The sequence below is a fragment of the Ceratotherium simum genome, chromosome 6, assembly GCF_057802395.1.
Source record: "Ceratotherium simum simum isolate JZ-2026a chromosome 6, ASM5780239v1, whole genome shotgun sequence".
Taxonomy (NCBI): domain Eukaryota; kingdom Metazoa; phylum Chordata; class Mammalia; order Perissodactyla; family Rhinocerotidae; genus Ceratotherium; species Ceratotherium simum.
In genome coordinates, this window is record NC_141905.1 from 72154456 (window position 1) to 72298634 (window position 144179).

General features: G+C 44.9%; 1 long non-coding RNA gene across 1 annotated transcript; it reads right to left on the reverse strand.

The window, feature by feature from the left end:
* Positions 1–90748: 90748 nt before the first annotated feature.
* On the reverse strand, positions 90749–93654 carry LOC147916899 (uncharacterized). The gene is made up of 3 exons (XR_015552583.1): positions 93418–93654; positions 91756–91812; positions 90749–91088 (listed from the first exon to the last, which is right to left on the reverse strand). It is a non-coding gene; the product is annotated as an uncharacterized LOC147916899 (long non-coding RNA).
* Between the last annotated feature and the right edge of the window lie 50525 nt (positions 93655–144179).

Sequence of the window (144179 nt, forward strand, 5' to 3'; positions counted from 1 at the left end):
GCTGAGCCTCACTCCCCACCGCTGGTTTCATATATAATCTGTGTATATGAAACTTCTGTAGATTTCGGATCATTACTTGGTGGTCAACAATATCTAGTTTAGAAACTCATGTAAACTCTTATCCAAAGCCACCAACAACTTTCAAAACAACTGTTAACCTTCTCTCTTGCAAAAATCCAGACTTATGATAAAACTTTTCTTTGACTTCAAAAAACAAAATTTCTGTTTCAGCCTCGCTACTTTTCCACTCTCTGCCCCCTACCCACCCCTGACACACCCCACCAAAGTCTCTATATGTAGATAATTTCAGCTAATTTCATAGGATTAAAATTTAACAGGAAAAAATGACAGATCTAGTTCCCCCTAGCCAAAGAATGTTTCCAGAATGTTTGAAAGCCCATCAGTCTCATCTTCCAAATCATGGATCATCCTCCAAATTATTTAACTGCAATAAATTTTTGAGTTTTGAAATGTCGCCTGATTTTCCTGACTTCCTAAAAAGAAACAAGAAACAAAAAGTGCATGGAACACACACATATTCCAGGAGAGCTGGCACTTCTTACTGTGAGCCACTTATCGTGATCCAAAAGATTTACTCAGAGGCATAATTAATTGGAACTTATTTCAGTGGAACTTATTTCCCTTCATCTCATTACAGAAACAAAAGAAGATTATAGGCCAGGGGATCCATGAGGTTTCAAGAGAGTCTATTGATGAATGAAGTTGGAAGGAGTTGACACACGGTCAGAGATGGTTAACATCCAGAAATTCTTACAAAGAAACAGCGATTCTTTTCATTAATCCCACCTTGCCTCTTTGATCTTGAATGGTACCATGGCTGCAAGTTAAGTGCAAAGCTACCCTGGCATTAAAGGCCCCCGACGGATCTTGCCCTGGAGAAGGGTCCTTTAAGAACTCGGAAGAGCAAAAATAGCAACAATAATAATAAAAACAAAAACAAATCAACAAAACACAAGCCCAGAAAAATGCAAACAAGCAGGAATCCTTTAGAAAGCTGTTATATTGTAAATCTGCCATCTGTACTTGTTATGACAAGTGCATCCTCATTAATTTATCACTCCAGTCAATAGGGAAATAGATCAAGTTGGGCCTGGAAACTTTGGGTCACAGTTACCTCTTTTTGTAAGATGAAGTAATTAAGTGAAGGAGAGAGCTAGGAGAAGATACAACTTGGGAGGCACTTGAAGGATTTTTTAGTAGATGACCTACTGATTATTCTTTTGTCCTCTTTTTGTTTTTCCTATGGTTCTAAGGGCTTCTCTGAGGCTCCCAGAACTCCAGTAAGGAAGCATATGGAAGTTTAAAAACTCCAACATTTGTGGCAACTATTTGAGATCCCAAAAACTAGAAGGGGCTCAGGAGACCTGTACTCTCTGTTTGTATCCTCCTCTGACCCAACAGACTGAGCCCTCAATCTTTTAACATTCTTTTAACTCTGGAAGTGGCCTGAGGCCATTAAACATTCCTTTAGTTCTGGAAATGGGGGGAGAGGGGTGAATGTGGCTGTAGAGTGAGGATGTTATCACCCAGCACGCTGGTGGTCAGGCTTCATGCTCAAAATTGTCCAACTAAAGAAATAAAAAATGTAAGCTCTGTCGGGAAAAAATGCAAATAAGGTGGCTTAGGGTTAAGATTTTGAGTGGTTTGGTGGTTAAAATTATGCTCTTGTTTATGGGGGAAATGGATTTAAAAAAAAAATCTATATACAGTTGGGTGAATTAGGCAACCATCTATTATGTAATTGAGTAACAACATAATCCATCATAATGGTGGTGAGGCAGCCAAAGCCATTGCAAATTTTGGGGACTTGTGTTTTTTCATTCTTCCTACTCTAGCTCCCAGAAAAGCAAGAGTTTTGGGGAGTTGAGTCTTTCTCTCTCTCTCCCTCTTTTTTGATTCAGAGGGTGATGTCTAACAGTGCTTTCTGGCAAATCTGAATTCTTGGGGAATGGGGTGGGCCTCCGAGGGCTCTGGCAGGACTAGGGAGCGTGTGTGCGTGCGCGTGTGTGCTCGTGTGTACACCCCAGCATGGCTTGCACCCAGCCACATTCCAAAGCCTATTTATAGTAGATTCTATGGTGCACCCCCAGATCCCTCTTTAGAACTGGGGTGCATATTCACTCAGCTGCTGGCAGTGTTGGCTGCTGGAGGCCCACAGCTAGGAATTGCTCTCAGCCCAACGGAGCTGCCATGTTTGACTGTACGCCTCGTCCCTGCAACATCGTGCATGCAATGACTGGTCCATGTGGGGGTACAAACCCTCAGCCCCCTGCCTGGATTCAGGACAACACTGGGGGACTCTCAGCTCCAGAGCTCCCTGTGGGATCAGCAGAGGCCTCTGTCGTGACTGCATCGCAGCTCAACTTCTCCCTCTGTCGCATCCTTCTTCCCTCACCCCCCTTCCAGGTGGGGATGGTGGAGCACTCCTCAGTGAAGCTCCTGCTAGCAAATCTCCCAGTGGCAATCTGTTGTCCACAGAAACTGCCCACTGACCAAACGCCTTGTCCTCTTCATTTCAAGTGGGCGGTAAATGATAATTGGCCAACACATTGCAGATATGCTGTGGTGTGATCACAAAGGTGCCTTGATTCCACAGAGTCACTGGATGTTTCTGGAAACAGGGCTGGTCTCCTCAGGACCCCTGACTGGTAGAGCATCTTCAGGGAGTTTGGGATGTTGGAACGTTTCCTCCCGTGTGGCCTGTCATCCTGCCTCAAATTCCACCTTTTGCTACTCATTTCTTTTCACCGGAGGGCTTTTTGGTTTTCCAGAGGCTCCTGTCACAAATCTCTTCAAGACACAGAGTGGTTCTGCGGAGAGGGCTCACAGTCAAGGCCCAGCTCTGCCACTTAACCAGCTATGTGATCTTAGAGTCGACAAAGCACCTGAAGTCTGGGCTTCAGGGATGTGATCTGCTCACCTTCCAGGGCTGTTGTGAGGTCTGAGGAGATGCTGTGTGGGACATCAGAATGGGCAGCGAGAGAAGCCCAGCCTGGGCATGGAGGATAAGCCTCAACAGTGACTTAGCTTCTTAGCTGGACCTAAACGACCAGGCACAGCCAGGTCCTGCCAGGGAGGGGCTCGGAAGAGCACTCAGGAGGGGTCCTATGCAGAACCTCCAATTTGGGGACCAGGCAGAATTCAAATCTCACCTCTATCATCCATCTGGGCAAATTACTTAGCCTCTCTCCGCTTCAGCTTCCATATCCATATATTAGTATAACCGTATCATATGGTTGTTTGTGAAGAGGAAATGAAGGAATTTAGCCAAAGCCTGTGGAGCATAGTTTATGAACTCAATAAATGCCAGCTTTTATTAGTGGCCGAGTAGAGTGGACTCCCAGCTCTATTACTGACCAGCCGAGTGGCTTCAGGTGAAATATTTAATAACTTAATATTTAATAATGATATCTCTAATAACTCTCTCTAAGCCTTAGCTTGCTTATCTGGAAAATGCACCTATTTGTATGGTGGTTTTGGAGGCTAAAGAGAATGTACTAACCAGGGCTCAGCTCTTATTTTTGTTGCTGGTGTTAGTTTGAGTAAGTGTGTATTTTATTGAGGGTCCCAGATAAACAGCAACGCAACAATGGGCCATGGAGAAGAGGAGTGGATTATTACGTATAGAGAGCCCCAGACGGACCGCGTCGCAGCTTTCTCACTGATGGGGGGAAGTTCCCCTGCGACTTTGCCTGCCAAGTTATTTGTTTCCTAGCAGGGAAATAATACATGGAACTTGGCCACTGTTGGCTGGAGTCTCGCCGTTTTCTGGGAATCACCTGAGGTCAGGATTTGCAACCTGAGCGCCTGGTCCAGGACAGGGAGCTCGGCCAGGCCACAGACAAAGGCTCCATTGGTCCCTGTGCTGGTGTGAGCCACTGCCCTGGCCGGGTGTCTGCTGATGGGCTTTCAGGTGTCATGTGACCATCCCTCCTCAGATCTGCAGGAGGAGATTTGGGCCATTTCTGGGCATTGTGTCCTGTCCACAACTTTGTGAAGATATAAGAAAAGTTACATTTCACTGCAAAATACCTGAACAGATCTAGTTAATAGTAAAGAAATCTGTCTTACCCAAGGGAAGCAGGCATTGTGGTGGCACGGAAAGAGCCCTGGGCTAGGACTCCACCAGCTAGCCTTGGCCCTCTCTGGTGACTTGGGCCCAGGGATTGCTGGTTGCCAGGAAAAGAAACTCCTTCAATTTAGCTCAAATAAAAAACAGCAGCCTCATTATAAGTATTCGGGGGCAGCTTCTAAGACCCAGTGGCAGGAAGCTTGGCCTCATGGCAAGTGGGAAGTCCTCACCTCTCTCTGGCACTGGGGGCAGCCTGTTTCCATGGCTCCCCAGACACTTGCTCAACTCTCCTTCCCGCAGTTGACTTTTCTTGTCAGGACTACTTTCTGCTCCTCCTTACTTTGCCTGCCTGTGGCTTTGGCTGACCTTGGTAATGATTCCAGACTCGACACTCTTGACTCCTCATAGCTCACTCACATAGTTGAGACCAAGGATCACTTTATTGAAATACTGAGGAGAGAGAATTTGATTGGCTTAACTTGGATCAGGTGTTAGCTTCTGGACCAATCAGCTATGACTGGGGGAAAGGTCCCAAGATGCCACGGGCTGTTTCTCCTGGAGCTGTGGACAGAGCAGGCTCTCCAGTAAGGGAGTGTAGCTGGCAGAGAAATAGCCAAACGGACATTTGGAAAAACTGGTTCAGCTTTCTGGATCTTATTTTCCTTAACTGTAAAATAATAATTATTATTATTATATTGGCCATTAGGTGTCAGATTAAGTCATTTTACGTATGGAACGCAGTTGACTTCTCTTCCCTCCCCTACTCCTGTACCTGTTCAGTCATCTGTGGCCACATAACAATAATCCAACCCCCCATCTCATAGGATAAAGTAAGTTCTCTTCTCTAGGGTATTTCTGGGAAACGCTGAGGAATGGGTATATATTCCACAAGTCTACCCAGGTGGAGGCTTGTCCTCCCTACCAGCCTCTTTGCTCTGCATTATTACTTCCTTTGAGCTCAGCTGGGCATCTCTAGCATCCGGTTTTCGAGGCTGTTGATACTCACTCTTGTATATCTTCATTCCTAATGGATGTGAGCTCCTTCCTTCAGTCCCCAAAGAACAGCTAAAAGAGGATGGAAACGGTGTAACTGTTTTCCCCCCAGCTTTGTTGAGTTATGATTGACAAATAGAAATTGTATATATTTAAGTTGTACAATGTGATTTTTTTTTTTTTAAATGGGAATGGTATAACTTTACTGAATATTTGGGGACAATAGAATTTAACAAAAAGACTAAGCTTAGCCTTGCATAGCTACTGGGCCTTCATAAAGCTAGGGGACCCAAAAGGTACCCTCAGAACATTTCTGCTGAGGAGTTCAGGCCACTCTCAGAGAGAGGAAGAGCTCCATCCCTCCCAGCCTAGAGTACACCTCATCCCCTTCACCAGGAGTCAGCCCAGTTCCCAGGAAGCCTGAGGGGGGGAACTTCCATTCTCTCTGGAGGAAACGCCCACTCTCACCTGTCAGGTTGCTCTCTGACCCAGTCACAATCATCACAGACCTCTCTGGCTTCATCAAGTCAGGCTTCCTTGGCTTAAATAGCCCCGGAGGAGCAACTCAACAGCCTGGGCCAGTTTTGGGGGCCAAGCCTACATCTCCCTCCTTGTGGGGGTAGGTCTTGGCACTGGATCACTTGTGAGCTCATTTTTGGTCCGAAAAGCAAACTAATCTTCCAAGAATATACAGTGATTTTTCAGGCATCGGAGACTGCAGTTCCAAGTTTTACAGAAAAAGAATTTCTGACTTCAGGATTCATCTGGAGAGTCTCCAATTGACATTTGTAAATGGTATACATTAGGATGAGAACTGGTCTTACCAGTAGGACCAAAACCGCTCAGTGACGTGGCCCCTCCTTAAACAAAGGGAGTATCTGTTCCAAAGACAAATTCATTTTTTTCCCCTCATAAACTACAGAGACCATCTGAAATTCCCGAAATGGCTGCTTTCCAGCCTCAAATATTTGAAGCCCCAGTCTCTTCCAGGTGCCTTGTTCTAATAAATTTTCTCCTTTGATCCTCACAACAACTTTATGGGGTAAGGTATAGCTTCCTTCGTTTCACAAATGAGGAAACTGAGGTTCAGAGACTGTGATAATTAGCGTAAGCCTGGTAAATTGCAGGGTGGGATGCAAATCCGGCTTGGCCGTTTGTCCTGCATCTCCCTTTTCCCAAGACCTTTTCCAGTTCGATAGTCTACGATTCTGAGGTCCTTATGGTACTGAAAGGCTCTGACCCTGGCCAGTGGGAAGGCAGCCATGGCTCACAAGAGTTAACACCAAAGGAGAGCACGGGCTACCTAATTGCGGGGCCCTGGGCAAAATGGAAACGTGGGGCCTTGTTCAAAAGTTATTAAGAATTCAAGACCGTGACAGCCGAACATTAAATCGAGCACAGGTCCTTGTGAGCGCTGGGCCTTGTGCAGGTCGCAGGCCTGTGGATCCGGCAGCCTGGACAAGTCACCTTGCTCCTGGGAGGGGCATGGACCGTGGAGTGAGCTGGTGCTGGAAGAAATCTGCCTGTTTTCTAGCGAGCCTTCTCCACCTGATCCCCTGCAATGTGGCGTGATTGTCAAAGAAAGCAAGAGACCGAGGGGTTGAGTGTACCAGATAATTTTTGCAGTTTAGCTGCTTTTCTTCTTCTTCTGTTGTTGTTTTGAATAATCTATGTTGCTTTTGAAGAAATTGCTGGAACTGGTTTGAGCCTTAATAAGATATGAAAAAATCGGAGGCAAAGGGGGCTGGCGATAAGAGTGGAGCTTTCATTTGGCGCTGCAGGCGCCAGGAGTGGAGGAGCGGGTGCCGTGCGCTCATCCGAGGCAGGTGGGCGGTGTGGGACAGAGGCAGGGTGCAGGAGGGCGGCCAGAGAGCTGCGAGCGACAGTGCACGGCTCTGAACAGCAGAATGACAATTGGGAACATAAAAGCCAAGGCAGAAAGTGCGAAGGAAATAGAGCAAAACAAACCCCAACTCAACTACAGCCACCTGAATGAAGCGGAGTTGAGAGAAGAAACAGCTAGTCAGGATTGTAAGTGGAAGATGGGATCCCCCAATTGTTTTCCCCAAGGATAGAGGCATTTGGGCACTTGGCTGGGTCGCCCCAGGAGGCAGGATTTGCTAGAGAGGGTCTAATTCTAGCGGAAGCCTACCAAATTCTCAGGTAACTGGTATTTGACTGGTATACTCCTTTGAAAGCCAATTTCCAGCTTTGTGATTCTTTCCAAGGTCGCTGAGCATCCTGTGTGCAGCCTGGGGCTAACCTTGGGGATACAATGGCTAACAGTCAGGTGTGGTGCCTGCCCTCCTGGAATTCTCAGTCTGGAGGGAGAGCCAGAAAAACGAGCAAACAGGTGGACAGGCAGGGGAAGTGTTGAAGGGAGCAAGAGGAGGGGCACCTCACCTAGAGAAGGCCCCTCCCTGGGAAAGCAACATTCATGAATAGAAGGATGAGTAGACTTTATCCAGGTGTTGGGGATGGTGGGGGTGAGGAGGGGATTCCAGGCTAAGGGGAAAGCATGTGCAAAGGCCAGGAAGTAACAAAGAGGATACTGCATTTGAGTGGTGGACATTGACTGCTAGGAGAGACCTTTCTATCAATAAATGTTAATTGAGTGGCTACTCCATGCTTCAATACTAGTGAGACATCCCGTACACTAGACTGTGCCACTCTCCATCACTTGCTTTTCCAACTGTAGACCCTTACCTGCTTCTCTGTTCTCTCACTTCTTTCCCTCTCATACATTGACTGACTTTCTCCCTTTGAATTGTTCCGTGTATTAGCAGAATACAAATTCTGCTGGTGTTTCAAAGATCAGAATAACATTGGCTTAAGCAAGAAAGATGGAAGTTAATTTCACTTTGATGAGATTGCCCAAGAATAATCAGCTGATGAGGTGGCTCCACAGAGGTGAGGACCCAGAGTCTTGATCTTGTGGACGCAAATAATCCATAACCAATCTATAAATCAAAATTGGGGAGAGTTTATTGTGAGCCAACCCTGAGGACCATATAGCCTGGGAGAGTCCTTTCACAAAAGAAGGGAGCACTCCAAAGAAGTGGGGGTGTACAGCGTGGTTTATATACTGTCAAAGAGCATACATCACATGTGATTGGAATATCCCTTTTACAATAGTCATGAGATTGCTTTGCCAGCACAGCAACTCAGTGAACACAGCAGGTCGGTGGTCGCAAGGGGGGTGGTCGCAAGGTGAGCACAAGTCACCAATTAATCATTAGTTTAGGGAGAGATGCTTATCCTTAAGGAAATGCTGATGTGGGGGAAGTTCCCTCCTTATCTTTAAGGACATTGTTCTTGTCTTTGGGACATAGTAAATACTTAAAGCAGATATACAGTGCATGCTCAACAGGCCACGTCAGGCCTTTTTGGAAAAACAAGGTCAGGCCAGATTAGTTTTAACCTAAATGGCTTTCTCATATATCCCGATATATCCTATTGCTTGTCATTTATTTATCGATCTCTTGTTCTGCTGCCATCCCTGAGGAGTTGTTCTTGAATGCATGATCCAAAATGGCTCTCCACCATGCCAACTTTCCATGAGGCAAGATAGAAGGAGACAGAGGAGCGCACACTCCTTTCTTTTAAGGTTATGGCATGGGAGTTGCATGCATCATTTCTGTTCACATCTTATTTGCCAGAGCTTAGTCATGTGACCACACCTAGATGCAGGGAAGTCTGGGAAATGTAGTCAAGCTGGCTCCCATGTTTAACAAAAGCTCAGAGGTAAATGGATGTTCAGACAACTAGCAGTCTCTGTTCTGTTTCTGGTTTGTAGTCTCAAAGATCTGTCTTTGCAAACTAATATCGCAGTAATGACTCTCCTGTTTAGTTCAGCCCTAGGATCTTCATCTTTCATGTGGACACTAGAAAGGCAGAGAATATCAGTGCTGGAAAGTTAAATATCATCATGTGCCCCAGCTAAAACTTACAAAAGTCAAGTCAAGTCAAGTCAAGAGGTAAAACATTTATGGGATGTTTTAGGTCAATAAAAATTCCACTTCTCAGGGCAGGGCAAGGGAGGTCTACTCACTTTATTTAAAAGAGCTTTGTGGATTGAATTAAATGCTGAAGGAGTCCTCATTTGGGCCTTAAAAGCTCTCCATTGAGAAGAGACAGTGAAGGCTACAGACTTGCCCTTAAGCCCTTAATCAAGGCCCAGCCTGAATTCCTCAGGCTTTGTTCCTTCGAAGGGCAGGGAAGGAAAAAAGTGATGAATTGACAAGGAAAGCTGGCAGGTGGTGAATGTGTTTCCCCAAAAGAAGCCTTTGGGAGTGTGAGAGGTGGGCCATCCCTGAGTGAATGGGTTCGACCAGACAGATGATCCAGATAATCCAATAAAACACTTGTTTTTGTGACTAATCCAACTGTCATACCCCATTTCTAGGAGCTCAAACTGTCGAAAAGTGATTCTGAGTCTTGATGCTCACTTTCTGGTTTGCTTAGAATTAAACTTTCAACTCAGCCCTATCTCCAAGCTGCCTTGTCATGTTTCAGACAATAACATACTATGTAAGAAGAAATTAAGAAGGGAGCAAGATCATTTCGTATACTTCCGGGCTCAATGCTTGTAATTTGGGTTTATCTGCTATTTGAGATTATGTGTGTCCCATGATTTCCTGCCCTCCTAGTCACACTAGATAACATGAAGGTTATTTGTGTATGTGTCTATTTCTTACACCAGGTTAAAAAGTTTTGAGGAACAAGTCTCCATCCCAGTTCCTTGGGTGGTCTTTGTAGTGTCTGGCACGTGGTAAGTATTGAATCAATGTTTGTTGAATTGCTGACTTCATTCAGATAACCAAGACTGATTGTGGCTCTTTTTAGTTAATCCACTTTGAAATTGTCAGCAGTATAAGTTATCAGAATGCCATATTTCTATCACATTTGCATGCTTTCTAACTGTGACTCCATCCTCCCCCTCCTCCCACCTTCCCTCTAAGAGTCCATTGCACTCTTTAAAAATGGAAGGAGTGCTTATCAGACGCTGGAGAGAGTCTACGCATCATAAAAATTAATGATATGGGAAAATTGTTTGGCAATTTCTTATTAACTAAACACACACTTTCCTTAAGACCCAGCTGTTGTACTCTTCAATATTTATCCCAGAGAAATAAAAACATGTTCAGACAAAAACCTCTCTACGTGAATGTTCATAGCAGCTTTATTTATAATAGCCTAAAACTAGAAACAATCTTCATGTCCTCCTATGGGTGAATGGTTAAACACTCTCATGTATCTGTACAGTGGAACACACCTCAGCAATAAAAAGGAACAGACTTTTGCAACATGCAATGTGTTAGTTTGCTAGGGTTGCTGTAACAAAGTACCACAAAACTCAGTGGCTTAAACAACAGAAATTTATTGTCTTACAGTTCTGGAGGCTACAAGTCCAAGATCAAGGTGTCGGTAGGGCCATGCTCCCTCTGTAGGTGGTAGAGAAGGAACTATTTCTGGCCTCTCTCCTAGCTTCTGGTAGTTCCTTGGATTGTGGGCAGAATAACTCCAATCTTTAGATGGCAGTCTCTCTGTGTGCATGGCTGTGTTTAAATTCCTCCTTTTTATAAGGACACCAGTGTGGGGGAAGAGGGAGAATCCCCCTCTGCCCTTTCCCTTAAGGTTCTTCTGGCTGGCCAAATAATCAACAAGACAGGTTAGCAGGAGAAAATAATACCAAGTTTAATAACATGTATACATGGGAGAAACCAGGGATACTGCGTTTCTCGACACAATAGCAGAAATTCTCGTCTTAAATACCATCTTCAGCTAGACAAAGGAGGATGTTGGGGGTGGGGGGAGTCAGTTACAGAAGATTACCACTAAAGCACTGTAAACAAGGGTAAGGTTATTATGCAGATTTAAGGCCTCACCTTCCACATTGATAAGTTTCTAGAAATGAGGTCATCCCCCCTCTTCCCAATACAGAGAGGGAGATACCTTTACAAATGGAGATTTCCCTTATTAATGTAAATGTTTGTTTGGCAACTCCTGGCAGGGCCATCCAGAGGATGGGCCAGAGAGACAGAACTTCCAATAAGATGGGCTTGTTGGTGCCTTTTCTATTGTAACAGCTATTTTACATTACATTACAGCCATCAGATAGAAAATCTGTTCCAGGAAGGAGTTACTATGTCAAATTCTTTAGGCAGTTAGTGGGGGAGGTCAAATGTCCATCAGAGAAAACAATCAAGGTAAAGAGATAGATTTCAGGGTGGCCAAATCTTGATCTCCCACACCAGTCATATTGGATTAGGGGCCCACCCTACTCCAGTATGACCTCATCTTAACTAATTACATCTGTGGTGACCCTGTTTCCAAATAAGGCCACATTCTGAGGTCTGGGAGTTAGGACTTCAACATATGAATTCGAGGGGGACACAATTCAACTCATATCATGTAACAACATGGATAAGGGCATTATGCTTAGTGAAAAAAAACCAATCTCAGAAATTATGTAACACACACGAAATGACAAACTATAGAGGTAGAGAACAGATTGGTGGTTCCCAGGAGACAGGGATGGGGTGGGGGGAGGGGGGCGTGAGTCTATAAAGGGTAGCACAAGGGAGTATCTTTGTGGTGATGAAATAGTCTGGATCCTACGGTGATTATACAAGTCTACGTGAGGATCAAATTGCACTGAACTGCATCCCTTTCCCCCGACACACAGGAGCGCATATAAAAACTGGTGGAAACTGAACAAGGTCTGTAGTCTAGTTAACAGAATTATGCCAATGTCAATCTTCTGGGTTTGATAGTGCACTAGTTCCATAAGATGTCACCATTGGGGGAAGCTGGGTAAAGGTTTTATGGGACTATTCCGTGTGCTATTATTACAACTTCCTGTGAGTTCGTAATCATTTCAAAATAGAAAGTTAAAAAAATTTAATGATGCGGCTATGTTGGGAGATGGGAGGGAGGAAATGAACGACTAGAGGTGTGGATTGGGTTACAAAATTTCTTCTGATATGGTCATAATCCTAAAAACGCTCTTTGCCTCCCAAATTCCGTGACATTTGCACTCACACCTCCTTCCTTCTCTACTAGCAAAATGAGGGGCTTTGTTTGGGTGAGATGGGCAGCAGAGGGCAGAGAGGTCAGAGCACACATATTTATTCATTTCCTTCTAGACATCTACCCAGGACTTGATTTTGAGATTTTCAGATTCCAGTTAGGTGAAATCTGGGCTGGCAGCCCCGCTACCGGGACCTCGGCTTCTCAGATCAGCAATCGGCCAACTCTCCTATCCACCCCTTTCCTTGAAGTTCTCGTACCTGGGGAGCACCTCACCCGCCCTGTCCAGCCTGCCCTCTGCCCCACCTCCACCTTCACCTGTGCACAGAGCAGGGCCACACTCCCAAGCCAGATTTGTTCCATGCTGTCACCTGCATCAAAGCAACTCCCAGAAAGTCGGCTTTGCAGTTTCCAAGCCTTGATTCAGAGGGTCCGGGTTCCAGGCTGGCTCTGCTGTGCGTACTTAGGCGAGTTGCTTCTCTTCTCTTTGCCTCATTTTCCTTAACTGTCCAGTGATGGTAAATTCTTCCTATCTAATCTTGAAGCCTAGAATATCCTAAAGCTTAAACATTACAACTGATGGAAGTTTTCATGCAAATGCAAGGTTCTGTTATAATGACCTCATAAAAATAATATAATCATGATTAATTATTAAACATCTCCCACATCCTAAGTGCAAATATTACCTCTTAATTCTCCTAAGTGTCATGGACCTCCTGGGGCTATACCAAACACAGTCCATGCCTGCCCAGGAAACGGCCCCCCCGACCCTGTTCACCCTGACGGTACCTCTAAAAACTAAAGGAATCTTTGTCTCCGAGTCTTGACCGACGAGACCTGGAGCTTTGTTTGCTTTCAAGTGTCCACATAGTCTTTTACCCAAGATCCCCACGCCAGAGCCAGCTGGGCAGGCTCAGCAGAGCTGACTGTGCACACTTCTTCCCGGGTCTGGGCTCCCTGACATCACGTGGGGGCTTGAAATCCACCATGGTGAGAGTATTTACATGGTGGACGTTGGCAAATGCCACAGATCAGGGCTATGTGTTTGTTCCCAGGAAGCCAGTCTTCCAGCCTAGGCAGATCCATTGCAAATGGGATTTCTGGTGGTATGTTAAGATATCTCCCAGTTCCTAAGGTGGAAGGGAGGATCCGGCCACCAACATAAAATAGTAATTATGAATGTACTTGAGAGACCTGCTCTAGAGCTTACCAGTGTTACCACGAGCAATTAACTTACGTCTCCAGATCTTTGCTTCCTCCTCTGTAAAAATGAGGATATTGACAGAGTCTACCTCCTACGCTTAAAGCACTTCTTGTGTTATCTTTTCTTACTGTACTTTTCATCGTTACCAATTTTATTATGAGGATCCTGGTCTCTATAAAAAGGTAGCTTTTGGGGGGCTGGCCCTGTGGCCTAGTGGTTAAGTTTGGTGTGCTCTGTTTCCGTGGCCTGGGTTTGGTTCCTGGGCATGGACCTATACCACTTGTCAGCGGCCATGCAGTGGTGGCGACCCACATATAAAATAGAGGAAGATTGGCACAGATATGAGCTCGGGGCAAATCTTCCTCAGTGAAAAAAAAAAACCAAAAAACTGCTTTTAAGCAGTTGACCATGCCACTCTTCTGAGAGATAATCCAGTATAATGTCTATAGGACAGACTCTGGAAGCTTTCACCTGGGTTCAAATCCTCACTCTAGTACTTATTAGCTGTATGACCTTGGGCAAGTTATTTAACCTCTCTGTGGCCCAATTTTCTCATCTGTCAGGTGGAGATTATAATAATACCTATTTCTTAGAGTCATCCCGAGGATTAAATGAGTCACTGCGTGTAATGCATAGAAAGCAGTGTCTGACTCGTAGTAAATCCTATTAGGAGTTTGCTATAATTATTCCGAAAGTGATTGTACTGGGCTGAATAAATAGTATCTCCACAGAATTCATAACCTTCCTGGAACCTCCGAATGTGACCTTATGTGGAAATAGGGTTGTTGTAGATATAATTAGGTAAAATGCCACACTGGAGGAGGGTGGGTTCCTAATCCAACATGAGTGGTAAGAAGAGGCAAGACACAGAGTCAGACACACACAGAGGGGAGTGATGGGAAGACACACAGGGAGCATGCCATGTGATGACAGAGGCAGAGATTGGAATGCCAAGGAATGCCAGCATTGTTGGCAACAGCCAGGAGTTAGGAAGAGGCAAGGAAGGATCCTCCTCTAGAGCCTTCAGAGAGCAAATGACCTTCTCAACACCGTGATTTTGGACTTCTAACCTCCAAAACTGTGAGACAATAAATTTTGTTGTTTGAAGACAAACAACAAAATGTGATAGTTTGTGACAGCAGCTACAGGAAAGGAACACAGTGATCCTGTTGGAGAGGTTTGAATGAGGTTGAACTATCCTTATCCGCTGCCTCCCTTTTGAACCCCAATGCTTGTGTTTCTTAATATCCTTTCTGCTTTTGCTCTGTTGGCTCTTTCCCTAGAGTCAGGGCTCCAACGACAGCCGAACTCCTTACTGCTACACGATGGGGCTTGAGGGCGACTCAGCTGGGATGTGCGTGAGGTCTGCTGAGGTCTGTGGGCTGCCCCCAGAGGCCCCCTAGGACCAAACTCCAAATATCTGCTCTGGAAAGATGACAAACAAATTCACCAGCTTGAAAGATGAGTCCAAGTTTGTAAATAGCCTTAAAAGTGTTCAGTCATCTTGTACATACCTCTTGCGCTCTGAGATGCCGCCTCTCTCTGCCAAAAATTATGTTTTGCTGAATCTTTTCTTTATAATGGTTGAAAGGAAAGGTTTCCTAAGTCCTGTTGGAATGTTCAGTACATACACATGTCTATCTGCCACATACTGATGTCACACCTCATAGCGTAGTGGCATGTGTGCTCACCAACACTCACTGAACATGCCAGTTTGGCATGTTCCAGGTACTGGTCTGAAGTTTCATTTACATTGTCTAACTTCCCAGTAACCCTGAGAGGTTGTCGTTATTATCTCCATTTCGCAGAAAAGGAAACGGAGGCACAGGAAGTTTATGTGACTTACCTCAGATCACACAGCCAGAGTCAGGGTCGGGATTTATTTGAGCCCCTGAGGTCTGACTCAAGGCCACTCCTTTGTCACCATACCAGTGTTTGCAAAAGCGTGGTCTGTGGAACATAGATCCTATAGATGCCCATGAAAAGGGGTTACAAGGGAAAATATGTTTGAGAAACAGTGGCTGCAGATTATAGCTCCTTTGTTAGGGTTGCCAAATAAAACACAAATGCCCAGTTCCGTTTGAATTTCAGATAAACAACAAATAACTTTTTAGTATAAGTATATATCATGCAATTCAAATTAAACAAGGTTCCTTTTTTCCCCCCAAATCTGGCAACCTTATTTCTGGATATTCACTGATGTACATTTGTAAATTAAAGTCTCCAAGAATTCCTGTTTGATTTTGTTTAACACAGTATTTTTCAAGTCCATTTGGAACACGTGTTGGGAAATGTTGCATTGTAAACACAGGGGCCACGCCATCAATCTAGCCATTTGGCTTTTAAAGTGGAATAAACCCAGGATGGGCAAATTTGTTTGTCTTCTTAAGCAGTTCCCACTGCCCCCTTTGCTGCCAATTTATGAATGTAGGACAACCACCTAATCATTTCCAATCCTGTCCTCTTTAGTTTGGCATGTGCTGCCAAAGAATTCTCCCCAAAATATCCCATGGGTTGTGCCAGCTTTCTGCTCTGACAAGATCCCCCATTCCCATACAGGATGAAGCTCGGACCTCTTCACCTGCTCTTCGAGAGTCTAGATAATCTCACTCTGGCCGATTCTCCCACCCTACTGTCCATCCAGACTTCCTTTCTGTTCCTACCACGCTGCTCACCCCCCTTCCCAATTCTGTGACATTTTTACCTTAGGAAGTTTACTTGTGATGTCCCCTGGCCTGGAAAGCCCTGACCTTCACTTTTCACAGCCTGGACAAAGGTCTGGCTCCTGTGTGCCCTTGCTACCAGTTGAAATCTCTTCCCTTCTCACCCTGTCCAGCTATTGCCTGACCCACTCATTTTGCTCTTATATTAATTACTTTAACGCCTTGTCTTGTTATGTATGTCTTGTATTGTTAGCTGCATATATTTTTTATTATGATCAGAAGCATTCTGGTATCTATTTAACATTTTAGAGTTTCTTATGAGCTTTTTTTTAAAAAAATAATTTATTCAGGTGAAATTCACATAACATACCATTAATCATTTTCAAGCGAACAATTCCTTTGGCATTTAGTCCATTCACAATGCTGTGCAACCACTACTTCTGTCTAGTTCCAAAACATCTTCACCACTCCAAAGTAAAATCTCTTATCCAGTCAGCAGTTTTTCCACATTCCTCCCTCCCCTCTGCCCCTGGCAACCACCAATCAGCTTTCTGTCTCTATGGGTTTATCTATTCTGAATTTTCATATAAATGGAATATACAATATGTGTATGTATTTGGCTTCTTCATTTAGCATAATGTTTTCAAGGTTCACCCACCATTGTAGCATGTATGAGTACTTCATTCTTTTTTTGTGGCTGAATAATATTCCTTTATATGTACATACCACAATTTGTTTATCCATTCATCCGTTGATGGACATTTGGACTGTTTCTACCTTTTGGATATTGTGAATTGCCAGTGGGCTTTCTTGGGCAACACTATGCTTGATTTATTTTCCACAAGAATTTCTCACTAGCGATGTTACCAATGGGAAAAAACTGAGTCTCAGAGTAAATGCCCTTTGGATCAGTTAGGGAGCAGGGAGGAGATAGATGGTCCATTCAAAGGGGGTACTGAGGAAAGCTTAAAAAATGAAGGTGTTATTGACGGAAGGGTGAAGGAAACAAACAAGGGATGTGGAAGCACCCAGAGCTTGCAACAGCAAGAAGCCATGACTATGCTAGGCTTGCAAGTGTAGAGGGAGGAGCTGTTGCAGTGATCTGGAGAGGTTCTAGGACAGGGCTGCCTGGCAGGATCCAAGGCCTTCAGAAAAGAGACCTGTCAGCTCACAATCCACAGCCTAAGGGTAAAGGAGCTGGGGGCATAAATACCAGGATCTCCCTCTGCTTACCCCCTCCAACCTCCTACCTCCATTGGCCAAACCCAAGTGGAAGCCAGGGGCAAGAGAGCCAGACCTCCAGGCACAGAACAGGGTGGAGAAGGATGGAGAGTGCATCTGCAGGGCAAACCGAGCCTATCCAATATAGCCTTCATCACACAGCCCGAGTCAGGACTTGAACCAGGCCTTCTGACCCCAGACCCCAGGCTCTTTCCAGGCCCAGAGGCAAGTGCCAACGGTCCATCTCAGATGCTACTGATGTCTCTCCATTTCCCCTCATCTGCCTTTCAATTTCCCCATCCCTCCTGGGATCCGTGGGGGGCTGGGTCTACAAAAGTGTCTGGTCTTGTTGTTGGGGCATCTCCTCATCCTCCCTCTGCCTCTGCCCACAGAGGGCTGCTCTCCCACCAGCTGTGTTCCCAGTCTGCACACCAAGTGAGGCCTGCCAGTGGGCCCCTGGGGGCTGGGTGTTTTCTTCTTTCTCCCTTGTTCGTGTTCATTCCGAAGCCATAAGAGAGCCATGGAGAGAAAGAGCTGAGAAATTCAGGGGCCGGGAGACAGTTGTGAAAGGAGTCCATCGAGACAATGCACTGAGTGCTTAGTGAGGTCCTGAATGCAGGGCTTACAGGGCTGTGCGGAGCCCTCACAGAGGCCTTTGTGCGCCTTTCTATTGACTGTCACTAAGCCCTTCAATGGGCTCCCATTGTGCTTAGAATAAAACCCAAACCCCCGACCCAGGCCCACAGGGCTCTAGCCTCATCTGTACCACACGCCTCCCTCTCCTCCCCACTTGCCTTCCTTCAGCTCCAGACAACCAAGCCATTTCCCACTTCCAGACTCTTCCATCTGCTGGATATGCTGCCAGGGATGTATCTTCATTCTCCCCAGGGATGGCACCTGTTCCTGCTTCAGATCTCACCTCCCTAGACAGGCCTTTCTTGGCCTAAACTAGATCCTCTCTTTCCCCATCATCAATTTTCTCTCTTGGCACCTTTGTGGCATATCTGTCTCTCCCACTAGCCTAGAAGCACCCGAGGACATGGAGCTCGTCGGCCTTATTTACTTCTCCACCTGCAGTGCCTACCAGAACCCAGCATAGAGCAGGCACTGGAAACATGTCTGTTGAATCAGAAAGTGTGTGAAATTTTTTAACACCTCAGCTGTTCGGATATGACAGCTCTATTTGGATTTCTGCTCTCAGATAACATGCAAAACCATCTCTGGACATTTGACTCTGGAGTTGCGTGTTATCTTTTGTCAGCAGAGGTTCTGGCTTTTACTCTCTGGTCTCCTCTACTGTTGTTAGGACATAAGAATATCCATTGCTCATGGACTGTAATAGTGAAACTGATTCATCACAGCTCTCAGTGGGGTTGAATTCTGGCTACTAAAAAGGCTTGAGGACTTGTCAATGGGTTTTCTTTTCCTCCATTCTGCTTCCCTTCTCCTCTCCTCATCTATTTCTCTCCCCATGACGCATGGCAGGTGCTCAAAAATATTTTATTATTTTGATTAAGTGATCTGATGTTGACCTTCATCTACTAATAAAGCATATCTTGCCAAAACCAGCTGGTAACTGATAGTTATTGAACACGAGAGGGTAAGTTGATTCTGATTCTAATCTCTTAATTCAGTTCATCTTATTGTTAGGATCTAAAGTCCCTTCTATATTGAACTTTTGTTGTTTCAACAGTGACCTAAGGTTTTTGTAATGGGAGAGGATGGCTGTGGGTACATTCTTGGATGACCATGGTGGAATGCTCTGGAACGAGTGGCAGCCTGGGAAAGGGTAGGTCAGTGCTTTGTACCAGCTGTGCCACTTCCAAGCTGAGAGGCTTAGGCCATCTCTTCCCCTCTTAGTCTTCAGTTGCCTTGGTTTTCTGATCTGTAAATGAAGATGTCTTAAGTTGGAAGATATCTAAAGAGCTCTTCCAAGACCAAGGTTCTATCAACCTGTTACCCTCTTACCTTTGTGGGGCAACTCTGCCTTCTTCATCTAATCAAGAAACGTCCAAATAGAGAGAGCCATTGTCAAGATGCCCAAGGAGAAAGCAAACCAGTTGGCCAGACCAAAGCCCACTAAGCAACTCATCCCCACCCATGAATACAGCACTTCTTCTATTTCTTCTCTTCTTTTCTACTTTGCGTCTCTCTCTCTTTACGTTCTTCTTCTTTTTAAATTCAAAACGATGTGGAGAGCAACCTTCCAGCTCCTCAAGACTCAACACTTCCATTAGGGCTTGTATGGTCTGTTACTTAGCCCTGGGCATTTCAGCATCAACTTGTGTGCTCTGGCAAAAGCCTCAAAAGGCCAGGTTATGGCCCATCTTGCAGCTTAGCTGTGCATAAAGGAGAAATACTCTTGTCCTCAAGGAAGTGCAGCTACCGTGATCCTCTAGAAAGGAAACAACTGTTGCTCTTCACGTGGGCCCAGTAGTTTATACGCAATTCATTCAGTGCTGTGTTTAGTGTGCAAGACTCCTTTAAACCTCCTAGCTCAGGACCCATTTAGTTTCACAAGTTAAGCCAAACTCCTTTTTTCTGTAAGTGCCTTTTCTTATTCTTGGATAAAATCAATAAACCATGAAATGTCTCTATTGAAAAATGATATGACCAAGCCCTCCCTGAGAATTCAGGGGTTACAATGTGGTTTGAATCTTAAAGGCCCATTAAGGTACTATTGGATTATGGTGAAATCCTTCTGCACGTGAATTTTACTGTATTTTGACTTAGAAATGTAATCCAGCTCCAGGTCCTCAACACACAGATGCCAAATACTGCTTTTAGGAAACATTAGTGCTGATGAAGGCAGCAGCTTGGCATGGCAGCTTGAAAATACGATTCCTTCAGTCTCTACTTTCAATGACCTGGAAAGAGAGCCATTTCCCCACTTGGCACTGGGAGAAAATAGTAACCTAATTATCAGCTAGGGAGTGTTATTAAATTAACATATGACGTAGGTAAATTACACATGAATTTTCTTAGGACTCCACCATCTTGATTTTGAAATATACACCATAAGATTTTGTTGAGTATTCACATTTCACAGATGAGGAAACCAGGGCCCCATGAGAGAACTGACTTGTCCAAGGCCACCCATTGGTAATGCCTTGCTCAAACTGGGGAAACAGGGGTTCAGTGAGTATGGTGTTTAGTACTTTTCCTACTTTTAAGAAGGAAAGTTTTAGCCCAGAGGATCTTTGTTTTTTTGTTTTTTTTTTCCAGCAGTGAAGGACTGTGTTAGAGTGAGATGGTTGTAGATTCTGGAGTTGCACAGACCTGGGTTTGAGGCTCAGCTCTGTCACTCACAGCCCTTGGTCATTAGGCAGACCTCTAAACTTTCTAAACTTTAATTTCCTCACTTGTAAATGGGAATGATGGGGATGACAATAGAGTCTGCCTCATGGGTAGTGGTGAGGTTCGGTGAAACAGTGTAGTAAAGCTTAGCTCCATCGATGGCAGGGCATTTGAGGAAGTCATGGAATCATTGTAAGGGGGCTTCTCAGCCACATCTTTCCTAATTCAGATTTCATAAATAGAGTCAATAGTCTTAGAGAGAAATTAATATTCTAGATTGTCCTGTACTGCTATTAGTCTCTGTGTTGAATTTTTAGAGGTTAAAATATGACATGTGAGCTTTCCCTGTAAAGGGAGTTCATAGTGAAATCCTCCAAAAAGCATCTCTCAACTGAGCCAAGATTGATGTTCATAATGGCCAGATGGGCATGTCATAGAAATTAAAGAATTTTTGAATATAAATGCCTGGCACACAGAAAGCAACCAACAAATGTCTGTTGAATTAAATTACATTGAACAAGGAGGTAGCGAGGTCTTCCCACCAGATTTCACAGAACCCAGGAAACAGACGCTCTATTTAAAGCTTTTAATCCCATAGAGCAGGATGGCAAATACTATTTTTGTATTCCATGCCCAGGGCAGACATCACTAATCTATCCCAGCACTCTCATCCTCCAAACTTATATTTGTTTATATGCGTGACTCTCCCACTAGGTGACAGGCCGTTGCGGGGTGCTGACTGAGTTCAGTTTCTTCTTTACTTCCCACAAATCTCATAGGATAGATGTTTAATGTTTGCAGAATTAATGAGCTCAGAAGGGTTTAAGAGGTAGCCCAAGGCCACACAGGAAGTTTGACCTAATTGAGTTTGACACCAATTGAGAAACAGACACAGGAGTCAAGCAGATAGAGATGAAAACACCATCTTTATTACCTTCATAGGGAGGTTGGAGGATGTGACTTGGGTCCATGGGAAGCCAGCAACAGTGAGCGTCAGACGGTGACACTCAGATGGAGCCAGACTTACTCTCTCAGACACAGGCACTCCTGAGGGTCAAAGCACACCTCCACTTAGTGGCCCCCCAAGAAGCAGAGCCTGGTGATTAAACTTAGGGAGTGGAGGACAGAGCTGAAGGGGGGCTCTCTGCCAGCAGGTGGATCCCAAAGAGAGGCAGAGGAAGGGGCGGAGCCACACATGCTCCATCCTTCTCCTCCTCCCATCAATTAGGTAGCTTTTTCTCCAGGGAGGTAGAGAGGCTGAAAGTGGTATGTGATGCCGAGGGGTTTCCCCCCAAAACACGAGGAAGAAATTAGTGTTCCCTTAATAGGCCCTGGGCATTAAATCAAATACTCACCTGAGAGGAGTTTAGCACAGTGCTTGGTGCACCACAGGTATGCCACAAATCTTAGCGCTCTGCCCACATGTTACTGCTCTGCAAGTCTTACAAAAGGATTCAAAATGCAACTAGTTGGAAGTAAATTAAGAGCTTCCCATATTGCTGGGTCCACTCGGTCTCATCTTTTCTCCCCCCACTTCATCATCTACAAGAAAAGGAAAAGCACGTTTTTGAGGAGCTGGACTCCCGGCGTGCATGAGGACATTTTGCAGCAAGTCAAGCAGATATTGACTTTTGAGCCCGTGCTAGCGCAGTGCGATCAATGGACACCGTTCCCGGCCCCTCTCCTCACCTCGCGGACCTGGCTCAGCTCTCAGCCCCGGGCTTCAGGGGGTACGGGGTTGGATTGTTCTCCACTCCACAGCAGTTTCACAGCGTCGTCTACAGCATAGAGAGCTGTACTAACAGAGCAGAAAGAGGCCCCACAGGGGTCAAGGAGGGCCACAGCTTCTTCTCCAGCTGGGCCTTTGCAAACAGCCTCTTCTGGGCTTTTCTTCAGCAGATCCTGCTCTTCACTGGCATCCCGCATGCCACCCCTGCCTGTTTTCAAGTCTGGAGAGATAGCAGGGGAGGTGATGTCCTGAGCGCTCTGCTTCTGAGGAGCCTGTTGTATGCGAGGGGTGTGTGTGTGTGTGTGTGTGTGTGTGTTTGTATGTGTATGTGAGTGTATGGACCTGCACGTATGCTCGCGGGTTGCTGGCTGCCTGACTCTCCATCTAATCTGTCAAGGCCAACAGCACGGTAGGTGGGGACAACACCAGCTCAGGAGTAAGACTGTCAAAGGCAAACTTGACTGCTTACTCCCACCTACCCTTGGACAAGTGGCTCTTTATACCTCAATTTCCTCATGTGTAAAATGAGAATGATAACACCTGTCTCTACAGTGTTTATGATGCATATAAAGCATTTAGTACTTGGCACATAAAAATAATCAAAGTTTAGATTTTCCTGTTATAGTATTAATACTGTGATTTCAGAATGAATTTGAGATGTTCTACAGGAAGTACACACAACAAAACATGTAATTAAACAAAAATCGCCAGTAAAAGAAAAATGAAAATAAAAATAAGACATGAGGATTAAGGTAAATATAAATTAGAACTGGAAGGGTAGGCTGTGGAGGGGGTGGTGGAAGAGGAACTAAAGAAATAGAATTTTAAAAAATCAGAGTATAAGATCATATATAGTTGTTATAATAAGTTGTCAACTTAGTTCTCAGCTTCCTGGCAGCCAAATCAAAAAGGGAAACAACTCTGACCATGTGGTGTGACCTTAACTGAAAATTTAGAATTTAGAAGGATCTAGCTCACCTACATTTTTTTCTGAAAGATCAAATCACAAAGTTAACAACATTGGATTCTGGATTAATCATTATTTCCTTTTGGGACAGGTGTGTGTGTGCAATAAGTAGATATCTGCACAAAGTTCAGAAATCATCAGAGTTTAATCTATTATTCTGAAAGTCAATGATCATTTCATTTTGGTCAAGTTATACATGTCACAATTCAAGGTTACTAGTTCCTGGGTCTTGTGGCCTACTTTGCTTCTAATCTTGAAGCAATTTGTAAAGGAAGGTTGTTTTCCTTGACTCTGTAACTGAAACTTCCCAGATAAGCCCACTTACCCTCTTCCCACTGAAGACACGTAGACACCTCCTGAGGCTGTTCATGGTATTGTACGGGTTCCTCCTGCTTGGCCCCGAGTTGTTCCCATAATGATTATGCCCCTCCTTGCCTTCTGTCCGTGGGTCTGCTTCCTGTGGGCAGCTCTGTTCTCAGGTCCTCTTAAGTCAACAGTGGCGTTTGGCCTCCCTGTATCTGCTCGTGGGCCCTCCTTCAGGTCTTGGATAGAGCCATCTTGGTGCCTTCTCTGGTCAGTCTCAGGATGGGAACTCTGATAAAGAGCCATTTGGGACCCAACCCTGGAATGGGGTGCCACCCTTCTGGTTCACCAAGGGCAAAGGGATTCAGACAGAGGGAGCATAAGAAGATGTTAGAAATCTCTATTGATCCTGGGAACAATGCTTCTAATAACAATTCTTTCCTACCTTCTCTTCTCCAGTTGGGGTCAGATTTCCATTGTGGTCTGATAGCTCTCCCAATCTCTCCCGGCTTCCTCCCCGTTTTCTCTCACAAACAGTTCCCCTAATAGATTTCATGCAATTTAACTTATCTTGATGTCTGCTCCTCAGAGGACCCAGGCTAACACCCCCTCTGAAGGCTCCACTGGGTTAGATTTGCAGCTGGCTCCCTCAAAAGTTCTGGCAGTTGAATCTGGCTGTTGTCTGAGACCTCGGCTGGGGCTCTTGATGGGCGTACCCATACTGACGTCTCCGTGTGACTTGAGCTTCCTCATGGTGGCCTCCAGGTAGTCAGACTTCTTCCTTGATGGCTCAGGGCTCCAAAAGTGGTGCCCCATGAATAAAGAGGAAGCTTCATCGCCCTTTCTGACCTAGCCTCGGAGGTCGCACAGCGTCACTCTGCTGCATTCTGTTGGTTACAAATGAGTCACAACCCTGCCCAGGTTCAAGGGCATGGGGGACATGGACCTCACCTCTTGAGGGGAGGAGTGTCTGTGTCAGATCACAGAAGAGCTCTGGGTTGGAAGATATTGTTGGAACAATTTGACATACTAGGTAAAGGGTTATTAGTCAGGGCAAGAGGAGTATGCTGGTTATCTATTGCCGTGCAACAAATCAGCCCAACACAGTGGCTGAAAACAACAATTCTTTTATTCTGATTGTCCCTAACCTTTCTGAGGGCTGATGGGCTCAGCTAAGAGGTTCTCACTTGGGGTCTTCCTGCCTTTCCAGTGGGCGGGGCTGGGATCATCCAGAAAGGAAGGCTTCCTCCCTTACATGTGTGGTGGGGCATTCTGACGGCCAGCTGGAACCTCGGGGTAATCAGCTGGAACACCTGCACGTGACCCCTCCTCATGGCCTGGGCTTCATCACAGCACGCCAGCGAGGCTCCAAAAACAAACACCTTGAGAGAGAACCTGCAGAAACTGTATTCTCTCTTGTGATCTCTCCTTAGAAGTCACACGGCATCACTTTCACCACCTTCTATTCATTGGAAGCAAGTCACTGAAGCCAGCCCGTATTCAGAGGGAGGGGAGCCAGACTCCACCTCCTTTTTTTTTTTTGGTGAGGAAGATTAGCCCTGAGCTAACATCTGTTGCCAGTCTTCCTCTATTTTGCATGTGGGTCGCCACCTCAGCATGGCTGACGTGTGGCGTAGGTCTACACTGGGATCTGAACCTGGGAACCCAGGCTGCCAAGGCAGAGTACACCGAACTTAACCACTACGCGGTGGGGCCTGCCCCTTTGATGGGGATACCTCAAAGAATGTGTGGACACATTTTAACCCACCACAAGGAGTGTTGCATTTACCATTTGCAAGGAGTCTTGGTTCAAACCTGTGGCGGATGGGCTTCCTGAGGTTCTGTGTTGGCATGCCGACATACTTTCGGAAGAGCTATGGAGGCGTGGTGAACTCAGAGGAGCTTCACGGCAATCAAAGGTCATCTTGTTCCCGCCTGCTTGTCCCTTGCAAGGTCTTGTACCCCAAACACGGCCACGTGCTGAGTTGGGGGAAGGTGCAAAGCTTAAGGTCTTGTCTCCTCACTGCCACCCTGGGTCTCTTCCCTCCTGCTGGGGTTAACTGAGCTCAATGCTCCCTCCCTTGTTTCGTCTTTCCAGTCTTCGCCAGAGACTGAAGAGAAAAACACTGGGCCGGATCCTGATTACCTTTCGACATCACGACTGCTAATATCAAGTGTGCTGAATTCTCCTCCTCCCTGTGAAAACTGAAAGGTTCTTCCCACGAGCCGTGAATGTATATATTTTAAGAACTCACAGCAGTTCCTTTGTCTCCGTCTGTATTCATTTTGCCTTTTCGGACCCCCAGTCATGCATGAAGATGTTTTTCAGAAGAGCAAGTTAAGAAAGTAAAATGAAATCCCTGACATCCGCCACTCAGTCTCACTCAGCACCCTCGTCCCTGGATTCTTCTGGGTAGAACTTAGGACTCTTCGTTATTACTAGTTTTTACTTTCTCTCCTCGTGGGCTAGCGGGGGTGGGGAGGGAGGCAGTCATGAGAGAGAATGTAGACAACTCAGCAATTCCATCCAGAGTTTCACTTCCCATGAGTGGGGATAACTATTTTTATTCTTCTTGATGAAATAAAAACAAGGCAATTCCTAGGGTAAAGAATATGGGTGGCATCAAGACTGTGTTACTTTACTAGAGTCAAGAAAGCTCTGAGGACAGAATTATTTATTTATTAGTAGACTAAAATTGAATTAATAGTTGTGTTTTTACACCTTCGTCTCCTAAAAGACAACATCCCGACAAACCACGTCTGAAATAACCTTTCATTTCACAACTGGGGGCCCTTGAATCCCACGTTTGCAGCAGTGCTATTGTTAGACATTCAAAGGCTGACTCTTGTGACATTGGCAGATGTCATTCCAGAGTAAAAGAAGGGAAAATTGTTACTGTTTTTAGTTGTGACGGTAATTCACATCATGTTAAATGCTAAATAGGCGATAACTGCTACAAAAGGGCTAATAGAAAATCTCCAGAAAATCTGGCAGTTATTATTTTGAAGGCTTCTAATGTTTTCAGTGTTTTTTGGCTGAGATACTTATTCTCTGTAATACATATTTTTTTGTCACCATTAGAATTTCCATGTGCGTATGTGGTTGTATCGGACAAAGAAGGTCGCTAAACACTCTTCTATTGGGTTCTCTAGGTTGTTATATGATACCCCACTAGGGTTCTTGCCAATCCAAGCCCACTTCTCCAAACGTGCCAGCATTCCAGTGCGTCCACGCTCTTCCTCTGGGCTGCCATCCCCAGGTGTTCAGAGTTGCTCTTTAAAAATACAAAGCAGAGGGATGGCCCAATGTCGTAGTGGTTAAGTTTGTGGGCTCTGCCACCTGGGGTTTGCCAGCCTGCTCATCAAGCCATGCTGTGGCAGCGTCCCACATGCAAAATAGAGGAAGATTGGCACAAATGTTAGTTTAGGGACAATCTTCCTCAGCAAAAAGAGGAAGATTGGCAACGGGTGTTAGCTCAGGGCCAATCTTCCTCACGCATACAAAAAATATATAAAGCAGAACCTGGGGCGAGGGGTGGAGGTGAGTACGTCTATCTTCTCCAAGGTCTGCAGGGAGTTCTGGGCTGCTCTCTTGGCTAAGAACCCTGAGGGGACATCACTGGAAAGATGATCAAAGAAGTAGATTTTGCAAATCTCAGCATTTCCAGAAGTCACAGCCCCCTCCCCTCATTTCCCCCCCCGAAAGGTTGAGTGAGTTTCCTCAGGAGACACAGCAAGGAAGTAGCAGAGCTGAGACTAGAACCCCAGTTTGCAGGACCCAGGACCCGACCTCGCCCCTGTGCTCAGTTCTGTGTTTGTGGCTAGAATCCCATCGGGCCAGTTCTGTTGTGCTGAGAGCTGGACAGGCAAGCAAGGCCGGGGCATTCTTCTCCAGGCTTGTAGGCGTGAAGTGGAAGGAATAGCACAAAGAAATGAAAGAAAGAAAGAAACGAGAGAATCCCACTGCCGCCCGCAGCTCCTGATCCCCAGGATGAATCAGATACAGCGTGTTACTGACACTCAAGTCAGAACTGAGAAGTTGTGGAGATGGCTTAGAGATAGCATCTTAGGGTTATTATTCTGTCAGACGATGAGCGGCCTGCCTGTGCCTGCTGGTCTGAACTCTGGGCTTGTGGAAATGCCTGAGGAAGAGAGAAGCTTGTAGAGTAAAGCACAGTCTTTGGAAAACATAAAAATGAGCAACAGGCCACTTGGGGGTCTCGGTCTGCTTGCCTTCGCGTGAAAGGTTGTCCTTTCTTGCTGCCTGCAACGGCAGATCGTCCTTTCCAGCCAGCTCTGCACGCTTTGTTTTAAAGGTTTAAAAATAGAATTCTGAGGCCTTGGATATCTGGGAAGAGGCCTGGCTGTAGTGTGTACATACGCGCTGCGTAAAGGAAAGGCAGCCTGCGTTGAGTTTTATCTGGCCGTGCAATGTAACTGCTTAAAATGAGCCTTAAATGCCCTCTGGGTGAAGTTCACACTCTGATGTGTGAACTGCAAGGCTCCTCCTGATCTTGCAGAGCACCCTGCAGACCCTCCGCCTCACCTTTCCTCGAGTTCTCGGTTCCAGTGTGCCCAGCTTGAGCCGCATTGCCCTCTGGGCCGACTGGCTCAGACCTTCTCCCTGGCGGTCACCCTGTAGGATGCCTGCCCTCCTGCCAGCTTCAGCTGCTGAACTCCTACCTCTTCAGGACTTGGTTAGGGCCACCTCCCACAGAAGGTGTCTCTAACAAGGCCCTGTCTCCCTCCAGGGGTGTAAGGGACAAGGGAGAATCCAGAAATTCTCAGACTTACAGAGTGAAAGGTTGTATCTCCAGCCAGCAAAATATTTTCAAATTAAGACACAGCCCCAAGACGAACACTAAAATGAGAGCTTGGCCGTCATGCGGTTGTTATGACCTCTGATTGCTTTAAGTTTTCCCCCTTCAAGTCCTTGCATTTGCACAAATATTTCAGGTTAAAGCATCCTAAGGTGGTCCTATAAGGGCCTGACAAGTTCAAAGCACCTATAATTAAGTCTATAGAAAGAGGCAATTCTGGAAAAAAAGTTGTGGGTGCTGCTACAGGCCCATGGAGCTTCTTGGAATCAAACTGAATTTTTTTTAAAACCTGAGAGTTTCTGAGAGGGCCGTATTGCCAAAAGTGCCACCAGCTGAAGTAAAAGAGATGGTGATTATTCAAGATGTAAAACAGCCTTTGGGTCTCCACTTTTTTTTTTTTTTTTTTTGGTGAGGTAGATTGGCCCTCAGCTAACATCTGTTGGCAGTCCTCCTCTTTTTGCTTGAGGAAGATTGGCCCTGAGCTAACATCTGTGCCAATCTTCCTCTATTTTGTATGTGGGTCGCCACCACAGCATGGCTTGATGAGTGGTGTAGGTCTGCACCCAGGATCTGAACCTGTGAACCCCAGGCTGCCAGATTGTGTGAACTTAACCACTATGCTACCAGGACATCCCCATGGGTCTCCACTTTTTATGGGCTGGAAGCATGCCGAGAAAGCCAGTAAGAGGGGCATATTCTCCTATGTAGGATAATGGAAAAGGAAGGGCTTCTTGAGAGTGTGGTCAGGAGCCATGGAGAACAACGGACTGGGGAGCTGCTCCTAGGAAACATAACCAAGGTCTAATTAAGGAGCATTCCTGACACTCGCTGTAGGGCCTCTCAGTGTTTGCTGAGGGAGATTTCAGAAGTGCCATGAACCACTGTATTAGTCAGGCTTCTCCAGAATTGGTTCATGCAAATGTGTAGCCAGTCCAATATCTGCAGGGTAGGCCAGTAGGCTGGAGACCAAGGGAAGAGTTGCAGTTCAAGCTCAAAGGTAGTCTGCTGGTGGAATTTCTTCTTGCTTGGGAGAGGTCAGTCTTCATTCTGTTAAAGCCTTCGACTGATTGGATGAGACCCACCCACAATATGAAGGGTAATCTGCTCTACTCAAAGTCCGCTGATTTAATATTAATCTCACCCCAAAACACCTCACAGAAACATCAGAATAATATGTTTGACTAAATATCTGGGCACCGTGGCCCAGTCAATTGACCCATCAAATTATCACAACCACCGTGGGCTGTGTGTTTCCCATTCTTTCCTTTCCAACTGGGGGTGTTTGTTGTAGCTATTTTATCCCTGTATTGTGTGTGTGTATGGGGGAGGGAGTATCAATAACTTGTTTTTTAGTTCATAGTGCTCCAAAGCAAGAGGAGCCACATCTGAATCTGATATAGATCATGAGGTCCTTGGCTTTAAACCTGATGCCATGATTGAATGAGGCTTTTGGGTGTTTTAGGGAGGGGAGGTGAATATATTTTTCTGGTTGGAGGAAAGTAAATATTTGTGACCAAGAAGGTAGATTGTGGTAGATTGGATGAAGGTACTCGACTACATTCACTCTCTCCCACTCTCTATTTCATACTTTTCTGCCTCATTGTTCTTGGTCTTGGCAACTTGGCTTGCTTTGATCAATGAATATAAGCAGAAGTGACAGTGTACCAGTTCTGAGCAGGGACTTTAAAAGGCATCACATGTTTCCACTTGTCCTCTTGAGCATTTGTTCTCCACCATGAGGATGTGAGGCTCCTTCAGCCTGGGTCCCTGAATGAGAAGACACAAGTTGCTGAGGCAAGCTAATTGCAGCAAAGCCCAGCAAACCTCAGCAGAGCCACAGCTCGTCCACAGCCCTTACCATCCCTGAGCAAGAAATAAATGTCGTTTAAGTCAAGAAATGTTGGGGATGTTTGTTATAGCAGCAAAAGCTGAAACATACAATCAATGTAGCTTGCTAATTTGGATAATCCGGATCAGGTGAGCAAATCCTTCCTTTCCAAATGGGAAGGTTTTAAATTAGCATTACGCAGATATTATCCCAATTCCTTGCCTTGTTTTGTCCTTATTAAAAGGGCAAAGATATTTTAAAGGCATATTAGAGGCTTAAAATATATTCTTGTTACAGAATTTCGGATACCATTGTGAACACTGGGACTTCAATATGGATGGCTCAAAGATTTCGGTATTGAAGGAGTGAAGACGTTCCATGGCTATAAAGCCCCTGAAGACTTCCCAAACAGCATCTCAAATTGAATCACCCTGATGTTAAAGCATCAGGTGACCCAGGATGACCTTCACAGGGAAGTCTCTACTTCCTCTTGTACTTCCTTACTCCTCTTTCAGTTGGTGTTTAGCCTTGATAAAAATGAAAGGAATTTGGGGTTTCTCTTCTTAACTGTGTCAACAAATTCCAAAAGGCATCTTCAATTAAAAATAAAACTTGAGAAAGCAGAATCCTAGCCTAAATCACTTGGGTAAATTTTGTTTTCTGGAAAAGATAGAAAGTCTCGAATCCCATTCATTTTTTCCGATTCTTTCTCCCAGCTATTTGCTTAGTTTGGGCTGGGAAACTAAGCTAGTCATTTTCAGTTCTGATTCCGAGGCCCAATTCCTCCATAATTGAGTTTAAGTTTCCAGCTCTGTGGGAGGATATAAAATTATTTTTGCTATTATAACTTGGGTTGAGTTTTTTTAAAAAATAAGAACATTCATTCTGAGCAATAAAAGACTCAAATTCACAAGTGCAAGGAGTGACCTCACAAACAATAGTGATGCTGGATCTTATACAACCCATCTGGATATTCTAAGAGCAGGGCAGACCAATGAGTGTTCATGTAAAAGGTTAGAGAAGTAGGTTAAAGAATAAAAGTATCCTTCTCATCGCTGTGACTCATCCACCCGCCGGGCCTGGCAAAATGACTCAGACTTTCAAGTAGGTGACAATGCTTACAGAAAAATATGACCTAGCGGTTTTCAACAGGACTTCTCAGTTGGCTGGTTGTCACCCTTTTGATTCTCCTGTGTCCCTGAGGAATTTTGGGTATTTTGTAGGGTATTTTGGGCCTTTTCACAGGATGGTCCAAAGGCCCCTGCTGACAGTTCACAAGTAACCCTCTGAATGTCTCGATTCCAGCCTTCACTCTCACAAAGGCTGCAGTAGAAAGAGGTAAAGAAAATTTCTGATTAAATGACTGAGAGAAATCAGGCCCCATGGTCATGTTCACAAGCCCACAGGGCCTGTTTGGAGCAGACCCTACCCAGATCCAGAATCACTATCAGTCTGAAGCTGAGGTCGGCTCCCACCGCACAGCCAGATTCCCAGGCCCTGCGGCCATGCCCTTTGCCTCTGTCTCGTCTATCTGGAAATGGGAGTCCTTGGTTTGCAGGAAGGGGCCACCAGGAGGCCAGGATTTCATATCAGCTTTGCCCAGGCCAGCTAGGTCACTTCAGGCTGATTTCTTTTCAGTTCATGGTCTTCAGCAGCTGAATGGGGACGATCCTATCAGCCTCCTTTGTTGGGTTATAGTCAGAAACAGTAAGATAATGTGCTTGGAGACTTTGGAATGTTATGAAACACAGAGGCACTCAGAATTTCAGCTATTATGTGCTTGATGAGAGGCCCTACTGTTAGGCATGCTGATGGCTTTCAGGCAATTTCTGTGCTACATAAGTTTGCTCTGAGGGCTTACACGTAGAAGAAAACAAAACTGGGTTGAGATTTGGTGGACACACACATGCCCACAGCATGCTCCCTAAAAAGGACAATTTGGCTGTGCTCAAGGGGGCGTGCTCCACGCCCTACTTCGGGCCTTGGCACTTCCTCAGTTCCCATCACAGCTTCCTTTCCCTCTTCGTCTTGAATAAGGCAGACCCAGTCCTTGGGTCCTCACTCTTTCTCTCTCTCCCTTTTCAGCCACAGTTTTGACACCTATCCAAGGACAAATCCCAGCTCCCTCTCTCCCTGGCCAGGTGTAATGAGTGTCTCCCAAATGAAACAGGGCCTTGTTTTGCTACACCTCATGCTGGTTAGGCACATTCAAAAGGAGCACAGTTTTGAATCTAAAGATCTCAAAGAGTAAATATCCGCAGAAGGGTTTTCGTAAAGGGGATAAGTTAAGGCACACCACCCACATTCAATCTTTATAAAATCGCTCTTTGCCCCTGTATCACACTCCATCCTTGCTCCACTGGCCTCTCCCTAACCCAAGCCAGCTCTCTCTCTCACCACTGTTCACCCCCTCAACTCTATTATGTGGAACGATTTCATTCCCCTGGGGCTTTTCCTATCTGTATATCTACCTATTACCTAAAGAAATGGCATCAACAGAGATCTTCCTGGTGGTTGGTTGGGGGGACGTTGAGGTTTGGGAATGTTGGGAGAAGGTCTTTTGATTTGACTGGTTGGGAACAACTCTCGGTCACCTGCACTCCCCCACTCCCTCTCCCAGTGGTGAAGGGACGTGGTGGCAATGTGAGCTCATTGTCTGCTCTGTGGATCAGAACACAGACGTGATGAGCCCTAGGCCGAGAGTTTGACATGGGTGGGGTATGACATGTGGTCCCAGGACCATAGCTCGCACCCTCCCGTCTGCCCATCCCCTGTTGCCGACTCTGCCATTCTGTAAACCAGCTACAGCAAGGGTCCCGGGGAGCGGGGGACAGCTGCCCCTCGCACTCATAATAAGATGCAGGTGCTGCTCTTCCTTGTCAATCAGTGCCAAACCCCACACTCGTCACACTTGGCATTGGGTGATACTTTCCAACTGGATGCAGTTTAGAATTCTCAAAGCATATTTTTTTTTTGTGAGGAGATCAGCCCTGTGCTAACATCTGCCAATCCTCCTCTTTTTGCTGAGGAAGACTGGCCCTGGGCTAACATCCATGCCCATTTTCCCCCACCCTACATGGGACGCCGCCACAGCATGGCCCGCCAAGCAGTACGTCAGTGCATGCCCGGGATCCGAACCGGCGAACCCCGGGCCGCTGCAGCGGAGCGCGCGCACTTAACCGCTTGCGCCACCGGGCCGGCCCCTCAAAGCATTTTTATGGACATAATTTCTTTGAAATTATAGACTACTTGGGGAGTTAGTCATATCTTTCAATCATTCCACAAATACTTGCTGAAAGCTCTGTTTAGGGTGACTGAGAGGGTTCCCAGGACATGGGGCTTTTACTTTTTAAAACCAGGACAGTCTCAGGCAAACTAGGACGAGCTGATTCCCCTTTTGCCATTCTAGGCCTTGATCCTGGCCCCGGCCTCCCCACTAAGATGAACAGGATAGAAGCAGTCCCAGCACACGTGGCACCTACGCACTGGTTATTTTTGTGTGTTTGATTTTCTGCTGGTTATGGAACTGAGCTGTTGCAATCTGAAGTTCAGAAAATGTTAAGTTCTTATCTCCATTCTTTGGATTTCTGATTCACTCACTAGGGACAGAGCCAGTCCCTGCATCAGAAAAGATAGAATGGTGAATTAAGTATTGCCTTGGCTTTTAAAGAGCTTATGGTCTAGTGCTGGTGTGGGTGGAGGGACATTAGGAAAACGATGACCTGTTGGGGGGGCCTTAGGTCAAGTCGTTGAGATATCCCACCCTACTCCTTTTCCTGCTTTCTCTTGGGATTCCTCTGCTGCCTCCTGCGCATTCCCCCATGCATCCTCCGCCTACTTGTCTGCCATTTCTTCTTCCCGTGATGACCTAATCCTCTTCCATGTCTTCAATTACTACCTCTATATGGATGCCATCTATTAAAATTGGGATTAAAATAACTAAATTGATTGAATGATTACATACATTCAGTGAGAAACACTCTGATCTCTAATAGACCTCCCAGGAAATTCCTCCTGGGGAAGATAATATACTGACCAAGAGATAAGAGTTTCTGTCCAGTTGTCAAGAATGTCATTTAATTGCTTTTCTGGGCCAGATGAGCTTAGGGCAAGTTTGGACAGCAGGAGCCAGATTCCCTTGTGTCGCAGGCTCAGTCTAAAAGTCAACCACTTTTCCTATACATTTCAGAACAACCAGGAACCTTGCTAATTGAATAGTGTCCCATTATGTGACCAGATCATGCATTTCCAGGAAGGACAAAGTAATCCAATTTGTGTTGAAATGTCAGCCCAAACTGCAGATATTCTTTTTGGTATGAGCTGTCGCATTTTCTTTGGCTGTTGTCAACAGTGTGATTGCTTAACTCTAAAAGCTATCTAAGGCATTTGGCATGGATTTCCATCTGCTTGAAGAAGTATGACTCTCAACTCATTGTTTTTCTGAGGAGTCATGCTTTCTGGTTTTCTCTGGCATAGTTGGCTGAGTGTTTTGAGGGGGTGGATTGATCTCTCCCTAAACTAGATGAAAAGCCTCATAGAAAGAATGATCTTTGTCACCCATTACTTAGGGTGTATGATGGTTGTCATCCCATAAAAAACTATGTCCAGTTGTTTTGGCTCTTCATTCACTCATTCTCCCATAAACATCCATGGAGTGCTTACTATGTGCCAGGAATCCTTCTGGGTGCTGGGAAGACAGCAGAGAACAAGCCATTCTGAGGAGGTGACATCCAAGTGAGATCCAAGTGATGTGAATGAGCCAGACATGCAAAGATCTGGGTGCAGAACGTTCCAGGCAGAGGGAACAGCAAGCACGGGACCCTAATGAGAGAAAGAGCTTGGTTTGTTTGAGGATCAAAGAAAAGGACGGTGTGGCTGCAACAGGCTAAGCATGGGGCGACATGGTTTGTGATGATGAGGTCCAGAGAGGTAGACAGGAGCTGGATGACCTTGGGCCTGGGGATTTTGTGCTAAGGGCAATGCTGAGGCACTGGAGGACTTTTAAGCAGGAGAATGGAGGGCCTGATCTGATTTTTAAAGGATCATTCTGGTTGCTTTATGGGAGAACGGCTTATAGCACAGCAAGAGTGGATCAATCAAGAAAAATACTGCAAAATTCTACATGAGAAATGATGGTGGTTTGGACCAGGGTGGTGGCAGTGGAGTGGGAGAAAAGTTGACAGATTCAAGGTATATTTGGGAGGTAGCACTTGCTGATGGGTTGGATTTGGGGTGTGTGGATGAGAGAAGGGGCAAGAGAAAAATCAAGGATGAGTCTTAGGCTTTCGGCTTGAGCAAAAGCCTAAAGCCTCAGTGATGGTGCCACCAACACTGAGATTCAGGGGATCATACAGAATCTTGAGTGTGGATCGTGTCTCCAGGCGCTGCTGCCACCTCCTGCATGCTGCTCTTCTTGGGCCAACGGTACATGATCCTTTTGGTTTCATGTTCTATTAGCATGGGAATAAATTACCAGTAAACTACAAGAAGCAGTGAATTGAGACCCAGAAATGATTTCCTTCCTAGGACAAAAGGAAGACTAAGAAAAAAAACATATGGAGCATCTACTGCACATACAATAAAAAGGAAATTGCCTAAGATGTCTCTTTTGAAACACTGTTTCATTTTCATCATTACTGACAATAAAAACAGCAATGATAGCCAGTCTTCAGTGAGCGGGTGCTAGGTGTCAGGCATGGTTCCAAGTGCTTTACATATATTATTTCATTTAGTCTTCTCATGACCCAGGAGGTAAAATGGAGATTTTCCTCCACTTTTAAATGAAGAAACTGAAACTTAGAGAGGGAAAGTGACTGCTCAAGGTTGCATGGTGAGGAAGTGGCAGAGCCTGCAAGGGACCCAGATCCCTTGACTTTTGGCTTGTGCTCCTGAGCACCTCACCCCCCAGTTCCCCTTGGGCCATTGGCTGAGATCCTACCCCATCCTCAGGGCTGGGCCAGGAGAGTCATCACAGAGCTGGACAGACATCCGCCCACAGGCAGCCAGGTCCCTCGGCAGCATGTTGACAGTCTGTGGTGGTGATTATGCTCAGCCTCTCGTGAGCAGAACAGGGTGCTTCCAGGGCAACGAGAAATCATTAGGGACACTTGTTGGAAATGGGGTAGCACCTCCCACGCCCGCAGAGAATTTGGAAATGTTTGGAGGCATTTTTGCTTGACTCAATGACTGACATTTAGGGTGTGTGTATGTGGGGAAAGGGGGCAGGAATGCTAAAGATCCTGGCATGTGTAGATGAACTATCCTACCCCAAAAGCCAAGAACACCATTGACACCCTGGGTGCCACTCACTCACACTGGGTGAGTCTCTGAACTCTAGCTACTGAGTAGGAGGTATTTCTCTTCTTCTTTTTTTTTTTTTTTTTAATGTATGTATATATATATTTGTGTGTGTGTGTGTGAGGAAGATTAGCCCTGAGCTAACATCTCATGCCAATCCTCCTCTTTTTGCTGAGGAAGACTGGCCCCGGGCTAACATCCATGCCCATCTTCCTCTACTTTATACAGGACAGCACCACAGCATGGCTTGATGAGCGGTGCATTGGTCTGTGCCCAGGATCGGAACCTGCGAACCCCGGGCCGCCAAAGTGGAGCGCGTGCACTTAACCAGTACGCCGCCGGGCCGGCCCAGTATTTCTCTTCTTAAAAGAGGCCCGCAAACATTGATGGTTGTTGACTGTGCTAGCAGAGCCCTGATTTAGGATTTGGGTTAAAGATTCACCTTTGCCTTCAGAGATCTTGTAAAACCTTGGACAAACCAAGGTAAATTTTGGGTGTCCGCCGGGGCTGAGGTGTTTTTCTCCCTTTCCTCCACTATTTTTTTTTTTTTGGCTGGTAAGATGAGTATTTAACTGGGAAGCTACAGCTGGCATAGCTGGTATTATAATCCACTTGAGAGCCTTTAATGAAGAATATCTGATTATACAAGGAAACTAGAATCTGTTTGTTTTCTGTTCATTTAATTTGATGTTTTAATGATGCTGCTAGCTATTTGAAATATTCTATTTCAATATACCCTTTATTTATTGTACTTGTACCCTGAGGCATGCTGGCAAAGAGTGACATGTTTAAAAGTCTGCCCTCAAATAATAAATTTCCATTGGAAACCAGAAGCAGAAAAGTTTTATATTAGGAATGCTTTAGAATATTTTTAAAAAAATCAGTCCAAATTGGATTCCAGAGATAGGCACAAGGGGATTTTAAAAAAAAATTTTAACTCTTAATTTTTAGGTGTTTTTTTAAAATGTAAAAAACCAGCTAGAAACAGAGTAATGCTGCGGCTCAGATAAATGGAGACACTGGGCTTTAGTGCCAGTAGTTGGGAAGTAGAAAATTAACAAATAGTGTCTTTAAAGGCAGTGGCATAATTGGCTTTATCCCTTTTCTTCCCACTTTTATTTCAAACCAACGGGACTATTTGAGTATTTGTTTACCTCTTTTTATGCTGTCTCCTCACTCTGGTTGCAAGCTCCCCAAACGCAGGAGCCTTATCTGTCCCTCCTCTCCATGTCCCTAGCAACCCACACAGAGTTGGGCACATAGTAGCTGCTGAGTAAATGTTTGCTCGGTGTGTAGGCAGAATAATGGCCCCCCAAAACATCCAAGTCCTAATCCCCAGAACCTGCGGATATGTTACATTACATGGTGAAGGGGAATTAGAGTTACGGATGGAATTAAGTTTGCTAATCAGCTGACCTTAAAATAGGGAGATGATCCTGGATTATCTGGGTGGGCCCAATGTAATCACAAGTATCCTTAAAAGTGGAAGAGGGAGGCAGAGAAGGTCCTTTCCTCTGATGTGATGTCAGAAAGACTCAATCCTCCTTTGCTGGCTCTGTAGATAGAGGAAGTAGGTCCCGGGCCAGGGAATGTGGGTAGCTTCCAGAAGCTGGAAAATGCAAGGAAATGGATTCTCCCCTAGAGCTTCCAGAAAAGAACTCAGCCCTGCCGACACCTTGATTTTAACCCCACGAGACCCGTGTTGAACTTCTATCCTACAGAATTGTAAGATAATAAATTTGGGTTGTTTCAAGACACTCTCTACTTCTTACTAGCCAATCCCTCATTACTCTAATCCCCTGTTATAGTTAATAATTCTTTATATTAAACTTCACCTGTTCAAAAAAAAGGAGACTAATTTTGTGGTAAAATGTCACAGCAGCAATAGAAAGGAAGGCACCCAGTGAGTGAACCCCAGCCCCATCTAGTCACCTATGTAAGAAGCGTTTACTGAAAGACCTACCAGGCATCTCCAGGTTCTATGGCAGACACTGATGATCAGTGGCCCTTGCCACCGCAGGGCCTTTGCTCCTGCCATTCCCTCTGCCTGGAGATCTTCTTCCATCTCCTTGCTTAGCTGTCTCTGCCAGACTAGAGAAAGTCTTTCCTTAAGCCCTTCCAGTCCCTGAAATTTCTCCTTAGAAGCATTTATATCAATTGTGATACTTTAAAATTTATGTAATTAGGTGTTTTATCTTTTTTCCTGCGTAATGTAATACAGACACAGAAAACTACGTGAAAAGTATAGCTTCATGGATTACTATAAGGTGAACAACATTGACCCCACTACTCAGGTCAAGACATAGAATTTGCTAGTCAACCCCAAAGCTCTCCAGAGGTCTCGTGCCTTCCCCTAAACGTCACCATTCACCTGATGTTTATGTTAACCTCTTCCTTGTTTTATTACTTTCCTCTTTATTTTATTACCTGAGTGTATAGCCCTAGACCCTCTAGTTTAATTTTGTTTCTTTTTTTGTCTTTTAAGTTTTTGTCTATCTACAGGTTCCTCCTCTGTCTTTTTTCCCTCTTGCAGTTTATTAATGAACAAACTCAGTTTGCTTGTCCTGTAGAATTTGCCACAGTCTAGATTTTGCTAATTGCATCCCATTGGTGAAATTGAACATGTTCCTCTGTCCTCTGAATCTCCTATAAATTGAGAGTTGGCCACTAAGGCTTAACTGGATTAAGGTTCAATTTTTTTTTTGGCAAAACTGTTTCATAGGAGGTGATGTCTTCTTCCATCAAGAAGCATATAATGTCTGATTGTCTCTCTCTTTGATGTTGGCTGTCTTTGGTACTCCAGATCCACTCATTCATTGTAAGGGTTGCAAAATGGTGACATTAATTTATTTTTCTTTCTTTGCTTCTTAGCTAGAATATTTCTAAAAAGAGAAACTTGCTCCCAAATTCTATTGAGTTACCCAAAGATACAATTTGTGTTGAAAAGGCAAGATAAATGCTAAATTCTTTAGCTTTATTTGCCAGGTTTTAGATGAATGATTTGGCTTCCTAACATTCTTACAATTAATTGTTTAGTGTCTCTCTCTCCTCTAACATGTACCCCCCAACCCCTATGAGAGCAGGGCCTGGATCGCTTTTAGTCACCGCTGAACCCCTGGGCCAAATACAGGCCTGTGATATAATAGACACTTGTGGAGTATTTACTGAATGAACGATGAGTGAATGGAGTAATTTCTCTCTTCTTTTCTGTCTTCCATTTCGCTGCCCCTTCAATTTATATTAATTGTCCTTTAGCTCCATGTATCTAAGGCATGGGTGAAAATGATTTGGATCAAAAACATAAAATTAGTGAGGAAATACCCTCAGAGGCATCAAAAGGGGCTGCTCTACAGTGGCTCTGGAACAAAAATACTAATTTAGAGCATCTAATGTGGATACCTTGTAAGCGAACCAAATGGGTTTTTAAACAACGTCTACTTGATTTTTTTTGCTTGTCTTCTAAGTGGTGGCGCCTTAAGGGGCTTCCTAATGAGATCCCTAAGAAGATGTAGCATTATTATGGCTAAGAATTAACTAATAACAAAGTCTGCCTTTGAATGGTTCAAAGTGATTCCATATGGAATATTCGATTTGTCCTTGAAAATAGCCCTGGGAGGGGCCCAGCCTATGAGGTATGCAGGGAAGGACAAGAATTATCATTCTCTATCTAAAATAGGCGTGTGGAGGTAAAGAGGCCCACCAGTGTCTCATGGGGGATACAATTAGGGCCAGATATTTGCTCAGAGACTGGATTAGGTTCTAAGTCGCTGGTAGAATTTGGAGCTAGACTAGACCTTAGAGATCATCTAATGGTACCATCTGTATCAGTTATGAATTGTCACAATAACGCTGTGTGACAAATAGCCACGAACTTCAGTGGCACAAAAGAATGAGCATTTATTTCTCTCATATTTGGGTCAGCAGCGCTGCTGATCTTGGCTGGATTCATTCACATATCTGGAGTCAGCTGGCTGTTGGCTGACCAAGGCTGACCTTGGCTGGGGAGACTGGGGTGACTCGGTGTTGCTCAATGTGTCTCTCATCCTCCAGGATGCTAGGGTGGCTAGTAAGAGGAAACACCCAAGCCTCAAGAGGCCTCCACTTAGAATTGGCATGTTGTTGCTTCTGCTGCATTGTGTTGGTCAAACTGAGTCATAAGCCTAGCTCAGGTTCAGTGAGTAGGGAAATGGACTCTGCCTCGTAGGCGAGAGGAATTAATTGCAAAGTCACTTGACAAAGAACGTGGATTCAGGGATGTGTGTGTGTGAAGAATTGGTGCTTTTAATGCCATCAGTTGACGACCATGATTTCATTTTACTGAGAAGCAAACTGAGTTTCACACGAGGGCCAGCAGTCGACTTGCCCACGGTCATTCAGCAGAATGGGGACTAGACTCTTGCCTCTCCCTCTAGTGACCTTTCCTTCTACCCCCCCCAGCTCCACCTAAAGGCAAAAGGATGTGATAGGAATTGGCATTCATTCAGTCATTCAGCAAATAATTCTTGATGTGCTTCACTGCTGCGTGCCAAGCAGCCAGAGCTAGCCGGGGGTCACTTCCTGGGCTCCCAGCCTGGGTCTGGCAGGTTTATCAGTGTGCTGCGTATGGAGCCAAAGGAATGACCCCATGGCTGGGGGCAAGACTTCGTGCTGAACCACTTGCTTCACCCATTGCAAGTGGGAGATGCTGCTCTCTGGCAAGACTAGGACCAGTGAGATTAGGGACAAGAAGACTCTCATTCCGTTTCTGCTCTTTCTGGTATTTCTCCTTTTGGTATTCTGCTCTCTCTCCCCGCCCCTTTCCAAAACAACTCTTAGGAAAGGTCGAGAGAATATCAGTCATTGATACCTGAGTGTGAATTTTAGTGAAAGGATTACTTCTCCCATTTACCAAAGTTTTGCTTCTGGATGATAGAATCGAGGCAGGTGGAGGAACAGGTTCCCCACCTGTCCTTCCTTGGCATCCTAGAAGTCACACCCATGGGAGGCCACCTACACCACTGGGGCAGGAGACTACGCCTGACCTGTAGAATAAAATCCTTCATTTTTCTGCTTTGAATGGAAAGGTCACCTCTCTCTCCCTAGAATGACACCCCTTCCCTGATCATCCAACAGGTGGTTTTAGCAAAAGCGGGTTTTTGTACCAGAGCTTTCCTCTGACTCAAGGGGAAAATAACACAGTCTCTTTTGGGGTCTGTTTAGTCTCAAAGGGAAACAACTTACTAATTAGGGTAGGAGTCTTTACAAAAATATGTTTTCGATTCCACTGATGGTCAGTTACAAGCGATAACACTGTTAAATGTAGTGCCTAATAAATCTGGAAAAACTACCCAATAAATGTAAGTAATAACAATGATTAACAATAAATTAAATGCAGAGAACCAGGAATGTACCACATTATTTTTAACTGGTTTGGGCCATCGGGTTCTGATTACGCAGTTTGTCCTGCGCACCTGGAGTTTATTAGAGTGTAATGCAAACTCAACAGTCCCTCAGAGAGGCCACTGAAAGGACTTAGTATAAAACAATATACAAGTTTAATAGTGGTAACTGACCTTTCCTTCTTTTACAAAAACATATCTTTGTAACTCGAGCCGCAAGGAAATGTAATGCTTTTTACCTAATCCTGATTGTTAATTTTCCTTTTATTTAATTTAGAAGGTTTCATTTGTTTCATGAGATAGGAAGATACAATTTATATTCAATAATTCTTCCTGCTCTGGACAGAGATCCAAAATAGCTAAATATTTCTTTCCTTCTGCCGTGTCTATTACAAGAAGGGGAAAAACAGACGTGCAGCACACTCTCTATTAAGGGCAGCTGGTTAAAACCCACATTTTAAAATAGCCAAATGAAATGGGTACATGTGTTTATAATCAAGGTGTATTTGACTAATTTTCCCTAAATCTTTAAATATTACTCATTCTCAAATGCCAGAAAATTGGGCTCTTTCTCAGTTGAGGACAGGAAGGCCATGCCAAGCTCTCCGATGGAGGAATTTTCTATAATTTCCCTGAATGCTTATCTTTCAGAGGCTATCTAATGGGACTACCATATCTCAATGACAGAATCCTCCAATGTTAGGAAATCTCTGTGGGTAGATGTCTTTCTCATTTTGAAGTTTGTTCTAATGTTTTCTAGAAGGATGGTTTCAGTGCCCCTCTCTCTGGGGTTGCTCACTTCTTCCCTCCTGTACTCTAGTCCCCAAACTGAATGCATTTGCAACAAAGAGAATCTTAACTGGACTCAACCTCTGTAAATGTCTGAAACTTGAGGTGCCCCTGACAAATGTGAGGTCTGGCAAATAGTCCATAAAACCCTGCCTTCAAATAATTAAATGAAATGGTCACCAGGGAGGGCAAGAATGGCATTGCCCAGGGCGTCAACAGAGTGTGACACTCGATTTTCTTTAGCCTGCTAATCAATATGGTTGGCCTCAGACCCCCCGTACCCCTCTGGTGGAGCTCCAGATCTCGCATCTCACTGGCTAACAGTCAGCCTTCATTGTACAATCAAAACCATTTTTGTTCAAAAGCTGGTCTTTATCTCAAAAAGACTGAGCGGGTTCAACTTACATTTAGAAGAGGAATTCTGCTCCGAAGGGAGGGTGGCTTGACTTTCTAATCAGAAGGCTCAGGTCAAGCAAAAGGTGGATTGATTTCTCTACCTGTGCTCTGAAGGAGCATCACATAACCCAGCCTGGCTCTCCCCTTGGCTAGGTGGGAATGGAGAGGAGGGGAAAGGAAGGGAGAGAGATGGAATTTGTAGATGCTGTGGGAATCTCCTCAGAAGAATAAGACTAGTCATCCCAGGATGGAACAGAGAAGTTCCTCGTGAAGACCTCTGTCCTCTTAATAAAATGATAATAAGCTTAATAAAATGATAACTACTGTTCTCTTAGGATTGCTTGGGTGCCAGCACTGTGCTGGATGTGGACGTGCATTTACACATCTAATCTGCACAGAGATTCTAGGGGATATGCATTATGAACCCTTCCACTTGACATCCCAGTGGTTCCCCCGAGCCTCCCTACCCTGTTTTGGAGCCAGCAAGAGGACAGCGCATTGTGATGACCACGAAAAGACGCTGCTCAGATCCCTGATGTGAGGAGCATGAGGAACGGCCCCTGCTGCTGTCTCTCTGGATCCACCACTGAGGTTGGCTGAGGACACACTTCCTGTGGGCTGCTCCCAGCCAATGACTGAGTGCAGCTCCTCACGAAGGCCGATTTCTGAGAGATTCAGGACTCTTCCAACAGGTGACTCTGCTTCAAGGAGTCCCCATCAGCCTGACCAAACCTTTCTTGGAACTGTGCTGCGGTCTGAGACTCCTCCTGCCCCATCCTCCTTCCTTCCTTCTCTCCTTCACAAGGGTCAGACCAACATTGCCATCTGAAGTCTCCCTCCCTTTCTCCTTCACAGGCACTTCTCCACTAAATTCCTCTCATGTCTAGTCCTGTCTTAGAGTCTGCTTCTTGGAGGATCCAAAGTAACACACCAGTCAATAGAGCAACAGCCATCACCGTGGGTGACAATGGGCCCTGGACTTAATTTCTCAATTGTTCTAGGTCCAACAACAGCCTTGTCAGGCAGCCTGAGCGTCCCGGGTGGAAGCAGTGATTCCCTTTCCAGACTGGACATCCTTGGAAGGAGATACATTTTGGCCTTCTCAGGCATCTGTGGTTGTGTGGCCTCCCTCCCCTCTTCTGCTCTGAAGCCTGCTTCTGGCCTTGTTGCTGCCATTACTGTTTGTCCAAATGGGGCCCAACTGCCTTCCCCCGGCTTATGTTAAAGGGGCTCCTAACAGGACCCCGGCGTGTATTTCTCAAGCTCTATTCTCTCTGTCTCTGGATGGAACCCCTCCTTAGCCCTCTGAAGTCTGACTAGAATCTCTCTCTCCCTTCTCAGACTTGGAGAAGGCTACAGTTCTGGCGACTGACATGGGCAGGATTAGGATTAGAACCTACGCTGAGCAGGTTCAAACCCCAGCTCTATGACTTAACTGCTGTGTGATCTTGGCAAGTTACTTAATCTCTCTGAGCTTCAGTTTCTTTACTTGTAAAATAAGAATAATAGTACTATTTAACTTATAGGATTCTTGTAATTTAATACAAAGCACTACCTCATAGCCTAGCACATATACGTGCTTGATAAACGGTAGCTATTTCTTGTGGTTCAACTTTTATATTATTATCTAACCAGCACCTCTAGGGATCAAAAAGAGGAGTCCAAATCACTATTTCCACTAGTTTTGTAGCTTAATTTCCTTCCAAAAAAATTCAGAGGGGTTGCTTACCAAATGGAATGTCTACAGGATCTCCATATCTAAGATCACATATTCTTCCCTGGGATTTGGGGGCTTAAGGGGTGACCTTCTCCATTTAAGTCCTGGGGAAATCTTGGCAGTTTGAACGTAACGTTTAATTTTTGTTGCTGTGCAACTCCTCTCAAAGGGAGACTCTAGAGGAGAGAAGAAGCCCCACATCTAAGAGCTTGCTTCTGGGAAGAACTAGAAACATCTTTGCGGTCCTCCAAAGAAAATGAAAACAGGGCTCCCAGTCCCTCCTTTCGCTCGCTTTTTGGAGATGAAAGCCAGGTTCTTTACAAAGAAGAATGTTTATTAAAGACGGTCACTTTCTCTCACCAGATTTTTTGGGGAATTTCACTCATTCCTTTAGAAATTTGCTAAGCTTCCCAGACAAAGAAGGTGGATACTTGCCGATCAGACATAGAACGTTCTTTAGACTTGGCTGTTCCCTCTGTTTTCTCAGACGCAGTACAGTTTCATGTTGTAGCCATTATTTCATGTACCTTGTGGCCAATAAAATAATGACAGAGAGATGATTTGGTCTTGGTCCGTAAGTCAGTAAGGCCTCTATGCCATCAGAGATGGAGGGAACGCACTCCAGGTTTAATTCTGAGTGACGTTGGATGAGAACCTGGTTCTGGGCTCGTCCTGGCGTTATCCAGCTGTGCTTTCATCACACATCCGGACAGCCAGTCACGAGTTTCTCTGGCTCATCTGTGCATTCTTGATCCTGCCTCTAACATTTTACTTCTAATTCCCCTGATGGCCTCAGTGAAAGTTCCCGGCAGAGATTGATTGCAGGGCACGACCCAAATTTGTAACTGGCCACAAAAGGCTGTAAAACAAAGTTCACCGAATACCTTCCAGCTGATTGTAAGTGATTTTCGAAAAAGATCTGGATACGTTTTTCTTGTTCTTTTTTCTTTTTCCACATAAAATATCTGAAAAGAAGGACTTTTTGCCAAGCTCTGATTTTTGTAACATCACTGTAAAGCACACTACATGACACAAGGGACTGTATGGAATTGCTGGCGGTGTCAGTAGCTCTGCCTAGCTGGTAGATTCTTGTTTGCTGGGACATAACTATTAACAGAGAACGAGGGCAGGGAGTAGGTGTGCTGGCAAGGGAGCCTGGAGACCTGCGTTCTAGAAAGACTTAGAAGATGTCTTAGTCTCTCTGCTGGGCATTTTCCTCATTTACAAAACGCAGAAGAGCATTTGTCAAGCTACATCTTTGCAGAAGCCTGGAACTCTTTCCTGAAAATGGAATAAGAGAGGGCTTTTCCAGATAAGCAAAATGTAATTAAATTACTTGAAAGAGCTTCTCAACTTCCAGCTTTTGCCCACACATTTCTCTTACAGCTTTGATACCTGCTACCTGCTATGTATGAACAAGCATCAAACATGCTAATGAAAAAATTAAGAAGTTTGGTCTTGAAGAAAGAATTTGCTATGGTGTCCTGAATACATGTAGTTTGGTCATATTTTTGTCAGTGAAATAGTTCCTGGCTCATACTATGGAATGGAATATATCAGAATGTGTTTACTCTAGGATTCAGGCACATCTGGACCGGTTGGGAGTCTGTTTTATAAGGAATTGAGGAGCTGCCTGGTAGTCCTAAGAAAGAGAGAGGGAGAGTCATGACTTAGGGCCAATGGGCCAGTACTGGGGAAGAAGTGGGATTCTCTCACTTAGATAGTCTTTTCATTCCACCTCCAAAATCTTATCCCTGTGTCCCCAGGTATGAGGGCTCTGTGGAAGCTAATGGATAGAAGACACCAAATACCTGAGGCATCAATGGCATCGGTGATATGGGGTTTAGCAGCCTCAGGAGAATGGGTCATTGGTGCTGTTGGCATCACCTCTGACACCAGCAGAGTTGGTGCAGACTCTGGCTGTCTTCAGTGGGCTGGGACGATGGCATTGATACCCTCAAGTCAGATGCCGTCAGGATCCACGACACCATTACAAGACTGTGAGCATCAGAAGTCACACTGATGATATCTACAGGAACCAGCAGCAGTGTTGACTCCATAGGGTATGGTTAGCAGGGCAGCTTGAGAGGAGCATGAGCTGACCCACTGTGATGTGGCCTAAGCTGGGAGCATAGAGAAGCGGACATCTATCCTGTGGTCAAGAGGGAGCCATCGTGAGCTTTTGAAAGAGTGACTCTTGGTCAAAATTGGTCTTCAGGATGATGCTCTGGCTTTGTATAGATGGGTTGAATGGAGGATTAGGGGAGGCTGGAGGTAGGGAGACCAGCTGGGAGGCTGTTTACCACAGTCCACTTCAGAGATTCATACTGAAGACCTGAGCAAGGCTGAGGTTTAGAGGGAGCCATATGAAAACCTGAGTGGACACCACATCCAGCTGAAGGGATGTCTCATCTAATCCCCAAAGAACATCTTTATGTCAGTTGAGTCATGGGACTCATGCTTTCTGGGTTTGTGCCATGCATCTGGTGAGAAAAACCAGAACCATGTGGACAGTCATCAAGGAACTGAGCAAATTGACTGCTACAAACAGGCCATCTGACCTAAGTGCCAAGCTGTCTGCCCTTTGGGGCTTCTTTAGATTAAAAGGAATGAAAGACGGGGCAGATATGGCCTGTGATCAATGGGCAGTGGAGTGCTCTGGTCTCCTGAGAAATCACTGGGCCTTCTTTGGGTGTAGGAGGTGCTAGAACCAGTATTTATTTCAACCAGGAATCCAGATCCTCTGGGAATGTTGTCTTCCCTGCCACTGTGTCACTCCATTGAATGGAAGTAATCAAAGGTTAAGCTTGGCTTAAGCTGATTTTCCTGGAGCTAGGAGCATACCAGTCATAAGCAATGACACAATCCCAGCTATCTCATTTCTTTTTATCTCTTTTAGTCTTGGCACAAAGGATTATTTTTCTGGCATCCAGATAGAAGAAAAATGAAATTATATGGACAAAAAATGGAGGCCTATTGTTTAGTAGGAAGATCCCTGGGTAGGCAGGAAGTCAGGAGCCCTGAGTCCTATTCCTGGTCCTCCCCCTGACTAGCTGTATTGACTTGGCCTTGGTTTGTATACGTACAGTGGGAAGCTTGGTCTTGGTGATAGCGAAGACCCCTTCCAGCTTAAACTCTCTGAGTTTTAACTCCAGGAGAGGTGAATTCCTTACTTGTGGTCAACAAGAAATGACTTGACCATTTCAGGTCTCTTCAATGAGAAAATATGAGTAGAGTTTAAGAGTTCAGGCTCTTGGTTTGGAACTTGATTCTCTAACAAACTGGTTTTGGCCCTGGGCAAGTTCCTTAACCTGTTGAAGTTTTAGTGTCCTCTTCTATAAAGTAGGGCCCAGAACATGTACTTGGGGTTGAGGTTATCCTTTGAGCACAGGGCATGGCACACGTGAAGCCCTCAAGCAATGATGGTACCTGGCATTGGTGGTGGTGGTATTGAATGTAATCCATTCAACGTGGAACAAGGTGTCCTAATTCCCCATCCTGGATCTGGAGGGGGTCACCAGCACTTACCATGTGCTGCCCTTTCCCAGTGGAGTTGGATCATCTGTGGAGCAGTCCTCTTTGTCCTCTGCTAGTTGAGGCTCATCAAGGGAGAGCTGCAGAATTCCCAGGCAGGAAAAAAATATGCCATTTTGCTTTTAATATTAAAGAACCAGGACATGTGCAAAGTATAAAATCAGAAAAAACAAACAAGCGAAAATAAAGAGATGGAGAAAGCGTATACCTACTATGGTAGGACAAATAATGTCCCCATCTTCTCAAAAGATTTCCATGTCCTAACCCCCAGAACATGTGAATATGTTGTCTTAACAGTAAAAGGGACTTTGCAAATATGATTAAGTTAAGGATCTTGAGATGGGGGAATTATCCTGGATTATCTGATGAGCTGAATATAATCACAAGGGTCACTGTGCAGGGGGAGGCAGGAAGGTCAGAGTCGGAGAAGGTGATATGACAATGAAAGCAGAGGGAGAGAAGAGCATGTGATGATAGAGCAAAAATTGGAGTGATGCGGGGCGGTGAGCCAAGGACGGCAGGTGGCCCTTAGAAGCCGGAAAAAGCAAGGAAATGGATTGTCCCCTAGAACTTTCAGAAGGAGCCTTTGATTTCAGCTCAGCAGAACTGTTTTCTGACTTCCAGAATGATAAGATAATAAATTTGTGTTGTTTTAAGTCATTAAGTTTGTGGTAATTTGTTATAGCAGCAATAGGAAATATATGTCATCTCCCCCTAAGATCACCAATGTTATTTAGTATGTGTGTGCGTATCCTTCCAGATCTTTACACACACACACACGTGTGGGTGTTTTCTATTTTAACCAACATAAGATCATACTATACATTCTCTTTTGTAATTTACTTTTTTTCTGTCAATAGTCTCAACCTTTCCATTTTAGTAAATTTTCGTCTCTTCTAAAAGCTAGGCCATATTTAAATTTCCTCCACTGATTCCAAAATATCCTTTACAAGTGCTGTCCAAACCGCTATATAAACCAGTACTGCACTTTGCATTTAGTTGCTATGGCTCTTAAAGCTCTTTTAATCTAGGATCTCCCTTTTCTATGTCACTGACTTGTTGAAGTGGTCAGGCCAGAGGTCCTTTGGAATGTTCTACTGTCTAGATTTGTCTGGTTGCTTCCTTGTGGTGGTGTTTAGCTCATTCCTCTATCCTCTGTACTTCTTGAAAGCTGGATATTATATCTAAAGGCTTGATTAATTCCATTACACACTTTGAGCTAAAATACAACATGTGATGCTATGTATTTGATGCTGCATCGTGTAATTTCTACCTGATCTACTAAACCACTTGCTTTCCTAAGGACTATTCCTAGGACCAGAACACCAGGTGCTATGTGAGGTTCCAGAGGAATGAGTGATTCGCTCTGATTCCATGGGCCTCCTTGTTATTAAGGAACACCACTTACAGGAAGTACTTTAATTCAAGGCAACCAACTCTCCAGCCTAGTGGAGCAGAGCCCCAACTCAACTCCAAAGGAGGGCAAACCACAGGAAATACAAACTTGCAGAGCCCATTCAAACTCATAAATCACTGGGACTAAACTTGAAGAAAACAAGCAGGTTCAGTTTCATCGGACCTTTCCCAGCTAGGTGTACCAACATCTGACCGCTTAGACATCATTAAAATGCATTGCACCCAATACGTTTACCCACAGTCGTCTATATTACCTGGGCAGGTCATTCATCAGCTTGTCAATTTAAATGGATTTCTGTATGTAAGTAACTGTAACCTGCAGAGAACTTTTAAGGAGAAACTTGTAGTATCAGCATATTCGAAAAATGCCAATTACCCAAAGCTTTGTTTGGGGGGACCATCCTTGCCCGAATCAAATGAGGAACAATATTTTATGCCCAAACTACTATTTATCTTTTAAACTGTTATTACTATAACCAACAGAAATAATAAAAGCATCATAAAGGATTTATAGACAAGGTTGCTTTAGGTGAAGATTCTGAGACTGGCATTAATCCCTTGGCGCATGGTTGAACTGTTACATTTTGCGTGTGTGTGTGTGTTGTCATGTATGGTGTGTTTGTGTGTGTGTGTTTTCCATGCATCCTATCCAACATTTCTCTCACATAATTAAATGTATTGATGACATCACAGGAACTGAACCAACTTTGGGTTTATATCACTTTCAGGAGATTATAAACTCTAATTTGAGCTTTCCAAAGTCTGACTAAATCTGGGCCACTCTCAGCAGGAATATAGTATTTCGAGGGTCATTGTAATGAGTAATAAGAAACTCTTTGTATGCAGTCTGCTTGCTTGCCTTCCCTCTTTCCTCGGCCCTAAAGCTTAAAATTTAGATGGGTCCTGATGAGAAATGTACAGCATAAAAAAGCATGCTTTTGGCAGAACCCAGAAAATAATAATGCTATGCATTTTACCAGTTGGGAAAAGAGACTGAAAGGGAAAACTTTGGAAATTAAAGATATGAGCAGAATGAAACTAACTGAAGAGCGCTAGATAGATGTTTAAAAGAATTTTTCTAAAAGACTTTGGAAGACAGTGTATTCTTCAAATTAGTGTGTGTCTCTTTAGCATGAATCAAAGACGGAGTGAGTCTATGAATGGACATTACTTGCTTAATGAGAACACCAGATGCCCACATTTAGGAAATGTAGAAAGCTAAACCCTTGTAAAATTTTATACATTATCCCTTTCCTCAAAATATAAAAAACAGATTGGAAGGGGGAAGGAAAATTCCTTCTATAAATAAATTTGAAGAAACACTGGAGCAAAAGGAGACACTTGTTTAAATACAATGTCCAAGGAAGAAAAATCGTCAAATAAACAAGAATCCTCACTTTCGACTGAGCAGCAAAACATTCTGTGTCTCTAGGCTCTAAAGCAGAATTGTCTTCACCCTGCTCTTGGAGAATGCCTTTCTGAACTCAATCTTCTTCAGCAATCACATTTGTTAGGAATAATAAATAAGAGGAGCTGTGGATCTGGAGCCTTCTTTCGAAGACATGTAGACATTATAAAGACGTTTTTATCAAGTGTCTATTGAAATCTATAGGTTTATGTTTGGCCTGGATCCTTGAATTACTTGTTGCTTTTCTTACCCTGCTTGTTTCCTGACTTCTTTCAATGCATCCTGGATTCTTGCTGCTCTCAAATCATAAACAATTTGCCATTTGCAGGGTTGTCATTGAACTATGTGAGAGAAACGTGCCTGTAGGCTAGAGGCCCCACAGAGGCCTTGCTGAAAATCTCAGCCTGCAGATCATGTGCCTGCTGCACCCAGCAACAAGGACTCTAACTGCGGAAAGGGAGAAAACACATTTAATTCATGCTTGATGGTTTAAAAAAATTACGACTGTCTGTTCTTGGAAAAAATCAAAACAACACAACAATGGAGACATGCTATTTTCCTTTAGACTCAATGGTGTTCACCACTGGGTGAACTCAGTGGGTCACCAAACGATTTGAACCTGAAACATTGGGTAGGAAAGTTGGAACGGCGCAGTGGAAGGAGAAGCCCTGGTCTGGGCATCTGGTATTTTGATATAGTCATTTACAAGCTGTGTTATCTTGGGCAAGCTATTTAACCACTCGCAGCTTCTGTCTCCTCATCAGTAGGTGGAAATGACATGCCTGTCCCTTTAAGCCAGCCCTTGAGTGGGGTGCTGTCCGGGAGCTGGGGAATCTTCTAGAACCCTCTACTCCTACCTCTTGCTTGTTCCTCACTGGCTTCTGAGTTGGTCCCACCTAAACCCAATTTGGAACTCTTGACTTTGTGGCCCCAGCCTTGATCCTGTCCTGGTCCTTTGGGAAGGTGTTCTCTGAGACTCTCCTGGGTGTCCACACCTTGGCCCTTGGCCTCCTCCTTCACTTCATCTGGCTCACGTTTTGAGTGTCAGCTTCTCCAATTACGTCAAGTTGGAACTCTCCACACAGCTGGCACTCGCACCCTCTTCTCACCCTACTCTGCTAATTGGCAAATTCTAGCCCTCTGGGAAGGTAGCTTAGTAATATTAGCTAACATTTACTGTGTGCTTACCAAGTGCTTTATTGAACTCATAAAGCATCGTCAGGCAGAGATTATTATTATCTCCATTTTATAGTAGAGAAAACTGTGGCATAGAGAAGTTAACTAACTTTCTCAAGATCACAGAGCTTGTAAGGGGCAGAGCTGGGATTTGAACCTAGGTCAGGGGTCAGTCACTACTCAACTCTGCCTTTGTAGTGCGAAAACAGTGATGGACAATATATAAACATATGAGCAGGGCTGTGTTCCAATAAAACTTGATTTATTGACATTGAAATCTGAATTTCATATAATTTTCATGTGTCACAACATATTATTCTTTTGATGTTTTTAGCCATTTAAAATTATAAAATCATTCTTAGTTTGCAGGCCACACAAAATCAGATGGTGGGCTGGATTTGGTCCACGGGCTGTAGTTTACCAATCCCTGACCTACATTGTTATTTCTAGAGCTCACGCCCTTCACCACCACAGCATGCTACCTCTCCGTAGTACCATCATCATCCCCTTTTACAGATGGGGAGACTGAGGTCACTCACACAGAGCTAGTAAGGAGGGGCTATGGGAGCCCAGGCAGTCCAAGTCCAGGGCCTGGACTTCACCTCTAAGTTGTGGCAAGGGGATGAGGTAAGTTGGAGTTGCTCTGCCTACTTCATGGCATAAATGTGAAGATCAAATGAGATCATGCTCCTGGCACACATAGAAAATGCACACCAGAGGTTTTTTTTTAGTGTGTGGAAGCTCTTATAAACTGTACAATATAAGCAACTGAGATTGGGCTAGCTTCTAAAAACAAATCTCCTAGTAGAAAGTGTGTTAATATCTTTCATTCATTTTACAAGCATTTACCTCCTGCCTCATTTGCACCAAGTATCCCGGGCACTTGTAGGTTATGATAGAGATGATGAGCGACAGCACTTAGTTTAGTGGGGAAAGACAGACAAGCCCACAAATGATGAGGAGCCAGAGGGTTAACTGCTACCATGAATGGGGTACAGGTGATAGAACCACAGCCACATCCTGGGGGAACAAGCCATGCATGCAGGGGGCTTTGAGGTAAAGGGAGACGAGACTTACAGGCTGAAGGAACAGTATGTGCAAAGACACTGAGGTATGGAAGATCAGCGTGGCAGTAGTGTAAGGCAGTAGTGTAAGTCCAAGGGTCTTACAGTGTATGCCAAGGCCTGGACTCGATCCCCCGGGATCTAGCTCCTCAAACTAGGAGGCGTACTAGGGAGTGCACAAAGCCACAGGGTAAACATAAGGCAGCTTTCCAGGGCATCAATTGTACTCAGAGAATTTTAGAGAAAAATCATTGTTTCTGAATGAAAATAAACAAGGATGAATTGAGTAGAACAAAGAATCCATATTAAAATTTAGGATAAAGCATGAAATTTCAAAGAAATTCAAAGTAGACAGCTTTGGGCTCCACTCCACACTTCCATAACTTTCTTGTTAGAGAGGATGAGATGGAAAGTTTTGAGAGGCTCAAAACTTTGATGTGGTAGAGAATGGGGAGACGTTTATTGTCAAACAGTGCAGTGACATAATTGGATTTGTTTTTGTAGAATTATGGTGCTGGAGAGAGGAGAGTGATGGGAAGGAAGATAGCAGAGGTCTGGAGATCAGTTAGGAAGCTACTGCAATAACCAGGGAAAGAGATGGTGGGATTGAATAGTCTAATACAGCTATTAAGGAGTGTGATTTTGTCATTAAATATACATCCCCATTCCACTGAGAAGCAATGGAAAGAGAAATGAGCACTTGCTTTCAAGTCAAAAGACCAAGATTTGAACCCCTGATTTTTTTTTTTTTAATAAAGTGGTTTTTTTTTTTTTTTAAGATTTTATTTATTTACTTTTCCCCCAAAGCCCCAGTAGATAGTTGTGTGTCATAGCTGCACATTCTTCTAGTTGCTGTATGTGGGACGCGGCCTCAGCATGGCCGGAGAAGCGGTGCGTCGGTGCGCGCCCGGGATCCGAACCCGGGCCGCCAGCAGCGGAGCGCGCGCACTTAACCGCTAAGCCACGGGGCCGGCCCTGAACCCCTGATTTTGACTAGCTGTGTGACTTTGGGCAAAGCACTCAGTCTCTCTGAATTTCACTTTTCTCATCTTCCAAATGAGGACAACCATACCTATCTTGCTTACCTCTAAGAGTCTTCCTTTGGATCATCTAAGACAACATCTGTGAGAACTCTTTGTAAAGGGCTTGAACATGACTCGTGGGTTTCAAGGGAACAAAAGGCCAGAGCTCTTTCTGCTTGGTGACCTCTCCATGAAAAGGCAATTGCTATTTCTTTTTCCTTCTTCAGCTGTTGGAGCTGCGGATCAATTGCAACCAGGCTAAACAAAAAAAAAAGATAGTCATACACGATCAGCAAAATGGTCCAAATGATGTCATCCATCAAGATGGACATCGCAATTTGCCAACTATTTTCTCATAAATCAAACCGTGGTCCCTCAAGGAAGAAGGGCAGGGCTCGAGGAGCCAGCATGGCAGTGCTTATCGGGGGACCAGACTCAGGGAAGCCAGGGAAGCGCTCCCTTAAGGATACAGTAATTATTTTCACTCGATGGGAAATCGAGAGGGCACGATGGGAGGGAGAGCTGGAGAGTGTCTGCCTCACTTCATTACTACTCCCCAGGCAAGGGACACAACATATGCTTTTCATTGGGAAGCCAATAATTTTGAATCGTGGGACAGGTGAAAACTTAAATGACATTTGCAAACCTTGATTTATTTCTCTGCTTAACTCCGGAACATGCTTTAGACTCAGCTCTATAAGTTTCCATAGATTAGTGGTCAATGTCAAGAATTTTCAATGACATATTCAAGCGTTTCCTGTCCCTATCAGTTAATTAAATATTTTCAGTACTAATCTCTTCTTATTGAAATGGTTTCCCCTTCTTTTGGTTATGGGTTGGGAAAACAACGATATGAAGTATGTGCTTTATTGAAAACAAAATAACAAAAATAAAAAAGAATACTTTTTCCCTCACGTGCTATTTTACTTGCTGGAAATCTCATTAAAAGTTATTTATGAGCTGTTAGGGGTCCCATAAGGATTACACCTAATTCAGTCTGTAAAGCTTTTGAGTTTCTTTTACATGAAGGACCTCCTTCCCCATTATCCTACTTTGGTTTGCACCCAAATAAATACTGGAGATCAACTTCTTGGCAGAGGAGGGCTCCTTGGTCCCTAAACTCACCAATGTCACTCACGTGACCCAGGCAAAATTTGTACTTTCCTCTCCTTTCTGCTGGACCCGCTGTGCTATGACTAGGGTAATCCAACTGAGGGCAAACTGTGGCAATTGAAGAATTATTGTTGGTGTTATTATATGCATTATAGTGAAGACGGCGGAGCTGGAGGTATCATTTACATCCCTGAGGTTTGTGGGCTCTGCAACAAACCATGCAGTTAGTCGTAACTGACTTTCCCATTTTCTTCTTCTCCTCCTCCCCCAGTCCTCCTGAAATAAGAAAGCTGAATTTGATCAGAATGAGTAATTTCCCACTCCTTTTATAGGGCCTATATGCACGTTATTTTGCTGTTTCTCAGAACTTGTTCTCAGGCATCTGAACCTCGGTTCACCAAAGATTGAAACACCAATTTACGCATCTTTTGTCCTGCTAGGCTCTTTAATAAACTATCCCAAGTAAAGATGCTTTTAATTTCCCAAGAATCTTCCTTGTGTTCATAGTTCTAAGACACAAGGAAGGATGTAGTCATTCAAGTAGCCAAATATTTAAAATGGAATTTTGGCAGTTAGAAAATTGGTATAAAAATGTAGTAGTAGTAAGGGCGTTGCTACCATAACTGTCAGATGCACAATATGCTCATGTAGGTGTTAACTGTTATTATTATCAGCGCTCCTGCTACGTTTTCTACCAAAAGTCTTACCCTTGGAGTGCTCGTTTCTCTCCAGGTCTGCATACTCCTCATACACCAGCTCATTTCTCCATCGAAACACTGGGCACCAATAATACCAAGTCCATGCTGAACCACCCAGCCAGATTGAGTATAAGCTTGGAATATCATTCTGGCCACCACAGAAATAGCCAACAATAGTGTCTTTTCTCATGAAAACTTTCCCTCTTGGATCTCAAAGCACTTATAACTATGTGAGACTGATTGACACCTTAGCCTACACTTCTCCATTTGGGCAAGAGTTTGTCCGGCTAAAAGCAGTCCAACAATAAGGCGATGGCTGCATATTTTAGGAAAGAGTATATTTCTCCTTAACCTCAGTTATCTGGAGAATTTTAACGTTCTACATTCTTTATAGAATTCTACATAAAAGGTCAGTTTAATTTTTAAAGAGTCATTTAAACATCCTGAGGACATCGTAAGCCCCCAAACAAAAAATGCCTCTCGGGCTTGACCAGGGAAAACCACATGGGTTGTTTGTATGTTTAGTCTAGTACAGGGGTTCTCAACTCTGGCTGCACCTAAAAAAATGGTGCTTGAAGACAGACTGACTGTCTTTCCCCATCCCCAGCACTTTGTTTTTTGTTTTGTTTTGTTTTTGTCTTTAGGATTCCCAGGTAATTCTTTGTGGGATCCAGGCTTGAGAACCACCAGCCTGAGTTTTATGACAAAGACAGGCTTGGGGGTTACTATGGTGAGACCCTCCCAGAATTCTTGTCCCTGCTCTGTCCCTTGCTCTGTCCCTGCTATATTTAGGAATAGAATGAACCTATGGGGCTCTGACTTACCCCTGACTCCAAACATAGCCTTAGAGTTGTTACTCACCCACTCCTAGTGGGTGGTATGATGTGTTGTGGGTTGAATTGTGTCTATCCAAAAAAGATGTTAAGTCCTAACTCCCAGTACTGGTGAATGTGACCTTATTGGGAAATAGGGTCTTTGTAGATGATCAAGTTAAGGTGAGGTCATTAGGGTGGGCCCTAATCCAATATAATCGTGTCCTTATAAAAAGAGCAGATTTGGACATAGAGACAGACACACACAGAGGGAGAAGGCCACGTGAAGATGAAGGCAGAGATCATGGTGATGCTTCTACAGGTCAAGGAATGCCAACGATTGCCAGCAAAGCACCAGAAGCTAGGAAAGGCCTGAAATAGAATCTCCCTCAGAGCCCTCAGAAGGAACCAACTCTGCCAACATCTTGATCTTGGACTTCTAGCCTCCAGGACTGCGAGACAATAAATTTCTGTTGTTTAAGCCACTCACTTTGTGGAAGTTTCTTATGGCAGCCCTGGGAAACTAATACACCCAGTGAATCAACTCAAAACACTTTAAACTCCTAGTGGATGAAGTTTACTGAGACCGAGCCTCGGCCTTGACCGCGTAGTCCATAAGAGTGACCAAGATATCTAATTAGCTCTAATAGTCTGCAAAGTGAGGACTGTGAGCATAGGGCAAATAACTGGTTCTTTCTGGGGCTACTAGTGAAGGCTTCTAGGAGGAGGTGGCAGCATTTGATCTGAACTTTGGCAACAGTGAAGGGAAGCAAAGACGTGGAAACGAAGATATTCTAAAGTGAGGGATTGCCTCAGTAGCGAGTCAGGGAGTTAGAAGGCAAGAAGGAACCGCCTCTGTGTCTGTGTGTGTGTGTGTGTGTGTGTGTGTGTGGTGGAGAGTTGCACTAAACTGACAATAATAAAAATAACAGTGAACATTCATAGACAGCATCCTCTGAATGAAGCACTCTACTGAATCATAGTCAATCCTAGGATTGACCCAAAGTAACTCAGAAGCTATTATTATCCCCATTTTGTTGTTGTTTGTGCTGTGGTGTAGTCAATTCTGACTCCTAGTGACTCTGTGTTCAGCAGAGCGAAACTGGAAGTGGGTGGCCAGGTCCTTCTTCCTACTCTGTCTTAGTCTGGAAGCTCTGCTGAAACCTGTCCACCATGGGTGACCCTGCTGGTATTTGAAGTACCAGTGGCATAGCTTTCAGCAGCACAGAAACATGCAGCCAACACAGTATGACAACTGACAGATGGGTAGTGCGGTTCCATGACTGGGATACGAACACAGGCCGTGATGAATCTTAACCAATAGTCGACCAGGGCTGGCTATTCCCATTTTAAAGATAAGAAAAATGAAGCTCCAAGAGTTGAGTCAGACCCCCATAGTTGGATTCCGCATTTTTACCACCACACTGTATTGTTCACTAGCTTATACTTGGGGGCTCCTCCTGGGGAGGGAGGCGTGGATGGAGATGGAGAGATGAAGATGGCCTTGAAGCAAATGCACATCTTTGCTTGACTGGAGGTTGGAACAACCCCAGAGGTTCCATCCATGTGTGGGTACGAGGCTGCCCCTCTGGCTGTTTCCAGCTGCAGTCCGCCTTCTGGGGGTTACCGATAGGCCAGGGAGGGTGTGCTCTTGGGTTGGAATCCAGCTTTGTTCTTCAACTCCAGTACTACAGGGGAAAGCAGAAAAGGGAAGAGAAGGAAACATAAAAAGTTCCAGCATATGAGTAGCATTTGCAATGTAATCTGTATTCTGAGCCAAGTTACTGTACACGCTCTGGGGAGAATTACAAATAAATGACGAAACTTTTTGAAACATGACTTATACCTAATTAATCATGGAACTTAAAGAACAAAGAATGCATTTCTTCAAAGTTTTCAGCATTTTCTCTATTAAGTGGAGAGGGTGGGGGCAGGGAGGGGAAATCTCCATGCCCTGTAATGGATACACTATGCACTTCATTTGGGGAAAGAAGCTCTTAATCTTCTTTGGCCTCCTGCAACCTCTGAATCCTTACGTCTTTAAAACTTTATGTTGATCATTTTTATATTAAAGGAATTGAAAGTTTCCAGATCATGAAATATTCCTCGACTTTTTGTCTCTTGATCTCTCAGTCCAAACAGTACTGGCTTTGAGACTATGAGGTCATCAGGCATTCCTTAAGTACCCATGGTATTGTGTCCATTTTATACGCCGCCACCACCCAGGGACATCTGTGGGCATGTTCTGCTTTGAAGGCAAAGCTCTGAGGCCCAGGTTTTGTGCCGTGTCTACATTATTCCACATGCTCTTAACCTCTGGACCATGATTTCCCCGTTTGTAAAACGGGGATAGTCATAGCTTTCTCACTGATTTATTTTGACTGTGAGGTAAAATAATGCCACAAAATCACTTAGCCTAGTACCTAAAACATAAAGGCTCAATAATGGAGTGTGCAGCTGAATCTCCCAGATAATTTTATCATTCTCTCTTTATCCATAGACTTGGTCAAGTTGCCATTTTGCTTCTCCAGCCAAGGCACTTCTTTAAAGCTCTGTCTTACTAGTGACAGATATAGAAGTAAAAAATGACTTTCCACTTGGTAGCCAGTGTTCACTGCTCTTACGGGAAGCCATAGTTCCACTCATTCCTCTGGAGTATTTCCATAGTCACTTCATGAGCTAGGATGGGAATCCCACCACTTAATGGGAACAGGGATGTGTGGGTTTTCGTTCCAAACATTGTCACTTGTACTCTAAGTGGCTTTGGACAAACCAATCAGGCTTCTTGGATACAGGTTTCCTCCTCCCCTTTGTTGAAAAAGGAAGCCAAAAAATGTACCATATTAAAGTGGTACCCAGCTCCATGGAGAGAATGAGAATGAAGAGAAGACGTGGCTAAGAAGTTCACTGAGCCATAGTGAGCGTCTTCCAAGGTTTCTAAGTATGTTCTCTCTTCCCGTCCTCTGGCAGCTCAGCCGTACCATGTGATCTGGGATTGGCCGTTCAGAGCTGCTCCCCTGGACTTTGGAGGGAATAAAGCGGAGGCTCATAGAGAAGTCTGGAGTAGGGTAGTGGCATCAAGTGGCCAGTGGTGGTGGTGTCAGGGGTAGCATTGTAACCAGACAATGCTCAGGGCATGACCTCAACCATGTCCTGTGCTCTCCTGACTTCCTTAGTTCTGGCTCATTTTTCATCTTAGTTCTCCAATCTTCCTGTAGACTCTGTGAACCACCCAACATCTTCCTTACAAATTCATTTTCTGCTTAAGTGACCCATTAGGCCGCTTTGCTCATAAATGAGAATCTAGACTGACACAAAATTAAGATATGCTCATCACCTTCTATGTGCCAAATACCGTACAGATGAGACGAGGAAACTGAGACCCAGAGAGTTGAGGTAACTTGCCAAGGTCACTAGGCTAGTCAGAGGTGGTGCCGTGATTTGAACCCCTAACTGTCTACCGTTTCCACTAACCTCTTTCAGCAAAGAGAGTTGAAGGGTAAATCTACAGCCCATAACCATCCACCTTTGCACTGAACTTGCCTTGGAGGTGGTGGCCTTTGGAGGTTTTGCAGTTGTGACCTGGACACTACATTTTCTTGCCCCACCCCCATTCCCACGCCACTACCCACCCCAACCTGGTGATTAGCAGTCTGTAAATTGAATCAAAAGAGAAATGCCTTCCAGGGCTGAGAAGCATGACTGCTGTGTGCTTGTAAACCAGACGACTGAGGAGAGGGATAAAGGGACCAAAATAGTGAAACAACTTGGCTTTGTGTCCTCCATAGCAACTCTGTGTTGTTTGTGTGTGCTGCTAATTATCCTTGGTTCACGTCCCCTCGGTCAATGCCTTCAGAAATTAAATGCACATGCCTTGCACGGTGTGGAGTAAAAGCTTGGCTCCTTTTGGTTTCCCTTTTACCCGCTGCCCATACACCTGCTATTGGCCAACAGAAGGCATGGTCCTCACTCCCTGGCATCTAAGGATGGGACGTCAGATGCTGCCATCTGCCTTTGGAATTGCAAGCCCACTGGTGCTTCCCTGCAGGGGTGGGATAGCTTGCCAAAGAAGGGGAAGCCACCAGAGTGGACATCCATGTACACATTCACACCATCTTCTGTTTCATAATCCAAGGAGGGAGCTAGCCACTCTCTGAGCACCTAACTTACAACAGCTTCCCTGGAGACAGACCCACAGAAAACCGTTCTATTCTTGACCTCACTCCAGTGTATCTGCAGAGCATTAGCCTGGCCAGAACTTGGTCATCTTGCTTCTTTTCCACTGATTTTTTTAGAAGACAATTATTAAAGATCTCGGGTAATAAAAGCAGTTTGAACTTCATTACCCTCTTTCCAGTATTAGATACTGAAGGCCTCGGTCAGTGAAACCGTGTATAAAATATGAAGCAGTGAATTAAATGCAACTTGATGGTACATGTTGTACCTTAATGAAAACAAAGGCTTGGGAACACTATTTGTGAACGTGTTACCCAATAAAGTGTGAGCAAAGGAGCTCATAAAGCTGCCACAGGGATTTACCCATTGCTGGAGAGAGAGGGAAACACTACTCAGTTGGGCTGGACACACAGTGAGGTCTACTGGTTTATCACAGACGCTGGAGGTTTTCATTTAAAACACATGGAAGAAAGACACTTGGGTTTGGCACCGAAATGTCTTGTGGTAAAGAAAAAAAAAAATTAGAAATATCCAAAAGTGCTTAAAAAAAACATATAGAGAAGAAAACAGATGTGAAGAAATTAAGACAGGATGACATGGGGTGCTGCGTTAGTCCATTTAAAGGGATGGCGAAAGGAAAGAGCTCTTCTCCGTGGCAGCTGATAGACAAGAGCAATTGAACGGTTCATACCCTCTCTGTTGTCCCTGTCACGAGATTCGTAGGTCGTTCTCAGCCAGCCACTGGGGCAAAGGGCATGGGTCATGACCTGCTGATTTACCAAAGTATGATCAACTCACACAAATTATAGGCGTTAAGAGAGTCCTGACAACTTCAATATGATGCGCGAGGAGCACAATTATTTGTGACATGTGAAACCAGTGTGAGACCATAATTCTGTCGCTGCGTGACAAGGCATTATTAGCTGGGGCAGGCAGCGGCTTGAACCAGGAGCAGCTGGAGAAGAGGCGAGGAGAGAGAGGGCTCCATCGGGGAAGGCCCATGACTGGCTTTCTCTCCCAGAGCGGCAAATACTAGGGCCCCTTTGTGGAATGTGGAGCCGCTCAGAGGACAAGTCGCCGTACTGCTCTCTGGTCTGGTGAAGAAGAAAGAAGGGTTTGGTGGGAAGGGAGGAAGGGCAAGCACAGCTCCGTGGCCTGTGACTGTGCACAACCACGGTGCTTTCTTTGAAATTGATGTGGTGTTTTTCAAACCAGGATGTTGTTTCCAGTGGGAGATGAGATGAGGTGGGGACGGGGGTTCTAGGCAGAAACCTCAGCTCCATCAAGATTCCTTCCCGCCAAGTTCTCTCTGGAACTTGCAATTTGGCTGCTGGGTGAAGGAGGAGACAGAGCACAGGCCCCGCCGCGTTCCCCATCTCTAGAGATCTCGCACCCTGTACTTCAGTGGGCTCTGTAGGGGTTCGGCTCGAGGGAGGTGTAGGTATGTGCAGGTATTTCCCTTCTGGGGATGATTACGGAGGTTTCAGCTCAGGTGTGTGTGAGAGGAGGGTGGCTGTTCCCGAGACTGGACCCCAGGAAGGCAGGGCTTCCTCAGGCTGAGTGTGGGGGTCACGTGACAGGTGAGTCACCAGCAAACTTACCTGTGAAGAGGGAAGCTAGATGGTGTTCTGCAGGTCTCCTGCAGAGGGTAGCTGCTGTGTTTTGGGCCTGCTTTTTAGCTCAGTGACTTTGACCATAGTGTTAAGTAGTGGGTGATCATGACATGCGTTCATACAGTCAGTCAACGAATGTTTCCTGAACACCTACTGGTGCCCAACCACAGAGGATCTGAAGGAGAAACACCTCTGTCTGTCTATAAGAGCTCTCGGTCAGTGAGGATAGACAGGATGAAAGCAAATAATTGAAATACGCTATGGGAATGGGGCCAGCTATAGGAACCACGGGCATACTGGGGAAGACTCACTTCCTCACATAAGTGTATTCAGATGTCTGCTCAGATCTCCCACACAGCCGGGTCCACTCCAACCACACCATCGTAAACAGTCCTCTGACTCTCAGGCTCCACATCCTACCCTGCTTCATTGTCGTGTAACGTCTGAAGGCGTGAACGAGGGCACATGAAGCAAGGGCGATCACAGTACACACGAACAATGCAGAGTTGCTATGTAGCAGCTCTTTACAGCAGTAATCAGTACTTGACATTAGATCGCTTATTTTTACACATTTATTGTTCCCCCTCTTACAATGTAAGCCCCAAGAATGCAGGGACTTTGTCTCCTCGATATCCCAACTGCCTTGAACAGTGTTGGACAGAAAGTGCTTGCCCAGTCAACATGTTCTGGATGCAAGAATGCCAAGCACTGTTCTAGGTGTTCTTGCTTTTAAACACATTAGCCTGTTTAATCCTCCCAACAACCCCAGGAGGTAAGTTTGTTAGTTATCTATTGCTGCATAACAAATCATCCCAAAACATCATGGCTTAAATGACAATATTTATTATTTCTCACAATTCTGTGCCTTGGCTGGGGTTTAGCTGGGCCAGTTCTTCTGCTGGTCTTGCTTAGAGTTTTTCATGAGGCTGCGTTTCGCTGGCAGCTTGGTCACGGCTTGAACATTCAACATGGCTGCTCATCCTCCAGGGCCCCTGATCGTTTACCGGTCTAGGCTGGACTTCCCTAGGGCATGGGGTCTGGGCTCCAAGAAAGAGAAAATAGAAGCTTAAGGCCTGGGCTTAGAAATCCCAGAATGTCACTTCATTCCCATTCTTGGCCCAAACAAGTGCTGAGGCCAACCTACATTTGAGGAGAGGGAAATAGACTTCTCTTGATCCAAGTAGTGGCTGCACCTACACAGATGGAGGAATTGTATTTGGAGATCATCTACTACAATATTATTAGCTTGCTTTACAGAGGGGGAAACTGAGGCCTAGAGGGATAAAAATATACATCCAAAACTACATAGGAAGAAAGTGATGGAACTGGGATGTCAGCCTGGAAGAGTCTAACTCCATATCCAATGTTCTTTGCTTTCTGGTAACTCTTTTTAATAGTCCCTCCTGAATCTTGTGTGGTAGAGCTGATATATTCTGTGGCTACCCCTCTGCATTTTACTTTCTCAGCATAATGGCCAGGATATGGGGGGCCGTTGGGGGATGGAGTACCATAGATCTGGAATTTCATCCAGCCTCTACAACTCATTAACTGAGTGACCTTGAACAAATTTCTGAACCATTCTGAGTGTCTCTTCCTTATCTGTGAAATGGGATAGGAATGGTATCTACCACATAGGATTGTGGGAGGTTTTAATGAGACTGTACGTGCAAAGCACTTGACACAATGCATGGCACATAGTAATCATTCCGAGTGACTGTTTGAAGGTGCTAAGTCAGTCTCCAGCTGGACCCAAAATGAGCCTTCACAGACTAGTTTCATAATTGTATTTAAAGTGTAAGAATTCCCAGGATATTGAGCACACACCCATGTTTAATGTTAATCCAAAGATATGTTCTGAAATCAGCAAGAATGCTTTTAGGGATTCACTCGTTACAGGATATCTTCATCCCGCTCTTCCCTGAGAGTATCTAACTAGGTGTCCTGACTTCCTGTTTCTATAGGGAACTTTTCACCAAAAAAAAAAAGGGTGAACAGAATTATATGCAGCTCTGAAGCTAGGATTTAAGATAGACATAAATCTAAATTACCAACAGAAAGCTAGGGAGAAACAAACAAACAAACATCCCCTGAGGGCCACTTGTGTCTCATCCTTGACTCACTGGATTAGTCAAGACTCTTTGGGTTATTAGAGGTGACATGCCGACCTGATTCCAGTGGGCTTAAGCAAGAGGAGGGATTTATGGTCTGGCCTGGCTGGATTCAGGTGTTTACACAGTGTTGTCAGAAATCACTGTCTCCATGACTCAGTTCTGCTTCTCCAGGGGCCTCTTTTTCCTCTTCTGTAGTCAAGCTTCTTCCTGGGCAGCCTCTGATTTGCTTCTAGTTCTATGACTCAAAGAATAAGGCACCTTCTCCTCCTGTTTCTTATAAAAAAAAATTTCCAAGGATTATAATCGATTTAAGTTGAGCCCATGTGCAAAATGACCAATCAGAGTCCCAGAGAAAGGAATCTGATTGTCTAGCCTACGTCAGGACCTACCTCTGTAGCCCAGGGGTGGGAATTCTGGGATTACTAGTCCTATAGATTGAGGGATGATTCTGCAGAGGAAGTGAGAACATTTAGCAGGTTCTCCTGAAGGATGGTTCCAATATAGCCAAACTCTGGATTTACCAAAACCTCTGGAAAAAACTTTTGTCAACGTGAACACAGCCCCTGTGTTGCTCGTGGCTTGGGTGGGAGGCATTTTTCTATTGATTATTGCTTTGTGCCGTACTTGCTGTGTTTATTTGTGGCTATTTATTTTCCTACCAGTATAAGGAAATGCTCAAAATAAGCATATAACCATCAACCAAAGTCCCAGCTTCTAATTTAACACCCAAATGTCACAACATTTATTCGGCAGCCCCTAGATTAACCACCGTTCTCTTGGTAAGCCAAAATTTGCGAAAATATTATATTTCTTTTATTTGTCCCCAAATGTTTCCATTGTATACAAAAATGAGACAGTGTTCCTTTTGGGGTGAAGAAGTTTCTACTTTGGGTTTAAACCAAACAAAATAATATTTAAGGAAACATTGAATAAATTATTTATCATGTTGGTCAACGTTTTGGGGAATATAGCTTAGATAAACACATTTTTAAGGTCAGCCACTCTAAGGGCTGGGTTTTATAAAAACAGCCTCTGAGGAACTTTAATAAATCTAACAAGGAAAAAAAAATCAAGCACTTGTTTTCATTACTGAATCATTTGCTATTGCTGAATAATGGTCATTCAAGAGGTAAGCTTAACCAGGAGGCCCCCATAGCCACACTGGGAAGCTCTCATATTATGAAAAATCTATGCTGTGGCCACCACTGCTGGCCACGCTGTTAAAGCAGTCTAGTCCTTTGGTTGCATTTTAAATCAGATAAATGGACAGAGCTGGCTGATTTGGGTCATAAAGTTGTCAAATGAAGATAAATTCATTCCTACTCAATGGGAAACTTCAGAGTAGAATTAGAATATATGTAAGTAAAAAATAATGTGTTTCTATTCCCTCAAAATAAACGGTGACCAGATTCATCAAGTGCATTTAATTCACCTCCTGGGTCCTCCATCTTTTCAAATTGCAGCCGAAGGCATCTTTGAGGTCCATTTCTATTGCTAAATGGCATTCCTTAGCCAAAGAAAGGCATGGGATGGAGAGGAAAGGATGTTTGGATTATAAGAAATGGAAATGGAAGAAGTGAAAAGCCAGATAGCTCCAATGAAGAAGAGGGTGGGTGGTGAGAGAGCAGCCAAGGGGAGGCCGCGAGGAAGGGAGGGCAATGGAAGGAAGAAGGAGAAGTAGAAATAACAAATGGAGAAAATTCACCTTTGCAGGGACTGGGCAGAGACCAGCTCTGAGGCACTGCTTGCTGTGGCTCTGGTTTCATTTTTGTGTAGTTCATAATTTGTCTAAACTTGAAGGGCTCTCATGACCACTGGATGTGGCCCTGAGCTCCCCCTTAGTCTTGAAAGGAGTGCTGGGCTGGGAACCATCCTGGAGCTTCTGAGTCTTGTCTCTTCGAAGGGTGGAACCTGCAGCAGAATTTCATGGCTTCAAAAAAGAAGATACTTCCTGTTTATAGCAGGAAGGAATGTCACTGAGGAGTTGGAGGAGTTGAGGTTGCATTACCATAAAGTGCCTCAGGGCTTGAAAGTTCAGGCGAAGAGAGTCCGACTAACCACATCTGGGGCTTGAGGTTTTATTGAACTGGTAATGAAAATAATCTTTGCAAAATATTTTGAAAATATTTGATAAACACAGACTGAAGCTGCCGCCTATATACACAGGAAAAAAATCGCCTTGAGTTCAGATTAGCAACCAGCCAGTACTTGGGTTAGGCACAAGGCAGAATGATTAGAAATGCAGGCTTCAGAGCAATGCAGAATGGAGTCCAAATCCCAGCTCTGCCACTTGTTAGTGGTATAACCATGAGTGTGCTACTTCACCTCTCTGTGCCTCAGTGGCTTCATCCATAAAATGGAAATGAATGCTCCCTCAGTGGGCTGCCATGAAGATCCAACAAGGTAAGTTGTATGGAAATAATACTATAATAGATTGTCAAAATGGCCACAAATTCTTCCCCTCTCTACATCCACTCCCCTGTGATATCCCATAAAGAGGCAGAGTATATTTCTCTACTCCTTGAATCTTGGTTAGCCATGGGATTTGGAGCATTAGCAAATGTGAAACAGGCAGAGACATGAAAAATGATTGCCCATTGGAGTTGTCTTTCTCTTGCTGGGCTTGGATCCTTGAGAGTAGTATGCAAATTGGCCTCAACTAGCCTATTTGAGGATGAGAGGCCACATGGAGAACCAAAGTGACCCAGTAGAAAGCCTGTCAACTGCCAGACATGTAAGGGAGACCATTCTAGATCATCCAGCCACCAGCTGACCTATCAGTTAACTACAGATGCATGGGGGTGACCAGCAGCAGAGATCAACTGAGCCAGCTCAGAGCAGAAGACCACCCAGTCAACTCACAGAATTGTGAGCTAAATAAAAGGTTGTTGTTTTAGGCCACTAAGTTTTGGGGTGGTTTGTTATACAGCAAAAGCTAATCAATATAGGTGGCATCCACCATATTATTACTCTTGTTGACTGGATCAACCAGTCATTTCAATTGAATTTTTAACTCATTTTTGTTTAAAATGATTTCTCTCTGTAGAGACAGACTGAGGGATGGCAACATTTCTGGTAGCTATTTTGTACAGCCATGTGGTTTAAGATAAATTGCAAAAGACAAGAAGATTTAAGACATCAATAAGAATTTTTCTGAAAGTATTTTAAAGTCTTTCCTCCCATCACATTTTAAAAGTTTGACATCAACAGTCTCAAAGCCAGAATAATGTGCAAAGCGAATACTAAACACTGAAGCTCACTGAGGTTCAATTGTAAGATTGTTCCAAACAGAAAGTCACTCTTAAACAGTTCTGAAGCCCTTAACCCGGGAACCAACTGGAACTAAAAGAAATGAAATGGAACTAAAAGGGATGAAACTGGGTAAGAGGAAGGTCAGTGCCTTGAAACCCATCCACATTCTCTGGTGGGAGTGACAAGCTTTGCCAACTACCTAATTGTAAAGGAGATAAAAGAGTTTATGGATCAAAGCAAAATGAAGAATTATCCAGATAATTTAGGCCAACTGAACACTCTCACCTGAATTAACCAATGAATTGTAGCCAAAGTGTGTCTGATGGCTTGTATTATCTGGACAGCTGTCTCATTCTTCCACTTTCCTTGGAATATGTATATTCTTTTATGTTCCAACTTCATTTTATAGCCTACATTCTTTATCCAGGTTGTTGTCCTCTGAGGTTTTGATGTAAGATGCTTGGGTAAGTTTTGGAAGCAAATTTTTGGCCTGAAGAGTCCAAAGCATTTGTTCATTTAACAAATATTTATTATTCAATTATTAGGTGCTAGAGACAGGGTTAGGCATTGAGGATGCAACAGTGACCAAAATAGACAAGGTAGCTTGTCTTGCAGCTCAAATCTAGAGAGGAAAAAAGATTCATAACCAAATAGCTGTAATATAATGTGAGAAGTTCTGTGATTGGGGAAGTACAGGGCATCATTGGAGAATGTAGGATAAGCACCTAGCTCAGACTCGGGCTAAATGGTCAGGATCACATCACAGAGGAAGTGGTATCTAAGACGAAAGATAAAGAATAAGCGTTAAGTAATGTGAAGAAGTAGGGAAAAGGCTGAGAAAACAGTATTACATAACTCAGCCTTAGAGAGTATTGGGGAACTGAAATATTCAGCACGGCCAAATGCTTGCCTTAGCCCCAGGTTGTCAACAGAGTTTCAGTACCACTGAATAGAATGATAGTGAACATTAAAACCATGGCCAAAGCATGGCCGTGATCAGCCTTCCCAGTTCTATCCCCGAGTCATAATTAATTTCAGGTAGTGATACTGATTGGTGCTTTCAACAGTTGTATCTGTGTGGCCAGAGAATATGCAAATGGAACATGCCAGCTGGCCAGCTAGTTTTCTGAATGGAGGTCAAGCCAAGAAAAGTGTATATCTCTCAAGCTTAAGCCAGACTCTGTAGCACGTCTTCCCACTTCCAACCAATTGAGTTATAAGAGGATGGTGAGGCCCAGAATCCAAAGAAATTATGACTGTCATAGAAAGGACTCTAAGAGTTTTGAACCTTAGAAATTCTTGTAAAAAACATAAGCTACTGACCAGAAGCACAAATTCAAAGTGTGACCTACATAGAAAAAGACCCCTGTATCAGTTACCTAGTGCTGCATAACAAATTACCTCAAAATTCAGTAGCTTGAAACAGCAAACATCTATTATCTCACAATTTCTGTGGATCAGGAATCTAGATGCAGCTTAGTGAGGTGCCTCTGAATTAAGTGTCTCTTGAAGTTGGTCAACCTGTTAGCCAGGGCTGCACTCTCATCTGAAGGCCTGACCGGGGAGAATCTGCTTCTAAGCTGACTCATGTGGTTATTGACTGGATTCTGTTTCTCCTGGGCTGTTGGCCTGTGGGTCTCAATTACTTTCTGGCTATTGTCCAGAAACATCTCAGTTTTTTGCCATGCAGACCACTCCATGGGGCACTTTACAACCTGGCAGCTGGCTTCTTGTAGAGCTAGCAACTGCGAAAGTGAAAGAGGGCACCCAAGATGGAAGCTGTAGTCTTTTTATAACCTAATATTGTAAGTGACATCTCCTCACTTCTGCTATATTCTATTTGGTAGAGACAAGTCAGTAAATCCAGTCTACACTCAAGCGGAGGGGATTATACAAGGGCGTGAATACCAGGAGGCTAGGATTATTGGGGGCCATCTTAGAGGTTGCCTACAACAGCCCCCAAAGAAGGTAATGATGTGTGTCTATTCCTCCTCCTGAATATACTGGGGTCTTTTATCCTAAGCTGGTCTCAGGATTGGAGGGAATCAGAGAGATCATCTAGTTCAATCCTTACTTACTGCCTGTCCACTACTCTCTGTGCCAACTCAGCCTGAAGACCTTTATACATTTCTCCCTGGGCAGGAAAGTCTTCCTCATTTTGAGGTGAACTATGGCCAAGGGGCCCTGTTCTTGCCTTGGTCAAAAATTTCTATATCCCTCCACGCAATTCTAAAGACAATGAGGTGTTTGGCTAGAAACACATTGTCTTTCATCCCTCATGGATCTGCCTATTTCTCCTCTGCCTTCTCCTTTTCATTCTTCCTATCATATTTCTTAAGTTGGTTATTGCTGGTGAATAGAAATGCTGGTAATGTGAGGAGACTGATTTTCTATCCAATTCTGACATACTCTCTGATTGGTACTAATAGTTTGTGGATTCTTTTGGATTTTTTAATGTGGGCAGTCATGAAATCATAGCACCTGCAAATTATAGTTTGTCTCTTCTTTTATAGTCCATCCTGATTTCCAAGAAATCTCATTTCTTTTCCTTGTCTATTGACACAAGCTAGCATCCCCAGCACCATGTTGAATAGTAGTGGGCATCTTTGTCTACTTCTGAACTCTCTTCTAACTTTTTGCCACGTGGATTATAGATTCTTTGCTCACAAAGGACCCAGCCACTACTTCTTTTAGGACTCCAACTGATGCGAATAAAGAAGGCTGGAGACTAGCAGTGTTTTGTTTTGTTTGGATGTCCATGAAATATAGAAGAACATTATCTTCACTCAATTTAACATTGAGCACGTTTCATATGGTATGTATTGTTCAGGTGCTGGGGATGCTTTTGACAGGATGCTCAGTCCTGTCAGGAGATGTTACAACTCAGCCTCCTCCTCATCATCACGGGAAGCTTGGACAAGTCACAGGGGAGTAGGAGGGAGGGAGAATCTGTGTGTTCAAGGAGAGTCAGAGAAAGCTTACCAAGAAGGTGCCACTTGATTGGCTCTTGCAGAGGGAGGGGGAAGCCTTATCTCTCTTCAAGACTTTCTTTGGGTCATCAGCTCTTTCTTACTAGGCCACTCAGAATTGCTACTGCATGGGTCCTCTGTGTGACTTGAGGTTTATGGAGGCTAACAAAACAAGCCACTTCAAGTCTTCATTTCTTTCTTTCTTTTTCTTTCCTTCCCTTTCCTTCCTCTCTCTCTCTCTGAGAAATAGGAATAATAATACTATCCTGCAAAGTTTTTAAAGGATGAAATGAGATAATATCCCTAAAGCGCTGGACACATATTGAACCACATTAAATGTGGGTATTGAGTGGGGAAATATCTTCTCTTCGTGTATGTTTAATATATCCATGGACTATTGTCACACATGATCTTCCAGTTGAACACTTTGGATGAGTTAAATCTCAGGAAAAGCTGATTTGACTTTTTTCACACAACCAGTAAAAGGCATAGAATGAGAACAATGGTTTGTAAGAGAGAGGAAGGAGCAACAGATAAAGGAGATGTGGTGCTGGTGGGTCTCATCAGAAGATAAGACCCTAGTCATCCTCTGTTTCAATTTTCTCTCAGGAATAAACTTGTGCAATTTTTATACTGCCTCAGAGCAAACAGTAGTAACTGATATTTATTGAACACTTACTTGGTGTCAGGTGTTGTCCTAAGCATTTCAAATGTGTTATTTAGTCCTCCAACAACCCTATGAGGTAGGTGCTATTACCAGCCCCACTGTCAAGTTCAGAGTGGAGGAGCTTGCCAAAGCTGATGTAGTTAGTAAGGGATGGAGGTAGGGTAATTTCGGGAAAAGTAGGTACCCCAAACTCTGTACCAGAACTGTGTTGCATGGGCTGCAATCTCTGTGGTTGATTTCCGGACTTTTGATGGGCTTCGCACAATCTTTTTGCCCCGGTGGGGTATTGGCATGCCCCACCTGTGCATTGTGAGAATGTGTAGCTCCTAGGCTCCCCTGATGCTCCACTCACCTGACCAGCCAGTTAGAGCCCACTCACCTTGGATTTTCTTCCAGTCTGCTGAAGAGCTTAGGAAGTTCCTCCCTACCAACCACGGTTCTTCCTGAAACCACCCTTGGCTCTCATGTAAAAACAAGAAAAAGAAATTCATTTCGGTCACGGGGAAGGTAGCCATCCACTCTTAGGTCCACTCTGCAGGCCTCTGGTAAAAGTCATCTAGCTGTTCCCGGGCAGAGCAGAAATGACTCGCCTCCTCCCATCTCCATTGGAGTCTTTTGTCTGCCCTGTTCCTCCTTGGGCCATGCAGAGTACCCCATTCTCTCTCTCTTTGCCTGGACTCTACCTGACGGGCAGCTTAGAAGAGTCTACCAGGATTTTCATCTGGCCCTCCCCAGACATGCTGCTTCTCCTACTGCTGTATCCAATCACGTGACAAGACCTGCCCAGCCCGTGTCCCCCCAGAAACCCCAGAGCACATACCTCGCCCAGGGGCTCTGAGCCCCTGGATGTACACCCCTACCCACCCCGACCCCACTTATGTGGGAACAATGACCAGATTGTAATCTCCCGGAGGGCCTCATAACTGCTCATGGCACCCTTTCATCTTTTACAGCGCAAAATTAATTATTTTTCACTTTTCAGGCCATGAGAATTTTCCTTTCAGGTTTACTTTTAAATTAAATATATTTGGGGCCTAATTGTCTTTTCCCACTTGCCTTTACAAAATCTGCTTTATAACTGCTGCAACCAGAACGGTGGACTGGAGCTGGGAGCGAGATGAGATTTTACAATTTGGAAAGAGTTCTATCGTGTTTAGCAACGACTGACAGAGAACAACTGTTTCTACCCGAGGCATTCAAATCTACGCCAGGGAAGTAGAATAGACATTGTGGAAATATGGAGGAAAGAGTGAGATAAAAACAAGGAGGACTGCAATTCACATCCAAACCAAGGTTGGAAGAAACCCCACTGCAAATGTTGTCATCTGGTGGATTTCAAGCTCAAGGATTAGAATCTCCAAGTCAGGAGAGCCATTTTGGGTTTCCAACAAGTACGTCTAGGGGCAATAATTTTCAGGGAAAGGTAGCTCATAACACTGAACGTAGTATTAACATAGCAGGCTGCTTGCCCAAACTTATTTTATTTTCATTTGCATTATTGGTTTGAAAACTCCCCTGGGTCCCTGATCCATATCGCGTTGGCACATGTCCTCGCAGAAACTGAAATGCTGAGCCAGCATTTTACTCTGACTATTTTACTTGACTTGGGAGAGGCCCAAGGAAATTTAGGTTGCTACAAGAAGTGATAAAACTCTTAGCCCTGCTCCTCAACAGATTGTACCCCCAGGGAGATATTTGGAGGGCTGGATACTTTTCAATTGAAATCCAAGAATATCAGTGGTTATGTAGAAGCCTCCATGACATGTGCACATGTGTATACGTATGTATATATGTGTGTGTTTTTTGCAAGAGAATTGTGGGGAGAGGTTAATTATAATTGCACACAAATTTTTTTAATTGCTAATGGAGTGCCTCTAAAAGCAATAGCCAGATCTATTGGCATGATGTTTTTTCAACCCCATTTACGACTGTGACTTATTTCTATCCTTGCCAACTGGTAAATCAGGTGAGTGATTTGGCACGCTTATTCTACACAGGAAGGAAATGAGACACTTGCCTTAAACCACAGAACTAGATGGTGGAAGATAAGTCTAAGACTCTGGACTCTGTGACCTTTGCTTCTATATTCATTCTATTTCCCTCTTACTCGGAATATCCTCTACTGGGAAAGAAAAAGCCATATGTGTGGTCTCTCAAGGAAAGATCCCAATCAGTACAAGCCATTCAAGTCTATTGCCCACAGCAGGGGTGGAAATGATGAGAAAAACCTCCCTCCCAGGCTCCACTCCAGCCCAGAAGGAGGCCTCAGAGCCACCTCAATGCAGCCGTCATGCACTGCTTCACAAGACACAGACAGTGGCTCCCTGAAGTCCTCTGGTCAGGCCTAACCTCTAGCCCATTCCTCACCACAGGAGACACTTGGTTTCTGGTTGCCTACTGCACCTTGAGTCTTATGGGGCATTTACCTCCTTCCCCCATCCATTGTTTTGTGAAATCTTGGCAAAGATGTAAGTCTGAATGCCCACTTCTTGTGTGGAAGCTAAGGGGATGCGCTCCTCCCTCTAGCTGGCCTCTTGGTACAAGCAGGGGCAGGCAGATGGATGATCAGATTCTCTCCTGAGACGTACTATCTACTGTGTCTCCATCCTCCATCTTCCTACTTCCTCGATCTCTGGAGACAGGGGACTGCCTGGGAAGCAGAGAGCTTTTCCTGTTCCACCATACTTCCCATGCTGCTCAGAAGAAGAGCCAAGATTGTGTTTTTTAGAGGCCTTTTATTTCCTGGGGGCTATCTGCACATGTGTATATGTATGTATATGTGTGTGTGTGTACATGGAAGATGTAGATGATATTGAAGATGATATTGCTTCATGGAAGATGGAGATGATATTGGAACTTGGAGGATATGGACGGCTTTCTGGATGGTTGGAATGGCCTGAATAAAGGTATGGAGGTAGAAAAGCAATGAGTCTAGTTTGGAGTACAATATACGTATAGGATGGGGTGGGAGATAAAGTTGAGGCATCGGAGTGGCATCAGTCTTTGGAAGGTCCTGGATGGAAAGTTGGGTTTAGAAAGCAGGACACACAAGAGATAAGCATCTCCACAGTCAGCCCTGTCCCCATCCTGCTCCACTCCTCCCTCCCCGCAAGACCCTTCCCAGCATACTTGACTCTTGGGCTGAGCTCTGAGAACCAGGCTGGAGCTCCATGGATGACCACTAACTTTCAGGAAGAAAGAATAGACCAGACCTTCCATTTTCACAATAAGAAGCCAGGAAAAGCCTTGCAATTGCTGCTGAATGTGGTCACTCTATGAGCTTTTTCCATTAATACTATCTCTTCTCTCTTTCCATCCCCAAAAGCTGATGACCAAGTCCTGCAAGTTTCACCCTCCAAATAGCTCTCATAATTGTCATCTCTCCCTCTCTAAGCCATGAGCTAGATCAGCCCTCATCATGTCTTCCTTGGCACGGTGCACTAGGCATCTAACTGACCTTCTGGCCACAGTTTTACTGCCCCTTCCACAATGTGGTCACATCCATTCACCACAGTCTACCAGAGGAATCTCTCTAGACTCAATCCCATGATGCATTACATCTCCTTAGTGTCTGACCACGTCTTTTGGGCATATCCAGTCTCGTGAATTAGGCGCAGAAAGCCCATTGTGATGTCCTGACCTGAGATCCTGCCTGCTCCCCTACTCCTTCCTCCACACAGTCTCTCTCACAGACTGTGCTCCATGCCCTTGCTGTTTCACACCTCCATGATTTTATACATGCTCTTCTTTCTAGCTGTAACACCCCCTTTCACACTTAGGTTCCACTAAGAACTCTTTCTCATCTTTCCAGACTCTGCTTAAATGTCACAGTGGACACAATGGCTGGCATATAGTAACTACCCATTGAGTGTGTGTTGAATGTGGATCTCAGCAGAACCTTTCTGCCTTCCCTTTGGCCTCAGCTACTCCTTTCTTTAAACTCCCAGTGTTCTTTGTTTGTATATACCTCCACTGTAGCATTTCCTACATTGGGTTATAATCTCTAATTCCCTCATTAAATAATAGATTTCCTGAATCCATAGATCCACAGGTAGAGTGTGTATGTGTGAGCGTGTGTGTGTGTGTTTGTGTGTGTATTTCCCCCTACCCTGCACCCATTCCTCCTTCCTGACAGCAATTTCTTCTAAGAATTCTCACTCACTCTGCAGAGTCCTCTCAGACACGTTCTCTTTACCTCCCAGTGCAGCTAAGCAGTGGTTGTACCACCTAAGTTTGGCTAGCTGGGCCCTCGCCTCTGAATCTTGACTGCGTGGCAATGAAGAAAGAACTGACTGGCACTCCTTTACAGTGGCAATAGGTGGGTGAGATGATTAAGAGGTTCCTGCCACAGAGAACTTATGCCTGGTTCCTGTCTACCCCTGGCAACAAATCCTTCTAGTGGATGTACTTTTTTGTTGTTAAGTTCATCAGTGTTAGTTTCTTTTGCTTGCAAACAAAATAACGCTTAACTGATGTAGAGGGATGAGAGGAAAGCTAGGATATATTCTCTGAGATCCTATATCTTTGCAATTGCTGGTGGTGCAAGAAAAGGAAGATCCTTTCTTTCCTGTGCAAGAAACAGAAATCCACTCAAAGCGGCTCAAGGAAATGGGGGAGGTAATTGGAAAAATACAATCTTCGTGGGAATCTAGGGAAAGTTGAACTATTAGGTTTGAAGTAGGAAAGGAACCAAGGCACCTCCAGAAGCTAAATGCTTTCAACTCTCTTTCTTTTTTTTTTCTTCTCTCTCTCTCAATCCATTCTGTTCTATGATCTCTCTATCTGATCATCAAAGCTTCGGCTTGCATGTATGTGCATGTGGTGATGCTGTCTGCCCTGCACAAATGCCCCCATGCGTCTCACTTCTGGGCACAACAGTCCATGTTTTAACTGCCAGCACCTGTGACTCTTTGATGAAGCCTTTCTTACAGTGCAGGCCAGAAGTGCTAGGGAATTCACCCCCCTGGGAGCAGTTCTCAACCAATAACGGACCAGAGTCAGAGGATAAATCCCACAGCTCCCTCATCCATTGGCCAAGACAACTCTAAGTCACATGCTCCATCCTGGCTCTCCGAGTTCCCCAGCAAGGTGAAGCTCCAACTGCCAACCATGGAAATGTGCTTGACTGACTTGCTCCCTTTCCTTCTTTCTTTCGCATTCCCTGACCAGCATTTTCCGGGACAACCTCCCAAAGAAACTCAAGTGTCTTCTTCTGAGGGAATACACTAAAACAGCCTGTAATGGCCCTCGCCCAGTGTTTACATGACTATACAGCCCTAGGATCCACAGCTCACTGGCATCTTCATTCTGTCTCACTTTGTTCAAATTCCAAAGAGAGAGACTGGCTTTTTTTTTTTTTTTTTTTTTTTTTTTGGTGAGAGATAAGCTCATCTTTTAAGTCAGGCTGCATTCAGAGGTGGCAGTATGCCCATGGATGGCCACCCCAGGTCGGCTAACCACCCAGTCCAATCATCTCTAGCTAGGAGGAGAGAGTCAGAAGGTTGCTTGCTCTGATCACAGGGATATGGGCAGGAGGCACTTTGAGATACATCTGGGGCCATTTGCCTTTTAGGCAACTGTCACCCAGGTGGCTGCATGGGAAAATCAACAGGAAAGGCTGTTTATTGGACATCAAATAATTATTTTTAAAACAATGCTTTATAGGTAAGTACAAAAGAACCAGAAACATATGGATTAAATTTCCATTGAAATACACACTTGGGTTTGAAAATTAACAGAATATGTGCTTGGGGAGGGATTTTTCCCCTTTTCTTTTTGCCAAGCCAGATTATCTGGAAAATAACTCAGGAATTTTTCACAGCTTGGGCACCCTCACTCCTACTCACTCCGTCCCTTTACTTTAGCTTTTCCCTCACACAGAGTTAATTAATAAAAGCAACATTTATCAAAGATGACAAGTCAGTCTGTATGCGTGTCATGTGGTGTTGGGGGGTGGATGTGATAGTCTGCAGGATGGATGCATTTCAGGGAGACCTGAGGTCATCAGTGCTGTGATGACTAACACCCATTGCACACATCCCACGTGTCAAGCACACTGTGCTGAGAGCTTAATATGATCATTTAGACACCGGGAGACCCCACCAAGTAGGTGGTGCCACCATTCCTCATTTACAGATTAGAAACTGAGATTTAGGGTTAGAGGTATACTTCCCATGTGTAAACAGCTGAGAAGTGGCAGAGCCAGCATTTGAACTCTCTCCTCTGTCTTCAGAAACAGTGGGTGGTCCTACCCTCTCTGTGAGTGGAGACTCCTACAAGCTCCGAGTTGGAAGAGGGTTCTAATACCACCCCCTTCATTTTACAAAAGAGGAAACTGAGGCCCAGATGGGCAAAAGATCAAGCTAGATTATTATGCTCAGGAACCTAGTTTAGACAGACAAGTTGTTAATCAAAAGTATTCATCTTGTAGCTTCTCCAAGAGTTAAATGTTTGAAATATGCAAAAGAGAAAATCCTAGTTATAGCTGTAAAGTCTGGTACTCAAGTTCCAGGCAGTCACTCTTTGGATGGGAATTGTTTATATACGAGATATGATCATAAGGACAAGAGTTGTTTACCACCAGGCTAGTGATAGTATTGGGAGTTCCCAGGTCTGGCCCCCTACCTAAGCCGAACAGGTAACTTTACATGAAGGGGTCATCTGAAGGCCAATCAGCCCCAAAATACCTCTCCCACCCCTGCTTTGCTGTCCAATATTTCCAACAGTAGTCTCTCCTTCATAGTACTGTGGGACTGTGTGGGGTCTCCAGATGGTTTAAGAACTAATGAAAATGTGTTACAAGGGAAGGAGCACAGTTTAGGCTCTAAAAGTGAATCAACATAATGGGTTTACTAGCCTCGGAGATCACAGTCCTGAGGGAGAGAGACGTGCTTTGTCCCTGCCCGGGAAGCCAGGGTGAGAAGGAGACCATTGAACTGACTGCTGTCCCCTGCTCAGACCCACAGCCACACAGAGACATTGTCATTGTCAAGATTCTTCTGGCTGCAAGGAAGAGAAACCCACTCAAACTACCCTAAGCCAAAAATGGAAGATTTCAATAAGGACACAGGAGTTTCTCATGCAACCCAAGGGAAGGAAATGCAGCTGAGCCCCCAAACCAGAAAGGCAGGAGATACTAGGGCAAGCACTTTTTCAGACTTTCCCTGGTCCGGGCTTGCATGGTCTCTTGACCCTGCTTCTCTCTGGGGTTCTGCAAACCAATTCTCTGCTTCAAGCAAACTTGGCAGAGGACAACCACTTCGTGGTACCCACAATGAGTCCAGTTTGAAAGACTAATGACTAATTCCAAATTCCTGGGAGAGAAAATATAATTGATCCAATTTGAGTTTTCTATAAACTCTTGGTGCCATTCACTGCAGCCAGGCAGTCTGGATCCCCACTGTGACCCCAGCTGTGTGGATCTGCTCCTGTGGATGGAAGGGAGTGGTGTGGCCTGGGAAGAAACTTTCAAAGCTATGATACTTTGGAGAATGTTGCAGAGACTGCTAGTTGTTCCCCAATATCCCTTCTTCCATAGCAATAGAACCCTTTGACATTTACCTGGGTACATGGTCTCCCAAAATAAAGACCCTATTTCCTAGCTTTCCTCATGGTTGGGTGAGTCCATGTGACTTAGCTCCAGTCGATGAAATATAAACAGAAGTGGTGTGTGCAAATTCCAGGGAGGCATCTTTGTTAAGCGGGGTAGTACTAGCTCCCTCCCTTTTATGGCACGTGGACATGATGTTCAGAGATGAAGCAGCTGTCCCGAACCAGTAGAGGCCATGCCTAGGGGATGATGGAATCTGAGATTCTGTTGATTGTAGGTGGCTGTTCCAGCCTGGACTGTTTCGGCTTACTTCCCTGTGACAGGGAATGTCTATCTTGTTCGGGCCATTGTTATTTTGGGTTTTCTATCATTCTCAGCCAAATCTAGACCTTTACACTAAAGGGCATTGAAGGAAGTAAACTGGGGATATGCTGCCTTTTCTCATTTCATAGTTACAGTGTACATGCACGTGCGCACGCACACACACACACGGCAGTCACGATAGAGCAGGTTGGAGAGAATGTTTTTTTGGCTTGCTTTGTCCCTAAATTATATCTTCTCTCTACCTCTGCAGCAAGGCCTATGACTTCTGTATCTTCCTCCTTGTGGGCATTTGCAGTTCATTGAGGGATCATTTGGGGAGATAGTCAAGATTTCTAGGGGGATTTCCTGCTAATGGACAGATTCTTTCTCCTTCTTATGATAGGCGAGCTTCTGGAGAGCACCGAGGCTCTTTGTTCTTTGTTCTCAAGGAGAAGAACAGTTATTTTTCTCCTCTGAAGATACTTCTTATACAATGGGTGAAATATCACAAATAATTAGGCCAAATAGCAATGCAAGTCCCACTAGAAATAATGCACCCATTATTTCATTTTATCCTCGTCATTAGAGCTTCTGCCTGATTTAAGTTGGTATAAAGATAGCTGTGGGTATTCCCTGCCTCAGAACTCTAATCATGCTCTTTATTGAATATTTACCACTTCTTATTTGATTCTTCCTCTCTTGATCCATTGTTTCACAATTAAAAAGTTCTGCTGCTAATTTGATCTCACATAAAACCTCCATAGTTCCACAGATGCCTTGTTCCTGGGCATCCCTTACATCTTGGGGAGGCATCTGAGAGAGGGGTTGAAAGGCTAATGTGTTGTGGTAACTGGGTGCTTTGAGTCGTGTTAATGAAGGAGGGGCTTCCTGCAGAGTCGCCTGGTCATCTGAGTTAACGAAGCCACGCAGATACCCAAGACGGAGGGCAGGCATGAGGACCATCTGGACCAGTGTCTCTTTCCACAGCCAACAGGTGGGGTTAGATGAGGGAAGTGGGGGTTCTGGCCATCAATTGGCCCCCAACAAATATTTGCTGATGGATTTAATGAAGCTCATGAGATTTTTATGATATTACCCATTAGAGACAAGATGTTGGTTAAATTCTGGAGAAGGCAGTAATATCAAAGGTATACAAGATCTAGCCCTGGTTTATGCTTCGATTCTGAGTTGTTGCTTCTGAGGAAATCCTTGTGATGTCATCAACTAATAAAGGAGTAATAGGTGAGTCCCCACTGTGTGTCCAGCACTTGCCAGGTGTCACGAATCACACAGAAACAAAAGATGCATTTCCCGCTCATGGTGGGGGGCCCTCTAATGCAATCTCAATAAGGGAGTAAAATAACAAGGATATATTAGATATGTTTATAAATAAGAAGAATGACTCCACCAGCCAGGACATCAATTACCAAATGTGGGGGTACCAAATTACCAAATGGTGGGGCACCAGCTAAAAGTAATGTCAGGGGGCTGAGATGAGAGGAATGGTTGAGAGCTTCTTAGAGGTATTAGATCTCACACAAGGTCATATGGATAGACTCCAAATAAGTATCATTGATGAGACTAATAATATAATATAATATAATACAATATAATATAACATAACATAACATAACATAATATAACATAATATAATATAATATAATATAATATAAAACAGTGGTAGTGCTCTGGAGTCAGACAGACCAGGGGTCAGATCCCAGCTCCTCCATACACTAGTTGTGCCTACAACATTGACCAAATTACTTAGCTTCTCTTCTGAGCCCCAGATTCCTCACATGGCAAACAAGGATAATAATAACAACAGAACCTATATCATAGGATTTTGTGAGGATTAAATGAGATAATACGCATACAGCACTTGATTTATAGTAATGGGGTTGGATTTTAGCTATTGTTACATAATAAAGACAGTAATAACAAGCCTAAAGCAAAGGTTGTAGCAAATACACATTCAATTAATCATCAATTCACTCAACAACTATTATTGTCTACTTTGGACCAGGCCTTGGGCATACAGTGATGGATGAGTCGAAAGAGATGAAGGCTCACAGCATAAAAGGAGAGACACATGTCAATCAACAGTGACACTAATGGATCCATGAGCATAAATGGAGAGAAATACTTTAAAGAAAAGAATTACAGTTTGGTGAGAGCCAAAGCAAAGGAACTTGACCAAAACTAGGGGTCTAGGAAGGTTTCCCAGGCAATGTGAGGATTGAGCTAAAGTCTGAAGAACTAGAAGGAGTCTATGAGGGAAGAGGAGAGGAGAGAGCAAGTTGCAAAGACAGAGAGACAGGCAGAGAGAAGAGCAGGAGTGAAGGCAAGTCATAGTCCTGGGAGGAGAGTTCAAGCTGGAAGTAGGGGTGAGAGTGTCCAAGACATAGTCAAGGTGGGGGATCAACAGAAACAGCCTTGAAGCTAGAGACGGGGGTGGCAGGAGGAAGAATCCCAGACCACCCTGGCCATGGAAACCATGGTAGGGATGTTGATTTTTAATCTTCAGTACGGGGTGACACATCTGATATGAGTTTCAAGAAGTTCATCTGGAGGCTTCCCACAAAGGTTGCCCTGCCTCCTCCTCCCAGCACGTCCTCTGAACCACTTACCTGGAGCCAAATGACACTGAATTATGGAAGCTGTTTCTCCTGCTTCTGTCTGATCTTCCCAGGAGATCATAAACTCTCCAAGGGCCAGAAACATGTGCCCTGCGTATTACCTACAGTGACTCGCACAGAGTCTCGAAAACAGTAGGTGCTTCAACTAAGCGTATGCCTGCGTATGAGGCAGACTCAAATATAAGGCAATGTCTCCCTTTCCAAAGAGAAAACCAACTTGAATCTCTAAGCTTTTATGAAATAGTAAGATGTTTACTTCCATACTTAATAGATCAATGTATTTGCATATATTGCATATTATACAAAATACTACAAACATTTAGAAATATAATTTTCCCCAATCTGTTAAAAAAAGTTTAGGTCATGAAATAACTGTATTCAGATTCTTCCCATGTACCTTTAGCATTTGCCTTCATCACTGAAGCCATTTTTGAGTCATCTAACACAGTTCTCCATTGCCTATCACTTTCACTTCTTTTTTTTTTTTTTTTTTTTTTTTTTGTGAGGAGATCAGCCCTGTGCTAACATCCGCCAATCCTCCTCTTTTTTTGCTGAGGAAGACGGCCCTGGGCTAACATCTGTGCCCATCTTCCTCCACTTTATATGGGACGCCGCCACAGCATGGCTTGCCAAGCACTGCGTCGGTGCGTGCCCGGGATCCGAACCAGCGAACCCCGGGCCGCCGCAGCGGAGCGCGCGCACTTAACCGCTTGCGCCACCAGGCCGGCCCCATTCACTTCTAAATTATTCAAGACATAGCACTTTGGATCCATGTAAGATGCTATAACTGAAAATTTTATTCTAAGCCCCAAGATGTTTTCACATTTGTCCTATGGGTGGATGTTTATGATCTCCACAAGGTCACCATTTACAATATGATTTTTTAAAAAGTGAACTTTAAAACACTTGCTTAAAATACCTTCGATATTTTTAATGATGAGGTCACATCTTCAGAAATAACAGCCAAATCTGTGTTAAATATTTTTGCCTCTCTTTTTTCCCCTGATGTCATCAGGTGACATCTATAAGTCTCCAGTCTTCTCTTCCCATCAACTATCATCGGTTGAGGTCACTTCAGGCTGATGTCGTCTCCCAAACACTTCCTTGATGTTCAAAATAAAGTAATTGAGAAAGTGTCAGGAATGAGAAACTTTGTAAGGACTTATATTCAATGGAACAGTTGTTGGGAAATACTTTGCCTTATAATCAGACTTGTACAGTAATTGCTTGTCAATGTATATACTTGCTTATCTCACCTTGTGGTCCTGGCTCAAGGGACACATAATAATGGGGAAACTTCTGCTGGGAGAAGTATTGCATAACTTTTAAGAATATATTTCATTTATCTTAAACCAGTGATTCTCAAATGGGGGCGGTTGGCTGGAGACATTTTTGGTCGTCACAACTAGGGGAAGGTTGCCACTGGCATCGGGCAGGTAGAAGCCAAGGATGTTGAAACATTCTACATTGCACAGTAAGTGCCCACAAAAAAGAATTATCAGTCCCAAAATGTCAGTAGTGCAAGATTGAGAACCCTGGCTTAAACTGAGTCAAGGACAATTGGCTTAAACTGAATGGAGGACAATGATTGGCACACCAGAAGATGTCTACTTTCTAAGCATCTGCAGTCCTCCCCCATCTCAGATGAGAAAATAGTTTCAAATTTCTTTGTGTTTTCCCCTTTTTTTGAGGCTGGGTTGTGAATAACAACCCTTCTGCTCTGCCATCCTCTTTTCCTTTCTCTCTCATCCCAACCACCAAAGCTCTCTGTACATGAATGAATGAAACCCAAATCAAGAAGGTGAGTGCACCCAGTCTGGCGTTGTTTACACAGAGAGGGTTGGTTCTCAAGGGGGAAGCATGGCTCTTGGTCCTTCCTACCTTCCTCTTCCAAGTCTGAGCCATAAGATTCAGATAGCTCTAGAAATGGAGCATGTGTCAAAACAAAGCATGTTGAATTATAGCGGTGTCTGTAAGAGCATGAGCCCTGGAGCCAGGGGGTGAACTGGCTCTGTCACTTAGTAGCTGAGTGTCTCAGTCAGCTCAGGCTGCTATAACAAAATACCATGGACTGAGGGGCTTAAATGACAAACATTTATTTCTCACGGTTCTGGATGCTGGATGTCTGAGATCAAAGGGCACATAGATTAAGGTTCTGGTGAGGGCTCTCTTCCTGGCTTGCAGACAGCTGCCTTCTTGCTGCATCCTCACACAGGCTTTTCTCTTGTGTATGCACATGGAGAGAGAGAGGGATCTGTCTTCTTCTTATAAAGGCACTAATCCTGTCATGAGAACACCTCCCTTAAGACCTGATCTAAACCTAATTACCTCCCAAAGGTTCCACCTCCAAAATACCATCACATTGAGTCTAGGGTTTCAAGATATGAATCTCTGGGAGGGACACAAACATTCAGTCTAAAACACTGGGCAACCATGGGCAAGGTGTTTAATGTCTCAGCCTCTGTTTCCTCCTCCATCTGTAAAATGGAGAAAATAATGGTACCTATCTCACAGAGGTGTAGTGAGGATTACGTGAGATAATATAAGTACAGTGTTTGGGTCAGTCCTGGCACATGGTAAGTATTCAATAGTGTCAACAATTAGAATTACAGTATTAAACTTTGGGAGATCATGGACCACTTTGTGAAGGTAATCACAACTAAACCTCCTTCCACTAAAAATAGACATGCACATGCATGCAAAACATTGCAATCAGTTTTTGTGAATCTCCACCATAAAACACCACCATAGAATTCACAATATTATTGGGTTTTCTGGAGTACTCCACTTAATTAAAGCATTCTCTGAAATCTTTTGGAGCCTATTGATGATGCCACACAAGTTACTCCACAGTTCTATTTTATCTCACATTGTTCATGAATAGTTTATGCCGATAGTTTATGTGTATTTGTCTTTACAACCAGACCATAAACCCCTTGGAGATAGGGACTGCCTTCAATGCTTCTTCATCATTCTTTGTAGTAATGGGACAGAGTATTGGTCTAAGGTTCTAGGTCAGTGGGCTGCATTCGACTCACCTGGGGAAGATTTCTGGGTCTCACTCCTGAAAGTACCTGGGAATATAAACCCAGATTATGTTGCTGCTCAGCCAATTTAGCGAATCATTTTTTTATAGCAAGTAATCACAAAACACTTCTTGGTTGTGATTATGAGAAGACAGTGGCATACTCTGAGGGTCTACTAGATACCAGGCAACGTGTCAGGTACTTTCCATGCATGGATTCCTGAAAGCTCAAAAATCCATTAAAGTAGAGATTATCATCCTACTCTTTGCCCATGAGGAAACTGAAGTGCAGAGAGGCTGAGGAACTGGAAGTAATGGAACTGATATAGAGTTTAATCTCTCTCACTCCAGAACCCCGGCCCTTGAAGCCACCCACGCTGCCTGGATGTTGGTGGATTATGAGATGATTCGATTGCTTCTCAATAACTCTCCTATTGGTGGGGCCATTGCATTACGCAATACATCCCATTACTCTAAATCCCTCAGAAATTTTTGGTAGTTAGAGTTTTGAATTTCTCTGATCAAAGTTGTGCCTGACTGCAGGGCTTAAGGTATAATGTGAAAAGAAAAAGTGAGGGCGCTTGGGGGAAGAAGGATCATAATTACACAGTCAACCTTCTCTGAAAGGTGAGCCAAGGAGACCACCCTACAAATCCCCTGCAGGGATTCTTTCACTGTTTACCATTTTGGTTGCTTTTAACTGACAATCAACAAGTGAGGGCTGTTAGGCCAATGCTTAGAGCTGGCTGGGGAATAGTCAAATAGTCATTTTAAGCACTTCATTCTAGATTTCTCAGAGTCCCAAGAAACATATCCTCATGCCATAAAAAAATAGGTAGTGCTGAACCCCTAGTCCCTCCGCTGCCCTCCATGTCATGGATAAATGCACAACTTGCAGCCGTGAAGGTTGGAATGCTTCCCTCCATGTGGAGCTGCTTCTGGCTGCAGGCGTGGTGGGTGCCTGCTTCCAACCATGCAGGCTTGTGTTAGCTTCCAGCCCGGCGTGTCCTGGACATGCCTCGACATGGGAATGGTAGGGAAGTGGGGAGGTCGATCAATCACCAGTCTCGAGTCAACTCCCTTTTCATTTTAACACGGTTCTCAGACAATTTGAACACACTTTTAGGATAAATTGCCTCTCCCTTTGCAAAGTGATCCTGATGGATACTGATGTTTTTATGATTATTAATAAAATCTCCGAGACAGAATTTTATGGGCACACAGAGACTCTAAAACGTCATTCTTTGCCTTGGAAAATTGTATATGTTAAGGATGATGGAGGAAATTTCTAATAAGAATGTTCAAGTGGAAAGTCGGGGTGTGAAAGACTGAATTTGAAGTATCTGCCGTGGCTCCTTTTGACATTGAATTTCTTCCTGCGAAGGTCTTCATGGGATGTGTTTCCTGAAGATAGCACACCCCCAGGAAGCGTCTGCCACGAGAATGCCCCAGTGATGGTTTCAGTCCAGGTGAGCGGCCAGAAGGTTCTTTGGGAAAATGGATCGTTAACTATTCTTTGGCTGGTTTTTTATCATCTGCCTTACCCCCTCTCTCCTCCTTCCTTCCCTCCCCACTTCAATTCTGTCAACATTCTCTTCGGAGTTTCATGGATCTGTTCACCGAAACTGTGTAAAATCAAAATGACTTACGAAGAAAGCCCCATTCCTTTTTAACATCCAAATGAGAATTGGTTGAAAAATGAGACAAACGCTAGGGGCATGATGAGTTAAACATTGATGCACCCTGAGTGAACAGGAAGGGCAGAGCGCCCGACATCTGGTTAGAAGTCAGCTTCAGAATTCATGCAGATATTGTGAAGAAAATTCCTCGGCAAAGCCTGGAAAAATGTAGCTTTGCTCGGTGCAAGGGAATACACTGGCACTGATTCCGTGTACAGTCTTTGCTTCAGCAAGCGAGGGTAGCTAGAAGCAATACTGAGCCCTGCCTGCGAATCTCCTCTGCCTTCCCCATCACTCTGCCTCCGCCACCTCCCCCTCACCTCCCAGCTTTGGAACTCCTATCGAATCCTGTATTTAAAATGAGAATCCTGGAAAAGTTGGTCATTACCAGCACGTAATGACAGGTTGGTTAATTAATGGTGTGCATTCAAAAATGGGAGTAGGACAAACCAGGCAGCTAATTTTGATAATGAACAGATTCGAAGCAACCAGGTGACAGTGTCCTTTGCGTATAGTTCCACACCAGCCTGTGTTTTTGTTTGGATTCTGTGTTAATTTTAGCAACTGTAAAACACAACATGCCAAATTGGTTGATTGAAATAGTGCTACTTCCCAGAGGCTAACATTCTGTTGTCTCTTGCAGGAGGTGAGAGGTTGCCCAACGAGTGTTTACTCAGTTGTAGGCAAGAGTCTCATAGAGAATTGAGACAGTTGTCCAGGTAATTGAGTGCTTCAGTAAACTGGATGCTTTGAGTATTTTAATTCTGCTTTATGTCTGCCTGTGTATTCCTTCATTCAGGCATTTATGCTTCTAATCATTATATAATTGGTTCAATTCTCTTTGCCAGTGTAGACCTGGCCTATATTTTGATCTGAAACATTGCCTTTTTTAGTCAAAGTTATATAGACCATTCTCCCTAAAGACCTGTTAAGAAAGTTGGTCATTGCAAATAATCTATAACTATTTATTCCTGAAGGGAAATTGAATTTTTATGGACCTTTTAAACCCAACGACATTCAGTTGCTGGGTTTTAAAATGAATGTACAGAAGGAAGGAAGGAAGGAAAGAAGAAAGGAAGGAAGCAAAGGAAGAAGGAAGGAAGAAAGAGAGATGGTTTGGTTTGTGATTTTAAATTTAGACAAACTCTGAAGAAACACTTACCCTTTCTTTAAATAAATAAATACTGACTGCTAAATTATATTGTTGAATTTTAAATCATATGATAAAGTGGTACTTAACAGGGCTATAAACAATAAAGATAAACATTTTTGTTCTCATGAGACTTCTGTTTAAAAGTAGGAAAGATGATTTTATAACAGAGCATCATATAATAGCAAATATGGTAGCTGGCTTATGATAAAGTTATAAATGTTAATTTTTGAATCACATTTTACAAAAGTAGTCGCTGAGCATGGTTATATCTGTCAGTTTTTGTCGTCAGTCTCAGTAAAAGAAACCATTCACTTATAAAAGACTCAACACTGAGCAATATTTAACGGGAATTAAAATAAGCCCCCTGTTTTCAGGGGTGATTTGCTTGAGAGAAAATTTCCCTCGGAATATCAGGGAGATACTTCAGATAAACATTCAGAATTACCCCCTGGCTAAGCAGAGAAGCGAGGAAAAAAAAGAAAAAAGAAAGAAAGAAAAAAAGAAAAAGAAATCTCAGCCAAGGCCCCCATGGCAGGTGAAAATGATTTGGAACGGCTCATAATTTGGGCTTTTAGCTGTTTTTCTGGTTTGTTAGTATTTGGTTTTATCGAAGAGCAATTCTAGATTTTAAGGCGTCCTTCCTTGTTGCAAAGATAAATAATAGAAATTTAGACATTCAGTGAGACTTTTATTTCCTTCTTCCTCATTAGAACCTATTTGGACACCCGCCCCACCATTCCCCCGCCTCTTTTTCAAGCCTTTCTGTTTCATTTTATGCTACCTCTTTAAGGAAGAGAAAGAGACATGAAACAAACAGCAGTGAGAACTTTGGGTGGGGTCTCCTGGGAATGTATTTAGAAATAAAGACTGACTCTGCCTTTTGCCTTAAGGAGCATTTAGGAGGCCCTCCTCTCAGGCCTCCTAAATGGGTAGGTAATGAGAAGGAGGTAATAAGAAGGAGGCACGGTTGTGATTTACTATTGTAGTTTAAATAGATTTAGAATCCAGTGAAATTGCTTTGTTCTAATTCTCTATCTTTTTTTTCTCAGTTCACCAACTTCTCAAAGAAAGACTTTCCCAAAGTAGCTGGCAGTTTCCAGGATGATAAGGCAAAGTAGGGGGAAAGTTTCATTGTTGATTTCTTTGTCCTGCTTTTTCCCCACTTCAGGAATCTGAGGCCCCGTGGAAGTCCTCGGAGGACGCTTGGCGAGTATGGACTGTTAGAAATGAAATACAAACCAAAAGCGTCGTTCCACTGGCTTCTTGAGATTCTTAAGCAGAAGAATGTTCTGATCACTGAAGCCGTTTCAGGGGCCGAAATTAGAAAGTAATAAAAAATATCACTCTCTCCCTGGTGGGTAGTACATTTAATTGGTTCCCGAGCACGAGTCCAGCCCAAAGTCAGAAATGCTTACTCCCTAGATCTCTGCTTCAGAAGGATCGCATGCAAACACGAACAAATAACTAAGAAATCAAGAGAAGGGAAACCGGAAAACCAGAGACAAATGCAGAAATAAATAGCTTGGGGGCTGGAAAGAATAAAGAAAAAAAATGCATTAACCCCAAACTTCCTTAAACACAAAAATTTGCACACACCACACCAGACTAGACGGCAAGTTTACGCATTTAGATCAGTTTGGACCAACGTCCCTGTTTAGGACTGAAGTTATTCTTTGGATTAAATTCTGGCTGCAGGATGTTCTTCGGGGGAAAATGGACTTTGCTCACAGAATCCTGACTGTTTGGGATTTGTCTTAAAAGACTGGCCAGAGCCTTGATTCACAGCTCACTCTTGGCCTAAATGTAGCTTTCCCAGCCGGTCCCGTTCAACATGCTCTCCGAGTTTGGATGCGGAATAGCTGGGACTTGCATTATCCAGAAGGACCGCTCAGCCCACAGAGCCTGATGCTCTGCTGCCACCTTCTGTCCCAGCCGTCACGCCTTGCAGCTGTTAAACTGGGCTGTCCAAAAAACCCAGTGACTGTCCCCTCTGCTTCTGAGAGTCAGGCCCCGTGTAAACTGCACACTTGAAAGGCAGTGACATCCTCTCCTCACGTCTACCTGGGGGCTCAAGGCTTTGGGGTTTGGCCCTTCGAAATGGCTTCTTCCCGGAACCAACATCAGCTTGTTTGCTTGCCTCCCACTGCCCCTCCTCCACTCCTTCCCGGATCTCAAAGTTTCCATAGGTAGAGGGGTTTGGAAAACGAAGTTGAAGGCAAAGACAAGGCTTTTTGTTTTCAAACGTCAGCACACTCTTGTCTAAATCATTGCCAAAGACAAATGGGATGAAGTGGAGGAAAGGAAAAGTGAGATTGAATAGCAGGAAAAAGGCCCTGACAGCAAGATCTATTGCCCTGTGGAGAGGCGTCCCCAGGGGCTGGCCATTGGTAGAGATATTTAAAACTTGAGTGGACAAAACATTAGCCCCTTCACCACAGGGAACAATTCTATAGAGGCTCCTGGGACCTGACCCTCGTGAGTGCAGAGGTCCTTCCCAACTCTAATTTTTTAGGATTTCTCAATTGACTTCCCGTTCTATAAAAAGTATTCAGTTGCTGCTGAGGAATCCAACTGCTTTGACATTCAGTTTGAGGTCAGGATGCTTTCAGTATACTTTCATTTTTTTGCAGCATTAAAAATGCCCCTACACCTACTCTCTTTGAGCCAAAGGAAAGCAAATTCACATAATTAAGCCTATAAATACATATTTTAGGCAGGGGTTGGAGGAGTCAGCCCTTGACAACTGGCCAAGACACGATTCTCAGAGCAGCCATGGCTGTGCCGTATGGCCTTTGGCAAATGCTTACCCCTTCTGAGTCTCCGATTTTGGTTTGTTCGCCTCATTGGTCAGGATGATGGTATCCGATGCCAGCTACGAACATTTTGGAAAGACTGTGAGGTGGAAGAAATGGCCTAGCTCTGCATCTCATTATGAATGACTCCTTCTTTGTGTGGATTTTACACTTCTCAGCTTGCAGGCCTGGACTGGGAGAGACAGGGGGACGAGAAGGAGGTGGGATGTGCATTCATGCTCTTTGCTTGCAGACTCTTCCTCTTTAGGGTGACTTGGTTCAGCTATCCAACCAATGATTATTAGGCTCCCATTAATTGCAGGCACTGAGCTAGGAGCTGGTTTGTCAGAGTGGAAGTGAGCGGACGAGAAAGCCAGTGGAGTCCATGGGATAAATCTCTCAGTGGCTTTAATTGTTCTTAGGGTAAGGTTTAAAATCCCATGTTCTGCAACGCATCACATGATCTGGTCCCTGCCTGCTTCTTTTATCTCATGTTAGCCCTGCCTCCAGGCTCTGACGCATCAGCAGGCTGGTCCACTCTCATTTCTTTGGTGAGCTCTGTTCCTTCTCATTTCAGTGCCTGCTGGGTGCTCAGTCCAAAACACTACTGGTCTCCCTACCACCCCTTTCACCTAGTTAATGCTTTTTCTCATCTCTCAGTTCCCAGCTGAAAGGTCACTTACACAGAGAAACCTTCCCAGGCCTCAAGGCCTATGTCAGGTGTCTCAAGCATATGCTCCCTTGGCCTTTGCCCCGTCTCTGTCAGAGCCCACGACATGAGGACAGCTAATGAATCCAGGCCCGGGGGGTTACTGTCCATCTCCCCCCCAGAACATGCTCCACGCAACCGGGCACCTCACCTGTCTTGCTGGCCTTTGCTTCCCAGAGCCTCCCACACGGCCTTGTTCACAGTGCATCTGTTGGGTGGATGAACAAATGAAAGACTGAATTAATGAAGTGCTGTAACACTGGCAGGCATAAGGTGCTGTTGGATCACAGAAGAAGAGATAACGATTTCCCCTGGAAGGGCTTTCTAGAGGAAGTGATGATTGAGCTTGATATTAAGGAAAAAGTTAGAGTTTCCCTGTTGAGAAGGAACTGGGGGCAGTTTCTATTGGGTGCACCCACTAGCCAGCCTAGGAAGGGGGCCATCCTTTAATTTCTTATTACAAAATAATACGTATCTGTGGTAAGAAATTCAAACATTACTGAAATGTGCAAATACTAAAATTTACCATCCTTACTCCCTGCCCATATCCTCTAGGCATAACCATTAGTCACAGTGGGTGTTCTCTTCTTCCCATGAAGACTTCTTTTATACCTTTCCCCCAGTGATGTAATTATTTTAAATAATGTTTTATTCCACCCAAAAAAATGTATCTACATTGTCCCAAGGAAGAGTCCAACTCCTTCTTTCACTTAACTGGGGATCTTGGGCAAGTCTGGGGGAGTTCGTAGGCCATTGTTTATTTCCTGGGAGCTTGGAGGATGCTTTAGAAGAGATTTTTATATTGTTGCAATAAAGCAGGTCTGGACCCAATTTCCCACCCCTGAGAAACAGAGGTTTTAGTCTAGAGAGACCTTTCAATAGGTACAGTCACTATTGGGTTCTGCTGCAAAAAGGAGTGAAAAACAAGACATACCAGGAAATCTTAATAGAATGGAAAATATAAACAGTTTGAATGCATTCATTCTCAGTGATTCCCAAGTTCAGGGAGCTGACATATGTTGAATGTTGGCATTGGGCTAAGTGCTTTACATGTATCATTTCACTCAATCTTCATGACAACCCCCTTGCAAAGTGGGTCCTACTCTTATCACCCCATTTTACAGATGAGGGAACTAAGAGAGAATTTAGGTGTCTTCCCCAGGTCAGCAAAATAAGTAAGTATCAGAGCTGGAACTTGAATGTAGACAATCAGCACTAGGGCCTGCAAGTTTCACCACTAGGCTGTTTTGGCCTCTGGCCAAGTCTCAGAATCGGGACACGGAATCAGAAGTCCTAGCTCTATCCCCTCTTAGCTACGGCCACTGGAAATATTTGAATTTCTCTGTGTCTCAGGTTCAATTCTTATAAATGGGGGTAATAATTGTCATCCCACAGGGTTGTTGGGGTTACTAAGTAGAATCACATGCGGAATTATTTGCTCAACTCTAGCACATTCAGGCATTTTCATGAGTGCCTCTTAGCTAATTTCACAGTGGCACTTTTCAAGATGGCTAAGGTCGACTGAGACCCCTGAGAAGAATAATGCTGAACGAGAGGAATCACCCATATCAAAGGTGGGGTGGGCGGGGAATGATAGCTCTCCTTCCCGCCAAGCTCTCTACTCTAGCTCTCATCCTCGTCCCCCATCCTCAGCTCCATTATCATTATTGATGTAGATTTGTGTCCACAGCAGTCCTTACCATGACTGTTTTTTTAAACAATTATTTTATTGTCTTTGTCAAGTAATTTGTGCTTATTGTGAAAAGTCAAATAACATAGAAAAGTAAAAATAGCCATATCTTTAAATGCTCACCTTTGTGTTTCCAAGGTACTTCATTTTTTGGTTTGGGGTATAGACTCCATATTACGTTGAACAGATTTTTAAGTAGCACACCAATACCACCCTGTCGCTGAGTCTTGTTGAGGAAAGTCTTGTTGTGAGATGTTAGTAGGCAGAATATATAAGGAAAGAGAACCTCTTGAATAAATCAGGTGGGCATTCTCAACTCTAGCAGACTGGAATCAGAGTTTTCTCCTGCTTCGGGTTGTTGGTGTTTCTTCAACACTATGCAGGGGGAAAGCCGACCTTGGTTTATAACTGCCCTGTGAAATGTCTATTTTTTTTGTTCTTTAAAAATCCAAACACTTGCAGAGAATGTAAATATGCCTCCTCTCCTGCTCCATGGCCTCTTTCCTCCAGTGAACATGTGTGAAATCTCACACATACTCGTGCACACTGAGGCCGGCTGTCTGATTCAGGATGACAAGGCTGTTCTCCATGTGTCTGTCAGGGGCGCCAAACCCCAAAAGCCAAATGAGAGACCAGATGGGAAACCACAAGACCAGCCCACTGCCCTCTGCAGTGTGTTATCACCTCATTTGGGTGCACATCAAGTGAGGAGACACAGGGGGTTGACCCCATTTCTGAGTCGGGCTTAGCAACCGAGACGGCTTTCCATACCTAACTCATCTTGCCTGTGTTGCCAGCCCAATGCTCTTCTCAGCCTGACCACCTAAAAGCCTCTGGCTCTCTCCCTCCTCCACTGCTCACTAGCTTTACCTTCCCTGATACAGAACAGACACTGGAAAAGAACTCAAGTACACTGTGGGGAAACAGAACAGGCCGTCAGCAATTGTTTATCATGGGCTCATGAGCTGCCTTCCTGGTTTAAGTTGAGTGGGGTGAGTAGAGATCATGGTGTTCTTCATAGCTTTGGCTGCTTCAACATCTGGGTGGATTCATTGTCCCAGCGGGGAAAGAGACGTAATAATAATAACACCCAGAATATCTTCAGTGCTTTATAGTTGGCCAAGCTTTGCCACATATGTGACCTACCTTGACCCTCTCAACCACTATGGGGGAGCAAGGAGGATGCTATCATATCTCACAGGGGAGGATATTGGGACTCAGAGAGGTTGAGTGGTTTGCCCATGTAGTGATGGGGCTAGCCCTCCTACTCCCCACCCCCTCCCCCAAAGAGGTCTTGAGAACTCCCAATAATGTGACGTTTTTGAGCATAAGACAAACTTGGAGGAATGACGTGAAGGTGCTGGGCCCTCTGACTGCCTCATGCCCCCTCTCCACTTCTGGCCCCATTTTCAGTTCCCTCCTGGGATCTGTGTGGGTACGGTGTGCCCGGTGCCTAGGGTAGCGGCGTGGCCTCATTCTCCTCCCCACGCGGCAGCTTGTCACGATGTGAGCAGAAAGTTGACAGTGACGGGCGGCTGACGTGTCTCTTTGTGGACTGCCGGGGAACAGGCAGGCTGGCATTCTTTTTCGGCCTGTCCCGGGTGATATTTTTCAAACTTGTTTTTGAAAAACCGAAAAATCAAGTCTGGTTAGTGTCTCGCTGTTCCAGAAAGGGTGGCTGTGGGCAGCATCAGACAGAGGTGATCCTGAGTCGCCCCAGGGTAGAAACAATCTCTGAGAGAGAAACAAGGTTTTTGACCTGCAGGAATTTGAAGAAGCGACACACAAGAGTTGTGTTGGCCCTTGGTTCCAGCACTCAGGGCTGATCAAAGACCCCACTGTTTGCTGTGACCCTGGCCACATTTCCATTTGTATGTGCTGGCGGACCACTCTCAGGTGCACAAAATTTTCCTACAAAGGCTAGCCACTTGGTCGTAATTTGCCTAAAGTTCTGCCCACTGGGATCTGCCTTATTTAAACAGTCTTCAGTCTCAAATTCTAGAAGAATCTTGCCCTCTTTTCCTGAAGCAGTCTTGTCTCCTGTCCCCTTCCCAGTCATTACTGTCTGCTTCTCTCAGAAGTGGCAGGAGAAGAAGAGTAGTTGGGGGATGGGCAGCAGCGAGCCCCCTTGTATATTTTTTGCTTGTTGGCTGAATTTGAAAACAAAATATTCCTTTTATATTAATAATAATAATGACCCAAGCACTATCCTAGGGACTTTAAAAGATTATCTCATTTAATCCTAAGACTAATCAATTAGGTACAAATGTGTTACTATCCCCATTTTACAGATGAGAAAATTGAGGCTGTAGGAAGTTCATTAACTTGCCCCAAATCGTATCTGAGCAGGGAGAGATAAGATCCACACTCAGAACTGTCTCATTCCAGAACTTTGTAGTCTGAGCTGCTGCCCAATATATGCTAATGATTCTCAAACTTGAGGTGCAGGCTGGAAGCAGTATTTAGATGTTGGCCTCATCTATACTTCTGCAAGTAACATGTTACTAACAAGCCCCCTCAGTGACAGAGCCTGGAAAGCAGGGCCTCCTTCTCCTGATTGATTCTGGAGTTAGTCTATTCTGCAGTCAGTGACTCAGCCACATTGGGGGTTCAGCCTGACTATTTGAGGGCTCCCTGCTAGCACTACATGAAATAAAAGCCCTCAAGAATAGAAACCCTATTTCCTGAAGCAAGACTTGCCAGATAAAATACAGATGCCCAGTTACATTTTTGTGTCAAATGAACAATGAATACATTTTTAGGGTAAGTATATCCCATGATATATTTGGGATATACTTATCCTTTAAAAATTATTCAATGTTTATCTGAGATGCAAATTTAATTGGGCATCCTGTATTTTCATTTGTTAATTCTGACAGCCCTCCTGGAACTCAAAACTGAATATATCTGAACCAACCAAAAAAACGTGATGTGGGTCTAGTATCCAGGTGCCTCTCAGAGACATAGTTAATATGGTTACAGTAATAATGATAACAATAGTTAAGCACTGAAACATCAAGATTTCTGGGAAGCTTCCATGGTTTATGTGGGATCAACTTGACAGATACTTGAATTGGAATTGGCCCAGAAAATCTGGGACAAATGGTTGTTGTATATATAGGAGGTAACTTTCGACTTTTGATCAGGGATTCTCAGTCGTAGCTACACACTGGAATCAGCTAGTAAGCTTTAAAAAACACTAATTCCTAGGCCCCACCCCAGAGATTCTGGGGAAATTGGTCTGAGGTATACGGCCTTGTCATGAAGACCACATGCGGACAATAAAAGATCCCGAACATTCTAGGGCTTCACAAATGGTGTGAATGAAACTGTAGTACAGGCGTTCAGAAAGGGGATGCTCTACGACTAGAATGGTCCCAGTAGCTTCCATGGAGGAACAGGGAACCACATAGGTTGAAGGATGAGAGGATCTGGATAAGCAGAGAGGAGAAAGCAGAGGACGCCAAGGGAAGGGAATGGCTTGGAGCAAAGGAGCGGGAAAAAAAAATGTGTCAGCCAGGTCCAGAGGACAGGCCAGTCACATTAAAGTGGCATGTCTGAGTGGGAGCAATTTTTTTTTATTGAATTGTTTTTATATCTGTGTACAAAAATAATACATAATGGGGCCGACCCTGTGCCCTAGCAGTTAAGTTCTGGCTCTCCACTTCGGTGGCCCGGGGTTCCCCAATTTGAATCCTGGGTGCGGAACTACATACTGTTCATCAGGTCACGCTGAGGTGGCGTCCCACATAGAGCAGCTAGAAGGATGTACAACTATGACATACAACTATCTACTGAGGCTTTGGGGAGAAAAAAGGAAAAAAAGAGGAAGATTGGAAACAGATGTTAACACAGGGCCAATCTTCCTAAAATAATAATAATAATACATGAAGTTGTGGGAATTTTGGAAAATACAGTAAAACAAGATGAAGAAAAGCCATTGCCTATCAATCTATCATTAAAAGGAAATCACTTTTAAATTGTGGCTACTCTTCTGCCTTTCCACATTGTTGAGAACATACTGTACCATAATTTTATATCTCACATTTTTTATTTAACATTATATCATAAGCATTTCCTCATTTTATTAGAAATTCTTCATGAACATTTATACTGGCTGCAATTGTTGCCATGATATTGACGTAGCATAAGTTTCTCAAAACCTTTCTCCTGAAGTTGGACATTTAGATAGTGCCCAATTTTTCTCATATTTGGAGGTTGATTTGAGACTTTTAAGAAGTGAGTCCAAATACGGGGCTATTCCTAGTAGTCCATGGACTGAAAGAATTTGCAGGCTCCTTCTTCAAACTGTGCTCTCATAAGCCCTGGAGAAGAGCTTTGAAGTCTTCAACACCCAGACCAGATGCCAAGTTCACCCTCAAAGTCAAAATGGCACCCAACTTGGGGAACTCTAAGCAATGTGTTGGGCTTTCTCTCCTCAGCCCCAAATCACAATTTGTAACAAATAGAGGTACCACTTCTCCCTATTACAGACTGCCGTCTGGCCGGGGAACTACTGTTGGGACCTAAGATTTTTTTAACACCCAATTAAATTGGTGTAATTAGATAGAATTGCAACTTCTTTGCCTCCAGCTGTGCGCCATAATCTGTTTCACACCTGAGTGTTGTTTTGCTTCGTTTTTAGTACTTTTCCCAGAGTTGTGGAGATCGGGTAGAAGGAGAGAGCCCTTTCCCACTTTTCGATGTATAGATGATTTTTTCCTTCCTTTTTGAAACAGTCACTGGCAGTTGGACTATCATTGTCAACTTCCCTTGGGCTAAGACTCTACTTTGACCCTGAGATTTTAGTGTCCAACTCTCTCTGGGGCCTGCTGTTTAAAATGTCTCAGCAATACAGAAACGGTCCAATCAGAAGAGAACAGTTGATCAAGTTTGAGACTCGGCTCAAGTGCCAGCTGTGAACAAAATGGAGTTTTGTTCAGGGCTCATCTGGCCCAATTCCCAAGGCTGTGGGAATGACAAGTAGATCATGCTACTGTGTTAAATTCTGACCAGTTTTAAAAACATGAACCAGATATACATTTTATGGATTGGAAGAGAAACTTAATTGGGGGAGACCAAAGAAGTTTGAAATACACTCAATATTTAATGACTCTTATCAGAGCACCACAGTTGAATAACAGGGTACATAGGGAGGGGTGTTTTTGGCTTCAACCCAACTCTATTATCTGGATCCCTTTCCTCTCTTGGGACACTCCGTCTCTCATGCCGAACCTATGCTCATTCCTGACCTTGCTGATAGTCATTGATTCTATAGAAGGCTTGTATGTTGGCTCAATGGTTCTCACATTTGAGTGTGCACCAGGAACACCTGGAGGGTGGGAACTGGGCCAGATGAGCCTTGAACAAAATTCATGAAATCACATGATAACCCCAGATTGCTGGAGCCTACTTCTGATCCGGTCGGTATAGGGTGAAGTCCAGGAATTTGCACCTGTAACAAGTTTCTAGGTGATGATGGTCAGGAGACCAACTTCGAGAATGACTGTGTTGGATTTTGAAGGTTCCTTAAGAAACATCTAGTCTGAGTATTGTAATTTCACAGCCATTTCCATCTCCCTTATTTCCCGGGCAGGCATCGCTAATCAGTCCTGCTCCTCTTTCCTCATGGGTCCGGACTAGCCTCAAAATCTTTCCAATAGAGCACTTTAGAACCCTGCTCCTCAAAGGGTGCTCCATGGACCAGCATCATTGGCATCACCTGGGAGTTTGACAGAAATTTGGAATCTCAAGCCCCATCCCAGGACTATTGAGTTGGCATCTGCATTTAATAAGATCCCTAGATGATCTGTATACACAATAAAATTTGAAAAGCGTGGATCTAGGCAACCAGAGTTACAATGTAGTTGAAACCTATTTGTTTAATATAGTCCAACTATTTCCTTTTAGAGATGAGAAAACAAGAGCCTACAGAAGTCAAATGACTCACCTTCCTATAAGTAGCATATTGTCCTGGACTTGTGAAAGTGACAACATGTGTAACGTGTTAGCTGATAACCTTAAAAATATGACAGCAATCCCAAACCCTTAAAAATACAACACCAATCCCAAACCCCACCACCTCCAGTAATGACATTGCATTTTTAAATGAGTCTTAGCAATGGAAAAGTCTAGACATGAAGGGAAGGTACGCTAATTATTGAATGACAGACAGAAGCGTCAAGACAAATATTACTTGCACCAAATCAATGTTGTACACAGCTGCTAGATGCTGCTGGTAATGGGGCTAACTAGTTTCCCCATACTTAACTCCTGGCTGGAATTCTGGGCCTCGAGGACTCACGGCTTGACTACTCATTGCTGCTTTACCCAGAATGAGGTAGTAGACCCTGTATTCACTGGCCTCGTAATCCTAGAGAGACACGGGTGTTTCTTTTTGCAAAAACATTCCACAAAGCCAGCATTGTAGGCAGGTCCAAATAGAAGAGAATATTGGTTTGGGATGTAGCAAAAAAGCTTTGTACACTGTTGTGCACTCTGTTAAAGGCGAGGAGGAAGCTCTGGGCATGGGCTTGAACACAGAGCTGGAAGGGCCCACAGTGATGAGTGAGTCCCCAGGTCCTCAGTCCTGGCCAGCAGAGCCACTAATCGGTTTAGGGGAATGGAGTGGGGATGGGAGGATGCTCCAATAGATCAAGGTGGGAGCAAACCTCAGGCAGGGGAGTGGGCTGGAAGTGATGTCCAGGGCTCAGAGTAGGGGTATGTTGTGCAAACAACCTCAGTTTATGTCTCAGGCAGGCCCGATTGAATCTGTCCTGCCACCATCTTTAAATATTCAAATATTAAAGAAATAGAGAGTGGTTCTTAACTTTATTTTCATTATGGAGTCTGGATGAAGCTATGGCCTCTCTCTCACCAGACATAAGTGCACATTTGGGTCCCGCACATTTATGCGTACAATTTCAGAGGTTTCATAGCCCCTGAAGTCCATCCATGGATCTCTAGGGGTTCCAAAGACCCCAGGCAAAGAACTCTTGATCAATGGTCTAAGTGAGTGCTTGTTCACAGTCACACAGCTGGTTAGCTTCAGAAAGGGCACCAGGCCTGCTAACTCTCTGCTCAGGGCCTTCAGAAGACCCCAGAGTCTACCATCAAGGGAAATTTAGCATAATATCTCATACGAAGGATCTTAATCTAGTTGAGCTTAAACCTCAAAATAATATCTTGCCTGTGCATCTTTGAAAGTCAAATGGAAAGCAAAGGTCTAAGTTGACCTGTTCAATCTATAAATATGTATTGAGCACCTACTATGTAAAAGGCTGTGTTTTAAGCACAGGATAAAGCAGCAAACCAGTCAGATACTGGCCCTGCCCTTGGGACATCTATGGTCCAGCCAGGAAGACAGAAAAGGAACAAGTACTACTTATTACAAGTTGCTGCTTAATGAGCATTATAAAGCTTATCTTGAACTCTTTTGGAGAAACTGTGCCAAATAAATGATTAACTTTAATACTATAAATAGTGTTAAACTCTAGTGCTTATGAATAATTAAAGGTGCTTCCATCATAGAAATACAAAGCTCGAGCACCTCTGTTTAGCTCTGCCTTCTCCTGCAGCTGCTGCTCTAGCATGTTCCTGTGGGTTTTTCACTCAATGTACGTGCAGTGGTGCCTGTCTTGCCTGTGGGAGAGATGTGGGGTGAGCCATTTGGAGCCAAAGCCAGACTCTCTGATCCTAGTAGTCTGTAAATATTTACAGTATTTGCAGCACTCCCTTCTCACATCAAATGCTGGGGATAATCAGAAAAACTAATGAACTCAAGCCGACCCCACGTTACGCTACAATAAATATTTAGTCGGCGCATTTGGGGAGGCTGGCTGTGGCGCTGCGGACACGTAGCTGTGGCCACTTCGTCCTAAAGAAGAAATAATCAACATCACTCTATTTCCGAACGTCCAGAACAAAGTTAGGGGAGGATGAAACATCCCATTTGGGGCATGATGGATGCTCAGGCTCTTTTTTATTTTGGCACTCGGAAGCAGGCTCTTCACATGTGGGTAGTGGATTAGTGGGGAGTCTGTGCTTTCTGGCGCAGCTGTTTAGTCCATCAGAGATGGGAGATCTGGTGAATGGAACTATGTCCTTTAGGCTCCTCAAAGCTTATTGTAAATGCTGTTGGCTCTTTTTTTTTTTTTTAAGTTCCAAGTATATGAATGAGAAGGCCGTTAGCGGAACCCACTCCCGGAATGGGCGACCAGCCCACAGTGTAAGGTGATAAACTGGTGGGCTATGACGGTAAATGTCTAAGTCTGTTTGGGCTGCTATAACAAAATACCACAGACTGGGTAGTTTATAAACAACAGAAATTTATCTCTCACAGTTCTTGAAGCTGGAAGTCTGAGGTCAGGGTGCCGGCATGGTCGGTGAGGGTCCTCTTCCAGGTTGCAAACTTCTCATTGTATCCTCACATGATGGAAGGGGCTATGGGATCTCTCTGCAGCCTCTTCTATAAACCACTAATCCCACTCATGAGGTTCCATTCATGATTTAAGCACCTCCCAAAGGCTCCATCTCCTAATACTGTCACCTTTGGAGGTCAGGATTTCAACGTATGAATTTTAGGAGGGCACCAACGCTCAGACCACAGCTATAAAGGAAGACCCACAACCCGCAACTTGAGTTCTGAGGTACTTCTGAACCACACTAGAAAAGGGTCCAAAGTTTCCAGGGAATTTCCTTCTTTTCAAAACACCCGGGTGCAGAGTATGGCTCTGCACCTACCTCTCTGCCAAGCCGACCCTCCGAGCATCTTGGTGATCAACACTCAGAGGTGTTGGATCTGTCTGGCATTGCTCGCTTCCCTTATCACTCCCCACTGGGCCTGCGTTGGGCTTGGCTGTCCCGGGATCCTGGGCTATCCGGGGAAGCCGACTGAGGTCTCTGTGACCACCCCCTTCTACCACCACTGAGGAGGTCACCCATGTCAGTGCGCTTTCCGGATGGGGTTGGGGTCTATACTCACATCTGCTGTCTTGTCTGACATCCGGGAAGGAAATGCTGAGATAAACCAGGAAAGAAACATTTGGGATGGAGCAGAAATGCTGTCTCCTGGAACATCTTTTCTCAACGTTCTTTTTTCTAAGAAGGGTGCCCCAAACTATCAGAACCGAAACCCTAGGATGGTCAAGATTGGGCCCAAAGCAACACAGGTGGGGCAAGTACTGGGGCAAGGAGAGGCACACAGGCTGTGACCTCAACCCGGTTGGAAACCTGATCTGTATGATTCATATTTAAATCCCTTCTTCCATCCCAGGAACGAGACAGTATTTCTTGTCAGTATTTTTATAAATTCAATCACGTCTCCATTCCGACCTAAACGTGTGGACATTGGTATGTGTATACGTATACCCAACAGGTTTGATCATTTACTCAGATAATTAAGACATTAGAGACAAAAGTGATTGTTGTTTCTAAAGAAAAGCTGAAAATAAGTTTGACTTTTGGAGGACTGAACCAACCCACAAAATCAAAGGTTTGAACCAGTTTAGTGAAAGAATCAACCTTTCTCCCCAAGCTCCGAGCATGAATAGGTGGCTGATGTTGGTACACACGCATCCATGGCTTGGGGGTAAAGGAATCACCACATGGCCAAGATGCCTCCTTTCATATTGCGCTTCCTGTGCTCCGTCTCTCTCCTCCAGGTGTAGCTCTGCCATCCAAGAAAACTCATTTTCCTGCCAATCTCTTGGAGACTTTAAGTTAATGGTCTGTTTCTTTGTCACTCTGTGCCTTCAGGGTTTGCTCCCAGCTTTTTCCTGGATGGCTTGAGGAAGTTCATGCATCAAAGAAGTGTGCTCAGCCAAATAAAAGGAAGCCAAGATTAGCTCATGGAAGTGGGAAATGGAGTCATTGCTTTGAGGAACATGGCTGAGTAGATTTTCAGACTTGGGCAATGACCTGGGCAGGACATTTTTAGCAGCAGAAGCCAAAAAGGAAATACCAGGCGACACTGTGTCTGCCTTCTCATAGCACGGAACATACCCATTCATTAGCATCATTGGCTGAGTGGCTGGGGATGAAAACGGTGAAGTCCACAGCCACAGCAAGAATCAGCAGGAATGGTCTAAGTTGGTTGATTGTGACATAACTTTCCATTATCCCACAAAAAGCCAGGGCATGATTTCCCTCTACTTCTGTCTCCTAAACCCTCTTGAGTCTCTATTTGACGCAAGGTTAGCACTCCTCTGTGGCCAAGCCGTGACCTTTGTTGAGGACTTGTCCCCAAGATTTTGTGGTTCTGGGATCCCCCACTCTACCCACTCACTTGGTCAAATCAGTGAAGGTTTGTGGTCTCCTGATATGCATACCTGGCAGGGCGGGTGATATATGATGTCTCTCGCAGGAGGAAGCAAGAGTGAGCGATTCTTCGCTTTCTTCATCTGTAAAATGGAGATGATTTTTCTCACCTCTTAGAATGGCTATCAGCACGCAATAAGACGATACTTGTGAATCATGAGGAGTGGTGCTACTCTGGCCCGGAGGAGGTGCACAGGGGTTCCAGATCTTCCCTCTGTGGCAGGCAGGACTCTGCACACAAATTGTGCTATGGGGGGTGCTGCAGGAAGGTGGAGGGGCCCAGTGCTCTGCTGCAGTCACCTGTAGATGACAAGACCTAGGGCAGTGCTTCTTAACCTGTTTTGTGATTGACAGAAAGCCACAGTCCCCTCTCCATGTAAAAAACCAACCAACTAACCATGAGCAGCAGTGAGGGCCACCTTCACTGGGCACTCACTTGTGCCAAGCACGCCGCTGAGTGCCTTCATGGACTATCTAACCTACGAACAACCCTACAAGGCAGGTACTGCTTATTATTGCCAAATGCAAACACTGAGGCACAGAAAGTTAACTTGGCCACAGTTATACTTACTATATTCGTTTCCTAGGGCTGCCATAACAAAGTATAACTGAGAGGCTTAAAACAACAGAAGTTTATTCTCTTGCAGTTCTGGAGGCTAGAAGTCCGAGATCAAGGTGTCGGCAGGGCTATGCTCTCTCAAAGTCTCCAGGGGAGAATCTGTTCCATGCCTTTCTCTTAGCTTCTGGTATTGATGGCAAATCTTGGTGTTTCTTGGTTTGTAGCTGAATAACTCCAGCTTCTGCCTCTGTTGTCTCGTGGCACTCTTCCTCAGGTCTCTCTCTCTGCCTTTTTTTCCTCTTGTTGTAAGGACACCATTCATGTTGGGCTAGGGCCCACTCTAATAACTTCATCTTAGTTATATCTGCAAGGACTCTATTTCTGAATAAGGTCACATTCTGAGGTATGGGGGGTGAGGACCTCAACATATCTTTTTGGAGAATACAATCAACCCATCACATTCAGCGAGTAGTGAAGTCAGGATTTGAACCAGGTGGTCTAGCTCCAGAGCCTGACCCCTTAACCACAATACCGAACTGCTTACATACAAACACACATATGCATATACACCAAAAAATTCCATACAATGTCAAGGGATTCTGGACCGCTCAAAGCCTGCCATGGTGTTTAGCGTGGCCTGCCCTTCCCATCCGGGAGGCATGGGCTCAGACAGCCTGGGCTGCAGAGCCAGTGCTCCTGGAAGGCTGCGAGCAGGAGGCCCGGGCAGGTGGGGAGGGCAGCGGGAAGCAGCGTGACAGACGTGGGCTCCGGAGGCAGAGCCCTGGAGCCCTCAGCCTGGCGAATGGTCCTGAGTGTGCTCTGGACACATGGGCACCATCCCCAGAGGACCAAGCAGAAACAGGCGGGAGAGGACTTCTTCACTGCCATTATTTTTTAAGTGCCTATTACGTGCCCAGCACAATGCTGGAGAGCAGGGTTCCGGAGGTAAACTTGGAAACCATCGTGGCCCTCTAAAATTTAGGACCTGCGGGTATAAAAGTCAAGAGTTTCCATCACAATCTTGGTGAGTGAGCAACAGTTAAGCAGACAAACACGTCCAAATCTACAGAAGAGTCGGCTCAGCTCCCTGTCAGAAATAGAGATCCCCAGGAATCAAAGGAGGGGATTAGGAATGCGCACAGGAAGTCAGAATTCGGCCATGGGGTGGCAAGCTCTGAATGCACCAGCAAGGTCAGGAGAGGCCTGAAATGCAGGCTGCTCTTCTCCCAGCTTTCAGTCTGCCCGGTCCTTCCAGGCCTCTGTGCTTTTGTACAGCCTGCACCTTGCTCTGTCTCTGGAAAACTCCCCTTCGTCCTTCACATTTCCTAGTGACGGAGCTTCAATGCCGCCTTCTCAATAGCATTGGCTGCTCCCCGCTCTGTCCCTGCCACACCTCCCTTTGTTCTGTCATCATTTGGGGATGTCATTTTCTTGTTTATGGCCTGCCTCGCCCAGGAGACAATGGGACCCTGAAAGCAGAATGTTGTGTTCCTCACCCTTGAGTCCCCAGAGGACACGACAGTGCCTGTTACCTAATCAGATGGCCGCTACGTGGGGATGTTGGTTGACTGGATATATGAAGGCTTTGGAATAGGCCTGAGCTCACAGGGAAGAGCAGGGAATTGGGCACACCTGGTTGAAAGGAGTCGCTGGTAAGAGAGAGGAAAATAGGCAGATACGCCTACGTCTGATGCTTCTATGGAACTAGGAGAGCTTTTAGTCAATGACTCGTGGTTAAGGGGACAGCTTGAAGGCACATGTCCTAGGTTCAAAATGTGGCTCCTAAACTTCTGTGTGTCCTTGGGCAAGTTACTTGACCTCCCTGATTCTCAATTTTCTCATTTGTAAAGTGGTAATAGTAACTACACTACCTGTTTGGCAGGGGGAGTGTGTGGAGGGTGCACGTGAGATGAAATTGTGTAACATACTTGGTACAGTACCTGACACACACATAAGCACTCAATAAATAGCTATTATTGTGAAGGATATCATTATCATTATGATAATAATGATTCAAGTAGAGGCACCTAAGTAGACCAGGGCTGGGGTCTTGGGTTAGCTTAATCAGGAGCATTTAACCCAACCATTTTGTTGGGCACAGCTCTCAACAACAGCTACCAAAATCCTTTCAAGACCAGCAAGAATGTTCTTTCAAATGATGTGGCCTCTTGACACAAGGTATATTTTCAAGACACAAATGTTTCTTGAAAAATTACATTTTCAGGGGTCTATTACCCTTTCAACAACAGTTCACGAGTCCGGAAAGTGTGGCGTTTGATCCTTTCTCCTCAGAAGGATTGAGATGAGGAAATAGTATTCATTGTCAGAGTGGGCTGTGAAATTCGCGGAGAGCAGAGGGAGGAAGACACTCTGCAGGAGGGCGTGCTCCCTGCTGTGGGACAAAAAAGGAGCCCAGAAAGGATGGCTCACTCAAACTTCTCACTAAGAGACCCTTGGAACTTTCTTCCTGCACATTTTAAAGATCTCTTTTCCTTCCAAATCTAGGTCTGTATTTCCGAGCTATAGGAGTTCGGAGGCCATTCTGAAGTCACTCAGCATGATATTGTAGATCTGGCCTCTGGTCCTCATCCTGCCACCAGTTCACTGTGTGCCTTTAGGCAAGTTACTTAACCTCTCTGAGCTGGTTTTCTCAACTACAAAAGGAACATTCGATTAGCTGATGGAGGCCCTTTCCAGCTCTGGCCTTCACTGATATTTCTATCTGGGAGGTAGCTTTGCCACCGACCAGCTTTGTTGTCCACCTCATGGTGTGAGACTCCCATTCACGTTGTGATGGTTGACGAGAGCCGGGTTCAAGTCCCAAGGCAATCACCCAGCCAGCTGAGGGACCTGGGACACGTCTCTTACTATCACCAGACTTCAGCCTCCTTTTCTGCAGAATGGGAGAAGCCTTACCTGCCTTGCTGGGCGGTGGCAGGGCCTGAAGGAAATAACACCCTATGTTTCTAGCTCAGCCCCTGGCACCAGCCAGGCCTCAGGGAAGGTTAGTTTCTCTTTTCTTCTCTATAACACCCATCTTCTCCGACTCCCTTTCCCAGTCCAGATGCTGTGCCTTTCCCTTCCCATTCCCGCACAGCACAGTCCAGGAAGGTGCAAGTCATGGGAAACCATCCTTCCCCCATGAATCCTTAGGCCAGCCCTGATTTCTATCCCCCTCCCCAAAATTGCAGCTAAGTGCCCTTTCCAAATTCATGAACATTGCCCTGATAAGGATGATGATGCAAATTCTATCTATTGTGTGTGGCAGGGTCTGCGCTGAGTAGTTTAGGGGCATTCTTTGCATTCTTCCACTTTTTACACAATGAAGATGGTATTACACCCATTTAGCAGATGAGGAAACTGATGCTTAAGGAAGGTTTGATAACTTGGCCAGTCAGCAGGAGAACAGTCAACACACTGGGCAGCAGCTCAGCCTCTTGATGGAACGGGTGCTTCTCCCTGCTTCCCTGGTCACGGACTTCCTGCCTCATGAGACTCTTTGATTTGGGTTTAAGTCAAAGCCTTTAGCCAGGCAGGAAGGAAGAGGATGCATGAGCATGGCGGGGCTAGGGAGGGTGCGCAGCCAGGAGCAGTGGTGTCTCTGGGCCTGGGGTGAGGCTGCAGCCTGATGTCCCCCTCCCCCCACCCCACACCTCAATGGCTTTGTGGCTGCCACAGAGAGAAGGCTGACTGCCCAGGGGTGGTCATTGACAGTGTGCAGCCCCAGGTGGCTGCCAGGCTCTGATTGGTGTTCGGGCCATTAGTTCCAGCAGTGCCAAAGGTTGTTCACGGAGCTGGGGGCTGGGAGAAGGGAGGTATGAGGCCCGGGGTTACTGAACGGCCAGCTGTGACCCCGGAAGGCTCAGCTTACACCCCTGCGTGTTTCTGCCTGGGAAACAGGGAGAAACCCGGCCTCCAGGACGGGAGCTGTCACTCTCGTTCGTGTATGTGTTTTTTTGTTTGCTGCCAGGTGCTCCTGAGCCTGCAATGTGAGGAGAGTCTGGAAATGATTGCGGCTCCTCCCGGGCTGAGAAGAGTGGAAAGGAGGAAATACGGAGTGGGGCCCGTTAACCCAGAGGCTGGAGAGCAAGCCGCCAGCTAGGAGGGAGCAGAGCGAACGGGGCCCTGGGCAGGGGTCTTTCTGCCTCAGGTGTGTGTGTCGGGCTGGGTCCTGCCAGGGATTCTGCGCTTCTGATCTAGTCAGCTTGTCTCCTGAGGCCTCCGGCAGGATTTCTCCATTGCAGATCGACTCCTTCTCTGTGAGATGATCTTGGGGTGGGAATCTCCCAGCAGTAGAACTTAGGGGTTAAGAGTTGGTTTTGGCTGGGTTGAAGCCTAGTGCTAGAGGGGCAGCTGTGTGACCTGAGCAAGTTGCTCTGGGCCTCAGTTTCCTCATCTGTAGAATAGGGATAAAAACAGGACCTACCTTTTAGGTTCATTGTGTACAAAGACAAGGAATGTAAGGCACTTGACACCAGCTGTGACACATGGCAGGGCTCATTAAATGTCATTAAGTGTTCAGACTTCTTATTGATAGCAGATCCTACCCAAATCTCTTAGACGTGTCTTTGGGTCATAACATGAACTCCAGCTTTGCAACTTTGCAGAAATCTACTGACCTACACCCAGATCCACCAGTGTGTCCTCCCAGTTAAACAGAGGTTCATCATCAAACTTTATCCAACCCTTACTGAGTTCCAGGCCCAACAGCACCAGCATTGATTGTTTATGAACGCAGGTGACACTCACGATGACCCTATGAGCAAGCACTGTTCTATCTTCATCGTCCCCAGTGTTACAGGATGAGTAACATGCTCAAGCTTACACAGCTAGTATGAGGGTAAGCAGGGCTGGACGGCAGGGTGCCCAGAGCCACTAGGTGAGCCTGCCTCTCCGATCACAGCCGTGCAAACTCAAGTCACTTCTCATCATGTAAAGTAGAGGGCTGAAGAAGATTCCAGAAAGGTGGTGAGGGGGCATTTTGTCCAAAGTTACCCTCTGATTTTGGTAGAAGTCCTGAATCCCTGCAGAAGTGGCTTAACTTTTCTCTTAGTCCAAAAAATAAAGTATATATGCTTAACATACCCTGTGATCACCTTGAATCCAACACAAATGCCAAATTCTGCTTCAAAATCCACAATTCAGTGCAATGGAAGGAAAATGTACAATCTCTGTACTGGGTTGAATAGTGTCTCCAAAAGATACGTTGAAGTCCTAACTCCTAATACCTGCGAAGGTAACCTTATTTGGAAAAAAGGTCTTTGCAGATATAATCAAGTTAAGATGAGATCATATTGGATTAGGGTGACCCTAATCCAATGACTGGTGTCCTGATAGGAAGAGGAAAATTTGGACAGAGACACTGACAGCCAGGGGAGAAGAACATGAAGACAGAGCAGAGATTGGTGCACTGTAGCTACAAGCCATGGGACAATCCCGCAACCACCAGAGGCTAGAAAGCCGCAAGGGAAGATTCTCCCCTGAAGCATTCAGAGGGAGCATGGTCCCACCAACACCTTGATTCTGGACTCCTGGCTTCCAGAACTGTGAGTGAATAAATTTCTGTTGTCATAAGCCACCCAGTTTGTGGTAAGTTGTTACAGCAGCCCTAGGAAACTAATACAGTTTGCTAGAAGGGAAATGCTGGGGTCACCTTGGAAACTACTTCATCTAAATGTACCTGACAGATGGGGAAACTGAGACCCAAATGTGTGTACAGGTCAGTGAGCTCAGGGCAGAGCAGCAGTCACCCTGTGGAGGGTCACTTCAGGGTCAGGACAGGTGGCAGTTGGGTGTTCTCAAGTTCTCAGTGAACACAGCTAGTGTTCAATGTCACCAAACACAACGAACCTGTTGCCCAGAGTGGGACTTGAGGGCTCCATGACGCCACACATCCGGCAAGAGTGCTGTGGGCCCTCAGGGAGTGGGTCCCCCTTCTTGGGGAGAAGCCACTGGACTTTAATGAAAGCTGTGTCCTGCTCCCCTCTCAGCATAGCACTGCTCCTCAGATCCAGGCCTGTGTGGAGCAGGTTCCGAACATCAAGCAGGCTTTATGGTCTCCATGCTTCATGCTGGGGGAGGGCCTGGCTGGAGTGGGATACTGTATAATGTGGTTATGTATTCAAAAGGCTTCCATATAAAAAGATGCCAGGACAATGGCATTGAGCTGGCTTTTCTCTCTCTTAACTTGAAAATATTGAATATACCTGAAGACTCAGCTAACGATCTTTGGGAAGTAGGCATTAGAAATCTGTAAGAGATGTTCCAATACGCTGAAGATAGACAACAGCTATAACCTTCTGAGGCCACCTGTCCCCACCCCCACCCTGCCAGAGGACTCAGGGGAGGCCTCCTGGCCCATTGTTCCGCCAGCTGGCGCAAACTGGGAGTCAGGCAGCTGCTGGCGGATTATGATCCTCCAAGAATCCTTGAAAACCAAGCCCTCTGTCCCATTTAGGGAAATACACTTTGTAGCTCCAACTGTCTGAATACTGGGGGGAATGGGATTTGGCCACACAGGTAGCTGTCTCATCTGTTTAACTTTGTAGGGGGAAGCACAACCCCACCTGTGCCAGCGCAGCGTCCACCATCTTTGGGATATGGACGATTTCATCTGCTTCTCCTCTTATTTATTTACTTATAATTGTTCACCTGTGTGTTATTAAATTTTTATTTTTCATACAAATGTATGAGCTGTTCATTCGGAAAATTCACTGTGAGCGGTTGAATCTTTGCTTTTTTATTAGATTTTACCATCTTTTCAAACTCTTATAAGTCATATTTTCTTCTTCAAAAACTCTCTATTACAATATGCAATTCCTACTATTTTCCTTTTAATAAAGATTACAGTCAATTCATTGATCAACCTTAAGGTCAGAAACGATTATTTTAGGTTCAGATCACTGTGTGGGACTTGTAATCAGAGAACTAACTGCCCTGAGCATGCAGAGGATGGGGGTGGTTCCAGAAACTTTTCTCCTGGCGTAGAGAGAGTTTGAGGAGCAGAGGGGAGCAGTAGCACTCTGACAAACTTTATCACTCTCTTTTCTAAGTTTTATTCTTTAAAAAAAAAAAAAAAAGATAGCTGTCCTAGCTTTCAATATGAGGGAAATGCTATGCTTCCTCTGCAGGCAATGGCTGGAAGAAACTTCCAGAAACACAGATTTCACATAGGATGCTGCTTTCCATAGCCCTTTAGGGAAGGAGAATCAATCACCTTGACTGAATTGATTACATTCTTCAGGAAAACAAGTGTTTTGCCTGGGTCTGGTTCTTCCCCATTAATTGACCGGCTATTTGCCTGAATTGGTTTTTCCAGCCCTGCACAGGTAGGTTAGCCTCTGAGTTCCCTGGAGGACTTAACATTAAGAAGTTTCCATAAATGCCATGGATTTCTCCAGATCTCTTGCTCTCTCTCTGTCTTCCCTGCCACCCTCCCCAAGGGGCAGCAACTTTACAGGAACAGCCACTTTGACCCCTTCCCGTTGTGGGCCATGAAGAAGATGCTTCAGGGAGGAACCGGCCCCTGGTGGACCTGGTGAACCCAAGGCTGAATCCAGCCTGTCTACCCCCACCCCCAACACACGCACTGGATAAAACAATGCGCCCCAAGAAAAAAACATGGCCAACTACCCCTAAGCCCTACTATGTAGGAATACTGGAGTAGCTCTCTTCCTACTTTTCTGAACATCAGGCATCCCTCCCCACCTCTGACGTCACTCTCCATCCTGAACCTGCCTCTCTTCAACCAAGAGCCTGAACCGCGACCTTCCTCCTCCCTGAGACGCCTATAAATCCTTTCAGAGGAGTCTCTTTCAGGAGGTTCCGAGGCGAGTGTCATCTCTCAATTGCTGGAGAATATATTAAAAATTCTTGATAGCGATGCTTTACTCTTAAATACAAAACCAGCCCTTTTCAAAGGCCCCCTGAAGGGCCAAGAACATGCCCTGATTATAGAGAAGGAAACATCTTATCCCAGGGAATTTTAAGCAGAGAAACACCCAACTGATTGGACCACCGAAGTGTGAAATCATTTACACAGCGTGCCGGCGGGGGCAGCCACAGGGCTCCCCAGGCCCAGCTCGGGCTCAGCCGCCTCTTCATGATCGTTGCCTCTGCTCTCAGACGTAGTTCATTAGAGCGCACGGTACTGGCAGGGAAGGGCACGGAACTGCCTCATGCCTGCAAATTAATTGTATGCCCACAGCTTTGCAGAAACATCCACATCGGCTCTCGAATCTTCCTTCCTTCTACACCTATGGAGGTCCAGGCCTGGCTTCTGAGGTCTTCAGACTAAAAATGAGGCAAAATAGGGATGAGTGAGTTAGATGTAGAGGCAGAACTGGACTCGGACTACCCACGAGCTAGCTGTGTTTGTTGGGGCAAGTAACTTAACCTCTCTGAGTATTATTTCCCTGTCTGTAAAATGGGAATAATACTAATACCTACCTCCTAGGGTTGTTGTGAGGATTAAATGACATAGATGTGTACAGCATTTAGCACAGTGCATGGCACATGGTGTGCACTCAACAATGTTAGATGTCACCGTCAGCTTCATATTCTTCCTTATGACTCTAAATTTGGCTCAAGGCTCTCTCTGTGGAAGGAGCCAGGAGCTAAAATGAGGACCCTCCCTGCCCTTGCTCAGTGCCAGGGAGGGTTGGCTCAGGTAAGGGACCACTGCAATGAGTGCTTTTGAGAAATGTCTATCCTAGAGTTTTTTCATGAAGATTCAAGACAGCTTTGTGGAAAATGGGCTCCCATGGCCAACAAAGACCATATGTCACCAGAGGTGTCCTAGCGGAGGCTGGGGACACTTATTGATGACCTTGGAGAGGGAGTTTTAGCATGGGAAGGGGCATCTGGGCCCCCTCCCTTCAAACCCCTACGATCTATGCAGTTATGGAAACAGTAGCTTTGCATAATATATCAGCCCATTAACCAAGAGCCATTGGTCTTTTGGCAATTTACTCATTTTATAATTTTTTATTGAACGCCTGCTAGTGCTGCATTAGTGACCCATGGAGGTCTACTCAGAAAGAGGAACTACCCAAAATGTAAAATGTAGATGAAAAGATAATCCAAAGGAATGAAACAGGAAGACATGGGGGAGGGATGTGGTTACTGTAAACAGGTGGGCAGGGAAGATCTCTCCTAGGAGACGACGTTGAGTCTGAGATGATGAGGAGCTAGCTATGCAAAGAGGAGAGACAACAAGATCCCAGGCAGAGGGAACAGCAAATACAAATACCATGAGGCGGGAAGAGTTCCACAGGGTCAAGGAACAGAAAGACCTGTGGGCTGAATCCCGGAACCAAGAAGAGAGGATAATGAGATAAGGATGGACATGCAGGTGGGCCCAGGCCCTGCAGGGCCTTGTGGGCCATGGCAAGGATATGGGATTTTATTCCAAAGTAATGAGAAGCCATTGGAGGATGTTAAGTAGGGGCGACATCATCGGATTGACCCAGAGTAAACAACTTCCAATACCAGACCACCCTTTGTCATTGTCTCTTTCAAACACTGAGAAATTTCTTTGCAGGGGTAGACCAAGGTAGGAAGGGAAAACTCTGCTAATGAGTCCACAGAAGTAAATGTAGAGACCAGAATCCCGTTTACAATAAAACATGCTTTGAAATTCCAAGGAAATATTCTCAACCGATTCCTGAGTCTCTGGGAGTGCTTTCAGCTCACCTGAGCTGTAATGAAGGGGGCCCTTATCAGTCTGAGCTTGAGCTGCCTTAATTAGACCCAGATTCTCTATCTTTAAATTGGTCTTACATCAAAGCTGGAGTTATAATTGCAAGTGATGCATTTTCGAGCTGGATTGTTATGTAGAATACAGCTGCCAGCAGGTTGTGTTGGGATTATTGAAAAGCAATTTGCAGGGGAGGTCCACGGGGGAAAGAGTTCACCTCACTAAGCCTAAGAAAAGAGCAGTAGATAGCTTGAGGTCTCGGAAAAAACATGTTTAACAAGAGGTATTAAGAAAAAAAAAAACCCTGCAGCATTTTACCAGATCTATTTTGCATGCACATCTGGCTTAAACCATTCCTGGCTCTGAGACGTGGCTGCGAAGGTTCACGCTGTTTGAGGTCATTGCTGGGCTGCATTTGATACGGCTGCGGGATTGGCTTGTGGGGTCACAATATGTTATCAGGAAACCTCAGGCAGCTGGAGGCAATTCTGTGGCCACTCACAATTCCCCACTCTGAGTTTTGGAACTGAGAGATTTTAGGCTTACCAGGTGCTCATAGAAGACCCTTGACTGGACTTCTTTGTTTTGAAGGGAGGCTGTTTTCTGTGTGACCAGATGCAGAGGTTCTCTCTCTCGCTGGAGAAGCTTTTCTTGTCGGTGAAAGAAGATTGCCACTCAAACCCTAAGGACGATATGGACATGTGTCTAGGTTTAGAGGAAGTGGGGGGATTTGTGACTAGCTGAGTCTCACAAGATAGGAGAATGTCTTAGAACTCAGAAAGGCAACTCAACTTGAAGGGTCACTCAACTTCCAAAGCATAACTTCCAAAACTTCTGGGTGGAAACACCACTAAGGGAGAGCCATGTTCCTTCACTAACTACTGGTATGTATTGCTTTGCATATTAGGTTAGGATGTCCAAGAAGAGAGTGTAGGATCTAGTCAAAGAATGGATTTCTAGGAGTTTGCCTAACTCCTTGACTTGCTGTTAAGTGAGTCATAGCAAACTAATTGCTCCCCACCCCGACCTGATTGGATACAGTCGCTGCTAAATTAGGAGCCATGCGTCAGATCTCCCAGAAAACGTTCAGAGAAGCGTAACAAAAATCCTTTTACATGGTCTCTCCCTCTTTTCCCTTATCATCATTTCTGGAGCTGCTTTGTAAACATGAAATAGTTTTTCATAGCAAACTCTGATCCTTGGGGTCATTGAGGAAGTTGTGTTGTCTACAGTTGTGTCTACAGCCATCCAAACAACTGGTCATTTCTGTGGGGTGAGGGTAGGGGTGGGGTGTAGGGAGCAGCCATCGGTCAAAAGTTTGGAAACACTCGTTGTGTGGCTCAATTTTTCACTTTTCAACTGTCTGTTCTGGTGGTGAACAGTCTTGGCTTCTGGGGAGGTAGATGACATTTTGCCCCTTAAATTGGAATAATGTCCCCAGGCAAGAAGGCAGCTTTATCTCTAAAGAGTTTAGGCTTAGGGAAGGGGAGGTCAAGTTGGTTACCAAGGACAGGCAATACAGGCCTTCGCTCCAAACCACACTCGTTTTCTAATCAAACTGACTCATATGATTCCAATTAGTTTTCCATCCTCTCCAAGGGCAGTGGGCCATGGGCTAGGCTGATGACCTGTGAAATTTCAATTTTAAAGAATGAAACTGGTTTTGATTTATTAAAAAGTCAGCCCATTCCTCTGGTTCTGTGTGGATGTAGAGAGGGCAAGAAGAGCTGCCAAATGCCTGGGTCCCATCTGATGACCGCCCTCCCTCAGCCTTGGCAGCCCCTCGGGCTAAATTTCATGCCCAGGACATGTGGAGAACTCTCCTGTGACTTGACAGAGAAGTGGCTTGCAGCTGCAGAGCCATACGTACCCTCCTGACAATGTAGGCAATGTGACTTGTGTGAGGCTGGGCACCACAGAGGTCCTAGAAGACGTCTGTTTGTCAGAGTGGAAGTGACCGGGTCAGACTCCACTGTGCCTCACCTCCACCCTTGCCTCTTTCCCCCCCGCATTTCTCATTGACGGTGTTGAATGTGGGATCTGTGGGAGTCCATTCTGGACTTCTAGGTCAGAGCGTAGGCTGGAGAGAGGGCGCAGAGCTGCTTCACTTGGTAGAACTTTCCCCTTTGTTCTCTTAGACTCCTGCATTGACTCATCGATGAAACAACCTGTGCGCCCTTCATCTTAGTTGCCTTTACCCTTCCCTCGGAAAATTACCCAGTCGTTGGAATGAATGGACTCAGTGTACGTATGCTTCCATCACATGGATGGATCTTAAAAACATGATCCTGAATTAAAGCGAAGAAATAGCATGAGACAGATAAGACACTATGATTTATGTAAATTAAAAGTAGATGCAACATAAAGCAGCAATACATGTAAAATAAAAAGATCACATTAAACATGTTAGAAGAGATGCCTTTGGGAGGAGAGGAATGGAAATGGAACATAAGGATCAAAAGGAAGAAATAAATAAATGAGGAACGAATCAATCTATCAACGATGATAATGTGCCATGAGCTGAAGAGTATGATTAACTCGACACCTTATGCTTAGGGTAAAGAAAATAACAAAAAGCAATGGAATTTTGATAATCTAATGCTAGACCTGAGGTGAAAGACCCAAGTGGCACTTTGGTGCCAAGGTGACCAGCTCAGCCCAAATCCTTCTGTGCTCGTGGGCTGCTTATCCCGATGCAAAGGACCCCACCAGGAGGAGACAGGAGACACGTTCCCAGGGCAAGCACCTTCCAGAGGAGGATGACAGCATCAGAGGGAGCTGCTTTCTCCTTTCCTGACCAAGGCCCCTTCTCCTGCACCTTGTGATGTGAGTTGTTATGGGGCCGGGGGCTGGCTGAGCTTCAGTTTCACCATCTGTAAAATGGGGTAATGCTGGTACCTTCCTCATAAGGCCGTTGTGAGGAATAAATGCCTGCTCTGCTCTCAGCACTGTGCCTGGCTCATAATAAGTGCTTGCTGTCATGAGCATAATCATAATATTTGCTAAGAATAATAATAACAATAGTAAAAATGATAACAATAAATCTTGTCATAGGGAGCATTTTTCTCTTTCAAGCCTTGCTCAGAAAGGACATTTTTGAAATTATTCGAAAGACCTTGGTGTCCAGCCAGACGATATGAAATTAATGGAGTCAATGAAGTCTTCTGAGATTCTGGAAGACAGAATATTCTTTGTCATCTCTTAAGTCTCCTGAGGATCCTAAAAGTCTGGGGCCGCAGCAAAGGAATTCCTGGCTGCCCTATCAGACACTTCAGTGTGAGCGATCTGGGTCCAGAATCTCAGCAAGAAAGATGAGTTGGGAGAGAGAAAAGTCACATGTGATGCTGAGGATGAGTGAAGACTAGCCGGTGACCCAAGCTGCACATGGCGGCTAGACATGGTGTCTTACACCTGCTCATCGTGGCTTACAACTCTCTTAGAGATGTTCATTATCCAAAGTACTTTAATACTTCTTATGTCACTTGAGCCTGTGTCATCTCCTGAGGAGGTATAGAGCTCTCATTTTATGGATGGGAAAACTGAGGCCCAGAGCATTCCAAGCCCAGAATGAACATTGGTTGTAGACCTGGGCCTAGAACTCAAGCATACTGACTCCCAGTCCAGGATATTATATAGAATAATGATGACAATGATAATGACAATTGCTACTCACAAGTGTCTATATGAGCAGGCACTTTTTTAGGGGCTTTATATTTCATTTAATCCTTACAATAGGTCTATGATGTGGATGCAGTTACTGTTCTCATTTCACAAATGAAACAGCTAAGTCACAGAAACGCTAAGTAACCTGCCTATGGTTGCACAGCCTGGAAGTGGTGGAGACAGGGCATGAACCTGGGTGTGCATCATTCCTCTTGCCATCTTTTGCTGCCATGCTACTATCTTGAGGACCAGTCTCTGCTGTTCTGCGTCTTCTCAAGACAAGGAACTCCCACAGACCAAGGGTGGGTTAGTGCCCACCTCTTAATCCCAAGATTAAGGAACAAAATCTTGTGCCGTAGGGCCACGGAGGAAGAGGTGGTTGTGGTTTCTGCAGCAAAGGGCTCTTCTGAACTTGGAGACCTGGCCAACCACAGATCTCTATGCTGTACACAGGATAAGTCCAAGTTTGGCTGGGGATCTAGGGAACTTTTCAGGGGTGGCAGTACCCTACTTAGTGTCCGGTGCCCCTTTGTTGACTATCTGAGGTTTGCTGGAGGTCAGCCTGCCACCGAGGCCTTCCTGCCCTGTGTCCCAGGCTTCATAGTGCACACACTTCAGACTATGGATTTATCACAGGAGCTGGTGTGAATGGTGGGGTTGGGTGTAGAGGAGCCTCACTCTGAAGGGAAAGGCAAATCCCTAACAACAGAAGTCAGAGTTGGATCAGGTGTACTCTGACCCTGCACTTGATCTCATCCATTGCTTAAAGAATTTGCTTTGTTTTCTCTTTCTTCTCCATTATCATGTTACCTCCAGCCTGGAAATGCATAGAGGTAACTGGGCAGCAGCTCTTTTGAACTAAGGTGAAAGTTAGATATCCACATCTAAGAATACAGTTTGTCGAAGAGGGCCTGGAAGATGGAAGGGGGTGACCACAGGGGATTACCCTCCTTACTGTATCCTCCCCACCCGCTAAGCATTTGCTCTTTGCTGGAAAATCTTTGTGGAAGAAAGGAGGGGTATGGGCTAGGACTGAGAACTTCAGAGGACTGGGGAAGAAGGCTCAAAGGAGAGGGGGACATTATGCCAGTGGAAGCAAACGGTGGAGAAGGGCAAGGTGTGATGGGCTTAGAGTGGGTACCAAGTTTGGCTGGAAGGGAAGAGGGGAAGAGCCTAGAGGTAGGCCTAGAATGCCAAGAAGTGCTTTAGACTTTTGACTTTCCTTGCATTTCCCAAAACATATGCAGTGGAACTCTGGTTAAGTGGTGTGCAAAGAGGGGAGGAGAAAAGTCTTCTCAAATAGCTTTTGGAAACACTGTGTTAAATTGAATTAAATTAAATGTTTTTCTTTATTGCAGTATTTGTCAGAGTCTTTATTATAAAAATGTGCACTGTGAATCTTCATTGGAGGAGGGTAACATATGCAGCATTTCCCAAATTTATTTTGCCAATGAACCCATTTTTTCAAGGTGAAGTTTATGGGATTAGTTTAATTGGGTACTCTAGAGAATGCTTTTCCAAATGAACGAATTATCGAGTGATTGGGAAGAGGAACCAGCAAAAAAGCAATTTCACTCTTTGTTCACAGGGAGGCCTACATAAGCCCCTACCCTCCTCAAACCCTTAACCATAGTTCCCCTTAACCCCTACTGATTGAGGGCTCAGTTCTCTGCTTAGTTTTACCAACTTTGGGGACATCTCTGCTCTGTAAACTGCAATAGGACCCCAAGCCTTGACATGTGAGTCCTTGCAGGAAGCAGGCCACTGACTTTCCTTTCAGTTTTGAAATTGCTATACCAGTCAATGGTTCTAAAACACTTTGAGGTCATGAATCCATTTGGAAATGTGCTGGAAGCTATGAACTCTGTTCCTGGGTGGGGTGCAGTGTGGGGAAGCTCATAGATTCATAATTTGCATACAATATCAAGGAATTTTCCATACCCATTGAGACCCATCTTTGGAATACCTGCATGTCCACACATTGGCCCATTGGTTCCTCTGTTGGGTCATCACTATTTTCCTTTGTGCTGGTTTCACTTGGATACTTAAATGGACAGCCCAATTGGCCCACTTACAAAATTGGCTCTGTGGCCCATCTGTGACCTCTTTGTCTAGGGAATTATCTGAACTGGCCAGCCAGGAGCCATCTTTTGGGGTGGTACTGGGAAGAAGCATGGGGAGATTTCTGAACTTGTTTTTAATTTAACATCTTCATCTTTGTTTGGAAACAGAGAGAAGACAGTGGAATAGTCTGTCCAAGAGACTTCTGTGCTTCTCTCAACTTATAAAATTGGAAGGCTTAGGGGATAAGTGGAGAAGAAAGTTTAATGTAGAGTCTATTCTGGAGATCCCAGGAGGACATATTTTCCCTAAATGCTTTTCTTCAAGGTCACTTTGAGGATAGAGCCAAGCAACATATTTTTTCTAAATATATTGTTTCTCGGAGAGCAGGCCTGGTAGGTTTTCCACCCCATCGTTTGGGAGCCTGACTGTTTTATCACCCCTTCATTTTCAACCTTCTTGCATTCTTTCATTTTAGTTATTGCTCTTAAACACCAAAAAACCAGTTTGAGTATTTTTTAAATCCAATCTGGAAGTCTTTATCCTTTAATACGGTGGCTTTGATCCATTCACATTTATTGTGATCACTCAGCTGCCTGGATTTATTCAAACCATTTTCTTTTGCTTTTTTTCATTTATCAAATCTTTCTATCTTCCCAACTTGCTTTGTATTGAGCATGAGGGATGAAAGAAAACATTCTGTTACCTTTATATCTCATACAAAGACTACACATGAGTGCTTCCCTAACCTCCTTAGGAAATTCTGTCCTTTGTGTCCTGAGTCTCCCAATCTCTTTATTTCCCTGAGGCCTGAAGATCTAATATAGGAAGGAAAAAAATGGGTGATGAGCCTAGAAGAGAATAGAGTGTTGTTCCGTTGGTCTTTCTGTCCATATAATGATAGAGGAAAAGGACAAGGGATGAGATTAGAGAAGGTAGCAGCAAGTGACTTAGAGATTTATCAGATAAAGCTTTACAATCTTGATAGCAGAACTTGATTCACCAGTTGGGGACCCTGCTTTGGTGGCAGAGGGATTTCAGCCTTCTGAGTCTTTAGGACTGGTAAGAAGAGAGTAAGCTTTCTCTCTGCCCTTTCCCTCACTATCAGCTTTTTCCTTCTGTGACTGTGGCTAATGACCCAGCACTTGGAACCCACTCCCATGGCGTCCAGTTGTCAGCAATTGCTTTTGGTTTCCAGAAGACTCAGCCAGCCTGCAGCTCTGCCAGCTTCTCTAATGGCTGGCCCAATAGACAAGTGGCCACGCATTTTCCCTAAATTTGGCCGGGCTCTGGGAACAAGTGGTCAGGGCTGTGTTGAGCAGATTGTATGTGTATGTGTGGCCCAGCTGAAAGCTCTTAAAGCATGCCCTGAGACACGTGACCCGCAACAAGCAGTTGTAAATTGTTCCATTCTGGTGCTTCCAGCCAGAGGTCAAGCGTTTTCACAGTTCTTTTAATGGAGAAGAAAGAGTCCAGTGCCCTAGTGCTCTTCGATAGCCTGGATGCTTCTCCCCAGCCTGTAAGAGCTATGCACAGATAGACAAATACTTTAATGGACAGCATGAGACACAGAGGAATGCAGCAGGGCCAGCGGGCCAGGATCACTGAGTTTGCCTTTGTTGAAGAGAAGCAAGCCAAGCCAGTTAGCCTGGGACCCCATGGCTGACTTCATGCTTTATTCAGATGGACACTGAGCTTTGCTTCTACAGTGGTTGTCTGAGGCAGTGGCCCACTGCAAGCTGGCTTGGCCAAGACATAGAAAACACACAGGCTGGGCCATGCAGTCTCCACACATTGGCTGCAGTTGGGCCATCCAGAGGCCAGGGCCTTGGATGCAATGCAATTCAAATGATATCTACTCAAGACAGGGATCTCTGTTAGGGTGAGTGTTGGAGGCCCAGCAGTATAAAAACACAGCCCTCTGGCCTTCAGAGCATAACATGGCATGGGGCAAGTGAGACTTACACAGAGACATCAGAAAACAACCGAAGACCATAGGCCAAGAAAACAGCACTGGAAAGGTGTCACATGGGCTTCAGAAGTCTGAAGGCACACAGAGATGGTTAGGATACCAGACTTTGGTGCCCCTTTGGGCTTGAATCTCTGTTCTGTTTCTGTTAACAGATTATATGGCCTTTGGTAAGGCATTTTCTTCACTTATAAACCTAACTTATAGGATTTTGTGAACATTAAATGAGGTAATATCTGTGCAGTGCTTAGTACTGGGCAGGACATAGTCAGTGCTCAATAAACAAATGAAAGCCATATTATTCCTAGAGGAAGTGGTCATTTCAAGGCCGCTGAGGCCTCTAACGGAGCAGAGAAAAAGAGAGAGAACACTTAGAGCAGGAGAAATAGAGTATAAATACAAGTTAATTAGAAGGACTGAGTCCAGAATTTTTTGGGGGGGATCCATGCATTCAATAAATATTGATTAAGTTACTATTGGCCAGGCAACATGGAATACAATGGTGGACTAGGCAAAAGTGAGCCCTGTTCTCACTGGCCGTTGTAGAGGAACAATTAGGGGAGAGAGTCAAAATATTTTGTCTAATCCAAGACAATATTTAAGTCAAAGCTGAGGGCTTTGTCATGGAGAGGACACACAGTGGACCTAATGTTCACCATTACATAACTTTGAAAATCTCACCTTCAGAACTCCATTCCTAGCAATTCCACCGTGCAGAGTGGTCTACAGAATTAACTGACATCATGGAACTTTCTGGAACTCCTGGAAAGTCATACAACCCTGAACATTAGTTACCATCTAATGTGGAGGGCATCTAAACTGTAGACTGGTGGACAATGAGGCTGACTCCCAAGTGTCCATCTGCTCCTCCCTTAATGGAGTAATAGTAGTGCTGTTTTGTGATTTGACCACAGCTGTGGGGTTAATCCCATCCTTCCAGCCAGTGATAGGTTCAGGAACGAGCATGAAGATGCAGCTGAAGGCAATGCAATATGAGAAGAGATGGACTGGAGGCAGGCTTCTGAGAAAGTCTTTCTTTCTTCTTAATGGAGAGTATCCAGAGAGTGTCTCCCCATATTATCTCCTGATGGACATGACGGAGAAACAATTCACCCTGATTGCTGTTGCCAGCCATATTACAATCATGAAAGAAGCATGCCTTAGGATGATGCCAACTCCATGGATGCCAGATGGAAATATAGGAAGAACATGGGTCCTTGATGATCTATCTAGTTGATTGGCCAGAACCAACTGGGAAGTCCAGCTCTGGACTCTCTTCCCTTGGGATATAATACATTCCCTAGTGTTTCGGCCCATTTGAATGGAGTTTTCTATGATTTGCAGTCTAACACATCCTAATGGACACACTTGATAAAACAGAACCAGGAATTTATTTAAATGATTATACTTCCAGTTGGCTTCATCAGGGCTTTGGTCCTCCCCAGAGGAACCATACTCGGCTAAGCCCAATTCCTGCTCCTCTGACAGCCTGTCTGAGGCTCCCAGGAACTCTCATCCTTGTGTGGATGGAGCTCTACAGGAAACACAAATTGTAGTGATATCAACCTTTTGGATTAAGTCAGGCTTGATAATAGCAAGCACTTTTCCAGAGCTTGCTGTGCATCAGGGCTGTGTCTGAACAGTTTACATACATTATTTACTCTTCTCAACAACCCTATAGATGGGTCCTACTATGATATACATTTTATGGTTGAGGAAACTGAGATACAGAGACATTAAGTAACTTGTGCAGAGACATACAGCTAATAAGTGGCTGAAGCTAGATTCAAATTCAAGTAGTCTGGCTTCAGAGTCTGTGGTACTAGCTGAATAATTTCTCATTTGAGGTAGTTCTGTGATCCGCAGATAAAAAGTGTATAAGGGAAGAAGCAGAAATGGTCAATTAAAATAGAACTCACTTGAAATTATAGAATAGGAAAAATACACCTTTAGAATTTCATCAGTCTCCAGGGAAGCCATTGCAGGCATCAGAGAACAGAGGATCAGTTTTAGGCAATTCCCCATGTTTTTCTTGCTATCTCTTCATAATCTCATCTCTTCATCATTTCTCTATGACTGTCTCTCTTTTCATCTCTTCATCTGCATTAAGAACACATGAAACAGAAAACTACCATATCAGACAAATTCTGCCACCTCTGACCACAGTTACTTTGATAAAAATTCTACATTTTTATCCACCTCGCAAGCAAAAAGAAAGTTCTGATGTGAAAAGAAGACCTATGTGAGCCTTCCGATTCTCTGCCAAATGGCTTGAGCTCACCCCACCCTTTTAATTTTGCAAAACATTTGTGTTGTGTCTCTAATTTCCCATGGTACACTGGCAGGCCTGGTAATGGAAGGAGGGGCTGTAGGGATGAGATGACTGGCTTGGCCATGTAGCGGGCTGCAGGTGCTCAGCAAGGCTGGCCAATGGGAGAGAGTTCTTGGAACAAGCCTGACGAGTTACTCTTGGCCCAAGCTTGGGGCCTCATCTCCCTCCAGCTCGGCCCCAGGTCACCAAAAGGAAATGTATTTAATTTTCAAATCCCTTCTGGAGCCAAAGAGAATTCCAGCAAAACAGCCATAAACATTGAAAGAGTCTTGTCTGATTTAGGAAAACATTCCATCGGATTTAAAATGAAATATCCTGTGACTAATCTCATGTAAGACTGGAAACGGGTCTAACTGTTCAATTTGGTGGTCAGCAAGGGGATTCTGGAGAGAAACCTTGTCCCTCCCCTCTACCACTTTGGGAATAGCAATAAATCAGCCAGGACTGAGTTTTCAAACAAGGATTGTGAAGGGTTTGCTGTTTGATCCTCAAGACCTCCTTCTTCTCAATTTGTCATTGATTTCCCATCAAGAGAGTTTGTGCAACTGAATCCCCATGCAATTCTGACACTCAGTAAGCCAGTAAATAAAACCCAAATGTTAATTCTTATGAGCACGGCATTCCCTGCCAAGAAATGAATAATGCACTGTGAAAGAAACAGCATCATGCATCCTTGGTTGAGGGAACAAGAAACAGTGGGGCAGAGTTGGGGAGCAGGGAGATGTGAGGAAGGTAAAACTAGAAAGAGAGACACAAAGGGAAGAGAGAAGGAACTAAACTACCTATTAAGGTATTTGTCCCGTCTCCTTGACTGAGTGTAAGCTCCTTATAGCCAGCACCAGGCAGTGACAATAACCAAGCACTATTTGGTTCCATGGGCCTGTACTCTATGGGGTACTTTCCACATGTGTTCGTTTTCCCCTCACAGTGAACTATGGGGCAGGTTCTCCTGCTATCCCTCTTTAAAGATGGAGAAACTAAGGCTCAGAGAAGTTAAGCAACTTGCCTCACATGGTGGAGAAGTGATGAAGCACTTGTTGTGTAGCAAAGCCGACTCAGCCCCACTGTGCTATCTGCTCCAGAGAGGGGAATGCGACATGTGGGTGGAGTGACCAAGTGTTCCAGTGTGCCCAGGACTGAAGGGGATCCCGGCAAGCAGGATTTCCAGTGCTAAAACCAGGACTGTCCCAGACAACCTGGGAAGAGTTGGTCACCCTGGACATGTGTGGTCTGACACTGAGTAACCTCCTTAGGTGTTTATTCAAGAGCTTTTTCAGAAAAACAGGCACTGGCGCCTGCAGCTCTGTCTGTATGAGGTGAACTGGCAAGGTTGTCTAGTAAAGGCAATCCTATGTGTTGTCTATAGGGCACCTCTCAAAAATACCCTCCTGATATATGACAAATGAACAGGGAAATAACAGTAATGACTCATGCTAGCTACCGTTGTTTAACAAGACCCAAAGTTTCCCCTGCAATAACCTTGTAGGCAAAGACAGGAGGACATCATCTTAAATTCCAGGTCCAGAAAGTCTATAAGTAAATTATATTTTTTGTTTATTATTCATTAACCAGCAGGTCATTTTAAAGGCACAGAGGGACTCTTTCTGCTTACCATGGCATCTGTGTAAGGCAGAAGAAAGAATTCGTAAGCAGGGACCTCATTCCTACTTCTCGGTCCTACTTTATCAGCCAAGCCCTCTCGGTTGTGAATTATGCTAAAGTCAAGCCTCTGCCTCCTTGAGGAGTAAAGTCAATCTTGGATTCCATCCCATAATAATCGTTTCTACAACAAACAAAGCCATGTGTTTGTAAACAGAGTTTTCACATATGTTGAAAGCTGACTTGAGCTCTTGGGGACCCCATGAAACAGGGGAGATGAGAGGAGTTCCATGATGGGGGGCTGAGTTTAGAAAAGGTAAGCAATTTATGCAAGATCATACATTTAGGGAGGGGAGGAGCAGGAAGTCGAATCCACACATTTTGATTCCACATACTGCCTGCCCTTTGTGGCACCTTACTCTCATGGTAGCAGGATAGTCTAGTTATTTTAATACCAAAAAGACCTCATGTGAACTCCTTGAAGTAAAGGGATATATGACAAGTAAATATATCTTTATATTTCCAAAACTGATCACCGTGCTTGGCACACAGTAGGTATCCAATTACCCACCATGAGGCAGAGGGGGCAAAGCAAAGATCTGGCTAAGCATTAACCAGACTGAAGTTTGAATCCTAGCTCACCCGCCCACCCGTGAAACTCCAGGTAAGTCACTTAACCTTTTCGAGCCAACAGACACTTCCCAGGCAGAAGTGCAGGTAAATATACCTTCGGAGCTGTTGTGAGAACTTGCGATAATGGCTGAGGATGGCTTGGCACACAGGATATGCTCCATAAGAGACAGTTATTGTTTTCAGATCCTAGGATTCTGGGCACTTCCTTATACCCAGCCTGGTGATGGAAATGGACGACCCAGAGCACGAGGCTCTAGTCTCTAGAGGCGGGCACTGGACCAGATGCTTTCTGACCTTCTGTCATGTTTAACTCACCTTTCCCACCAAAATGAGAGGGAATGCTCTGACTCAGTCAACACATTTACAGTGCTGTTGGTGACCCCTTCCGTATGTGCCTGGGGCCAAGCCACAGGTGATAATTAGCTCTCAGAAAGCGGAAGAATATTAACTCCAGCATCTTGACTCCATTCCAATTGAGATAATTAAATAAAGTGCCCACAGGTGGATCCAGTTAATGAGGCATCACCTGGGCTGCCGCTGAGCCATCCAGGCAGCAGGCATGGAGCTGGGGCAAGAGCTTAGCATGGATGACTAAGCCATGGGCATAATCAAAAGCACAGAGCGTTCGCCCCTTCTCCCTTCTCAACCTTACTTTGTCCATGCCCACGATCCCCCAGGCGTGTGCGTGTCCTTGGAGTGCTGTGCTGCGAGTCAGGGGCTTGTGCTCCAGGATCTCCCGTTAGCTTAATGCATAACCCTGAGCAAGTATCTTAACTCTCCCTGGCTCGGTTTCCTTAATCGTAAAAAGAAGGAAGCAGTTAAGGAAACAGCTCACAAAACTGAAAGAAGAGCTTGGGGACAACTGGATTCAGTCCCATTCTCTCCTCCTTCCCTCTCTGTCACTGCTCGTTCCTGCTTCTCTCTTCCTGGCCTCATCTTGCCTCCTATAAATAGGCAGTCCCCTTTTTTTTTGGCAGCCTTCAGCAACCCCTTATTCACAGCCTTCCAGTTACGAGATAGGAGGCAGAGTAGGACTTCCTCCCGGTTTCAATATTAAAAATCCTAGGGGAGGACCTTATTGGTCCAGCTCAAGTTACAGGTTCACCTTGTGGACCAATCATTGTGGCTGGGAGGGGACAAGAACTTGCTTCAATCCAGAGACAGATGGGTTGATCTGTCACCAGAAGCCATCCAGATATGAATCTTTCACCGTGACAAAAGTGTCACGCACATTGACTCTTCCTTCCTCTAAGCAGCAGAAGCAGCTTGTGTTCCTAATGTGTGCGTGTGTGTGTGTGTGTGTGTGTGTGTGTGTGGGTCCTCTGGAACAGGAACATATATTTCCTCATAGAAATAATGCTATGAATGGTGATTGTTCTTCCAGACCAGTCTAAGAAGAGGTTAACTGGATGACTGTGGGCAAGTTGCTTACTCTCTCTGAGCCTCGGTTTCCTCATCTGGAAAATGGGAATAATAATAATACTAACTCATGGATTGTTGAGGTAGTTGAATAAGCCAGGTAAACTCAGTCCTTAGCACACTGCCTGGGCATCAGTCAGAGCCCAATAACTAGGAGCCATTGTTATTACAAAGTGGAATACCACACGCATGTGCTTTTACAGAAGTAGTAGAGAGCCTCACTTATCACGAAACAAAAGAGACCAACACGAACCCTGATGAAAACACTTGTTTTCTATATCTCAAGCACTACTGGGCGTGGGAAGGCAGGTTTAGTTAAGGAAAGGTGAGAAGAGTCTGAAGTGAATCTGGAGCACATTCAAGGACCTTACACAGTGAATGTGCTCTTTATGGCTAATTTTGCTAGTCACTTTCTTTTTCCTTTCCTGTTGCTGATGTTACTCGTTTGCTTTTTAGTGGTATTGGAGACTTTTTAGGGGAAGGAGAGGGCTCAAAAATAGGACCGAGAAGAAGAGAGAGACGAGACAAGAAGAAAGAGACGGAAATAAAGGTTATCTTGATGTGCCTGGGAAAGAGTGACACAGACAGGGATGGAGAATAAAATAGAATAATTGTTAGAATAGGTAACTAATAGTAACTAATAGAATAGTTACTGCTTCGACCTGTGTGTGAGACAAGGAGCTGGGTGAGGTGAAGTCAAGTGAGTGCATGTGGTGGAAGACAAAGCAGAGTCCTGGAACATGCATCATTTGCTTCAAGAGGATGGGTGGGGAGGACATGTGTGGGGTTTCTGGTGGTGACCCCCAAATGGTGCAGGAGGCCAAGAATAGTTTTATCAGTTCTTGAAGATCTCAAGGATGGTGCCTCTCAAAGGGGAGGCAGAGGCCATGTTTAACTGAGTCTTTGTGTTCTATGCTCGAGTCCCCTACTTTGATCCGATGAACGCCCTGTCCTGTAGTATACTGTGTCTGGTAAGTATTGCCTTCTTGTCCACCAAAGTGCTTAGTACCATGCTCAGTCCCCTATAGATAGTAGGAAATCTGTAGCCATTGGAGGCAGTGAGTACTCGCAAATCAAAATTGCTCCCAATAATTCTCTCTGTGGGTCAATCAAAATGCTTCTAATGCTGATGCTGCAGCACATCCTAGTTGACTCAGTAGAAGGGAAAGGGAATTCTCTTTGAGTGGTTTCTTTCATTCATTCATTCATTCAACAAATATTTCCTGAGGGCCTGCTGTCTGCAGGGCTGTGGTGAGTGCTGGGGACACATTGATGAACAAGACAGGCAAAGTCCCTGCCTCCTGCAGTCTACAGTCTATTGGGTGAAAGAGGTGAGAGACCACCCACTACACATAACATGTGGCAAGTGCTACCAATGGAAATATAGGAGCATATATGAGGGTAGAGAAGGGGTATCTGAAACTGAAAAAGAAGTTAACGTCTTGGTCCCTGTTTCAAAATTAAGATCCACGTCCTTTTCAGAACTTCAGTTATTTTTATAGTCATAAAGGAAATATAGATTCATTATGGAAAAACCTGGGAAATATAGAAAGTGTAAAGATACAAAAATCTCCCATAAACCACTGTTAAAACTACACTTATTTTATGCCTACCTGGGATCATATTGCATATAGTTTTGTAACCTGATTTTCACTTCAAATTACATGGTGAACCTCTCCTCCAGTCATAAAAATTTAATTTAAAACATTATTTTAAATAACTGCATTGTATGCCATTATATAGATGTGCCATAAATTATTTAATCATCTCCCTATTGTTGAACATTTGGTTTGTTTCCACTCTTGCAAATATGCTTCAATGACTCTCCTTGTTCCTAAATCTTTGTTTGAGATTCTGTTGGTTTCTAAGAATAGTTTCCTGGCCAGTCAGTCCACAAATATTCATTGAGCAATTATTATGTGCCAGGCAGATTTCCTTTTGCTTTTTGAGCCTGATCCTTTCGGTGCTATTAGGAATGTTTGACTATGCTACCCTTGATTTTGTTCACCTGACAAGGTGGGCCTGTTTACTCCCATCTTGTCTTGGCCTCAGTTGTATCTCTGGGCTCAGAGTATGAGGGACTCCTTGTCTTATTTGAACTCCTCTCAGTATCAAGTCTTCTTCATCTTGATCTTTCATTTCTTGCTACCCAATATCTGTGGGGACTGTGTGCATTACAGCCCCACACAGACTGGGTGCTCTCACACCAAGACTTTCTGTGTCTTACTCATTCTTTTAGGCGCAGGGGACTGTGACAGGAAGGGTCCCCAGAAATTGGACTGGGGTCTGTCCTGAGTGTGTATGCATATGTGTGTGTGTGGGAGTGGGGAGAAAGGGAAGAAACAGGCAATCCCAAAGTGTCAGTGTGTGGGAAGACAGAAGATGGAAGTCTAGGTGGAGACAACCAGAAACTGGCCCAACTGCCTCTTGACCATTTCTTTGGATGGACTGGAGGAGGACTTGAGTTTCTAGAGTGTGTCTTTGACCTGTCCCATTGACTGCTCCTAATCTAAAGACTTGAAAACCTCTGGAAAATTCCAAGGATACTGTAGTAGATTGATTACATCGATGGCCCCAATTGATGGCCTACCTTAATCCATCCCCTTTGCCCTGTAATTTTGTAATCCCTCTCACTCAGATTCTGGCTTAACTGTGAGACTTGCTTGGCCAGAGGCATGCAAGCAAATGTGATACAAGTGGAGGTTTGCAAGTATATACCTATTTCCACCAACCCTCCTGTGAAATTGGGCTTGCTCTCCTTCACACCTCTGACACTGCCATAAGAACAGAGCAGGGCCAGCCTATTGGAGGGCTGTGAGAGGTAAGAGGACCTAAGGCCGTCCTAGACCAGCCAGCCCCTGTCAGTCTGCCAACTGGCTGCAGACACGTGAGCAAGCCCAGCCAAGATCAGCTGAGGCCCCTCAGATCAGCCAACTGACCCATACATTTGTGAGAAAAAATAAGCCATACATTAAACTTTGGAGTTGTTTGTTACTCAACAATAACTAACTGATACACATGTTAGTATTGAAGAGTAGAGAAAAGGAGGGCAACGGGGGAAGAAGACAGACAGAGAGCAGTCAGAAAAACCCCAGCTCTGAATTCACGTTAAGCACATCTAGATTGCAGGAATTCTACCACTGAGGCTGCTCTTTGATCTCCAACATTGAGCTTGGCTACCCCTTCTCTGTAGGCATAATAGTCCCTTTTGGGTCTCCTGATTAGCAGTCCTGGGAACCATAGTAGTCAACTCTTGGGGAGCTGATGTCTCCAGAGACCAGCTCATCTGAATTCTGAGGAAGGTTCTGGAACTGCACAAACACTAGGAAAGAGCACTGGAGTCCCCACCTGGAAACACTGGGAGCCTGCCCAGCAGCAGCCTGAATTCCTTTTGCCCTCATCTATGCTTTTGTCTTCCCCTGCCCATGTGGCTGACCTCCTGAGCTCAGGTTTCATTGGTCATCCCTCACCTGGAGGAGCCTGCAAGAGTATATCCCATTATAATCTCATTACAGCCCCCCAAAGCCAGGCAGCTCCAGGCTGGGGGGAGTGGACACGTGGTCATCGAGCCGGATCAGTCCACCTCCAGCACAAACCATCCCTATTTCTAGTCTATTTGTCTCTCACCCAATGTCATGGGCATGCATGGTGCTGCAAAAGTCATCCCTTGGAGAATCTGAAACACACAGATACAGCTCCTTCAGTGCAAATAAATGGCCATCCTCTCTAGTCTCTTTTTTCTCCAAGCTGGCTTCCAAACTAGAGAAATGCAAGTCACCCTCCACTCTTCCCTCGACATTACATGGTGGTTTCAATCTCATTATTATTGCATTATATGTAGCACATCTGTTACTGGTCAGGAGCCAACTATTTAATTCTATTAGATACATCTATACAGTGAAGTGATAATCTACACCAGGTTTGTGGAACAAGCACTTAATACTTGGCAGCAAGCAGCCAAACGCTTGATGCACAAGCAAGAGAATGTAGGAGGCCCGTCGTAGCTGAGGGTCGCGGGCGGCCAGAAAGCTCTGTGGCATTCTTCCCCAGGCCGGCATTCCAGTGTGGGAAAGGAGTCAGTCATCAGATTGTTCCAACATCTGCAAGATATTGATGGGGAACGAGGGAGGTGAGGAGGGGAGGGAGAGGGGAAACGTTTACCTAACCAAATGCTAACTCTTCCAAGGGGATTCATGTCAGCGCAGACTAAATGATGTGAGAGTTTTAGGCACATGTGGTAGTATTTACCCACCAAGAAATGGACACAGATTCGTGTCTTGTTCACTAACTGCAGTGCCTTAGACGTGCCTTCTGCAGTCGCCTGGAGTTCCTACTCATGTTTCCTGGCTTCATTTCGGCGCCTCACAGAATGAGTTTGCTCTCAGCGCTGGGGAGCGCAGTTGGGCGCTGTGTGCCAGGATCTCTGGCCAGAGCTCTGACTCCACGGAGGTGCAGCAAGACCAACTCCCATCTCTCCCAAATACTCCATCTTGCATGGGACTGGTTCACAGCCGCGCTTGCTGCCTTGTGCCCTAACTGGCCACTTTTTGACAGCTTCTCCTGCATTTTCACCCAGCAGGCTGGAGAGATGGGGAAGGAATGTTGATAGGATCTATGTGTAGTTTCCCCTCCATCCAGAAGGAGGAATCATTTCTAAATCTCAAAATTGATGAAAGGAAGTGGAGAGGGGCAGGTCGAGAAGAAATCATGTCTCGTGTTTCATCGATTCTAAGTAAGATGTCATCCATTTTAAGAAGCACCATTATTCTATATACCATTGAGGAAGAAAAAATGCTGACTCTTCAACTATGATACGCCATCAATTAAAAGACACATCCCAATTACAGAGATGTAAAATATGGGGGAAAAAATATCATCTTAGGATGTCCAACCCCAGAGTTCTCCCAAGACTGGCCATTTATGAGTTGTGTGATGGTGGACAAATTATTTAACCTCTCTGTGCCTCAATTTCCTCATCTGTGAAATGGGAATAGTGAAAGCACCCACTGCATGGTTGTTGCAAAGATTAAATATTAACGTATGTGATGTGCTTAGCGGAGATGCTATGTGTTTACTTATTGTGTGACCTTGAATATGTTGCTTAATATCTCTGAGCCTGTTTTCTCAGCTACAAAAATACTGGTCTATGTATTTTCCTTTAATGTGGACCAATGTTTGGACCTGCACTAGCCAGAAGATGGGTGGATAAGGTGAGCTGGTTAAAGAGTCCACTGTGGTGAGTGGACTCAAGTGCCAGCAAGAGGACCCCGGCTCCCAAGTTCTCCCAGTTGTCTAGGCTACTTCTTTGGGCACTGCTTTGCTGAACCCACTAACCACAGCAGGCTGCCCTCCTTTCTGGGAGTCCAGGCGAAAGACCTGGTTTGTCACTGGTCACCAGTCTTTGTAGTTGACATGAACTGAAATTTACTTTATATCTCAGATATGGTGGATTTATGTCTTTTGTTACTGGGATGCTTTAAGAATCATTCGCCAAGCAGTTCCATATTTAATCTCATGGTTAATTTTCTCACTGGCCTTGTAAGGAAGGTAGGGTAAGTATTATGATTCCCATTTACTAAATGAGGAAACGGAGGGCTAGAGAAGTGAAATGACAGCCCAAAGTCACAGAAAGCTGGTTCTCTTAGAGATGTGTCATGGTGCTTACATTTGTGTGGTAGACTGGACTTCTGGTGGCTCCTCCTTGGTGCCTCTCCCTGCAGTGACCCTTCCTGCAGGAGGATTACACATTCCTGCCTGTTGTCATTGGACTTGGCCAGGTGACTTCATTTGGCCAGTGAAATGTGAGCTCTGTCCAAGAAGAAGCTCTAAGAGCTATGCTTGATTTTCCATATGTCTTTCCCTTCTGCCATACAGTTGGGAAATTTCCAGATGGAGCCAGCTTCATCAGCTGGGTCCCATGGTGAGGACAACATGGAGCGGAGTGCAGTTGGCCCACAGCGGACATGTAACATGAGCAAGAAGCAAATTTCGTGATTGTAAGCCATTGAGATTGTGGGGTTGCATGTTACCACAGCAAAACCTAGCCTATGCTAACTAATTTGGAGTATTTTCTAAAACGTACCCTCCATGCACTAGGCCTATATACTCTGCTCTCCATGAAACATTTTCTCTCTTGGAAGAAAGTAGTTCAAGTGACCCAATAACGGTGGTCTCTGCTTCCTGTTTTAGCACACACCTCTCTTCCTCATGTAGCCCTGATTAGCTGTCTATGAGCACAAAATCAAATAATTCTGATCGTGGACTAAAGCACTAGTTTTAACCACTGATACGTCTTGTGAGGGGTTGAATTGTGCTCCCCACTCAACTATCAAATTGCTGTGTTGACATCCTGATCCCCAGTATCTCAGATTGTGACCTTTGTTTTTTTTGTGTGTGTGTGTGAGGAAGATCAGCCCTGAGCTAACATCCATGCCAATCCTCTTCTTTTTGCTGAGGAAGACCGGCTCTGAGCTAACATCTATTGTCAATCCTCCTCCTCCTTTTTCCCCAAAGCCCCAGTAGACAGTTGTATGTCATAGCTGCACATCCTTCTAGTTGCTGTATGTGGGGCGCGGCCTCAGCATGGCCGGAGAAGTGGTGCGTCAGTGCGCGCCCAGGATCCGAACCAGGGCCGCCAGTAGCTGAGCGCGTGCACCCAACCGCCAAGCCACGGGTCCGGCCCATGACCTTTGTTTTGAGATAGAGTCTTTACAGAGATAATCAAATTAAAATGAGATCATTAGAGTGGGCCCTAACGCAACATGAGTGATGTACTTATAAAAAGGGGAAATTTAGACATAGAGACATGTATTCAGGGAAAATGCCGTGAGATCATGAAGATGGTCATCTACAAGCCAAGGAGAAAGGCCTGGAACAGACCTTCCCTTCATAGGCCTCAGAAGGAACCAATCCTGCCAACACCTGATTTCAGACTTCTAGCCTCCAGAAGTGTGAGACAATATATTTTTTGTTGTTTAAGCCACCCACTTTGTGATACTATGTTATGCCCTAACAAACTAACACACTTCTCAATTTCTTAACATCACAGAAGTGGTAGCAAATGGGTGGTAACAAGTGAGGTCAGAATGAGAAGAAATTTGGTAAACAAAAAGTGGAGGTGAGGAGGAAGAGCTACTCCAGGCAAAGGTGTGGCATCAGCAAGGTCCAGAGAGGGAAACCTACCTTGTGTGTTTGAGGCCTGGCAAGCACACTGACTCTGCTCATGTGTAGGGTGGGAGATGCTGGGAGAAGGTAGGTCGGGCCAGGTCATGGGAGGAAACCTTGTTCTTGTTCTTCTTCTTTTTTTTTTTTTGGTAAGGAAGATTGGCCCTGAACTAACACTTGTTGCTAATCTTCCTCTCTTTGCTTGAGGAAGAGTGGCCCTGAGCTAACATCTGTGCCCATCCTCCTCTATTTTATAAGTGGGTCAACGCCACAGCGTGGCTTGATGAGTGGTGTAAGTCCGCGCCTGGGATCCGAACCCACAAACCCAGGCCACCAAAGCGGAGTGCGCCGAATTTAACTACGCCATGGGGCAGGCCCCTGAAACCTTGTTCTTGATTAACAGGCTAACACTAAATGCTTCCTTTTTTTTTTTTTTTTTGTGAGGAAGATCAGCCCTGAGCTAACATCTGCCAATCCTCCTCTTTTTGCTGAGAAGACTGGCCCTGAGCTAACATCCATGACGATCTTCCTCCACTTTATGTGGGATGCCGCCACAGCATGGCCTGACAAGTGGTGCATCGGTGCGCGCCCGGATCTGAACCCAGGCCGCCAGCAGCGGAGGGCACGCACTTAACCGCTATACCACGGGGCCGGGCCCTAAATGCTTCCATTTTTGACAATCAGAAACCGTTATAGCTTTCTGGGGAAGAATTTCCTGGTGGATTTGGGGTTTGTAAATGGCCAAAATTTAATCAGGACCAAGTCTAGTTAAGCAAAGGAAATCATCAAACTGGAACATTAAGTAATAAAGTCATGAATAGTTTTCTAGAGTGGTTGGCATCTGTGAAATAAATAGATTTCCCTCTGGCTACACAGTTAAGCATATTGCTTCCTGAAGAGGCTACTTTGTTGGTCAAACTTCAGATACGTCTCATCACTTGGCAGTGACACCTCAGTCAGCACCCCAGGAAGGGCACACTGAACCTTGGCAGGCCAGGAGGCATCCAAGTGGATTCGTCTCTCTAGATCCTGGTATCAGCCCCATTCCTGAGTCTGTCTGCCCAAGTCAGGCAGAATATTGCAGCCTCTGACCTGTCAGAAAGTGGGGTCTACAATGAGTTGCACTGCCCTAGACCTGCCATGGGGGAGCCCAACCTTAACCGGGTCTCACCGTGTTTGCCCTGTCCACGTCCATGTGACACAGCTTCTGTCCACATTCCCGGTCTTCCATTCCAGTTTTCCCACCAATATGAATTTGGAGCACCAAGTATCAGCCTACTGCCTTGGGCCTTGATGACATACCACTCTCAGGTTCTGGCTGAGGTCCTTCTTCAGACAGCATGGACCTCGTGCCTGGAGAACTATGGCAACTCCGTGTTCTACTCTCCAGATCCAGCTCCCATGGACACTGACTCCCTCCAGTCTAGGTTCACTGTGCCAGTTTGTATAATATAAAATTGGACAATGGGTCACCCTTCTGAAAGATGGTAACAGCCTTTCAGCCAGGTCAGTTTCCAGTAGGATGCCCCACCCAACCTGGACTGCCAAGGACCCTGAAAACCTCACATGAAGCTCCCTCCCCCAAGATATAACCACGATCTTTCATTTCCATGGAGAATGGGACATGCTAGCTTACTCCTGATCCTCAAATGCATATGGAGGGCTAAGTGCCTAGTTTTGAAGGTTCCTGGGGACCTGCAGATAAATGATGGCACTCAGAAGCCAGGGGCTCATGTTACTGCTGAGCTGCCCGCAACTGGCTTTTCTCACTCTAAGCACCTTGGCAGCAGTGTGTTTTCCAGCTGTACATCTCTTGCTTATTGGGGAGCCAGTCCAGAGCTTTGGAGCGAAGGCCATGAGATCTAAATCCCATTCCAAGCGAGTGAGTGACAAGCAGCTAATTTCCAAAGCTGTGCAGCGGATATTTTTTCTTCCTTCAACCCTCTGGGAGAGAAAATGATGCAAATGAAATACCCCAAGGGGGAGTAGCTTGTTGTAACTTATGATTAATCTTGAAAAACCACATGAGTTAAGCATTCCAGTCCTGGAGCTAACCTAAAACCAGGAACATGATACTGCTCACTCATACACCCGCTTGCTCACTCCCTCCTTCCCTCGTTCCCAGAAATCCTAGGTGCGTTTATACAATGCAGATCCCTTGCCACTCAAGCCAGTAGAGGGTACCTTTGTTGGGACCTGCTAAGAAAAAAGTGGCCTTAGGGTCTGTCTTGGGGAAAAGCTCCTCTAATTGGAATAATAGCCCAACGCATTTTTGTAGCATTTTGCTCTTTCAAATACTTGATTTCATTGTTCTTCATGACAGCCCATTGTTGGAGAGCATCTCATCCTCTCCAGAGTCCAATCAAATTGCTTCTGGAAGCATGTTGGGCCATGGCTGACTGTGGGTGAAAATGACGATGATAAATGAAGTCTGGGAGCAAAGCATAGCCATTCCACTTCTTTGAAAACAGGGCATCCGGGTGCCCCGAAGAGGGCTCTCTGCTAGCTATCCACCTCTGACTGAGCAAATCATTTTACACCCCCCGGCCCCTGCCCCAGGCTTCTGTTCTTCATCTCAAAAATGGGACTAACATTGTTTGCCCTACCCCCGAGACTGCTTGGGGAAACTAAGTCACTGTGGAAATAACATCATCCATTTGTACCTCAGCTCCCTCTCGGGGGTTTTATGATAATTAAATGAGCTCATACATGTAGAGTGCTCAAGATCATGCCTGGCACACAGTAAATGCTGAATAAATGTTGGCCATTATTTTTACTGGCTTTGAAGGAAGCCACTCTAAGGATGGTGAAAAGGAGAAAGTGTGACACCAACAAAAGCTTGAATTATCTCCCTACTATTACAGCTCTCAAGATATTTCCCTGAGTAATAAGTTGGCAAGCTGTTCTTTATTCCAACTGCAGCTGGCTGCTGCCCTCACACACCTAGGTCGCCCCAGCAGTGAAGAGGGACCTTTGGACAGGCTGTTTTGGGTCAGGGGACATTTCGACATAGCCCTTTTGATGTTGAGCCATCACAATACAAAAACACTTTTCTTTAAACCAGCGAGTAATGAGGACAAGTGACAGCCTTGAGCCTTCCTCCTTCCCTGAGCCCAGTCTTGTCCTGGAAACTGACCCTCTTGGAGTCGAGGAGGACGAGTTGTTGTTGTCACATTTCATGTTAATAATGTTTTCTTTTTTAATTGTAAGTTTAAGCACTTGTTTTCTAGGCTGCATCAGAATATCCTGGGTCAAAGTGGTGAGGTCAGATGTCTGTCTCCTCCCACAGAGCACCATGTCCTCTCAGCCAGTGCTGCTTTTCTGGGACTTACTGTGGGGTCGCTGGCCTATGAGGCTCTGTGGGGAGTGAACCAAGGACACTATTGGACCAGTTTAATCCTAAGGAGAAGGAGGCAGTATTATTGGCCATCAGCTTGGGCAAGCCTGGGTTGGGGTACCGGGGCGTCCTGGATTGGAAGGCATTTACATTAATTGGCCACCATTTACAGCTTTGTTCTCAGCTCTGATTTTAATTAGCTGCGTCCGGATTTAATCTCCCAAATGTTCTGCCTCCATCCTTGTTTAATCCTGCAGTCTGATGGGCCCTTATTTATGCACATCAATACTGTTTACAAACATGAAAGCCGCCCAGCAGTGTTTGAACTTTTGGCGCTGCCACTGGTTATCGATAAGGAAAGGCAGCTCGGTGGGCGGCGCGTCAATATGGCCAGGTCAATACTCCACACACAGGCAAGATGCCGGCCTTTCTGCACGGTCTGGGGGAGCAGGCTGCTGCTGGCAGAGGCTCTGTCTGGCTCATCTTTACCCTCTAGTAGGACCATCTTCATTCCCATTCCAAGTCACTCAGTGATGCCCTGTGCGGTTGATCTGGTTACTGAAGAAGCTTCCTGTTGTGACAAGAGGGGAAAGCCCCATTTAGGAAGACTACCTTTTTCCCAGTGACACATAGGACCATGGTTCTCCTGGGGTACTGGACTTGGAGTCAATTTTTTGCCAGGCTCGTGCACTTAAAAGCTGTATGATTTGGGACAAGTCAGAAACTCTCTTGGCCTCCCTTTCTAAGTCTAGAAAATACCTGTCTCAGTGGTTAAATGTGATAACATGTACAAAAATGTTTTTGTCAGCCGTGAAGGGTTGAAGGCATTGCGCAGTGGTTTATGGAGCCAGAGAGACACAGGTTCACACTCCACTTCTGCCACTTACTGGCTGGGTGTCCTCCAGCGGTTTATCCAATCTCTCTAATCCTCAGTTTACCCATATGATAAATGGGCTTAATAGTGGTACCAACCTGGAAGGCTGTTTCAGGACTAAATGAGATTAATCGTTAAGGAGTGTATATCGCCTAGTATGTGAACCTAAGAAACACTTAATACATATTAACTGTTGCTCCATTATGTTGGCTATTTTTATTAAATTATCATTATTATTATTCTTACAGTTCCCAGATCTGCCACTTCTGAGCTGAGTGAACTTGGAAAACCTACTTCCTTCATGAGCCCTGGTTTCCTCAGCTGTGAAATCTGAATCATAACACCAACCTCTCAAGATTCTCTGAGAACTAAATGAAAATATTGTGTCCTCCATGGACTGGCATATTTTAGGTGCTCAAGGCAGGTTAGTTCTCTCCTCTAATTTTTGTTTTCTCTCGTTCTTTCTGTGCAGAGACATTAATCTCCTTCCTTTTTGCAGTATTCTCTATAAATCTTAAGGAAGCATGTTCCCCCATTTAATTCCAAGCCAAGGTTGCAAAGTCACCCCATTGGAGAAGGGCAGGCTTTCCAGGTGCCAGTGTCTGAACATGAGAATATGGCCGCCTTGCCTCAGGAAGTGCCCCTCGTGGGCCGTGTCCTCAAGGCCCCTATGGGTTTTTTGTATTTGTTTTATTGTCACTTAAACATCTTGTCCTTTCTCTGTGTTTTCCATAATGTAATCTGTGGGGAGCAGTTTGGTTAATTCAGGACTTCATTTTCAAAAGTTCCCATATGGGATTCCAACTTCAAAGGAGGTGAGTCCCACAGCCCATGTTCTGCATGACTGAGAAATTCCATGTTTCTACGACTTCTGCCTTCAGAGCCGCCCAGCCACAGATACACATTTAGCATCCCTCGATGCACTGAGAGGCCCCCGGTTTTTAGTGAGTTTTTGAACCTGCTAGGTGGTTTGGGATTCATGCTTCTCCCAAGTGCAATGACTGTCCTAAACAAACAACTAAAAATCTGCCTTCCAGGAGGGTGACCAACTCATCCTGACTTGTCTGGGACTTTCCTCCTTTGAGTCCTGAATGACCCATGTCCCAAGAACCCCCTCAGTCCTGGGCACCCTACCATCTTTGGTCACCCTACCCTCTAGGGTGATCAAATGATCTTCCCTCTTGGCTGATGATGAAACAAAAGAAGCTCGGAACTAATTGTGGAGGCTTTCTAGCAGAAAGGATTGGGGACACCCAAAGACCCCTACGCTCCTTGCTCTGAGAACTGGGACTTAAGTAGCTCCTCTTCCCTCAGAGAGCACAGGAGGCAGGTCCTTCCTAGAAGGGATTCTGTAGAAAGTGCTAGATGGTGTGAATGGTATGATGGGGCATACCATTCAACTTAAGAAACATAACAACCCTGTTCCTCATTCCATGCCTCTCTTTTGAGTCTTACGTGAGACCCTTGAGGACAGAGCAGTGCCAAAGTAAATCTGAAGAGAATTTTGATATCTCTGTGGCTTTAAGAGTCATAAAAACTCTTGTCTCTTAGAGAAAGAACAGCAGGAGCCACTCTACCAAATATGTAAAAGAAACTTGAGAATAATTTAAACATAAGCAAAGCAAACCAAGTGAAAGGTCCTGAGATAAGTTCCTGGGGTAGCTGATGTTTCTGCGGACTTCAGATTTTAGAAGAATAGAATAAGAGAGGGAAGAAAGTAGAGTAGCTAATGTCTCCTGAGTACTCAGTGCACCCCAGGCTCTGTGCTAACTGCTTATGCACCTTCTTTCGTTTACTCCCAACAGCCACCCTAGGAGATAGGTACTATTGTTATTTGCATTTTGGAGTTGAAAACATGAGTTTCAAAAATGTTGAAGTAACTGGTCTAAGGTAGCACAACTAGCAAGTTCCAGGGCCAGGATTTGGACCTTGGTCATCAGGGCACAGAGCCATGGTCTTGAGCAGTGTGCCACCCTGCCTGACACCGTCGTGTCTTCCCAGCATAATCACCCTCACCGATTGTCCGCATACATTTTCACCATGATTTCCTGAAAACTCTTCAGAGATGCTTTGCTCAGGATGAACCCAAGCAGTCAGTGCTATTTTAATGCTGGCTGGTGTGCGCTTACACACACACAGACACACACACACATACACACACCTGCTAGTCAGAAATGCAGAGACTCAAGTGGAATCACTGTAAAACATGCAGCTTTTCTTTTAACTTTGAGCTTTCTGTGCACGTGTCTCAGTGACTGCCAACCAGGAGTGGGATGCGACAGTCTAAATTCTGGGGCATCTTAGAAAAGGGTGGGGAGAGGGGGGATGAAAGGTGATGGGACGTTGGAGGGAGAGCCATGCACAAGGCAGAAGGGTCTGTGGGTCGTGGCCCCTCCCTCTCAAGGTGTCAGGAAAGTTAGAACCTTTACGACTAGAGGCCTTGGGAATAGGAAGGGACCAGAACCCAGCTTAGGGCCAACCTGAGGCATCGCCCCCAGGAGCAGATGCACAGGACTTCGCAGGACAAAGACTAGGAGTTCGAATAAACTGGAAGGAAGGCTCTAGATGTGGTGGCTGAGCTGGGAGGGCAGACTGTGGAACTGTGAGTGTGAGTCAAGTTCACCTAAATCTGTCAAGAGAAGACGGCTCCAAGTGGTGTCTGAGTCACGCTCATTCTTCAAGTCCCCAAGCTTCTGGCCGCATGTTTTCAAAATCCCAGACTCTGCTAGCCCAAGACTCTGAGGGTAAGGAGTACAATACTCACCCCTGTCCAAATATTTCTGCCAGAACCTCAGGGGCTGGAAAAATCTGATTCTGCCACAAAGGTCCTTTGAATTCCTCACCTTTTCCTCCCCTCTACCTCAGTTTCCCTCCCTGCCCCTGCCATCCCTCCTTCCACACCAACCAAAGAATACCAACCAGATTATCAGATATTTTGGGTTTTCCAGCTCCCAGAAGCAATGTGAACTGGAGGTATGGAGTTGGGACTTTCAACTTCCTTCAATGTTCTCCCCTAACTGGAAGTGAAAACCGAAGACAACGCCAGGAACGTGTGGTTGAGAGATGCGAGATACTTCTTGGAGACACTCACCTTCAGCGCTAAATTTCTAGAGTCCTCCATGAGCTGAAAGGCACTTTATTTACCTTTGAGGAAGGGACAGTGCAGACTGCTCTGTGTCTGGGGCCTGTTCTATGAAATTCTGGAAATGTTTTCTTGAACATCAACAAGTCGCTGCTGGGTCTGGTAGACTGTTAACCCTCTTTACCCAAACAGGAGGCGATGCGTAGCTTTTGAAAACACATCTTCACAAGGTACCGCATTGGGCTGAAAATCTGGACTTTTCTCTTCCCCTCCCCCACGTTCCTTTTTTTCTTGCTAATTGGCAGAAAATTAATGAACGAGGCACTGATTGAGCAGATGTTCCTCATGGAAAAAAGCAGAACTGGAGTTTTTCTTGCACTTTTTTTTTAAACACATCAAGAAGGTAGGAACATGTCGCAGGTCAAAAATGAAGAGAAGGTAACAGTACAGACTGAAGAACACAAATAAGTTGGTGCGTGTGTGTGTGTGTATGTGTGTTTTCTCTTTTGTTTTAACTTCCTTGCATCTTTTTTTTTTAAGCTCATATTCGGCTGTAGCTCATAATTAGCAGCTAGGCCTCTGGGACCTAATTAACCAATTCAGTTAACAAAAAAAGCACATAAGTCACCCTGACATTTGTCAGCCATTAGGAGAGATGTCAGACTGGCAGTTTCAGCCGAAACATTAATGGTGATTAGCTCATTTGCGACTCATTTTACTCCACTATCCTCCTAGAGAGGCAGCCTCTAAGCCATACAGCCCAGAGCTGTGGGCAGGGAGCTTGACCTTCAAAGGTCAACAGAAGGCTCCCTCCCAGCTCTCCCACTGGGTCACGGGGCCCCATCCCAACCTCAGCTAAGGCGTGCCCACACTTCCGCCAATTCCCACCAAGGCCCTTTGGAGAAGCCCAGTACTCTTGGCTATTTCTCCAGGGGACAAGAATTCAGAAAAGGCTTCTTTATTAGAGATGAAGCTTTTAAAATCTTATTACCATGATTATTTTTGGCCTATTGGTTCCCATATTTATTTCCTGTGATCAGCGGGGTTGCTTGCAGCCAGCTCGGGCAGGCAGGTTTTTCATTGAGCACTGCCTTTGTTCTTGGAGTTGATTAACTCCAGTATCTTATATGTTACAGACAGGTGTTTATATAGCAGCTGTGGCCGCTTTGCCTCTGATTGCCCTTAATTTAACTCCACTTCCCCCGAAGCCCTGAGTTAATAACAAACAAGGAAGTCTATGTAGATAAAAAGCTCGGGTGCATGGGGTGACAGATAAGGAGAAAGGTAGCGAGGTCCTCAGATATCGGAGACTGGGTGGTTTGTCTCCCAGTGTATTCCTCCTCCTTACTTTAGTCAGTCTCCAAGGAAGTTTCCAATGGCTCGTTTTGCCAGCCTGAAGAAATAATCATCACCAGGTAGCATTGAGAGTTTGCGCTCCCCTGCATGCAAAAGGAAGCTCGGGTAACTGACTTAGACACTCCGGGGATTTATTGTTCTCACCTGACAAGAGGCCCTTAGGGAGGCACTGTGGGACTGGTACAGCTGCTCCACAACTTTCTCAATCCCTCCCCCAACCTCTATCCTTCTGTCCCACTCTCAGCATGTGTGGAGTCTGTCCTCGTGGTTGCAAGATGGCGGCTCCCACACATCCTGGGATTGTGACTGCCTTCAAGGAAGGAAGAAGAGGGCAGGGAAAAAGGCAAAAGGTTTGTGAAGTCTGTCTTTTTTTTTTTCATCAAGAAAACAATAGCTCTCCAGGAAGCCCTACCCAGCAGACGTCCACTTTTGATTGACCAGACTATGTCATACAGCCTCCTCAACTACTAAGGTCGTGGGGGAAATCAGGATTTCCTTGGCCGAATACACTGCTGCCCTGAACAAAATTGGGATTCTATTGGTAAGGAAGGCAGGAAGGATAGATATTGGTAAATGACCAACATCTGCCATATCCGTTTATTGAGTGCCTACTAGGCGGACATATTTTCTCTGCAAGAGCCCTGCAGGGAGGTGATGATATCCCTGTCTGACAGACAAAACAAAGGATGCTCAGAGAGGTTAAGTGGTTTTCCTAAGGTCACACCAGTAGTAAATGGCAGTGCAGTGATTGAGAATCAGATGTGCTGGATCTGAAGCCTGTGGTTTATTTTCTGGCAACGCCACTGTGCACTAGCCATGGGTT